Source organism: Sarcophilus harrisii, chromosome 3 (genome assembly GCF_902635505.1).
Source record: "Sarcophilus harrisii chromosome 3, mSarHar1.11, whole genome shotgun sequence".
Taxonomy (NCBI): Eukaryota; Metazoa; Chordata; class Mammalia; order Dasyuromorphia; family Dasyuridae; genus Sarcophilus; species Sarcophilus harrisii.
This window is the reverse complement of record NC_045428.1, coordinates 561,876,067-561,989,059: the sequence shown is the minus strand read 5'-3', so window position 1 is coordinate 561,989,059 and position 112,993 is coordinate 561,876,067. Positions and strand designations below refer to the sequence as shown.

The window sequence follows — 112,993 nt, the reverse complement described above, 5'->3', positions numbered from 1 at the left end:
AGGTAAAGTTTCAGGTTATATACTTATTTAGACAGAGAAAGAGAAAGATCATAAAAGGAGGAGAATTAAATTTAAAAAAAGAGAAATTAGCAATTAAGAAACATGAAGGAATTTAGGATACAGAGAAGGGGAAAGTGTGAAGGAATAGATGAATATTAAAGTAGTGTGAATGAAATTTAAGGGATTAGATTTCGAACTTTTTGAGGGCAGAGACTGTTTTTGCCTACAATACTTAGCACTTAATAGGCACCTAATAAATGCTTGTAGACTTGACTTGAAAGAAATAAAAATCAATACAAAAAAAAGGTAAAGAAATGAAAATGTAAGGCTTACAATAAAAAACCTAAATGCAAATGCTTAAAATCATTCAATAAAATGAAAGAGCATAGCAAAATGGATAATGACATAGTTCCCTGACATTTGCTGCATATTAAAAATACACTTAAAATATGCATATATAATGTTTGGTTATGCATTGTCTAGAAATTTAGTGCAAACCTAGGTTAATTACTGAAACTGTAAACACATAGGCAAGAGATTTGATTTCTTTTTTTTTTTTTATAGTAACTTTTTATTGACAGAATCCATGCCTGGGTAATTTTTTTTTACAACATTATCCCTTGCACTCACTTCTGTTCCGATTTTTCCCTCCCACCCTCCACCCCCTCCCCTAGATGGCAAGCAGTCCTATATATGTTGAATATGCAAGAGATTTGATTTCAAAAAATAATAAATCAAAATGTCAAGACTCAATTAAGCCAAGAGATAAATAACTTCCAAATAAGAAATTGGCCTGGAGTTGATGTACATTGGTCAAAAGACATAAATGACTGGCTAAAATGTGATGGTTGTTGAGTGTGTGTCAGTTTGCCATTTCCTTCTCAGGATCATTTTACAGATGAAACACTTTGTCACTTAGCTGCCCCCCTTCACCTCTTAAAGGAATATGAAGTGCCAAAAGGAAGATTTGCCAATATTCCAAACCACCAGCTCCATAAAGCATCATGGTTGCCAATGCAAGGTTGTCCTAAATAGCTAAAGTCATTGAATCCCTAAGCCCAGAACACAACCCATTTGCAAATCTTTTTACTAAGTAAAATGTAACCAATTGTGCAAGGGCCATCAAAATTACAATTCATATCAAGTTGGCCAGGATCTCCCGGCAATGGTCTGCTTGTGGCTGGACTGTGTGGACCCACTCAAAGTCTTGCCACACACAGTTCCCATCACAGCTGGCGTACTCAGCACAGCCTGCAGTCCCAAGGTTACCCCCTGGCACTGAGACCAGTCTATGGGAGGAGTATGCACAGCTATACTCAATGAATTTCTGATAATTTTTCTGTCTGGTGTGAATTTAAGGTTTTTTGCCAAGCAAGTGAGGGGTATCTGGGTGGTCTGCCTCTTGTTCAGGAAGCCTTTGTGTATGTGTGTGTATGTGTGTGTGTGTGTGTGTATGTGTGTATGTGTGTGTGTGTGTGTATATATATATATATATATATATATATATATATATAGAGAGAGAGAGAGAGAGAGAGAGAGAGAGAGGATATATACACAAAGGCTTCCTGAATAAGAGGCAGAGAACACACACAGATTATATATATATATATATATATATATATTCTCTCAGAAAGAATCTTTAGATCATTAAAGGTCCTGAACAATTTCCCAAAAACAACACAAATTTCATTCTTCTCTTTTTCTCCTTTTACAAAATGGATTCAAATTCAAATGGATTTACAAAATTGTGGATTCAGCCTCCTTGCTGGATATTCCTAAGATATGTGCACTGATAAACTAATTCTATGAGTTCTCCATTCAACTGGGGTGGAGAATCATAATCATAATCTGGGCAAAAATCTTTTTTTTTCATTTACTTTGATTTTTCCTCCGTGGATAGTTAAGGAAATTCTTTGGAGTGATTACATAATCTCATTTGGGAGCAGTGAACAGTGGTCTGAGACTTGATGCTCCAAAGAGATAGGAGTAGTACTAACACAGCACTGAAAACTTCACAGTGGGGGGTCATAGATTCAAACAGGAGAGAAGTCATAAAGCAAGAGTAACTCCAAGAAGGAGCCCTGACAGGTGGCAGTGAGAAAGGCTAGCAAAGCAGAAGTCCTGTTGTTGAGGTTGAGAAAGGGGGTGTTGCAAAAGAATTTGTAGGTTTGAACCCATCTCCTAGACAAGGGGCAATCTCAACACTGTTACAGGGCCAAAGAGGAGATAACTGTTTTGGAACAGCGACAATACCACAGAAGGATGGTGTTTACAGAAATACAACAGATGCCAATGGGAATTGCCTAAGTACACTTCGCCATTCAGGGATTAAAGTTATATAGAGTTTTATTAACATATTAACATTGCATTTACATTTATTTTTTATTTTTATTTTTTAAATGTTTATTTTTATTTTTCCCCAGTTACATGTAAGGACATTTTTTTATTTGTTTTTTTTTTTAATTTTAAGTTCCAGATTCTCTTTCCACTTCCACTCTCCATTAAGAAAGCACATGTGAAGTTATGCAAAACATTTTCATAAAAGCCATGTTGTGAAAGAAAACAGATCTTCTCCCCCCCAAAAACACCCTCAAGAAAAATAAAATAAAAACGTATGCTTCAATCTGTCTTCAGATACAATCAGTTCTTTTTCTGGTATCATTAGCATGTTCCATCAAAAGTCCTTCAGAGTAGTCTTGGATCACTGTATTGCTGAGAATAGCAAAGTCATTCACAGTTCATCATGCCTCAATATTGCTATTACTTTGTACACAGTACATTTCACTTTGAGTTCATAGAGAGCTTTCCAGGTTTTTCTAAGAATATCCTACTCATCATTTCTTGTAGAACAATAATATTCCATTATAATCACATGGCACAATTTATTCAGCCATTCCCCAACTGGTGGGCATCCCTTCAATTTCTAATGTTTTACCTTGAGAAGAGAGCTGCTATGAATATTTTTGTATATATAGGTCCTTTTCCTTTAAAAAAAAATCTCTTTTGGGGTCACTAAGGAGTGACTATCAACGCAGTGGGATGATCTGAATTATGGAAATGGATATATTTTCTGAATGGCCTACTAAGGAATGGAGAATGAGGAGCCAGGAAATTTAACTCTCCTGTGCTGCATTGTAAAAGGGACTGAGAACTATGGATCCTGGGTCTTGGGTAAATTAAACTTCAGCATAGATGCATTTTAAGGGCTAGATGCAAACAAATCTCTCATGGTTCTTGGACCATGAGATTTTTTGAGTTAGTTGTGAGCTTATCCATGTTGTGCCACAGTTCCCTTTTATCGTTCTGCCTCAGTTTCCTTAATTGTCCTGCCTCAATTTCCCTGAACTGGTCTACCTCAGTTTCTCTGAATTGTTCTGCCTCAATCCCCCTGGTTGCAACCCCCCCCCCTTTTCTGCTCATTAGGACTAAGATAATTAGAGCTGTGGAGATTTGACATTTCAAAAGATAAGACTCCAGATGTTCTATCTCAGATATTTACCTAATTGGTATCCTCTATATCTCTAAGTTTCAGACTACCTGGCTCTAATTAGACACCTCCTAAATCCTCCCATTTTGTAAGAATTTGTGGTCCTACCCCCAACCTGTCAGAGCAGATTGATGGTCCCTGCCTGAAGATTCCCACTCCTCAAAGTTTGGACTCCAACCCCCTGCCTTGGAGTCTACCCTAATAGCTTAAGAGCCATGTATATATATATATATATATATATATATATATATATATATATATATATATTTCATGGGAACCTCACATTGGCTGCTGGATTCTTTGAGAGGAAAGTTTCATTCAGCCCTGGGATAAAAAATGGATTCTCTCTCTCCCTCTCAGAAATCCAAATAAAATATTAAAAACTCTCCCTCTCAGAAATCCAAATAAAATATTAAAAACTCTCTAATCTCTATCTTGCCTCAGTTTTTCTGGCATTACAATCCAGAGGGGTAGACCTAAGTAAGATTTGTGACTCTTTACTTTTTTCCCTGATGAGAAGTATGATTTTTCCATAATCTGTTTTAGAATAGTTTTCGCTAAGATAAATGTGGCTAACCATAGTACTTCTTATCTGTGTTTCATTGTTCAAATGCAGGAGAGAAAAGGACATGAGGAGGAATATACCTGGAAGAGGCAGATTTCAGAACTATTATATATGTGTGTATATATGTATACACATATATAATTATATATAATATATGTATATAGTATAGTTCTTACTGCATAATAGTCAATTACAAAATAGTTTGTAATTTTTAATTATTTTATAGTAAATTATTATACACAATTAAGTCATAATTATGTAGCATATAAATATATTATGTACATTATATATTAGGGCAGCTAGATGGCACAGTGGATAAACAGCCATTTACTAGCTGTGTGACTTAGGGCAAGTTATTTGAGTCTTCTTTGCCTCAGTTTTCTCTTTTGTTAACTACAGCTGTTTATTCTGAAAACATATGCATAGATAATTTTCAATATTTACCCTTTCAAAACTTTGTGTTTCAAATGTTTTTTTCCTTCCCTTCCCCCCAGCTCCCTTTCCTAGATGGCAAATAATCTGTTAAATGTGCAACTCTTCTTTACATATTTCCACAATTATCTTGTTATATAAGAAAAATCAGATCAAATACAAAAAAAATGAGAAAGAAAATAAAATGCAAGCAAGCAACAAAAAAAGGTAAAAATGCTATGTTGTGATTCCCCCTCAGTCCCCACAGGCCTCTCTTTGGGTGCAGATGGCTTTCTCCTTCACAAGACCATTGTGACTGGTCTGAATCATCTCACTGTTGAAGAGATTCTGTCAGAATTGATCATCACATAATCTTGTTGTTGCCATGTACAATGATCTCCTGGTTCTGCTCATTTCACTGAGCATCAGTTCATGTAAGTCTCTTTAGGCCTCCCTGAACTCATCCTCCTAATCATTTTTTATAGAATAATAATATTCCATAACATTCATATACCATAACTTATTCAGTCATTCTCCAATTGATGGGCATCCACTCAGTTTCCAGTTTCTAGCTACTACAAAGAGGGCTGCCACAAACATTCTTGCACATACAGGTCCCTTTCCCTTCTTTAAGATCTCTTTGGGATATAAACCCAGAAGAAAGACTGCTGGGTCAAAGGGTATGAACAGTGTGATAGCGCTTTGGTCATAATTCCAAATTTTTCTCCAGAATAGCTGGATATATTCACAATTCCACCAACAATGCATTAGTGTCCCAATTTTCCCACATCCCCTCCAACATTCCCCATTATCTTTTCCTGTCATCTTAGCCAATGTGAGAGATGTATAGTGCCTCAATTTTCTCAAGTATAAAATGGGGATCCTAGAGAAGGGTGCCCATTCCAGGATCTTTGCCAAGAAAATCCCATAAGTAGGATCACAAAGAATCAGACACAACTAAGTAAGTTAACATTATATATTATGATACAATTATATGTGATATCTATCATCATGTTTGTGTGTGCATGTGTGTGAAAGACACAGAGAGAGATGGAAAGACAGGCAGAGACAGAGAGGGAGAAAGAGAGAAGGAGAGACAGAGACACAGAGAAAGACAGAAACAGAGAGAGACAGAGGAAAAGAGTGAGAAAAAGAGAAGGAGAGAGGGAGAGAGAAGGAGAAAAACAGAGAGACAGAGACAGAGAAGCAGAGATAGAAATAGAAACAAGAGAGATCACAATTTTCCTGACTGAGGGCTTCAGCTGAACCAAAGAGAATTATTGATTCATTTTCTATAGCTTCCTAGAACAGGGATAGGAAAAATATATAGACCTCAGTTATTTTTTGCAATGAATCAGCAATTTTAGTTGGCAAAGAAAGACTATATCTAGTATGAAAAGTCAGGCTTTCACCATTTATTTTTCCCATTGTTTCCCCATAGAGTTGGAAAGGAAAACCATTATATGTCCAGAAATTAGTATAGTTCTTGATAGAGAGCAGATGTTTAATAAATACTTGTTGAGGGGCAGCTAGGGGGCACAGTGGATAGAGCACCAGCTCTGAAGTCAGGAGGACCCGAGTTCAAATCCAGCCTCAGCCACTTAATACTTCCTAGCTGTGTGATCTTGGGCAAGTCACTTAACCCCAATTGCCTCAGCAAATAAAATAAAATAAATACTTGTTGATTAATTGATTGGTTGATTGATTTAATGATTCATTGAAGGGCAGGGCTGGATGACTAACTAGAATTAACATCCCAATTGAGAGAAATTGAGGTGGGATGGGAAAGAGGCTACTTCCCCTATGATGGGGAGGACTTGTGGGAATTGAACTTCCTTTCTGCCATTTGCTTTTCTGGAGGTAAATGCCCAGTAGCAGAATTGTTTAGTCAAAACCATGTGTGAGAAATGCTGAAAAGTTGGGTTTCCACAGTGTTGCAAGCTTTGAGGTAATGTGGAATAATGGGTACCACTGACCAAGAGGTTTTCAGAATGTGAGAGGTTGAGGAAGATTAGGATTTACAGAACAATTATGTGATCAGTAGAAGCCTTGAGCAAACAAGGAATTGGGGGGCTAGGAAGGTACAGGTGGATTCAGCCAATCAGAAAGAGTCTTGTGGTTTTGAGAAAATCACAAACTTAAGATAATAGTGATCTAGCCCTAACTAGTTGGGATTAATGACCTGACTTGACCAAATCACTACTGGGCTTGCTTAATAGGCTAATTGAATATTAAACGACACACCCCAGAGGAGGAGTTTTCAGCCATTTTTGAACATGGGATGTATGACGAGGGAGTGGGAACATGTTTTATACATATTAAGGGGAAATATGTAGTGAGCATTATCAGAAACACTGTAACCCAAATAAAACGAACCAATCCTTCTCTGAAGGGAGGAGCTGCGTCACTGAGCAAGTATAAAGGTTCCCCTATTTCTGTACTCAGTGCTTAGTGCTCCCTCTTCCTGAAGAGGAGTGGGGCCCACTTCTAGCCAGAAACATTAAGATGATTCCTTAAGATTCTTCTTTAATAAATTTTCCTTGATATCTGATTTCCATTGTCAAGAGAGTTATTTCTAACACATGAGTATTGAAATGGGGTGGCGCCAAGATGGCGGAGAGTAGGCAATTCTTTGAACTCTTTCTGGTTTCCCTTAGATCAACACCAGGTCAAGCCTCTGAACTGGTTTTGGAGTGACAGACCCCACAAATATTCGGAAGATAATGAATTTCCAGCAGAAGATATTTTGGAAGAATTTCCGAAAAGGTCTGTTTCAATCAGGAGAGTAGCATGGGAGGGAGAGGAGAAGGACAGCCACAGGTGCAGGGACTCAGGATGGTGGGTCACAGAGAAGAATAGGTCTCAAAACCTGAGGACATTAAAGGCAAATCATCTCCAGATGAAGCCCCAAAGAGTGATATGAATTGGTCCCCATCTCACAAGGCTCTCTTGGGAAAATTCAAAAAAAGATCTTAAAATAGAGAAGAAAAATGGAGAAAGGAAATGAGAACTTTGTAGGAGAGTTTGGAAAAGGAAAGACAGAAAATATCTGAAGAAAAATCCTTTAAAAATAGATTTAAAGAAATGGAAAAAGCATATAATTCCTTACAAAATAGATATGATGAAATGGAAAAGAAACCAACTTGTTGAAAAACAGAATTTATGAGATGAAAAAAAAAACAATGAACAAAACAACTCATTTAAAAGTTCAGTTGGCCAAAAAGCATAAATGTTGTTCTAAAAATTTCAAAATAACTTCAAGAATAATTATACTAGTTCCTAGATTTACTAATAGAAAATTCTTCCTGTACCTGACTCTCTCCATCTCTACCAAAGTTAGTTTTTTCTATTTTTTTAAATCATATTTACTAATTTTATGGTTTTACCACAATTTTACCAAACTTTTTGACAGCTTTTCAAACACTTGAAGATAATGATTGTGTCCCTTTTCTCCAGGCTAACCATTTCCAGTTTCTTCAACTAGAGGCCCTCTACCTTGATGGTATTAACTCAAGGCCCTCTACTATCCTTATGGCTATCTCTGATACTCTTTGGGGGACCTAAAATCTCAATTCATTTAAGACAGTGATGGTTTGTTGCTGTCATGCTGTTTTGAGACCATTATTAGGTAATCCAGTGGAGATGTTCTGTCTCTACAGCCTGACAACTTTAGGGCTGGAGTTGCTGGTGTCTCCTAACTAGTTAAATAATCAAAATTCTCAGTTCTGGAATAGTTTTCATAAAACTTTCCACATGATGACCACATAATTCACATTATGAATTCAATCATGGCCGATCTAGACCTATTTGTTAATTCAACAAACAGTAAGAGGCAATCATGTATTTGTCTTTGCTTTTTCCTCTGAGTTTTTCATGTCTAGTGCCTTGTCTACAGCAGGTATTTAATAAATGTTTATTGAATTGAATAAATTGGACCCTGCTCTTATTTATTTAGCTATTAAAACCCTGATGCCTGTTGAGGATGGGGTAGGATGGGAAACCGCTTGAAATTGATTGACAGTTAACTGTCTCCACCAACTTGCTCTTGGCTATCACTTCAGTTTCCCTTGGTGCTTCCCTGACCCTCCCTAGTCCCAGGCAGGTTTCCCAACTCAGGTTTCACTTCTATTCTCCTTACATCTGTACATGTCAGCTCTGGTTTAAACCTAAACCCAAGATATGTCTCAGATCCACATCTGCCAGGACTGTATCAGCTAATCTCCATGTGGCGTAAAGGTACTGGGAAGGTAGCAAGTACCTGGAGGAAAAAGACATTAGTCACTCCCCAATAAAGGAAATATAATCCCAGTCTCAATTTCAGTGTCAACCAGGTATTCATACATTATATAGAGATTTTCCGAGCACAACAAAGGCTTCATTCTTTAACCTTGTTAAATTTACTAGGTTGTACCCTCTATAAAAGCAAAAATGATTGCTCTAATGGAAGGAGATCAGAGCTTAGGGTCCACACCTGATTCAAACCCTATCTATTTCTGTACCCTACTTATAGCTTTAGGAAACTGTTTCCTCCCAAGATGGAGAACCATAGGATTTAGAAACTCAAGGGATCTTAGAGATCAGTTAGTTTGACACTCCCATTTTATGGATGAGGAAATGGGAAAGTCATGTGACCAATGCTGGCCAACTGGTAGGCAGCTATCTCCAAGTAATATTTACATGTCTTACTTCACAGGGTTGAGGGTAGGGAACAAATAGATAGAGGGACCTTAGAGTCCAACCCTGTGATTTTATAAATAGGGAAAATGAAGCTGAAAAAAAAGTGAAATATAAGTTCCCGATCCTATAGCTAGTATCTGAAACTGAATGTGAACTTGCATCTTCCCGATGCTAAGCTCAGTGTTTTATCCATTGTGGGACATAACTACATCAAACCTTAAAGTTCTTGCTTATTCTCTTAAGCTACTGTTGGCCCACTTTGCCCATTTCCTAACCATTTCAGTCAAATCTTACAAGTCCAGCTTCTACTTGAAGTCTCTCAGATTTCCTTGGACAGCTCAGCCCAGGGCTTTCCTGAAAGAGGATTCCAGGAGTAAGGACTTTGATCTTGTTCTGAATAAGGAAGGCTAGTGTTATGGATTATAGCATCCTGGACTTGGAATCATAGGGTCAGATTTGAATCCCAGCTGTATAACTGTGTCATTTTTCCTTTCTTGCCTCATTTCCCTCATTTGCAAAGGAAGAAAATTAGCACTACACTATCTCTAAGGTCCTTACATCTGTGATCTTCTGGTCCACTGATATAGTCATGTCCCCAGAGGGTCCTAGGAGGGGAAAGGGGGTCACAGGTCTCCTGCTAATTCACTTGAGGGAGCCTATTTTTCTAAGAAGGGGACCCTACCTGGAGCATATCTAAGGAAAATTCAGTGACATCCCAGGGGTAATCAGAAAGGCCAGTGAACACAATCCAGGAGGCTGGCACTGAGAAAGTGTTCCATTCTTGCCTTATAGGGCAAGTTGCTTCTTGAACCGCTCCAGGATAGATTTGGGTCTTAAAAGGGCATGTTGTGGTGTCAAGTGGCAATCTCTGGTATCCTTAAATGGGCCTGGTCTTGATTCATGAATTCTCTCTTGCACAACATATACACATGAGGCCTGAAGGGACAAAAATATTTAATAATGATATTGTCTCATTGTCTATATTACCTTTAAGCAAAATGTACTTTCCCTGTTTCCTCTCTCTTGACATGTCAAATTTTATTCTTGCAATGCTTGCCTGAGGCATAGAAAATTTTGTTCCACTTCACTTTCATTCAAGATGCATCTTTATATTTTAATCATATTTCTTGTACTTATCACTTTGTGGGTTTTGGTTTTTTCCCTCCTCCATTTTATCATTCTCTTCCTTTTGATTGGGGAATTTGATCCATTCACATTTGTTATAAATATCATGTCTGTGTTTTCCTTCATTTAATTTTTTGCGTTCAAAAGATCACACCATCCAGATTTCAGAATGGGACGGGACCCTATGGTTCATATTTATAATTTAACAGATGAAGAAACAAGTCTCAGAGAGCTACTTTTCTAAAACAGTAAGCAGCAGAGCCAGGATTTGAATCCAGATAATTTGACTGCAGAGTTCCTGCATTTGATATACATTTACACTATATATTTGATTTTTTTCTTGTTTTTCCCCCCCATCCTGGCTCCTGAATTTTATTTTACTATTTTCATTTGATCCCCTTCACTAAGCAGAGATTCTTTCCTGTCCTTCCCCTTCCCTTTGTCCTAGCCCAAAGTTTTTTAATTTACTTTTATTATTTCTCTTTTTTCACCATTTAATCTTTCTCTTCCCAAGGCCAGATAAAGATTTAGTTCAGAACATATCTAACTCTTCCATCTATTCATTTATTTTGAATGACATTCATTTATGACACCTTTTGTAAGAAGTGCTAATTTATTTTATCACTTTATTTGCTCCTTTTCTTTATGGCTACAATGAAAATCTAATCTCTTATTAGGGGCTTAATGATTACTTTCTTCTTTATTTTCTCTGACACCTGTAATACACACTAGGCTTCTAGGGTGCAAAAATCGTGCTCTCTTCTTTATCCACTCCATCTATTACTTTCCTATTTCTTTGTCAATTCTTTTAAAAGGACCTTCTTCTAAGCAACCTTACTCCCAGAAACATTGATTCATGAAGGATGGTATTATGTCTCAGTGGAAGTGGATTGTATTGCCGTTAAAGAGATCCAATCTTAACTAATGCCCTTACAAGCTTACATTTCATCACCTATCTATCCTAAGAATTCTTTTCAGTGTTGTCTCACATCCTAGCTCTGGTCTTATATTTCCTCCCCTTTCCTCCTCACAACACTGGATGGAAATAAAGGAAAAGAATCACTCTTCCATAAAAGTTTTCCTCTCATGGGACATTTCAGTAATGAGGTGATCATTACCTAGTTGGCCACTGGGTGAGGAGATTTTCAGTGTTGGCAATTCTTGAAGAATATCTGCAAAGTCACAGAGGGGTTGTGGCTCCTATGAATGGAAGCTAGACCCACATCAATAAAATATGGAATTCTTGGACGACTGACATAATTATAAGGGACATTTTTATAGCATTTACCATTTAGCAGACAACATATATGCGTTATCACTTTTGATTCTCACAAAAACTCTGTGAGGGAGATGGAGCAATATTACTATCCTCATTTTGTAGAAGCAGAGAAGAAGGTTCAGTGAGAGAAATTAACTTGTTCAAGATCCTAGAACTAGTAATAGTAGCTTGCATTTCTATGGTACTTTTTAAGGATTATAAACTATTTTCTCCATAATAATCCTGTATGGAGGACAGTGCAACATTTTTTTTTCAATATTGTTTCACATCCTTTGGATTCTATGTGTACGATTATTTTGCATTTGTTTGATACTTCAATGAACCTGTGTCAGAGTTTGGAAGAAATGTTAGAAAATAGAATGTCAGATTTTATTATTATTAAGAGATTTCAGGAGGAATCTTAGAACATAGAACATTAGATCTGGAAGGAATATTAGAGCATAAAATGTTAGAACATAAAATCTAAGAGCTAAGGTTATTTCTTAGAAAAGAATGTTAGAACATAGAAATTTTTATGGAAATGTTTAAAAGGATAACCCTATATCAGATTGCTTGTTCTCTTGGGAAAGGGAGAGGTGAGGGAAGGAGGGAAAAAAATTTAGAACACAAAGTTTTGCAAAAATAAATATTTGGAAAAATAAAATGCCATTGCGAACATAGATCTTTATTATTATTATTATTACAATTGTTATTATTTTTGTTACTATTGCCTTTTGTTGTTATATTACCTTTATTTCCAAATATTTATCTCCCTCAGCAGTTTCTCTTGTGACAAAAATGTGAAAGGAAAAAAAAGTTAGTAAAATAAATCAACTATCTATGATGTCTAATAGTAGTTCAATATTCTCAATTTTGTAGCATTGATTATTTCCATCCTTTTTGTTCATTATGGATAACTATTCTCTCCTTTAACTCTGTTGCACTTGAAGAGATTGCCCGTCTCCTTTCCAAGGTAAACTCTCCTCAAGTACTCTTGATTCCATTCCATGCCATCTTCTCCAGAAGGATAGTATTCTCTATCATTTCTTTCTCATTATTCTTCAATCTTTCCTTCTGTAGTGGCAGCTTCTTTATTGTCTAAAAATATACCCATGTCTCTCTCATTCATTTTATTTTTTTATTTTTTATTTTTTTTGCTGAGGCAATTGGGGTTAAGTGACTTGCCCAGGGTCACACAGCTAGGAAGTGTTAAGTGTCTGAACTTAGATTTGAACTTGAGTCCTCATGACTTCAGGGCTGGTGCTCCATCCACTGTACCACCTAGCCCTGGGTCTCCCATTTAAAAAAAAATCCCACATCTCATTTGATCACTGTCCCCACTATCATCCTATACCTCTTTTTTATGGCTGCACTCATTGAGAAAGTTGTCTATAATGGGTTTCTCCTTCTTTTCCTTTCATTCTCTTCTTTTGGGAGTGGGGCTGTGAACCATTTATTCCCATATTCAGAGTCAAGCCCTGATTTTCTCTCCCCTCTTCCCCCATTCCAGTTCCTGTAGAGGTGACAAAAACAAAGTCCTGAGCTCAATGTTGGCTAGGGAATAGTGCATGGTAAGTGGAACCAAGCAGAGTCTACCTTAAAAATTAAACCAGTATCAATTCACCCCTTCAAATAACTTGAACTAATCCCCCTACTCAAAACCCTGATTATTTCCACATGAGAAATTTGGCTATAATTTGAATTTCCATCTCTGTAGGCCTGAGCCTCTTACCACCCAACCAAGGATTCCCTTTGACCAACCACAGAGACTTCATCCCCAGGGTTCATCCCCAGCATGCTTGACCGTCTCTTTTCTGTCCCTCGCTGTAGGGCAAGATGGAACTTAGTGGGGCTCCTTGTTCAAGAATCTTGTGAACATGGGTAGAGTTGGCAGGGCTTGTTAGTGGGCACCACATGGTTAGCTTCCTTGATGGCAAGGAAGGCAATGTTGGTAAACTCCACAAAGCCAGCAACTTGCTCCCTGTTACCATCAGACACCAGTCATGGCCGACTCTCTGCGTTTACCTTCTGGTTCAAGGAATCCCCCAATCACTTGTCTCCTGAGCCATGTCTCCATCCCAGTGTGGAACAGAATGTGGTATTTCTGGGCTCTGAGAAGTCTGAGAATTGCTCATTTACGGTCCCACAGAGACCCTGATAGTTCTTGTCCACCATGTACTTGCGTCTGTCCCACCATGAGACACATTCAGGAATGTGCAGGGTCTTTTGCACATAGTGGTTGTTAAGATAGGTGGAGGGTGCCATGGTGTCGGTACTGGCGAGTCCAGGGGTACCCTTGCTCCTGTTCCGATGCAACATCCACTTGATTGTCAGTTAGATGAAGAGTTTCCTATATCCTGTATTACCACTGTATCCTTCTTATTCTCTTCTTAGCACTCTGTAGTTTTCCTTCAGATCTCACCATTTAAATGAAACTGCTCTCTTCAATGTTACCAATGATTTCTTAATTACCAAAGCTAGCCGCTAGTGGCCTTTTCCCAGTCCCCAACCTTCCTGGTCTCCCTGCACCTTTTGACACTCTCCATGGCCTTCTTCTCCAAAATACTCTCTTCTCTTTTGGTTCTCCTCCACTTACCTGACCACTTCCTCTCAGGCTCCCTTAGTTGGATCTTCCTTTAGATCATATCTGATAATTGTGAATATCCTTCAGTGATCAGCCCTTGATCCTCTTCTCTCTCTATTCTCTATTCTCATTAGTTTTCATGGATTCAATTATCAGCTGGAGCAGATAATGTTCAAATAATCTTATTAAACCCTAACCTTTTACCTGATATTTGAATGCAATAAGCACTTGATAAATGTTTATTGATTAAGTAAGAGAGGAAACCTCAGGATCTTTTAAATTTGCAATTATTTTGTTATTAGTGATCTTAAGCATTCTTTCATATAGTTATTATTAGATGACAATTTTTTTAAAAAAAGAACTGTTTGTGTTTTTCTTGACGATGCATATTTGTTCTAAAAGATTTATTTTGTTTTTGTTTTTCTCAATAGGGGAGAGTGGGAGAGAGAATAAATGTTTATTAATTGGGAAAAAAAAGTAATCCCTCATATCTTTTGCCACTTATTCATTGGAAAATCAATCAAAAAGATCAATCAGTAAGCATTTATTAAATTTTCAATACATGCCAGGTACTAAGCTAAGCACTAGGGATTCAAGATAAGTCAACAACAAGCATTTATTAGACTCTTAAAATGTGTCAGGCACAATGTAGAAGCTCTAGTGATACAAAGACAAAGCTTCAGTATTCTCTGCCTTTGAAGGAGAACCCAAATATAATAAACTGTATGAGAATGCAGTAATGTAGAGGGTCTTATCCATTATTACTTAAAAAAAAATTGTCCTTAGTGGAAGGCACTTGTAGGTATCTCTTAGTCATTACCTTCTCTGTCTTAAATTGAATGGACTTTAAGAAACAATCATAAAAGTATTTGGTCACTCTCTTGACTCACTTCTCTTTTCTGCCAGAAAATAGAGACTGTTTTCTTGTTCTGGTAAGGAATTCATAGGTTACATTATAAATATCCCCACTCCAGACACCCCCTTTTCTCTTTATTTCATTCTTTCTTCTTCTATCCTTCTTTCTCCCATAGATTGCTACTATTTGGCTATGTACTCTCAGTGAAAAATTACAAAAACCACATTGGACCCTAAGAAGTCAAAGCTGCTACCAAAAAAAGCATTTTTCCTAGCACTCTGATCCATCTTATTCTTTTCAGTTTGGCTATTCAGTTTATTTGACCTCAGGCCAGCAGATTCAGTTGCTGGATGACATCCTTCCTGGGCTCTGCAGGAATCCAGATAAGAAATCCCCCAGCGTCCTCCAAAAACTCCTTGTCATAGTTATGAAAAATATCTCTGGAAAGTAAAACTATCTATCCACTTAACATTTAACTGATTTTCATGTTAAGTAATTTGCTTAAGGTCCTAGAGCTAGTAAATGAGGGAGCTGGAATTTTAACTTAGGTCTTCTGATTCCAAATGTAGTCTTTTTTTTTTTTTTTTAAATAGCTTTTTATTTACAAGTTATATGCATGGGTAATTTTTCAGCATTGACAATTGCCAAAACTTTCGTTCCAATTTTTCCCCTCCTTCCCCCATCCCCTCTCCCAGATGGCAGGTTTACCAATACATGTTAAATATGTTAAAGTGTAGGTTAAATACAATATAAGTGTACATGTCCAAACAGTTATTTTGCTGTACAGAAAGAGTCGGACTTTGAGATAGTGTACAATTAGCCTGTGAAGGAAATCAAAAATGGAGGCGAACAAAAATATAAAGACTGGGAATTCTATTTAATGGTTCTTAGTCATCTCCCAGAGTTCTTTCCCTGGGTGTAGCTGGTTCAGTTCATTCCTGCTCTATTGGAACTGATTTGGTTTAAGTCATTGCTGTATTATCAAGGTTTGACATATTTGACATATTTGACATATTTGACATTATCAAGGTTGACATAGTTATCTAAGCATTAAAAAGAAACACCTTAGGTTCAGAGACTCTATGTTAACAATTTAAAGTGCTAAAAGGCACTTTTAGCCAGAATGCTGGAATGACTGCCTAAGAATGGTATTCAGGACAAAAAGCATCAACAAGTTAGCAGTTGAATTAAGAAGGAATTGATTTCTTTTTTTTTTTTTAACTTAGTAGCATTTTATTTTCCCAAATACACATAAAAATAGTTTCCAACATTCATTTTGGTAAGATTTTATGTTCCAAATTTTTTCCCTCCATGTCTTAACTCTTCCCTTCCAAAGATAGCAAGCAATCTGATATACATTGAACATTGGGATTGATTTCCTGAAATGGAGCAATCTTGGCTCTCCCAGCACAATCCTGAGGAGAAGCACCTGGTAGGGAGAAAGGAAGACCTTCACTTTGGCTTTCCCTTCCCCCCAATCCCCTTAACTTTTTTGGCTAGGGGAAGATCTCATATTTTGGAAAGTTTCAAAGATTTGGGACTTTCCATTTCCCTTTCAGTGTTTTGATATCATCCATCCCACCCCAAAACAACAGCTGCTGATATTGATGTCTATTTTGGAAGGTGAGAACAGATGAGACTTGAATTCCTACAATTTGCTCAGCAAAGGAACTACATAGTACCTTGGAGGCAAGTTCTGAGCAACCCAATAATGGCAGAAGAGAATTTCTAACAATCAAAAGCTGAGATACCTTTTACCATAAGTACTTTCTATTTATTTTTTTTAATTTGGTATTTTATTTTTCCCTAATTACATGTAAAAACAATTTTCAATATTCATCTTTAAAAGTGAGTACCAAATTCTTTCCTTTATTAAGAAGACAAACTATAATTTTGTTATACATCTGTAGTCATGTAAAATATATTTTCATATTAGTCATAATATATGACTAAATAATAAACACCCAAGAAAAATAAGGAAAGTAAAAAAAATGTGTTTTGATTTGTATTTAGACACCATCGGTTCTTTCTCTGAAAGATGGAGAGTATTTTTCAAAGCCCTTCAGAGTTGTTTGGGATCATTGTATTGCTGAGAATAGCTAAAATTCACAGTTGATCATTTTACAATATTGCTGTTACTGTGGACAGTGTTCTCAGGAGTATCTTTAAACCTTGAAGGGAGGGATTTAGCCCAGCTCAGTGATGGGAATGAAAGTTGAGACAAGGATAATTCAGAGTTTGTATGGGTTACAAAGGGAGGCAGGAGAACTAAACCGCAGAAATGAGAGGCAGAGTGGTCCAAGAATGAAGAGCAGTTGGGATGGAAGGAAAGGGAGGTGTGTGATGCAGTATTGAGGGCAAGAAGTAGCAAGTAAGGCTTCTAGCAGATGATTAAATTTTAGTTATAACTTCAAGCCAGCCAGGAGAACCAGATGGTGGAAATAAGGAGAAAGAGAACTCTACCATCCCCAGCATGGTGGAGAACCAGTGAAAATGCCTGGGAGTCCAGAGAAAAGTCCAGGGGTAGGGAATGAGCTGCCCGTGGGCCCCATAGGACCAGCAAAATCATTTGCTAAGGCAATCACAGGTGATGATGAGCTGAAAGCTAGGTGCAACAACCTCCTACTGCATGTTGATAATTTTATATGGCCCATGAATGATGTTATAAATATGCAAAAGCTGTTGGCAGAAAAAAGATACCCCACCCCTAGTTTAGATAAACATTAGATGAAGGTTCCAGATTTGTTGAGTAACGATCCCATTTCCTCCTGAAACACTCCTCTCCTACTGTAGAGAAATTTGATGGTAATATCTTTTTTCAATGGTGGGCAAACAAAGAAAACCTTCAAGGCTAAGGAAGGCAACACATAAGCAACTTGTTTCATAAAAAATGGGTACCGTCCATTTCCAAAAAAAGGCCTTTTTGTTCTCTACTGATCACCTGCTTTCCAAGGGTTTTGGAAAGGACTTTAGAGAAAAATGTTATTTTTTAATATTTTCAATTCTTCTTAAAAGGAAGCTTTTAAAATATAGGTTCACTATTAATGTCTCCTCCCGTAATTATAGCAATTCAATTGAGCAAGCATTTATATCTGATAATAAGAGCTAACATTTATATAATTCTTATTATGTTTCAGTTACAGTGCTAAGTGCTTTACAATTATTATTTCATTTGATCCTCACAATAAACAATATAAGTAGATGCTATTATTCTTCCTATTTTACAATTGAGGAAAATAAGACAAATAACTATTAAGTTCCTTGTCTAGGATTACATAACTAGTAAGGCTGATTTGAATTCAGGTCTTTCTGACTCTAGTTCTGGTGCTCTATCCACTGAACGATCTAGCTGTCCCTCATAAATATACTGCTTTAAAATGTATATTTTTATATACATCATTTCATTTGAATTTCTATGAAACCTTTTGTATCACCAGATAGAGAGGGGAAAAAATAAAAAAGAGATGTTCAGTAGTCTCTTGGATAAATATAGTGCTATCAATCAATAAATCAATCCAATCAATAAATATTTATTAAGCAATAAACACTATGGCCAGAAACTGTGCTAAGCAGTAGGGATACAAAAAGAGGCAAAAAAACAACAAAAACAGTTCCTGCCAGTAAGGAGCTCACAACCTAATGGTGAAAATAATAAGCAAACTAGTATATGCAAACAATCTGAATACAGGATAAATAGGAAATAATCAACAAAGGGAAGACATTAGAATTAAGAGTAGTTGGGAAAGACTTCCTGTGGAAGATGGAATTTTAGTTGAGTTTAGAAGGAAGCCAGGGAAGTCAGGAGGCAGAGATGAGGAGGGAGATTCCAGGCGTGTGTGGAGAATAGCCAGAGAAAATGCCTGGATTTGAGAAATGGAGTGTCTTATTCACAGAACAGCCAAAAAGCCAGTGTCTACATATCTCCAAGAATCCAAAGAAGCACTTTGGAGATATGTAGACATATCTCCTTCCTCTGAATTCAACACCCTTCTTCTGAATTCAACATCCTTCCTCAAACCTCCCATGGTTTGAAAATTTAACATATAGAGCCAATATCGAAGATCAATTTCAAAAAAAAAAAGATCAGTTTCAAAGAACTCAAAATGGATAAATTGGGTTTTTTTGGTTTGTTTTTTTTTAACATGAGAAATTTATAGCATATCTTTAAGATTGACATCAACAATGTGACAGCTGAACAGAAAGATTGAGGCAGAGCCAAGGTAAAAAGAGTAATTATGTCATACAAATCAAGTATAAAGGAAGAATAGACACAGAGGCCTTAGAAAGGAGAGGAAGGCTTCTAGTTTTGAAAAAGTTACTCACATTGGGACTAGATTATATAAACACTATGTATATACTGTGAAGGTTATAGCACTCTCCAAAGCCCTATGAAGGGAAACAAAGAGTAAGGGAAAAAGACAAGAGAGCAAGAGAGGGATTCATGGGTGGAGAAGGTTAAGTCATAGCAAGGCAAGTTAGGAGCAGAATTAAAGCAGAGTCAACACAATGTATATGTGTATGTGTGGAGGTATATCTGTGTATGTATATTTCTACACACACACACACACATATGTGTGTGTACACACACATATTCTTTCTAATGTTTTACATTATTTTATATGTATAATTGATATATTGCTTGATTTCTCATTGGGTGGGAAGCAAGGAGAGAACCTGGAACTTAAAATTTTAAAAGAAAAATTTTTTTAAAAAAATAAATTATTTTTTAAAAGGAAAAATAAACCTTTCTTAACTTTCTTAACTTAACTTTGCTTGCTTGGGGAGGGATGAAAGAGTAGGGAAAGAACAAAGTAAAAAAATGCACAGCAGAGAGCAAAAGAACAAAGAAAGTAGAGAAAAGATGGACATTCATGAATATAATTTCTTCTACATATATATATATATATGAATGTATATATATATATATATATATATACATATATATATAATTTCTTGAACTGGTATTTCTTGTTATAGATTTTGAATCTTTTTTGATGTTCTTCTGGGCACATAACAGTGTTTTCTTTTGTTTCATTTTGTTTTGTATTCCTTTTCTGTTTTTCTTTTTTCTCATTCTGTTTCTTTAAATAAAAGAAATTTGGGGAAAAAATTAGATTTCAGCTAACAGAAGCTAATTACTTTATGAGAAATCAAGAAATAATAAAACAAAACCAAAAGAATGAAAAACTAGAAAACAATGTGAACTATTTCATTGGAAAAACTACTGACTTAGAAAATAGATCAAGGAATGATAATTTTTAAATTATTGGTCTACTAGAAGGCCATAATTTTAAAAAGAAGGGAAAAGGAGAGAGAAAAGAGAATAAATGAGGGAAATACAGTTAGCAATAGTAATTGTGAAAAGAATTTTGAAGCAAGTTTCTTTGATGAAGTGCCCATTTCTCAAATGTATATACAGACATGAAGTCAAATTTATGAAAAATTAGAACCATTTTCCAACTGAGAAATGATCAAAAGATATGAAGTTTTCAGCTGAAGTAATCAAGCTATTTATAGCCATGTAGGGAAAAATTCCTCTACCGATTAGAGAATATAAATTAAAATAAATCTGAGGTACTACTTCACACCTATTAAAGTGTCTAATGAGTCAGAAAAGAAAAATGACAAATGTTGAAGGGAATGTGGGGAAAATGAGGCATTAATGCATTGTTTGTGGAATTATGAATTGATTCAAACATTCTATAGAGCAATCTGGAACTATGCCCAAAGGGCTATAAAATCACACACATACCTTTTGACCTAACAATATCACTAGTAGGCCTGAATCCCAAAAGAGAATTTTAAAAAGAAAGAAAAAGGACCTATATGTGTAAAAATATTTATAGCAGCTCTTTTCTTAGGTCAAAGAATTAATTGAGGGGATGCCCCACAATTGAGAAATTACTGAATAAATTATGGCATGTGATTATGATAGAATACTATTATTCTATGGGAAATGATGAGCAGGATGCTTTCAGAAAATACTGGGAAGTTTTCCATGAGCTCATGCAAAGTCAAATGTACTGTGATTTTTGTTTGTTTGTTTGTTTTTTTTTTTTTTGAAAGGCAATTGGGGTTAAGTGACTGAAATGTATTGTGAACAAAATAATAGCAGTGTTGTGGGATGATGAACTGTGAGTGACTTTGCTATTCTCAGCAATACAATCATCAAAGACTACTCTGAAGGACTTTTGATGAAAAATGCCGTCCATATCCAAAGAAAGAACTGATTGTGTCTGAATACAGATTGAAACATAGGTTTTTTTTTAACTTTATTTTTCTTGAGGGATTTTTTTGAGGAGGGAAATGTTTTGCATAACTTCACATGTGCCTTCTCAATGATAGGGATAATATGAGGAGGAAGGAAAGGAGAGTTTTAAAAGTTTTTAAAATAAATATTTTAAAAATTATTTAACATGTAATTGGGAAGAATAAAATATTAAGTAAATGGAAAAAACCCTACCTTTTCTGTGGTAAATACTTAATCAAAGTTAACCAGTTAATAAAGATTTATTAAGCACTTACCATGTTCCAGGCATTGTGTTAAATGATGGGAATATAAAGAAAGGTAATGAAAATCAGCTCACCTTTACTTAGTGACAAAACTCATTTTAAAAGTGCATACAATAAAAAAGATATTTAAGAGTAAATCAGTTTGCTAAGCAATAATAAAACAGAATAGGGAGAAGTGAAAAGTCTCTCAGTTGCAAAGATGGTCAAGGAAACCACAAAATTCTCTCCTGGCACCTCACTATGTAAGGTGGTTAGTGAATCAGACAAGGCTCCCACCCTTCATGATTATATTTAGTTTAGGGTAAGAGGACCTTTCCCATGCAATCATCTGGCTGTGGGCACTGACTGCAACCTAGTTCCTTTCTCTTCCTGGGACTTACAGGAACTGATGTAGAATAAAGAAAGCAGAGCCAAAAGAATAATATAGACAATGACTATAACAATGTCAATGGAGACAACTAGACACCACAAGACAATTAAAAGTGAATGTTACAAAATTACAGAGAAGAAACATGGCTCCAAAGAAGAGGTTTGAAATAAAACTCCCCCACCCATGCCTTTTTAGAGGTGGGCCATCCATTGATGTGGCAAGTTGCACGTAGTTTTAGACTTTTTATGTATAGGACAGTTTTACTGATTTTTTTTCTTTTCTTTAAAAATACTATTTCTTACACAGTATGACACTTTGGAGAGATTTGATTCAATAAATATTTATTAAGCACTTGCTATGTGGCAGGTCCCGAGTTAAGCCCTGGAGGGAGGAGCTGAAAAAATTTTGGTGAAATAAAAAACACATGACATCAATTAAAATTTTTTTAAATGAGTTATGACATCATGGTGAGGCAGGAGGCAGAGGGACCACCAAGGAGGAAAGTGCAAGCAAATTGAACAAAAAAGGAATGGTCAAGATGTAGGACAAAGCCTGTTACTGAGTTATAGGGAAGTCACACTGAACAGATAACAGAATAGCAGCTGTTTCTGTTGCTGAGACACAACTGGGGATTTCTTGACTATCCTGGTCCTTGTGGCACCTTGAATTCTGAACTCCCCTGGGGAGAACACTGAGTCTGCCTTTTAAAGTCTGGTTTCTTACAAATCTGTTTTTTTCTGTTTTGCTATTTATTTTGTTTTTATCTGATTTCAATTAAATTATTTTTAAAAACCAACAACTAACCCACTTTTCCACCTGCTCACTACTAAGGGAAAAAAGACCCTTATAGCAAATGTGTATACTTAAGCAATATAAATTCCTGTGTTAGCTGTGTCTGTCGTCATTTATTTGAAAAGAAATGGATATCTTTAAGATATTGGAGACATTCAATTAAGTACCAACTTGTGGGTATCTCTGAAAGATTAAATATCAGGAGGAAGGAGCTCTATAGTTGGTGAAATATAGAGAGAGCATAATAGATGGATTTTACTAATGGGAGATCATATCTGAATATGGAAATATGTTTAAAAGAATTGCAAACGTTTTACCTCTATCAGATTGCTTTCTTGGGAAAGGAGGGAAAAGAAAAATTTGGAACACAAGGTTTTGCAAAAGTGAATGATGAAAACTATCTTTGCATGTATTTGGAAAAATAAAATACTATCTAGACATAAAAATAATTATATCACAAACAAATTAAGCAATAAACCAATTACTTTTTATATCTATAGATACTATAGTCATGACTAAAATTACTGGTATTGTTGTGTCAACTACTCTATAGCTGTCACCAGAAATTATCCAAGCAACACCTACTCCATGCTAGGTCCTGTTTTAAGTGCTAGGGATATAAAAAAACACCAAAAAATTGGCTCTTAAAGAGTAATTTGTTCCTTGAGAGCATATAGATTCTGCAAGAAATCCAATACATGACCTTGAACAAGGAGATTCATCACTCTGAGCCTCAGCTGTAGCTTCATAGATTTTTGAGAAGTCATCTGACCTAACATTTATTTTACTAATAAGGAAAATGAGACTCAGAGAGTAAAGAGAAGTGAATAGGAATATATTTACACTTATTTATATAGCACCTATCATGTTCCAGGCACTATAGTAAGTGCTTTTTACAAATATTATCTATTTGATCTTTACAACTCTTTGAGGTGTTTTATTATCTCTATTTTACAGTTAAGCAAGTTGTTCAGGATCACAGAACTAGTTAACTTCTTCCTTACCTCAGCTAGGTGGCACCATAGTGCATGGAGAGCTGAGTCTAGAGTCAAGGAGTTCAAATCTAACCTTAAATTCTTTCTAGTTGGGTGACCATTTCACCATTTGCCTCAATTTCCTCATCTGTAATATGAACTGGAGAATAAAATGGCAAACTGCTCCAGTATCTTTGCCTAGAAAACCCCAAAGGAGATCACACAGAATTAGACACAACTGAGACGTTGAGAAATGTACAAAATAAATACAGAGTGTTACAAAGGAAATTTTACTGAAATATTGTTGTAAGAACATTTTTAAAAGAAGTTTTCTAGAGGCAGAGCCAAAATGATGGAAAGGAGACACATTTTCTTCTGAACTGTACCCATATGCCTCAAATTAAGAACAAATCAAGCCTCTGGACTGGTTTTGGAGTGATAGAACCCACAAATATTTGGAGTGTAGCAAATTTCCAGTGGAAGGTAATTTGGAAGATCTTCAGAATAGATCTGTTTCAATCAGGCACGGAGGGAGGGAGGCCACTAGGAAACTGAATGCAGGAAGCACAGAAACACAAGAGCAATATAGCTCTAGATGTAGGCTCCGCACACTGGGAAATCTATGGGAGGAATCTACAGCAGTATTGGCTACTCTGTCCTGGTTGCAAGCCAGTAGATCAGCAAGTTGGCTGTAAGACATCCAACACAAATACAAAAGGCAAATAGTGAGCCCCTACACCTCAGAATATTGGGACCTGGCCATAACCACCCAACATTGAAAATTATTCAGCACTGACCCAGCCCAGCCACTGTCACCTGTAAAGAGAGCTTGGACAATCTCCCCTTTGCCTTAAAAGGAGACCTTAATCTTTTTTAAAAACGAGCAAAAAAGCAAAATGAACTCTGACCATAGATAGATTTTATGGAGAAAGAGATGAACAGATTTCAAACCCTGAGGAGACTAAAAGCAATTCGTCTTCAGATAAAGCCCCCAAAAGGTGATATGAATTTGTCCCCATCTCACAAGGCTCTCTTGGGAGAATTTTTTAAAAAAGATTTTAAAAGAGAGTTAGAAGAAAAATGGGGAAAGGAAATGAGAACTTTGCAAGAGGGTTTGGAAAAGGAAACAGAAAATAGCTGAAGAAAATTCCTTACAAAATAGATTTGACAAAATAGAAAAAGAAAACAGCTTCTTGAAAAACACAATTTGTGAAATGAAAAAAAAAAAATCCATAGAACAACTCATTTAAAAATTCAAGTGGCCAAATAAGGAGATTAAAAAGCCAACTAAAGAAAATAATTCACTAAAAATTAGAACTGAACAAATGGAAATGAATGTTATGGGAAACAGAAGTTGTAGGGAAAAGATATAAGAAAAGGGGAGGGGCTGCAAAGGGGGAGGGCTGTTTGATGGAGGTGGTGGTCATTAGCAAAATACTAGGGAGGAGGGAAAGGAAGAAAAAGAAAAGCATGACTTGGGGTAAAGAAGATGGCAAGAGATATAGAATTAGTCATTTTAACTGTGAATCTGAATGGGATGAACTCTTCCATAAAACGGAAGCAGATAGCAGACTGGATTAAAAGCCAGAATTCTACAATATGTCGTATACAAGAAACACATTTAAAGCAGAGTAATAAATTTAGAATAAAGTAAAAAGTTGGAGCAGAATCTATTATGCTTCAGGTAAAGTAAAAAAAAAAAAAAAAAAAAAAAAAAAGCAGGGGTAGTGATCCTGATCTCAGATCAAGCAAAAGCAAAAATAGATCTAATTAAAAGAGGTAAGGAAGGAAACTATACCTTGTTAAAGGGTACCATAGATAATGAAGCAATATCAATACTAAACATATATGTACCAAGATAGAACGAACATCCAAATTTCTAAAGGAGAGCTGCAAGAAGAAATAGATAGTTTTGCTGTCTATTTCTTCTAGTGGGGGATTTCAACCTTGCTCTCAGAACTAGATAAATTGAAACACAAAATAAATAATAAAGAAGATAAGGAGGTAAATAGAATTTTAGAAAAGTTAGGTATGATAGATCTTTGAAGAAAATTGAATGGAGAGAGAAAGGAGTACACTTTTCTCTCAGCAGTTCATGGAACCTATACAAAAACTGACCTCATAAAGGTCATAAAGACCTCAGAATCAAATACAGAAAAGCAGAAATAGTAAATAAATTTTTTTCAGATTATGTGATACAATGAAAATTACTTGCAATAAAAGGCATGGGAAAAATAGACCAAAAATTAATTGGAAACTAAATAATAGAATCCTAAAGAATGAATGGTTGAAACAATAAATCATAGACACAATCAATAATTTCATCCAAGAGAATGACAATAATGAGACAACATACCAAAATTTGTGGGATGCAGCCAAAGTGGTTATTAGGAGAAATTTTATATCTCTAGATGTTTACTTGCATAAAATAGAGAAAGAGATCAGTGAATTGGGCTTGCAACTAAAAAAGCTAGAAAAAAAATAAATTAAATCCCCCCAATTAAATGCCAAATTTGAAATTCTGAAAATAAAAGGCGAGATTAATAAAATTGAAAGTAAAAACTATTGAATTAATAAATAAAACTAAGAGTTGGTTTTATGAAAAAAACCAACAAAATAGATAAACCTTTAGTTTATTTGATTAGAAAAAGGAAAGAAGAAAATAAAATTGTTATTCTCAAAAAAAAAAAAAAAAGGGAGAACTCTCCACCAATGAAGAGGAAATTACAGCAATAATTAGGAATTATTTTGCCCAACTATATGTCAATAAATTTGATAATCTAAGTGAAATGGAGGAATACCTACAAAAATATAGACTGTCCAAATTAACAGAAAAGGAAATTATTTAAATAGTCCCATTTTAGAAAAAGAAATAGAATAAGTTATTAATCAATTCCCTAAGGAAAAATACTATACAATACTATACAAACTATTAGAAAAAATAGGGAAAGGACACCTACCAAATTCCTTTTGTGACATAGATATGGTACCGATGCCTAAACCAGGTAGAGTAAAAACAAAGAAAATTATAGACCAATTTCCCTAATGAATATTGATGCAAAAATCTTAAATAAAAATATTAGCAAAGAGATTACAGAAAGTCACCCCCAGGATAATACACTATAACGAAGTAAGATTTATACCAGGGATGCAGAGTTGGTTCATTATTAGGAAAACTATTACCATAATTGACTATTACAGTAACCAAACTAACAAAAACCATATGATTATCTCAATAGATACAGAAAAAGTATTTGATAAAATCCAACACCTATTTCTATTAAAAACACTAGAAAGTATAGGAATAAATGGAGTTTTCCCTAAAATGATCAGTAGCATTTATCTAAAACCATCAGCAATACTAGAGATCTAAAAATAAATGGAGTTTTCCTTAAAATGATCAATAGTATCTGTTTAAAACAGCCAGCAAGCCTCTGTAATGGGGATAAATTAGAACCATTTCCAATAAGATCGGGGTGAAACAAGGTTGCCCACTATCATCAATATTGTATTAGCTTTGGCAATAAGAGAAGAAAAAGAGATTAAAGGAATTAGAGTCGGTAATGAGAAAACCAAATTATCACTCTTTGCAGGTGATATGATGATTTACTTAGAAAATCCTAGAAAATCAACTAAAAAACTATTAGAAACAATTCATAACTTTGGCAAAGTTGCAGGGTACAAAATAAATCCACATAAATCATCAGCATTTTTATATCTTACTAACAAAGTCCAATAGCAAAAGATATAAAGAAAAATTCCATTTAAAATAACTGTTGATAACATAAAATATTTGGGAGTCTCTTTGCCAAGGCAAAATCAAGAACTATATGAACATGGCAATTACAAAACACTTTCCATACAAATAAAGTCAGATCTAATCAATTGGAAAAATATCAAGTGCTCATGGATAGGTTGAGCAAATATAATAAAAATGACAATACTAACTAAATAAATCTACTTATTTAGTGACATACCAATCAAAACCCAAAGAAATTACTTTACAGATCTAGAAAAAATAATAACAAAGTTCATCTGGAAGAACAAAAGGTCAAGAATTTCAAGGGAATTCATAGGGGGAAAATGCCAAAGAAGGTGACTTATCCATGCCAGACCTAAAACTATACTATAAACCAAGTGAACTGGACAAAACCATTTTGGTACTGGCTAAGAAATAGACTAGTTGATCAATGGAATAGTTTAGGTTCACAGGACAAAATAGTCAATGACTATAAGTAATCTAATGTTTGATAAAGTAAAAGATCCCAGCTTTTGGGATAGGAATTCATTATTTCACCAAAACTGCTAGGAAAATTGGAAACTAGGATGGCAGAATCTAGGCATTGACCCACACCTAATACCATATACCAAGATAAAGTCAAAATGGGTTCATGATTTAGACCTAAAGAGTGATATTATAAACAAATTAAAAGAACATAAGATAGTTTACTTCTCAGATCTGTGGAGAAAGTAGGAATTTGTGACCAAAAAAGAGCTGGAGCTCATTATTGAACACAAAATAGATAATTCTGATTATATTAAGTTAAAAGTTTTTTGCTTTTTTTTTTTTTTTTTTTACTAACAAAACTAATACAGACGAGAAGGGAAGCAATAAATTGGAAACATTCAAGGGTTCTGATAAAGACCTCATTTCTAAAATATATAGAGAACTGACTCAAATTTTTAAAAATTCAAGCCATTCTCCAACTAATAAATGGTCAAAGGATATAAATAGACAATTTTCAGATGAAGAAATTGAAACCATAATCGCTATTGATCAGAGAAATGCAAATTAAGACAACTCTGAGATACCACTACACACCTCTCAGATTGGCTAAGATGAGAGGAAAATATAATGACAAATGTTGGAAGTAGTGTGGGAAAACTGGGACACTGATGCATTGTTGGTGGAATTGTGAACTGATCCAACCATTCTGGAGAGCAATTTGCAACTATGCCCACAAGGCTATCAATGTGCATACTCTTTGACCAGTATTTCTACTGAGTTTATATCTCAAATAGATCTTAAAAGACAGAAAGGGATGCACATGTACAAAAATGTTTGTGGCAGCCCTTTTTGTAGGGGCAAGAAACTGGAACCTGAGTGGATGCCCATCAATTGGAGAATGGCTGAATGAGCTATGGTATATGAATGTTATGTAATATTATTGTTTTGTAAGAAATGATGAGTAGAATGATTTCAGAGAGGCCTGAACAGACTTACATGAAATGATGCTAAGTGAAATGAACATGGCAACAGCAAGATTATACCATGATCAATTCTGATAGATGGGGCTCTTCTCGATAGAGATGATTCAGAGCAGTTTTAATGATCTTGTGATGAAGAGAGCCATCTACATCCAGAGAGAAGCTGTAGGAACTGAGTGTGAATCACAACATAGAATTTTCACTTCTTTTGTTGTTGTTTGCTTGGGTTTTATTTTTTCTCATTTTTCTTCCTTTTTGATCAGATTTTTCTTGTGTATAAATATCTTGTATAAATATGTATGCCTATATATATATATTTTAACCATATTTAACATATATTGAATAACTTGCCATCTAGGAGAGAGGGTGGTAGGAAGGGGAGGGAAATTGGAACACAACTGGAACATTGCAAGGGTCATTGTTGAAAAATTATCCTTGCATATGTTTTGAAAATAAAAAAGCTTTCATTAAAATTTCTTTAAAAGTTTTCTAAACAAATTCATAAAATTCAAGTGAAGAATATTTAAATTAGACAATCTCATTATGCTTTCACAAATTCCCTCCTGATTCCTCCTGATTCCTAGTTCTCACAGGTCCTGATAGGACCCAGTAAGGAGGTTTGTTTATTGTCCAAGGACTAGATTCATTAAATTCAGAGAAACTCATCTTTATCACCAGATTGATTTCAGAGATAGTCTCAAAGACCACCTACTAAGTTATAAATGGGTTATAGTTTCTTTTTCTTTCTTGAAAGAATCCCCATATTAATGAAATAATAGATTTTTAGGGAGTTAGCACATAATGTAAAGGGGAAAGGATGTGGTTCCACCTAAACTACTCCCTGCCTCCCCACCCCCACTCCCTGCCCAATTGATATAATTATAGCTCACTAGGTGTCAATGAATAAACAAGGTTTTAACATCTTATGATCCCCTTTGAGAGCAATCAATCATCCCTTTCACTGGTTGAAGAAGTTTGAGTCATCCCATTGGTTATACTTCTCAGGGTGCTTAAAATGCTGAGTTGCTATATCTCCAGTCAGTTCACATAATCCTGCCCCTTAAAGAAATTACTCCTTGAGGAGGAAGATTTCTTTCTTTTTTCTTCCTTGTGCCTTTATCTTGCTGTTTAGTGGGACATTAATGGAAGCTTGTGAGGTGCTGCAGTAGAAGCTCATACTCAAATGTATCTTATAACCTGGGTGCTTTAAGAGAAAACAGAAAGATAAATAAAAGGAGTCGTATCTGTTCTTGAGGAGTTGACAATTTTACAACTTAGTAGAGGTATAAAATATATAGACAAAAACAAATTAGAATGTAAATAGGTGGTTGGGAAGTAATCAAATACTGAAGTTTAAATCATGAGAAGGGAGGAATCATATTCAGTTGGGAGGGGTCAGGAAAAGGCTGAATAGAGGAAGGGGTACCTCCTTGGAAGGAGTGAAGGATTTCAGGAGTAGAGCTGAGAATGGAGCTTGGACTAGAGTCAAGAAAAACAAGAGTCAGATGAAAGAAAAAAACATTTATTCAAAGAAGCCTGGAGAGACTTACATGAACTGATGCTGAGTGAAATGAGTAGAACCAGGAGAACATCATACACAGCAACAGCAAGATTATACGATGATCAATTCTGATGGACGTGGCTCTTTTCAACAAGGAGGTGATTCAAGCTAATTTCAATGATCTAGTGATAGAGAGAGCCCTCTCACCCAGAGAAAGAACTGTGGGGACTGAATATGGCTTACATCATAGTATTTTCACTCTTTTGTTGTTGTTTGCTTGAATTTGTTTTCTTTTTCATTTTTCCCTTCTTGATCTGATTTTTCTTGTGCAACGTGATAATTATGAAAATATATATAGAATTGTTCATGTTTAACATATATTAGATTACTTGTAGTCTAAGGAGGGAGTGCAATTAGTAGCAGTGCAGATAGTTGAGGTAACAGAATCCCCTTCTGGTTGGCTCAGGTTCAACATAAAAGAATTCATGAACCCGAAATACTAGTAGCAAAAAAGGAAATTTTATTGTTGGCACTGCAGAAGCCAGCTTTGCCAGAAAGACTGGCTTCCTCAGTGGCAAGATCCTGGCAGAGAAATAACAAAAAGTTTATTACTGAGAAGAGAATGTCTTCACAGAGGGCAAGGGTCCTGGCAGGCAACTATGCCAAGGAGAGGTTCCTTGACAAGACATAATCCTGTTTCCAGCTTCTATAAATTATGAAATTAAAACTGAGTTTTTTAAAGGAAATCTGAGACTGAAGTTTTGATTGAATAAGATTACTGCCCCCAGGCCTAGATTTCCAGTAGAATGAGACCACTTAAATTCAAGATGTGGGAGTGGTCCTGGGCTAATTTTCTTTCTTTCTTTATTTGTTTTTAAATAACTTTTTATTTACAAGTTATATGCATAGGTAATTTTATAGCATTGACAATTGCCAAACCTTTTGAACGAGATGAGGTGAGATCTTTCAAGACAGTTGTGAAAATCGAGTAAGACTTCATCTATTTCAAAGTTTGAGTAGACCTGAAGGACTTTAAGCATTAAGTCAAGGGCACACTTAAGTCCCCTCCCTGCTATCCTCCTAAGGGCATACTTAAGTCCCCTTGTTATCCTCCTATGACATCAGTGTCTTTCTGTTTAGGTCAAATATGAGCAACTATGGTCAAGTTCAATTTCTCATGTAGTTCCAGAGTTTAGAATGTGAGATCCTCAGCCAATAAGGATGAGGGTCAGTGGTGGGAGGGGGTATGTGTTAGGGATTAAAAGTGTCAACCCTGCCCCCTACGGTACCTCCTCCCGATTATCTGCTTGACACTTGGGACACCCCATTCTGAAAGAACTTATAATAAACTTTGCTTTGCTTCTAGAGATCTCTCCAGCTTTTTATTAAATGATATCTGAACCACACACTTTTGTTCCAATTTTTCCCCACCCCCTCTCCTAAAGTATAAATTAAATACAATATAAGTATACATGTCCAAATACATGTATTTTGCTGTACAAAAAGAATCAGACTGAAATATTGTACACTTAGCCAGTGAAGGAAATCAAAAATGTAGGCAGGCAAAAATATAGGGATTGGGAATTCAATGTAATGGTTCATAGTCATCTCCCAGAGTTCTTTTGCTGGGCGTAGCTGGTTCAGTTCATTACTGCTCCATTGGAACTGATTTGTTTCATCCCATTGCTGAGGATGGCCATGTCCATCAGAATTGATCATCATATAGTATTGTTGTTGAAGTATATAATGACCTCCTGGTCCTGCTCATTTCACTCAGCATCAGTTCACGTAAGTCTCTCCAGGCCTTTCTGAAATCATCCTGCTGGTAATTTCTTACCGCCTGGGCTAATTTTCAACTCAATAGAGAGTACAGCTAGTCAATAGAAGGTGTAGCTAATTAATAGAGGTGTTTGCTAGTCCAAGCAAGGATAATGGAATGAAACTACTTATCTTGATTCCCTGAGGTGAGTGTCTCCCAGAGGAGCTCTCCTCAGAGTTTCCCCTCATTTCCCCAAAAGTTCAAGGGGACCACTATCTGCATCAGGGGGAAGGGAGGGAGAAAAAAATTGGAACCCAAGTTTTGCAAGGGTGAATGTTGAAAATTATCTATGCATATATTTTGAAAATAAAAAGCTTTAATAAATTTTAAAAAATTATTAAGCACTTGCTTATGTGCCAGGAACTTTACTAAGTGCTAGAGACTCAAATGTAAAAGACAATCTATATTTAAAAATCTTTCATTTTGAAAATATAGAGAAGTAGATGAGCATTAGTTTTCAATACCACAAGAAGAGTAAATATTTTTGTATAAAAGGGTCCTTTTCCTCTTTCTTTGATCTCCTTGGGGAATAGGTCTAGTGATATCTCTGAGTATGCTCAGTTTAGTGACTTTTGGACCATAGTTCTAAATTGCTTTTCAAAACAATCGGACCAGTTCACAGCTCCACCAATTGTGCATTAATGTGCCTGTTTTCTCATAGCACCTCCAACATTTGTCATTTGTGATTTTCTTTTTTTTCCCCTCAGTTTTGTCAATATGATGAGTATGTGGCTACAACCAGGGAAAGAACTCTGGGAGATGACTATGAACCACTACATAGAATTCCCAGTCCCTCTATTTTTGTCCTCCTGCATTTTTGATTTCCTTCACAGGCTAATTGTAAACTATTTCAAAGTCCGATTCTTTTTATAAAGCAAATTAACTGTTTGGACAGGTATACATATATTGTATTTTAATTTATATTTTAATATATTTAACATGTATTAGTCAACCTGCCATCTGGGGGAAGGGGTGGGGGGAAGAAGGGAAAAAGTTGGAACAAAAGGATTTGCAACTGTCAATGCTGAAAAAGTACCTATGCATATATCTTGTAAATAAAAAGCTATAAAAAAAATAAATAAATCTCAGAACAAAAAAAAAAAAAAAGAAAGAAAAAATATGATGAGTATGTAAGGTTTAGAACCTCAAAGTTGCTCTAATTTATGTTTTTCTAATTATTAGACATTTGAAGCATTTTATTCCCATATAGCTACAGTTAGTTGATGAAGTGGATACAGTATCAGGCCTGGAGTTAGGAAGATCTGATTTCAAATCCAATCCCAGACACTTAGTAACTGTGTAATCCTGAGCATGTCACTTAATCCTGTTCTGTCAGTTTGTTCATCTATAAAATGAACTAGAGAATAAAATAGCAAACCACTCTAATATCTTTACCACCAAAAACCCAAATATCACAAAAAGACAGTACTGAATTGATTGAACAATGCAATAAATTAATATTGGATTTTTTTCCCCTTGAGAAGTGCTTATTCATATTCTTTGACCATTTGTCAATTGGTAGATGGCCCTTATTCTTATAAATTTGCATCAGTTCATTATATATCTTGAAAATGAGACTCTTATGAAAGATACTTACTGCCAAGACTGTTTTCCAGATAACTTTTCCTTTTAATTTTAAGCTCATGTTGGAGTTCAAAGGGAACTCCAAAAATGTCAGGGTTCCAGACAGGTGTCATGAGGTATCTCAAAAGAATGTGCAGGTTCAGACTCATCTCCAAGTCATCGGGATGTTCTTTATAATTGTGAAGCTGGCTAAATTCCAAAAGAAGTTACAAAGAGCCTGGAGCAAGAAGGAGATCTGGTTCTGACTTTGTCCATAGTTCTCTGAGCAGAACTGGGGTGGGGAGGGAAAGAGTGGGGTATCGAACTTTTGAGAGATGTGTTTTATAGACCTGAAAAGTCACCAGCTCAAGTATCAGGCACACAATTTTGTTCTATGCTTACCTTAATTTTAGATATATCATTATTGTTACTTATTAGTCTCAGAAACCCATTATCACTGATCAACAGGCTGTTTGTATCTGATAGCCAATAGTCTTTTAGACTCAGCATCCTGGTTGAATAGTTTAATTCAGCAGCTGAGGATGTTTATCCCCCTCACCCAGGGCTATGAAGTTTCTTTATTTAAAGGCCCACAAAACAAAGTTTTTGTTTTTACTATAGTCCGGCCCTCCAACAGTCTGAGGGACAGTGACCTGGCCCCCTATTTAAAAAGTTTAAGAACCCCTGAAATAAACTAAAGCAAGATAGCCTAAGGGAAAAAATAAATCATTCTGTAAGAAATAAAATATCTTGCTCCATTGACTCACTGATTAATGTAGGAAATATTTATTTTATATTATTGGAAGAATAGGTGCCTAGCTTAGTAGACACACTTAAAAAAAAACAACAACAAAAAAAAAAAAACTGCAAAGGCAATATTTTATTTCCTATCCTGAAGCACAATCTCCTACCTTGATTTCCCCCTTAATTGGAAGTTACAGAAGTTATACAGGTGAATTTCCACTCATTACTTAGCCAGTCCCTGCTCCCAAGGAATTTACATTCTTAAGAGGGAAATAAAACTCCCAGGGCTAAGGGAAAAGAACACAGGATTTCCCCCCCCCCCCAAGGAGTTTACATTCTTATGGAGACAAAATTCAGAGAACTCTTTGTTTAAATGTAAACCTCCATCCCTGATTATTCTTTGATGAAACATTGTGGATTTCAAATTTCATTTAAATAACTGTAGAAAACAAATGTCTACCCATTTCTCACAATTCCTCATTATGTAGATCCAAAATCAGGTAGCTTTGGGGTTATTCCTGAGAGTTCCACTACAAGAGTTGGCAGTTTTAATACCAAAGTAGCTTTAACTTAATCTCACAAAGAAAAGGGCTATATGCTCCCATTCTTTGTAAACCGAGAAACTTGGGCTTGGGGTACAGACGACCTTCACCAACTTTTTAGAACCCTGTCTCCATCTTATGAGCTAGCTTTCACAGTTCACTTCATTCATTCTTTTTGGTATAGTTGTAGATCTAATTCTAGTAGGCCCCCTTCCTTCCCATTTTTTCCCCTTGATTTCCTTTGAGATTCTTGACTTTTTGTTCCTCCAGATGAATTTTATTTTTTTTTCCTAACTCCATAAAGCAATCGTAAGAGTTGCTCGATGTGAAAGTGTAATGCCAGCAGGAGGATTTCAGAAAGGCCTGGAGAGACTTACAGGAACTGATGCTGAGTGAAACGAGCAGGACCAGGAGATCATTATATACTTCAACAATGATACTGTATGAGGATGTATTCTGATGGAAGTGGATCTCTTCATCAATGGAGCAGTAATGAACTGAACCAGCTACACTCAGGGAAAGAACTCTGGGAGATGACTAAGAGCCATTACATAGAATTCCCAATCCCTCTATTGTTGTCCATCTGCATTTTTGATTTCCTTCACAGGCTAATTGTACACTATTTCAGAGTCCGATTCTTTTTCTACAGCAAAATAACGGTTTGGTCATGTATACTTATTTTGTATTTAATTTATACTTTAATATATTTAACATGTATTGGTCATCCTGCCATCTAGGGGAGGGGGTGGGAGGAATAAGGGGAAAAATTGGAACAAAGGATTTGGCAATTGTCAATGCTGAAAAATTACCCGTGCATATAACTTGTAAATAAAAAGCTATTTAAAAAAATACAACAACAACAAAAAAGAAAGTGTAATGCAGGAGAAACTGAGGCAAGATAGAGATTAGAGAGGTTTAATTATTTAAAAGGGAGAGATTTGCTGGGACCAAATGGATCCATGGTTTGGTCTCAAGGTTGAATGAGGTGATCATCTCCAAGAATCCAGCAAACAATGTGAGTTCTCAATGACTTCTATACACGTGGCTCAGACTCTGAGGATAGAGCGAGGTAGGGGCGGAGTCAGGGTGCTGAGAATGGGAACAGGACTAACAATGGGGTTCTGATAAGGTGAGGGGAGGCATGGGGAATATCTGATAATTGGGATTACCAAATGGTGAGAGGCACCCAACATTCTGATGACTTTTAAGACAGAAGGTCTTTCTCCTTATCTGGATCATCATGATTAGGAGGGAGGGGTCTTTGATCAGAACAATTATAAACTGAAGCAGAACAATTAGGGAAATGAGGCTGGACTGAGTCCGGATAATTAGGCAAACTGAGTCAGGACAATAAAAAAAAACTGTGACATAACAAAAGGAAAACCTAGAACCTCTATTTTTCCAGCTAGGGAAAGGTTTTTCTAGGAAGAGCTTCAAGTGAATCTCCTGGGTCAGAGCCTAGGAGTCATTTCATTGCTGTGTGCTTTTGTTTAGCCTGAATGTTAACAGTGAAAAAGGAATTCACTTTGTAGTCAGAAGACCCAGGTTAAAATCTTGACCTTCATACGTCATAGTAGCTCTTTTTTTCCTCCTTCCTTTTTCCCAGTCAGGCTCTTGGCCCTGCCCAGATGGAGAATCAAAGGGTCAATGGGGAACCAAAACTTCAGAATTCTCTAGGAACTAGGAACCATAGGATTGGCATCCTCCACAATTCTCTCTCTTCCCACCCCTCCCATTTCCTTTGTTTTTATTTCCTAATTTCCGGGTGAACCGATGGGTGAAGAGGAGTAGGGGAGGGGTATTGGCTGGCTGCCCATCTGGCCAGATTCCTATAAGTCCCGAGCCAGATAAATTTGTGGGAATCTGGATCTTTTTGTGCAGATTGCCTTTTGCAACTTGCTTCCTATGAGGACTGTCAGCAAGTCTACTCCTGATGGAGTAGAGAAGATACCATAGCTAGTAATCTTGGTTTCCAGGGCAAGTTTCACAAAATGTCCTTTCAGTCAATTTTTAAATTCAGTTGAATTGGGGTGGGTGGGAAGGGTTTTAAGGAATAGGAGACAAGGGTAGTACCTTGCTGAAGAAAAGCTTCAGCATGGGGAATTGCATGGGGAAGGAAGTATCACTTAGTAGCTTCCAATTTGAACAAATTATTCTTGCTAATGGAATGGTTCAATTAATCATTAAGTATTTATTTTCTACCTATTATGTACCAGCTAAGCACTGAAAGTACAAAGGTTAAAGAAAAAACCCAATCAAACGAACCTTAATACCTACTCTCCAGGAGAGGTGTATGTCTGCAACATAGACACACAGAAGTGTAAACAAAATAAATATGAGGGGATGGCACAAATCCACCTTTGGCGATGATCTGGCAAGATCCCCAGGCAGAGGGTAGACAAGTTGCTCTAAAAAAGAGACTAAAATATAGCACCTCTGAAGCACCTTGCAAATTTGAAACCTGATCTGTAAATGGCCATTATTATTATTATTATTTTATTAATTTCAGTAGGATAGTAAAGGAAGATTCTCCTAGCTGGAGTTTTTGTATGGCCTGGTGTTTCCTTTCTTCCAGCTTGACATTTCTTCACAAGGAGAGAGCTATGAATGGTTAAGGGAACTTTTTGAGCCTAACCTTAATCAACCCCCAGAGTGACCAAGGCCTCTGGGTGAACAAGAATGGCAGCCAGACCTGACTTTTAAGCCATGGTTGAAGTTTCTTCCACATGACTCCCTGCTTTCTTGTTTTACATTTCCCCCCACCCTGAAACCAGCATCAGACTGATAATTCCCTAGGAACAGCCAGATTCCACTTCCTACAGTTCTTGACCTTCTCCTCGGTTGCCTGGCTCCCTCCCCAGAGGAGCTGGGAGATAGGCAAAAACATGCTTCCCTCCCTGGTTGAAGCAAGGAGAATGGGCTTTGGCCAGTCTCTGAACTCCTAGCAGGACAAAATGGGAATATTGTTCTCCTGGACAATAGGGTTTTATAGGGAGGGCTCTCCAATGCATTTTAAAAATAACTTCCTTTAATAGGCAGCTCAAGCTTTGTGACAAGCTTTGTGAACTCTGGAGGGAATGCCTGGGAGGTAGGAGCCTCCACACTGGGGGTCTGGGAGAGTTAGGAGCTTGGAGTTGGGACTTGGGCTGATTGTGGAGATGAGGGCTAGTGAAGAATGGGACTATTATGGGGGGATTATAATCGGGGTTACGACTCCGATGGGACTGGGTTTAATATTGGGGAGAGGAATGGCAAGGAGGCTGGGGCCCGGGTTAGGACTGAGCTGGGGTTGACTTTGGAGATAGAATTAGGACTGGAGCTAGAGTGGAGATGGAGCCTCATGCAGTCTGAGAGAAATGGGCTGAGATTGGACATGATCTCTGGGGAAGTTAAGACTATGTTAGGTTTAGATAGCTCCCTACCTGTATGTCCCTTTGTTGAGGGGTGAGATCCCCTAACAGCAATGGGGGTACCCAGGCTGGCTTTGCAGGTTTCCCAAAGAATTGTTTACCTTTTGCAGGTTTTTTGCAGGAATTCGCAGTCCCAGTGTCCTAGAGAGGTTTTTGGCAAAATGGATTTATTTTCACTGAGAAGTCTCAGTGGGTTAGTTCCTGGTTAGGAAATTAGTAAAGGTTGGGATATAGAGCCTTGATTTTATTTAGCCTTCTATGGCTTGGGGCTAGAGAGTGATTGAGAGGCTAATTTTCAAATCAATAAGGATCCTGATTGTTTCCCAGACCAAAGTGATTCCCAGATCAATTGGAGGTGGAGTTTCTCTTGAGAACCCAGTAGCTTTCCCAGAGCCTGGAGGGGTTGAGATTCAGGGTTTTTCTAATCCAGGTTCCCCCCCACCCCCAAAGATCTGGGGGATACAGTTCTATTACATCACCTCTACACTTGTTCCTTAGTTATACCCAATTCTCTCTGATATAATGTGTAGCTGTGATCAATGGGAGAAATGTTATTTATTTACTATATGTCATTTTATTAATGCCTTCTCTTTAAACTAAATTTGTCCTCTCTGCTGCTTCTTCAGTCACATCTGACTCTTCATAACTCCCACTTGGTGTTTTTTTGTACTGGAGGGGTTTAGCATTTCCTACTCCATTTTACAGTTGAGGAAACTGAGGCAAACAGAGTTAGTAACTTATTCACAGTCACACAGCCAGTATCTGAGGCCAGATTTGAAGTCATGGAAATGAGTCTTACTGATTATAAGGCCAGTGCTCTATCTACTGTGCCATCTATCTGTTCTTTCACTGACTAGTAAAAAGTAATTATAACTCATGTCAACCTTTATATTGGACTAAGAAGAGAAGAGTTAATTTGGATCAATGGTTTTTATCTCTCCTAAGTAAGCAGATATAGATATATAGATCTCTTTCTCTCTATAAACACAGTTAGAACTGAGCTCAAAGTGGGCATAAGCAACAGGAATTATAAAGATAAAAATCATTATGGGGGGAGGAAGGGGAACAGCTGTGTAATCGAATAGTGGTCTTTATCAGATCATCTTTGTGCTGGGTTGTTTTTTGGACCTGGGAGTTTTATGAATCACTCTGAGCTGATTATCTGGCATAGCAGGGGAAGTTCTAGGTTCATTATGTCTATACTGCAAGGAACTTCTGATACCCTTAGTTTTGTCTGATTTTCAGGTCACTGTGGCTTCTTCTGGATAGTAAGGGAGCTTGAGCAAATCAAGGGGATTAGTAAAGTCTTTAACCATTCCATTTTCACACTCGAACTTGAGTAGCTAAAGACTTACTCTAGATTTAATGACTTTTTTCTGTAGAGTACATCTGGGAAAGCAATTGTCCTAAATAATACACTTAAATCAATCAGTTCCCATTTACCCTTCCTAAGGAACATAAAACTAATACATTATTTCCTTTACTTAAAGCCAGTCTGTTCTTAGATTTTTCTCCAGATACTAACCTCAGTGCATGCCTCGGCCCTCGAGGCGGAGTGTGTGGACCCTGGAAAAAAAGAGATAAGGGGCAAGAGAAAGGGGACTCAGAAGAATGGAGGCAAGACAAAACTATCTGATCAAACCTCATTTTAATGGGTGCAATAGTACAGATATATATAGCAGTAGGAAAGGAGGCAGGGTTGTGCAAACACAGTACAGGGTAGGGGTCCTAGACAAAGGGTTGGTATCCTGCCCAAGGATGAGCTGCTCAGGTGTCTCTGGTCTTAGGAAGCTCTATGATATGATTAGGGGATGCCTAGATATCTTCCTATTTAAAGTTAAGGCAGTGCTTGGTCATGTAGGATGTGATTAGGAGCTTCCTCTATGTTGTGATTAGCTTCCTATTCAGGAAGTCTTTGGTATGATGTGATTAGGAGATTCCTATTCAAGGTTAGGGCAGTCTTTTGAAATGTGGCCTTATGTGGCTGTAGATTAGTGCAGGCTCCCCACAAGTGCACCCTACATGTTCCTAAGGATCCCCATCATCTGTGAAGTCTGCTTTCAGAGGAGGCTTCTTAGATGCTGGGAGTTTCCACATTGGGATAGGAATCTCCTACAAGACTTTTTTAGGAAAGAGGAGACTGCCATTGCTTTTGGAGGTTTTGCAGTCGGCTTGCCATTTGAGAGGGTTCTCACATCTGCACCGTATAATCTCGTTTGTAATGGATATTCTACTATGTCATTTTCCGGTCAAGTTTCAATTGGACTTCTCATAAAGGGATTTTTTATTGGGATAGGTCCCTTGCTGTTCCTTCTGCTCTGGGCTGCTCTCTGAAGCTCCTTTCCTCTGAAGGAACTTTTCTAACTCTTTCAAAATGTTCATTTTATTGGCAGTCAAATGAGATTCCTTCCATGTCTTCACTGCCTCCAGGCCTGGATTTCCAGTTGAATGAGACCACTTAAGTTCCAGCTACTGGGAATGCTCCTGGGCTAATCCATTCAACAGAAATATCAGGTCCAGATCTCCAGTTGAATGACACCACTTAAATTTGGGCTATTGGGAGAGGTCCTAATCTTAATGAAACCCCTTAACTGCCCCGAAGGGTGGGTCTCTGTCCGAGGAGAGTTTCAGAATTCACCTCCATAACTTTCCCTCAAAAGTCAGGGTTCATCCCCGTCAAAAGGAAGATGAAGGGAAGCAATAAACAAAATGACTTGGTATAATAATAATAGCCAACATTTATAAGGTAAATAAAGTGACTTGTGCAAAGTCACAGCCAGTAGATTCAAACGCAGGATCTCCTGATTTCAAGCTCAGGATTTTATCCATAGCAGGTAGCTGCCCTTAAAGTTATGATTACTTCATTCTTAAATTTATATCGTCAGCACAGTACCAAGATTGTAGTAGTCATTTAACAAAAATTTGATTGATTGATGTCAAGGAACTAAGGCTGATTTAAGCCAAGGGTGTGTGTGTGTGTGTGTGTGTGTATGGGGGGGATGGGTGCTAGACCCCCTTACCCAAATTCGCACATCTTCAGATATCAAGAGGAAGCATTTAAGACCTTGCAAGAAGAGATCCAAGCACTCTAGCTGAGCAGACCCAGTTTTCGACTCCCTTCTCCCAGCCTGGCCTGGCAAACTGGAAATGGTGAATAGTTAATAGTAAAAGACTTGGGCTCATTGGGTGAATTGAAAAAGAAGTAACCCTTGACCAATGGCCAGCAATGCTGTCTACTTTCTGTGGGTCACTTTAACTTCCTGAACCTTAAGCCTAGGGTCTGACCCACTCCATCTCATAGACTTTTGGAGAAATCTTCTCCTGGTTCCATTCATATAGGATAAATAGGAAATAAGGTTCTGGGAGGCACTGGGATTAATGGGGGAGGTAGGGTTTATATAGGAATTAAAGGAATCCAGAGACTTCAATGATCAGAATGGATGAGGAAGGGCCTTCTAGGCATGGGGGAGAGCCAGTCTGGAGCTGAGAGACAGTGTTGTTCTTGTTCATAGAACAGCCAAGTGGTCAAGGGCCCCTGGATGGAGGCGGAGTTGCAGGAACTAGGGAATGGGAGGGGTTAGGTTAGGAAGGGCTTTCAATGCCCTACAGAGCATTTTGTACTTGATCCTGGAAGTGATAAGGAGCCATTGGAGTTTATTGAATAGGGAGTGACTGTTAGAAAATCACTCTGTGACTGAATGCAGCATGAATGAGAAAGGGGAGACGTTTGAGGCAAGCAGCCCCGCAAGCAGTTGTTACATAGTCTGGGTGTGAGGGGATGAGGGTCTTCACCAGGGCAGGGGCAGTGTCATAGGAGAGGAGGGATGCTGCAAAGGTGAAATGGATTGGCAACAGCTTAGATATGGGGGGGAGGGGTGACATTTGCACAAAAATATCTGTGGCAGCCCTTTTTGTAGGAGCAAGAAACTGGAAACTGAGTGGATGCCCATCAATTGGAGAATGACTGAATAAGTTATGGTATATGAGTGTTATTGATGTAAACTTTGTCCCCTTTAATCTTTGAGGGAAGGAAGGCTGGAAAGGAATCTGTGAGGGAAGGATTAGGGTTAGGGAAGGGAAGGGTGATTGGGACCTCAGAACCCTCATGACCTCTAGGAAGGGCATACCTTTCTATCCATTAGGGCAACATCCACATAAGTAATCTCATTCAATTGGAAATCTCGGCTCCAGAGAGGACTGTGGGAACTGAGTTTGGTTCACAAAATAGTATTCATTCTTTTGGTTGTTCTTTGCTTGCATTTTATTTTCTTCTATTTTCCTTTTTGATGTGATTTTTCTTGTACAGCATAATCATTGTATAAATATAGTGGATTTAACATATATGTATCACATATATTAGATTACTTGCCATCTAGGGGAGAAGGTGGGAGGAAGAGGGTGAAAATTGGAACAAGGTTTTGCAAGGGTTTGTATTGAAAAATTATACATGCATGTTTTGAAAATAAAAAACTTTAATAAAAAAAAATTGATATGGGGGTAAGAGATGAAGCAAGCCTACATTGTGAGCCTGAGGGACTGGGAGGGTGATGCTGTCTTCAATGATAATAGGTGGGATGGAGGAGAGCTGAGGGAGAAAGATAATGAGTTCTGTTTTAAACATAGAAGATGAAGACATTTAGAGATAGAAGCTTGGAGGTCAGCAAAGAGGTTGGGGCTGGAAAGGTAGATTTAAGAATCATCACCATAGAGAAGGTCATTAAATCCAAGGGAGTTGATAAGATCATCAAGTGAAATAGTGCAGAGGAAAAGGAGACTGAGGGGGTAGGGTCAATTTGTTGTTGTGCGGTAATGTCTGATTCTTCTCGACTCCATTTGAGATTTCCTTGGCAAAGTACTAGAAGGTCATTTCCTTCTCCAGTTCATTTTACAGAAAAGGAAACTGAGGCAGACTGGATGAAGTGTTGCCTAGGGCCACACAGCTAGCAAATGAGCCCAAATTTGAATTCAGGCCCTCCTGACTTCAGGTTCTGACTCTATCCTCTGCACCTCCCAGCTGTCCTAGTATACAGATAGGAGGAAAACCAGGTCCTCCTGAAAGGAGGTGAGGTCCTGAAAACCTAGCGTGAAAAGAGCATCCAGCATGAGAAATGAGAAAGTGATCAACAAGTGTCCAAAGCTGTAGACATCAAGGAGGGAGGATGAGGAAAGACTGGACAAACAGGGTTTATTATTGTAACAGGACTTTGCCACTTCCTGGACCTGCAAATCTTTCCCCTTTCTCTGGGATTTCTCTGGGAAACATATTTAATGTTTATTTACATAAAGTATTCCTAATCAGTTTTGTCTGCCAATTTACCATTTTCAAATTTGATGGCTTTTTATTTGTACATGTTTTTCATATAACTGTACTTGTTTCATATACTATCTAATAGATATTAAATTTAATAAAGTAGCAACAAAATTGCTCCGTACGTGTATATACCTTCCTTTTGTTCTGTACATTTTAAGAAATGCTTTATTGAAGTATAATAAATGTTTTTTTTTCCTTCCTTCCTAGAGCACTGGAGCTGAATTCCCCTTTTTAGGAACACCTGTGACTTTGGTCCCCATATTCTTCTCATTTTGCAAAGCTGCCTCCCAAGATAGCAAGAACAAGTGACATTCAGGCTGCCAAGAAACAACCTCAAGTGTGAACCAGGGCACAGAGGTTTTTAAAAGGGAGATGATGGAATCTAATATATATTTTCTCCTCTAGTTCTCTTCTAGTTATATAGATCTACTAACAGGCCTGGGATGGTTATGTTCTCTCAAAGATCTGCACCCCTTATTGTGCTAGGGGATCATTTTATCAGTTAGTATTCAAATAATTTTTTTATTTTACAATTTCCACTTTTGCTTCCTTGCCTAAATCTTCCAACTCTTTGAGGACCTGGGCTGTTTTATGAAAAGACAAGTTTCAGATTCATACTAGAAAAAATCCCCAATCATCATCTGATGATCATTGACATCACTGATAAAATTATAAAAATAAACAAGTTGGGGTTGTGACAATTATTTTTCAATTTTTTAATGAATTACTACTCCTATTATTTTCTTTGGTGAAGTACTTTAAAATTTTTCTCCCCTAAATAATTTCCTGTGGAAAGATCAACTGTTATATAAAAACATTATTTTTCTATAAAGATCCAAACTTGTGAATTGGACAGACTGTTCTGGTCATTCATTTAGCACAGGTAGATTCTGCCTACTTTATGTAGCATTAAGAGTTCAGGATTGGGGAATCTCTTATTAGGCTTTTCCTGGCCGTCCAAAGCCCCCTGCTCATCATCAGAAAACCCTGTTTGTTTGTTTTGTACCAGTAAAGTACATCATGGATATACCAGTGGCAAGCTCCATGCCAGATTAAATGATTAAGAAATACCTATGGACATAGTAGGTGCTCAATATATATTTGTTGATTGAAAAATATTTTTGGCCCAATACATACATCTAATATCCTTTTAAAATTCTGTAACATTTAAACAATATTGTCTTAATAAAGATTTCTTGGTCTTCCAATAAATGTTGACTTTATTTAGTATTATAACACATCATCTGACTTTCTGGGTTTTCCTTCTTTTTCTGATTCTTTTTAAAGAATTCAGCCATGATGGTCTTCCTTTTTGGATGTTCCTTATCATGTATTTTGTCCAGTCTTCCTCAGGATCAATGATTGTTTCCCCGCTGAATTTGTTTTATAGTTTTGTCCAAAACTACAAAAGCTATTTTTTTTTTTCTGAGACAATTAGGGTGACACAGCTAGGAAGCTTTAAGTGTCTGAGACCAGATTGAACTCAGATCCTCCTGACTTCAGGGCTGATGCTCTAAGCCACTGCACCACCCAGTTTTAGAAAATCTTTTTAAAAAGTGAATAATGGGAAGCTATATGGATAGAGTGCCAGACCCAAGTTCAAATTTGTCCTCAGATATTTAAACACTTTCTAGCTTGTGACCCTGAGCGGTCACTTAACCCCAATTGCCTCAGCAAAAAAAAAAAAAAAAAAAAAAAAGAATAATTTCTTCAACTGCTTCAGACACAACCTCAAAGCAGGCCTTGTTTCTTGATTTACTTTAGGTGTTCAGCCTTTCTACTGCAGTCTGAAAACTTGGAGAAGTTTCAGATTAATGGGTTTTGCTAGCAATTTTGTCCTGGGCCTCTCCTTGATAGATCAAGATAATGGCTGGAGGTTGGAATCTAATTCCACATTTCTTGGCAGTGTACATCATTCTAATTCACAGCTGCTGGGCAAATCAGAAGGAATCTAGCTCTTTCATAATGACTGCTTGGGACTTCCAGGAGGAGGTGAAAGAGGTCACAGCAACTGCCCAGGGCAGCTCCAGCTCCTGCTCAGCTCTGGACCCAGCCATCATGGTGGGAGCTTGATTCTCTCCAATGGCCTTTTCAGGGCTAGTTCCTATTAATTCCTAAGGAGGGAAGCAGAAAGGGGCTATATGGAAGGAGACATTTCTCCTGTCCAGTCCCGAGTTGTCCACAGAGAAGGAAGAAAGGCATTGCAGGGGGAGTGAGTAGACAGCTGGTATTGGATGGGGCAGCCAGGAGAGTTAGGAAAGTTTATAGCTGTGTGGACCCTGGGCATATCACTTAACCCCATTTGCTTCCAAAACAAGACTGGCCTGGGGCATCAGATTTCATTTAAGTCCTGTGGTTCAGAGAGCATTTAATTAAAAAAAGCTGGAGAGATATCTAGAAGCAAAGCAAAGTTTATTATACAATCTCCTGAGAATCAGACGTCCCACCCATCGAGCAGACAATCCAAAGGAGGAAGCACCTTAGGGGGAAAGGTCAACATTTTTTATCTCTAACGCAAATACCCCCTCCCACCACTGACCCTCATCCTCATTGGCTGAGGATCTTACATTCTAAACTCGGGAACTACCCAAGAAATTGAACTTGACCACTGATGTCATAGGAGGATAACAAGGGGACTTAAGTATGCCCTTAGGAGGTAGCAGGGAGGGGACAAGTATGCCCTTGACTTGATGCTTAAAGTCCTTCAGGCCTACTCAAACTTTGAAATAGATGAAGCCTTACTCTATTTTCACAACTGTCTTGAAAGATCTCACCTCATCTCTTTCAGTCCCCCCTCTTATTTGTACACTGAGATCTCTTCAAATTCTGGTAGCCTAACTTCACATTCCCTATCTAATCCCTCATCCTCCTCTGGCTCCTATTTGGTCCTCTTGGACCATTGGCTCCCATCCTTTTAACACCATCAATCTAACAGACCCTTCAGCTTTCTCTTCCAACCTAATCATTCTAGATAAAGAGTTTTGGACTATTCTGGTTATCAGTCGGATCAAACAAGGTATGCAGATAGGGACTACTATAGGGACACTACTAAGAGCTATAAGGTCAAACCAAAGGAGCTGCTCCCACTAGCTTTCCCCAAGCCAGGACCACCAGGAAATATTTAACAGTGAGGTACAGGTCCATACAGGAACATGAGCAAGTTTCCTAATGTTCTTAGTGACTTCTTTTACTAGATTTCCATCGTCATCAATCTTTATACAACAAATATACACATTTAGTTTCACACAAACTCCCCCTTACTTGACCAACAAATAATCCAGCAGAACTCTCTCTGATTTGAATAGCTTGGTCAGCCAAAAGATCTAGTGCCTCAGCCATAATCTCTACAACTGCTTGAAGCTTAATTATTCTGTTCAACATAAATATTAGGGTTCTATATCCCCAACTTCCATCTTGAGCCCAGGTGGTTGGAGGCCAGGCATCACCCCACCATTTACATCTCCAGTCTGAGTAATAGAGGTATCTAAACCCCATTTCTCTCTTCCCAAAATCATCATACAACTGAATCCCTAAATATTGGTTTGCCTATTCAGGAAGAAAGAAAAATTTTGGCCTTAATAGTCCAGTATAGCAAATCCCTGTTCAATTAAGAGGTAGGTGAGTATCAGCAGTTAGTCCACCATTCTCCAATTGAAAAATGGTCAAAGGATATTAACAGACAATTCTCAGATGAAGAAATTGAAACTATTTCTAGTCATATGAAAAGATGCTCCAAATCATTATTAATCAGAGAAATGCAAATTAAGACAACTCTAAGATACCACTACATACCTGTCAGATTGGCTAAGATGACAGGAAAAAATAATGATTGTTGGAGGGGATGCGGGAAAACTGGGACATTGATGCATTGTTGGTGGAGTTGTGAACGAATCCAACCATTCTGGAGAGTAATTTGCAAGAATGTTTGTGGCAGCCCTCTTTGTAGTGGCTAGAAATTGGAAACTGAATGGATGGAGAATGGCTGAATATTGTGGTATATGAATATTATGGAATATTATTGTTCTGTAAGAAATGACCAACAGGATGATTTCAGAAAGGCCTGGAGAGACTTACACGAACTGATGCCGAGTGAAATGAGCAGGACCAGGAGATCATTATATACAACAATACTATATTGCCTCAGCCACCGAGGCAGAGTATGTGGCTGTAGATTAGTGCCGGCTACCCACAGGTCTCATTTAACCCACAGGTTTTCATTTATATTAAAAGAATCAAATGTAGAATTTTTTCATTTCTCGACCTGTGCCTGGCTTAGGTTGTTCCTATGGGGAAAAGCCTTACCCGTCATAGGAAGGATGTGCAGAAACGTCTCTTCCTGGCTTAGGTCGGCTAGTCCTTGAGTAATCTTACCTGCCATTGACTAACCAGGTCGAAAATTTCTTATTGCTCATATGAGCATCAAGGGGATCATCACCAGTCTCAAGGCGGTGATAGTGTAAAGGCCCTTTGAGCTTCTGAAGTACTAATTAATGAATTCTAAAGCTTAAAAAAACTGAGTCTGCCAGGGCAATTTTAACAAAAATAAGGGATTCTAAAGCTAAGGGATTCTAAGCTAAAGCATTCAAATTCAATCTGAACTAAGGCAAATTGAATAGGGGTTCCCACTATTTCAGGTATTTTGAAAAAAATCTACCAAATCTTTCCAAATACTCTATCCCTTCCTCCCTTTTTCCTCATGGTAAGGAATTATCAAATGACTATTCCCCATATAAATCCCAAGAGTGAATTAAAATCCCTATACATAACAGACTAGTACAGTGGCATTTCCTAAAAATCCCTCAAACATAACAGCAATAATTACAGTTTTAACAAATCCCATCCCAAATCTTAAACACAGAGTGATCCAGGAAAGATTCAACAGTCAGTCATCAAACATTCCCAAAGTCCCTCATCAGTCCAAAGTACAGTAGATGCAGGGTCCAGTCCATGGTCTCATTTTAAAAACTACTGCTTCAGGCTGTGAAGTGATAGGAGGCTCTCATTCTATGCAGACTGGGTATGCCAAAGCTGATCAAGGTTCCAAAAGCAAGCCAATACCTGTAATTTGACCAGTAATTTAGATCAGTCTCAGATGGAAAGACTCAGTTCACCAGATTGCTGCAAAATATGAGGAGGCCAAAATAAATTGTTTCCTATGTGAAGAGATGAGTTTGCCAGGCAAACGGCTGCTGTCCTATAGACCCCTGTTAATTGTCCTCTTATCATGTAGAAATCTTAAAAGGATACAATGATTACATATAACCAGAATGAAAATAGCAAGGTATGACATAAGTGAATTAACAGTTTCTATTGACCATTGCTCTGATCATAGAGATCAGTTACAGGAGGAAAAAGTATAACATAACATAAGCAGTTAAAACTCAACCTTTAGCACATATAGGATAAAATAGTCTTAACCCAGTTTTATTCCAATCAATTGTCCCAGTAACTGTAAAAGGTTGGAGCCTTAAAACTCCCAAATAGCATTAACTAATTAATTTTAAGTCTGAGAAATCTTACTTCCAATAACAAATTTCATTAATCAAATTTCTGATAAATCTTAAAAGACTTATCATAACCTTATAGTAATAAAAGGAAATTTTGTCTAAGTTCACAACTTAAAACAATTATATCTAGGTAGATGTTACATAAGTGCATGTTATACATACAAATCATTTTGCTTTTAAAATGCGCAATACATAGAATATCCCAAATTGCATATTGTCCATAACAGAAACATTTCCCAAAAGGACAAAGAAAAATTTATTTTCAGAGGCCCTTTAAATAACCTCAGGATGACCCAATTCATTCAATTTAAACTTATACAGACTATCCAATTCCATTATAAGAATTCAAGAAGTTTCTTAAAAATATTTTAGAAATATTCTTACCAAAGTATGGATCACATTTATGACTATATTCCTCAACCAAGAAAACTTATGTATCAAGAAACAAATATTCAATCAAGTAACCTAAAAGTAAGCATGTTCCTTTAAATCAGTTTGCTGCACTGTGGGGAGAGAGGACTCTTACCCCACTCCTGTCCCCTAGGAAAAAACTTCTCAGGTTTTCCGCTCAGTGCCCTACATAGGGATCCTTTAAGATTTAGCCCATCAGTTTCATTTACTTTCTTCCCAAATCCACCCATTTCCAGTTTTCTTTCTCCCTAGCTATATACCTGAACACTCAGACGCTCCTTTGGGCCGGGCTCTTGTTTCAAGGGGAAAAAGACTTTGTTTAAAATATCTAAATTCCATTTACTTACAATATTAGTACATCAGGTTGAAAGTTTTAAAATCACAAGCAGATTTTCAAATAACCAATTCCCAAATTCCTTAATCATTGTTCTTAAAAACTTAAAAGCTTTTACATCAGCAAACAGACTAGGTCCAAGACCTCCGCCCTGGGGGAGAAGTTTGTTTCACCAAAATTCCCTTTTTCCTTCCAGAATCCAAAGAGTCTTCTATGAACTTCCAAGCCCATTTTGTGCCTTCAAAGAAGGCCTAGATATTCCATTTATGTTAGCACACTACTCTTCTAGATTTTTTTTTTTACCTTTCCAAACTTTCAAATCCCTTTTTTTTTTATTTTATTTATTTTGTTCATTTCATTTATTTATTTTATTTATTTCATTTATTTATTTATTTATTTTTTAATTTCTTTCCTTCCTTTTTTCTCAGGCTACTGCAGTCAGCCAGAGAAACACACACACACACACACACACACACACACACAATCTCTCTCTCTCTCTCTCTCTCTCTCTCTCTCTCTCTCCTGTGTGTGTGTGTGTGTGTGTGAGAGAGAGAGAGATTTTTCAAACTTCTTGATATTTTCTAAACCTGAAACAGAGGCTGAATTCTTATCCTTTACAAACTTGTTTGTTGTTACAAACTTTTAACACAGACAGACACACACACACACACACACACACACACACACACACACACGAAGCTCCATTTTACTAAGCACAGTTGCAACGGTGTACTTAAAAATTTTTCAAACAAAACAGACAAATCACACAGAACATAGAACACAGTTACTACATTAAACATATAACATATACCCAAAGGATATTTTCCAGCGTCCCAGAAAATACCCGTTTCAGAACTTTACCCCGAACAGAACCAGAATAACCAGAACCAGAACCAGAACCAGAACCAGAACCAGAACCAGATGAGTACGCCAAAAGGCACTCAGACAGACTTGCTCTCCCAAATGCCCAATCAATATCATTGTCCACTGTAGGCCTGATTGAAGCTGAAGAACCCTTCCTTCAAGTCCAAGAGCTAAGGCTCTCACTTGGGGAAGCTGAAGAAAAGCCATTGAAGCTTTGGGAGGAGGGTCATACAGAATCTTCATTGTTTTTGGGAGCCTAATTTGAGCCTAAAATTGGTGTGCTTAAAGGCACCTTTAAGAAAGAGGCATTGTCATCTCCAACTCTTTTTCACCTTTTCTCATCAATGGTTCCTTTATTAAAGCAATCTCCAACTCTTTTTCACCTTTTCTCATCAATGGTTCCTTCCTGCAGGAACCATGGGCAGACATCTTCTAAAAACTTAAAAATTTTACAAACTCATTCTTTTTTAACCTTTACTCTACACGTCCTTAATAAATCCTTGAAATCCTCAACAAATCTATCATATACACTAATTTCTTCTCCCTTGGTATCTAAAACTCTTACCACAACCAGGTCTCTGTTCCTCGGGGCAGGTGGACCCGTGGCGACCTTATTCTCTAAATTCTCCGGGACTGCCTAGTCTTCTTATTGAGAGGTTCGATCTAGCAATGCTACTCCTTTCTCCAAAATCTTCCGGGCCCCACGTATGGGCGCCATTTGCCTCGGCCCAGGAGGCAGAGTGTGTGGACCCTGGAAGAAAAGAGATAAGGGCAACAGAGAGGGGGACTCAAAAAATGGAGGTAAGTCAAATCATTCTGATCAAGCACCATTTTAATGGGTGCAATAGTACAGATATATATAGCAGTAGAAAAGAAGGCAGGGTTGTACAAACACAGTACAGGGTGGGGGTCCAAGACAAAGGGTTGGTATCCCGCCCAAGGATGAGCTGCTCAGATGTGTCTGGTGGCAGAAAGCTTTATGATGTGATTAGGGGGTGCCTAGATACCTGCCCATTCAAAGTTAGGATGTGATTAGGAGATTCCTATTCAGGAAGTCTTTGGTATGATGCGATTAGGAGATTCCAACCTATTCAAGGTTGGCCTTATGTGACTGTAGATTAGTGCTGGCTCCCCACACTATATGATGACCAGTTCTGATGGACCTGGCCATCCTCAGCAATGAGATCAACCAAGTCATTTCCAATGGAGCAGTAATGAACTGAACTAGCTATGCCCAGAAAAAGAACTCTGGGAGATGACTAAAAACCATTACATTGAATTCCCAATCCCTATATTTATGCACACCTGCATTTTTGATTTCCTTCACAAGCTAATTGTACAATATTTCAGAGTCTGATTCTTTTTGTACAGCAAAATAACGTTTTGGTCATGTATACTTATTGTGTATCTAATTTATATTTTAATATATTTAACATCTACTGGTCATCCTGCCATCTGGGGGAGGGGATGGGGGGTAAGAGGTGAAAAATTGGAACAAGAGGTTTGGCAATTGTTAATGCTGTAAAGTTACCCATACCTATAACCTGTAAATAAAAGGCTATTACATAAAAAAAAAAAATTACCCATGCATATGTTTTGTAAATAAAAAGCTATCAATTAAAAACAAACAAACAAAAAAAACCCTTAGTTTTCCAAATCCTTGCAGCCTCCCTCTTATCTCCTAGAGATAGAGCAGACAAAAAGCAAGCCTTTTGTCAATCCACAGCAATTCCTAAGGAATTGTGCCAGAGCTCCCAAGAGCTCCAAAGGACGACTGCAGTGCCCACTTGACAACTGCAGTGTCCACTACAAGATAAGGAAAGAAAGTCTTTTACCTTGTCCAGAGTTAAGTCTATTCACATATACTATTTCCCAGCTTCAAACTTTGACCTGTTTAACAAAACCTATCTTTTGTCAATGGCCACTGATGTTTCTCTTCTAGGTTCCAGAAATCAGTCCCATTATGAATTTGGGATCAGTTACTAAGGATCCAGGCTGGGCTTAAGGAGACAGATACCCATAGCCATTGGCTCAATTGTTGGGATCCACCACAGATCCAACAATTTGATAAGTTAAAAGTTCTCCTTATATTATGCATGAGCAGGAGGAGCTGGTTCTATTCTCTGGAAGACAGAGGTCTGGTTTCTATGGCTATCATGAGGAAATAGGCAAACCCAAAGCTCAGGGAAAGCCCCATGAGAGTTCCCAAAGTAATTCCCAAAGTAATTAATGTAAATAAAGTCATACAGTTAACAATGCACTAGATTCAGAGTTTGTGTTCCTATTTAGTGGAGGTCCCCTCCTCAAATGTAATTTGAGATTTCCCCATCTTCAACTGTCCACTGGGATAAAGGTGGCGCCACTGGTCCTTTTGTTCTGGTGTGATGTGTCCAGCCTCGTTCCTGGGTGCGAATTGCAGGGTCCAAGGTCAGTATCACCTGGTAGGGTCCGTCCCAGCACGGAGTCAGCTTCTCATCCTTCCAGGAAGCCATCAACACCCAATCTCCAACCTGAATTCTATGAACAGGGAAACCTAGAGGAATCTGAGCTATTAACCCTTTTGTTGAAGTCCTAGCAATGACTTAACATATCTCTTAAGAAATAAATCCTTTGTCTCTAAGATAGGGTCCCAGTTTCTCATAGGACAAGCCTGGAGAGCATGACCATACAATAATTCACAAGGTGAAAGCCCTCCATCTCTATGTGGCTCGGTTCCGATTCTAACCACAGCAAGAGGAAGACATTTAGTCCAAGGTAGTGGGGTCTCTAAAGATAATTTAGTCAATTGCTGTTTTATTTCTTGATTCATCCTTTCTACTTTCCTAGAAGAGGAAGGATCCCAAGGGGTATGGAGATCCCAAGTGATTTCTAAGGCCCCGATCAGATTCTGCAATACTTGGGCAGAAAAATGTGTTCCCTGATCCAAGTCTATCCTCTCCACTACTCCATATCTATGAATAATTTGTTCTAATAAGACCTTACTTACTATCAAGGCAGTTGCTCGGGCTGGGGCTGAGAGGAATGCCTCCACCCATGATGTCAGATGGTCCACTATGACTAGCAAGTATTTGAGGCGACCCACTGGTGGCAGCTCAGTAAAGTCCACCTGGATGCTTTAGAATGGTCCGAGTCCCGGAGCTCGTTCCCCTTTTGGGATCTGGTGTTGAGCAGCCTTGTTAGTCCTTCGACAAACGAGACAGCCGTCCACCAGTTGTCAGGCCATAGTATATAGGCCAGGGGAAACGTACCTTGTCAGCACAGCATCACACAGGTTTTGGACACCCCAGTGACTGTCCTGGTACAGTTGCTGAAAGACCTGCCTCATACTTGCTTTGGTCAGTACCTCTCTGCCATCAGGCAAGAGCCATCGTCTTTCCGAGTTCCCAACTGCTCCGAGAGTCGAGGCCTTCTCTTTTCCTTCTGGGTAAAACTGCAAGAGGGTAGACTAGGGGGAAGTACAAGTATCCAGGCCATTATAGGAGTAATCTCCTGGTCTCCAGCTCCCTTGGCCTCATCTGCTAATCTTTTTCCCCTTGCATCAAAGGAATTTCCTATTTACCACTCTAGAAGATCCAACTATAAACCAATTTACTCCCCCAGGCATAGCGGATTCTTGTGAATCCTCTTTAGTTTGAAAATCAATCAGCAATGCAATGTGGGCAGCTGATCCTATAAGCCTCCTTCCCTTCACCTGGAGTGAATTCCCCTTCATTTCATTTTCTCCGGGTATTTAATGGGCAATTGTTTGGGTGTCAAAAATTCTCTTTCAATAATAGCCCCCACACACAACACGATCATGCAAAACATGAAAAACGCATCTAAAGACAATATAGATCTTTGATAAGTAAGTCAGGGGCCTATGACTGGGGTTCCAGAGATAGCCCTGCCTTCTATCAACATACAGTGCAAAAGGCTCTATCTAGACCTAAACCTTAGCCTAATCAGGGCATTAATCAAGGCTTCAAATGAATATAGTTCAAGAATCACAGTAAAGGGTTCATCCTAGAAAGTTCACAGCTTATACAGCTTAGATAGTTCTAAGTTTAACATTACACGGATCATTTTGCCTTTAAAATACACAAATACAAAGAAAAAATTCTAAATGGCATGTTGTCCATCCTGTTTCCACATAAAAGAAACTTTTAGATCTTTCAGATTTAACATTAATACTTTTCATTCAATTTATCAAATTATTAGATCAGACTAACATCCTGCTCTAGATTTTTTTATCATCTTCCTTAAACAAGGGGTCTATCATGCACATAAATAAGCATTAAATAATTTGCTTTAGACAGATGGGATCTTAGTAGAAATAAATCGCTTTCAGATTAACTTACAGTTACAAACTTAGTTACAGTTAAAACATTCCATTATTAACACTATATAAATGTAGGCTGTTCCTTTAACCAGTAGAACCAATTGATATCCCAGCCAGCAAGGTGTGGCAGCCGCCATACTTAATGGGGAAGGGGAATTAGACCTGCAAAGTCCCTCTCCACGTGGCCACCCTTCCCCCATGCTTCCTGACCCTAACTTATCACAGCTAACTTTTTAGGGTGCCATTTCCCCAGGATCCAATCTGCCAGCTCAAGACAGGCCCCAACCTCATGGGACATATCTCCTTTTCCCATGGCAAACGGCAGATTCACTAGGGAATTGTACCTTTTTCTTCCCCATTTCTGGAGAGCTATTTTCCTCTCTTTTTCTCTCACATCTCTTCCTGTTCCATCTCTCTCCTTCCAAAGCTTACTTGCTTAAACCTTCTCCAACATATGTTCAACATTCCCAAACCAATACTAGATGCTCCATTTAAACTATTAATTGCTTTTGCAAATCAATCTTTCTTGTCCCTCATCTTCAAGTCAAAGAAAAAAAATTTTTTTTAACTTTAAACTTCAAGGTTCGCAAACTGAACCAAATTTCATAAAACTTATACAAGGCATAACCCAGTTACAAATTACCCAATACCTCTAGAAAACATACTGTAAGTAGGGAGATACAACCCCAACCTCCCCTAAAGTAAACTACCAGCATTTTGTTTTAATAACTTATATTTTAACTTAAAATTCCCAATAATATAAAACCATTTTCGCCATCATATTTAAAATAATGAATTTCAAATAGTTTCTTTCTCTTGGTCCCACGTGGCCCTACTGCAGGTCAGGACACGTGAGAGGGAAAGGAAAGAAGCCACTGTCTTCACTCACTCAATCCCACATACTTCCCCGATGTATAGGGTGATTGTGCTCCCAATTGGGATCTGCTAAAGCTATTTCTGACCAGCTGAAGGGTTTCTCCTGTCCCACTCCTTCATAGCTGCACCTCTAATTAGTCCCCTCTCCTCTAGTGAGGAGAGAATTCAAAATAGACATAAGTTCTCCTGCTGGCCCTGAGGGCCCTTTCGAGGGGCAGATGGAATAAAATCCTTTTCTCTTTCAGGTACAAATTCAGTCTTTGGCACACCCAGTCTTCAATAGTGCCTTCACCAATATCTTTGTCACCCCAGACAAAACAACCTTATCATCTTTTCCTTCTATATTTTGGCAGTTCTTCCCAATTAATTTATCTCCCAAGGAACTATCTACCGGTATTTTCTGATCATTTTTCTCATTTCTCTCAGTGAGGACCGGCTGGGACTGGGCCACACCCATTGAATTTGGATAGAATCTAAATTCCAAAACGCCCAAAACAAGCCAATCGTTGTCAATTGACTCCAGTCACCCTAGAAGGCCTCACCAAGCCTATCCTGTCCAGAGACCCAGAGTTTAAGACCCCAGGCCTCACAGATTCCTGTCCAGAGACCCCTCCAGAGTTTAAGACTCAAAGAGTCTTACCTCTGGGTTGTTGCACAACAAATTACTTGACTGATACCTGTCCTCCACCAACCGGTCGGGATTTTACCTGGGAGTTTATTCCTTTGCTTTGCTCTGAGTTTCTCCACTTTGGGTACACTTTACCTTGGGAAGTAAGGAGAAGTGCTGGATGCTGGCAGGCTGCCTAAATCAGGGGAGGGCGGCACCCAGCCAGCACCCCAGGGGTTTACCTATTCACCACAAGTGGTGTGATCTGGACTAGCCCCCAAAATTGTGTGGTTCAGACAGCATTTAATTAAAAAAACTGGAGAAATATCTAGAAGAAAAGCAAAGTTTATTATACAACCTCCTGAGAATGGGGAGTCCCACCCATCGAGCAGACAATTGAAGGGAGGAAGCCCCGTCGGGGGCAGGGTCAACACTTTTTATTCCTAACGCAAATACCTCCTCCCACCACTGACCCTCATCCTTATTGGCTGAGGATCTTACATTCTAAACTCGGGAACTACCCAAGAAATTGAACTTGACCAATAAGTACATAGTTGCCCATATTTGACCTAAACAGAAAGACACTGATATCATAGGAGGATAACAAGGGGACTTAAGTATGCCCTTAGGGGATAGCAGGGAGGGGACTTAATTATGCCCTTGACTTGATGTTAAAAGTCCTTCAGGCCTACTTAAACTTTGACATAGATGAAGCCTTACTGATTTTCACAACTGTCTGAAAGATCTCACCTCATCTCGTTCAAAGAGGAAGGAAGGGAACCAGGATGGTGTGGGGCAGGTGCTAGTTCCCCTTTCCCACAGTAATAATCAGAGACATCTTCAGGTACACAGAGAAAGCGATTATGTAATCCCTGCAGAGAGAGGCCTGGACACACCTGGGAGCCATCCCATTCCTACCATGTGCTGCTAGAACCGGGCCAGTTTCTGCCTTGTCCAGGACTTAAAAGCAGAAGACCCAAGCCTTCTCATTGGATAGACTAAAAGGACATAACCATCTTTGACCAATGGTCACCAATGATGTCTGCTTCCTGTGGGTCACATCACTTCCTTAACTTCACTAACTTACTGCAACCCAGGGTTCAAGACTCGGAACAGGGATCATGTGACTTTCTGAAACCCAAGGCTCAACTGGAAATAAGGGTCATGTGACTTAGGTCTAGTGTTATAAACTGACAAAGCTTCGTCCTATCAGTCCCCCTCTTTTTGATCTGTTTGAAGATTTCTCACCCCAATACATATTTCTTCCACTAGGGCATAGCTATGACCTGTGCCTTCAGGCTGGTCCCTCTTCAGTACTGACTGTAATCCATCCTCTACCATTTAGAACAACTCCTGTCCATCACCAGAAGCTTTCAGGAACCACTTTAGTTACTCTTGAACTAGATCTTCAATTACTCTAATGATTAAGTGCATAAGCAAGTCGTGATGGGGTATTGCTGCTTAAAACAATGAGCAGGAATCAGACCCCGCTTCCACCAGTCATCACAGAACAGGTGGTGTCTGGCAGCCATGGAACTGCAGCCCAGTGGAGGCCTGGGGGCCTCAGGGTCATTGTTACTTCATTCCCATCTCAAGCAGTCCAGACCCACACTCCTTTGGGACAGAGGGCCGAAGGTTTCATCTTTTGGAGAGGTTTTTGGCTGACAATGTAATGCTGAAGAAACTGAGCAAGACAGAGATTAGAGACCAATTCAATAGTTTATTAAGTAGAGAGAGATACTGGGACCAATGGATCCATGGTTAGAGACCATCATTAGTCCAGCACTGAAGTACTCAGAGGGCAAGTCTTTTGTGGGCTAACAACATAATGGGGGAGGTACCTGGGTGGGGATAACCTAATGGGGTGGGGAAACCCCTAGGATGACACTATGGAGGGAGGTTACTGATATTCTAATGACATCTAAAATAGATAAACCTTTATCCTGTTATACCTTAAGAAGGAATGTCTATAACCTAAAGATATAAAAAACCTTCATCTCATCAACCATTTAAGTGGGAAAGATTATAGCCTGGAATTTTGGGGAAGAGCAACTGAGGCAGACCTTTATCTCTCTTTTTTTTTTTTTTTTAATTTAATAGCCTTTTATTTCCAGGATATATACATGGGTAACTTTACAGCATTAACAATTGCCAAACCTCTTGTTCCAATTTTTCACCTCTTACCCCCCCCCACCCCCTCCCCTAAATGGCAGGATGACCAGTAGATGTTAAATATATTAAAATATAACTTAGATACACAATAAGTATACATGACCAAAACATTATTTTGCTGTACAAAAAGAATCAGACTCTGAATTATTGTACAATTAGCTTGTGAAGGAAATCAGAAATGCAGGTGTGCATGAATATAGGGATTAGAATTCAATGTAATGGTTTTAGTCATCTCCCAGAGTTCTTTTCTGGGTATAGCTAGTTCAGTTCATTACTGCTCCATTAGAAATGATTTGGTTGATCTCGTTGCTGAGGATGGCCTGATCCATCAGAACTGGTCATTATCTAGTATTGTTGTTGAAGTATATAATGATCTCCTGGTCCTGCTCATTTCACTCAGCATCAGTTCGTGTAAGTCTCTCCAGGCCTTTCTGAAATCATCCTGTTGGTCATTTCTTACAGAACAGTAATATTCCATAATTTTCATATACCACAATTTATTCAGCCATTCTCCAACTGATGGACATCCATTCAGTTTCCAGTTTCTAGCCACTACAAAAAGGGCTGCCACAAACATTCGTGCACATACAGGTCCCTTTCCCTTCTTTATAATCTCTTTGGGATATAATCCCAGTAGTAACACTGCTGGATCAAAGGGGATGCACAGTTTGATAACTTTTTGAGCATAGTTCCAAACTACTCTCCAGAATGGTTGGATTCGTTCACAACTCCACCAACAATGCATCAATGTCCCAGTTTTCCCGCATCCCCTCCAACACTCATCATTATTTTTTCCTGTCATCTTAGCCAATCTGACAGGTGTGTAGTGGTATAAGATCATTATTCTCATTGTTTTCCTGAAGTTCCAACTTTGGTCAGAGTTGGAACCTACAGGAAAGTCAGACCTTTCTCTCTTTTTTTTTCCCTAACAAATTCTAGCTCAGACATGAAAAAGACATTCTGCACAAATACACAAACACAGACAAAATTACATGAAGAGGCCATCCCTTCCCTACTTTCCCATATACAACAGAAATACCTAAGTACACTTGTTTTTCCTTTTTGCTCTGAAGATTTGAGTTAGATTGCCCCTTCTCAGAGCATCCGATTCCATGCCCTGGTCTCCAGCAAAATGCACAGTCGACCCCCCAAGGGTGACTTGGCAGATCAGGGTCAGAAGGAATCAACTACCTTCCTGGCCAATCACCGAGTGCTACTGTCCTGTGTCTTCTAACAGAACCCCTTTCTTGGCCCTCACCCCTTAATCTGGATCACCCAAAGCTTGATGATCCCAGGGCCACCAAAGGACACTTCAAGGACACATTAACAGACATTCCCCTTGTGGATTACACATGCATAAGTTACCTGGCTCTCTCTTACCTGGGCTTCCTTTTTGAAGACTTGTGTGCCTGCCGAGAGGGAGGCTGAGAATTTGATCACAAGGTTAGTCAGAGAAAACCCAACCTGGCGCCTGCCTGGAATCGAGATTCCAGCCATCTCTCTGGGAAGCCACAGATCTTGGGCTGAGCCCCCATAAACAGCTGATGGATCCTGGGCATGTCACTTATTTGCCTCCAAAACAAAGAAGACTGGCCTGGGGCACCAGAAAGATTTCATTCAAGTCCTGTGACAGATCCTAGAAGAAAAGGAAGGAAGGGAGCCAGGATGAAGTCCATTGTGTGTTAGCAATTATTATCTGTTCCTTCTGAAGTTGTTCAATGCCCTCTTCACCCACTTCTATGGAATTCCCTGGCATTTCTTCTCCCCTTTTCTCTGCTTACTTAAATTCTCCCTATCATTGTCAGAAGCTGTCTTGTTAAACCTTCCCATTTTGCAGACAAAGAAACTGAGACCCAGAAAGGAGCGACAACTTGCCTAAGTTTACATAAAGAGTAAGTAACAGAGGTGGTATTGAAATTCAGGAACTCAGCCCCCAAAGACAATGTTCTTTCCACCTTAGCCCAAAGCCCCACTCAAGGGCCATCTCCTCTACTGGGAAGCCTTTCTTGACTTTGTGGCTTAAAGAGATCACTCCCATGTTACTCAGTCTTGTCTTTTTGCAAGTGTTTCCTGTTAGTAATATTTTCTCCCTCACTAATCCATCTTCTTTATTACAACAGGGCTGGGTTTAGTCAAAGTATGAAACAAACACTTCCAGTTTCTGGTTACTTGACACAATATTGTCATTTCCTAGTATCTCTTCCTCAGGAACTAGTTTCTTCCTTTATAACATGACTGGATTAGACTAGGTTTGTGTTGTTGTTGTTTTTTTTTAACAGCTTGATGGTTATATTTCTTTTTTTTTATTTTTTTTTTATTTTTTTTATTATAGCTTTTTATTTACAAATATATGCATGGGTAAATTTTCAGCATTGACAGTTGCAAATCCTTTTGCTCCAACTTTTCCCCTCCTTCCCCCAACCCCTTCCCCCAGATGGCCGGTTGACCAATACATGTTAAAGATGTTAAGGTATAAGCTGAATACAATATACGTACACATGTCCAAACAGTGATATTGCTGTATAAAAGAGTCGGACTTTAAAATAGTGTACAATTAGCCTGTGAAGGAAATCAAAAAAATGCAGGCAGGCAAAAATAGAGGGACTGGGAATTCTATGTAATGGTTCTTAGTCATCGCCCAGAGTTCTTTCGCTGGGTGTAACTGGTTCAGTTCATTACTGCTCCATTGGAACTGATTTGCTGAAGATAGCCAGGTCCTTGATGGTTATATTTCAACATAAATAAAATAATTTTTTCCTATGCATTTAAAAACTAGACTGACCAAGGGTACCAGGAGACAGATCATCAGTGTTGTCTAAAGTTCCATACCCATGTTCCAATGATGAAGGAATGATATTGTGTTGCTACAGTATATGTTCTAATCCCACTTCCAGCTCTCCTTTCAATAGAAGTCAGTGTTGTGAAAAAGCTAGTACCAACTTGGGCTTCAATGACCACCATAGCTTCTAGGGACAAGGAGGTAAGAGGCTGTTTGCCCTGTTGGAGAGCAGATTTGTACTTGTGCAATATCTGGTTCAGGTCTAGGGACCACAATTCCTTTTTTTTTTTTTTTTTTGTTAAGGCAGTTGGGGTTAAATGACTTGCCCAGGGTCACACAGCTAGGAAGTGTTAAGTGTTGAGACCACATTTGAACTCAGGTCCTCCTGACTTCAGGCTGGTTCTCTGTGCCACATAGCTGCCCCTTGAGGCACAATTCTGAAAGGACATGGAGAAGTTTAGGAAGATCCAGAGAAGGGTAGCCAGCATAAGGACAAGTAGAAGCAAATCAGGATGTTTGAACTATGGAAGAGAAGATTTGGGGGAGACATAGTAGTTGTGTGTTAAGGGATTGGGAAGATTATCACATGAAAGAGGAACAGATTTGCTCTGACTGTCCACAGAGAGCAGAACCAGGAAAAATGGGTAGAATATTGACTTGATAAGGAATACTGACACGTATTAGAACTGTCCCAATGTGTCCCAAATCTCAAGAGGTTCCAATTTTCTCCTTGACATTCTGAATTCGAAGGCCCCTCCCAGTTCTGGCATTGTGGGTTCTAAGGCCCTTTCCACTTCTGATATTCTGTGCTCCAAGGCTCCCTCCTAGCTCTGACATTCTGGGTCTAATTTTGACATTTTAAATTTGATATTTTGGGTTCTAAAGATTCTCTCAGCTTTGTTGGTTAAGGTTCTAAGGGCCCTCCCTACTCTGACATTCTAGGTTCTAAGATCTCTCCCAATATCTTTTCTACTTCCTTGAAGACATTTCTAAACCATGTTGTTCAAATGCTAAACTTACTTTGTCTAAAAGACTATTTTATGGAGAGTATACGCAAGAGAGTACACAAGAATTACATGGTGGTGAAAAGAAGCAACAAAGGAACATTGTCAAGGTCTCCTTGAAGAACTTTGGAACTGATTATGGGACATGAAAGACACTGGCACAGGACTATCTAGCATCAAAGAAGATGTGCTCTATGAGCAAAGCTCAAAAGAAATATGAGATGTGCACATTGGAGCCCTCTCCACTCCAAATATTCATGTGGGCTACTTGTGCCAGACCTCTGGTAGAGCCTTCCCAGCTCATGTTGGTCTGGTCCACCACAGTCAGACACACTGTACCTTGATCCTAAAATAGTGGTGGTCACAATTCTGGTCCCCTTGGAGGACAAAGGACGTGAATTCCCAGCTCTGACATTCTGTTTTCTAAGCATTGATACTCGATGTTCTCAAAAAGTTCTGCTTCCATCACCAAGGTGCTTGACTCTGTTTTTCATAGTCAATACCTTTCCCACTCCCTCCTTGACTTTCCCCTCTGATCAGAAACCTGGATAATGGGTCAAAGAAAATTCCTTTATAGAAGGCTCAGAATTATAGGATGATGTGCAAGTGACTTACCAACCACCTGCCAAAAAAAACCTCCATTCTGTTTTCCTCAGTTTCCCCAGCTATAAAATGGGGATAATAATAGTACCTACTATACAGGGTTGTTGTGAGGATCAAATAAGGCAATCATTGTGAAGGGTTGATAATGGTTCTTGGAACAAAGGAGGTACTCAATAAATGCTTGTTTCTTTTCCCTTAGAAACTAACAATTAAGCATAATTATCCAATCCAGTGGCCACAATGACAGTGTACACAATATTTTGTCCTAGTAGTCCCCTATTTTTTTGCCAAGAGGTGAGAGGGAGGTTGGATTATCTGTTGAGAGGACTTTTATTGATTTTTCAGTTAGCAGCAAAGCCAGGTATTCAACTAAGGCCCTCTGATTCCAGGGCCACTGTTCTTTAAATCTACTGTACCGGAGGTGAGCAGAAATTTAAACAAAATTTAAAATTGGATCCCAAGCACTATTGGGGCCTCTTGGAGAAGCAGGACTGAAATTAGGAAGCATAAAAATACATGGTCTAGAATCCCCCTCCACTCTAATTGTCACCTCGACAGTTCCCCATTCAGTGTCTGCTGTGAGTCCACCCCAAGTCCTCTCTCCGCTCCAACCTTCCCCATGACTGTAGAAGTCTCCATCATCTTCCCAGTGCCCCAGGCTCCCATCCTAGGAGTTATCCTGGATTCCTGACTTTCTCTCACCCCGCAGATCCACGCTGTGGTCAAGACTTGTCCATTTCTTCTCTGACCTGCCCCGCTCTGTGCAGCCCTCATCAGCTCTCATCCAGCTCACTGCCATAGCTGCTGGCTAAAAGCTGGCCACCTGCTTCAAGTCCCTCCTGAATCTAACCTGTTCCCCAGACCCACCTTCCTATCCCACAAGAGACCCAAGGACCAACAGTCCATAGTTGGAGAAGATCCAAACATGCTAGAGAAGCTTGCAAGCAAAGCTGCCCAGACTCAGACTGCGAGTTCAGTGGCAGGAGGTGACATAAGAGAATTTAAAGCTAAGAAAACACTCTGTTACTTGAGTGTAGATAATGATTTCCAGAGCACCTGGTAACAAGTTCAGCCTTGTGATTTCAACAATAGCTTCGAAAAATCACACTAGGACAAGCAGGAGGCAGGCTCTAACTGGCTGCTTCTGTTTTATAGGCCTTCACTTTCCGGATGGAAAGGAAGCTGAAGCAAATCAAGATGGTTAATACCTGCCTCTATGAACTCATTCTCTGAATCCATCCTCCATTTAGTCACCCAAGGGATTTTCCTAAAGCAAGAGTTTCATCATGTCACTCCTTCTTCCCGATCAATAAAACTTTTTTTTTTTTGTTTTTTTTTTATTTAATAGCCTTTAATTTACAGGATATATACATGGGTAACTTTACAGCATTAACAATTGCCAAACCTCTTGTTCCAATTTTTCACCTCTTACCCCCCCCACCCCCTCCCCTAAATGGCAGGATGACCAGTAGATGTTAAATATATTAAAATATAACTTAGATACACAATAAGTATACATGACCAAAACATTATTTTGCTGTACAAAAAGAATCAGACTCTGAATTATTGTACAATTAGCTTGTGAAGGAAATCAAAGATGCAGGTGTGCATAAATATAGGGACTGGGAATTCAATGTAATGGTTTTTAGTCATCTCCCAGAGTTCTTTTTCTGGGTATAGTTAGTTCAGTTCATTACTGCTCCATTAGAAATGATTTGGTTGATCTTGTTGCTGAGGATGGCCTGCCGATCAATAAAACTTTGGTGGCTCCTTTATACTCCTTCCTCCACCCCCATTCCCCCCAGTCACCCAGTGACAAAGGTTCCCTTGAACAAGATGGTCTCTCTCCCTTCTCTGGGCACTTTCTCTGGCTGGCCCCCAAACTTGGAGTTCTCCCCTTCCTCATCTCCCCCTTCTGTCTTCCCTGGCTTCCTTCAAGTCCCAGCTAAAATCTCATTTTCTACAGGAAAGTGCCCTCCCTTAACTCTAGTGCCTTCTCTCTGCTGGCTACTTCCTATCTATCCTGCATTTAGCTTGTTTGCTCAGGATTATTGGCTAGTTGCCTTTCACTTTGGACCAAGACTTTTGCCTTTCTTTGTATCCTGGGCACTTAACATGGTGCCTGACATATGATAGGTGCTTAATAATGCTGATTGACAGACTGAGGTGGATAATCAAGGGTGATTAATGAATACACCTGGCTTTAGACAAAAATCATCAGGAGGATTGGGAGGGAAAGCTCTCCTAATCACTCTCCAACATCCTTTGCTTTAATATCACTTACTAGCTTTGTCCTGAAGCTTACTTTCTTCCCTGGGACCTAGTTTTCTCCCTTTTTAATTCAAAGGTTGGATTGGATCAGGATTTCTTTTTTTTTTTTTTTTTTTTTTTTTTTTAATTTAATAGCCGTTTATTTACAGGTTATATGTATGGGTAACTTTACAGCATTAACAATTGCCAAACCTCTTGTTCCAATTTTTCACCTCTTACCTCCCCCCCCCTCCCCAGATGGCAGGATGACCAGCAGATGTTAAATATATTAAAATATAAATTAGATACACAATAAGTATACATGACCAAACCGTTATTTTGCTGTACAAAAAAGAATCAGACTCTGAAATATTGTACAATTAGCTTGTGAAGGAAATCAAAATGCAGGTGGGCATAAATATAAGGATTAGAATTCAATGTAATGGTTTTTATCATCTCCAGCGTTCTTTCTCTGGGCGTAGCTAGTTCAGTTCATTACTGCTCCATTGGAAATGACTTGGTTGATCTCATTGCTGAGGATGGCCAGGTCCATCAGAACTGGTCATCATATAGTATTGTTGTTGAAGTAAATAATGATCTCCTGGTCCTGCTCATTGCACTGAGCATCAGTCCATGTAAGTTTCTCAGGCCTTTCTGAAATCATCCTGTTGGTCATTTCTTACAGAACAATAATATTCCATAATATTCATATACCACAGTTTATTCAGCCATTCTCAACTGATGGGCATCCATTCAGTTTCAGTTTTAGCCACTACAAAGAGGGCTGCCACAAGACATTCCTGCACATACAGGTCCCTTTCCCTTCTTTAGTATCTCTTTGGGATATAAGCCCAGTAGTAACACTGCTGGATCAAAGGGTATGCACAGTTTGATAACTTTTTGAGCATAGTTCCAAACCACTCTCCAGCATGGTTGGATTCGTTCACAACTCCACCAACAATGCATCAGTGTCCCAGTTTTCCCACATCCCCTCCAACATTCATCATTATTTTTTCCTGTCCTCTTAGCCAATCTGACAGGTGTGTAATGGTATCTTAGAGTTGTCTTAATTTGCATTTCTCTGATTAATAATGACTTGGAGTGTCTTTTCATATGACTAGAAATAGTTTCAATTTCTTCATCTGAGAATTGTCTGTTCATATCCTTTGACCATTTTTCAATTGGAGAATGGCTTGATTTTTTATAAATTAGAGTTAATTCTCTATATATTTTGGAAATGAGGCCTTTATCAGAACCTTTGACTGTAAAAATATTTTCCCAGTTTATTGCTTCCCTTCTAATCTTGTCTGCATTAGTTTTGTTTGTACAAAAACTTTTCAGTTTGGTATAATCGAAATTTTCTATTTTGTGATCAGTAATGATCTCTAGTTCTGCTTTGGTCATAAAGACCTTCCCCTTCCACAGGTCTGAGAGGTAAACTATCCTGTGTTCCTCTAATTTATTAATAATTTCCTTCTTTATGCCTAGGTCATGAACCCATTTTGACCTTATCTTGGTGTACGGTGTTAAGTGTGGATCAATGCCTAGTTTCTGCCATATTAGTTTCCAATTTCCCCAGCAATTTTTATCAAACAGTAAGTTCTTATCCCAAAAGCTGGGGTCTTTGGGTTTTAGACACTATTTTCTAGCTGTGTCACCCTGATCAAGTCATTGGGCAAGACCCCAATTGCCTCAGAAAAAAAAAAAAAAAGAATACTTGATATTTATATAGTATTTGATAAATATCAGGAGATTACATACATGTACAGACTTTACAGTTATTATCTTGTTTGATCCTCACAGCATCCTTGGCAGGCAGGGGGTGTTATTATCCCCAATTTTTACAGATAAGAAAACAGGTGTTGACTTGTCCAGGGTCACACAGCTAATTAGTATCTCAGTCTGCATTTGAACTCAGGTCTTCTTAACTCCAGGCCTGGTGGACCATCAAGTGAGCTAAATGATATCTAAGGCTCCTTCCAGTTCTGAAGTAATCTTTTAAGGTCCCTCCCATCTGACATTTTCTGCTCTTAACACTCCTCCCAATTCTGACATTTTGAGATTAAAAAAAAAAGAGCTTTGCTGTGATGGAAAGAGAGTTAAATCAGGAACAAGAAGCTGTAGTTTTGACCTTTTAAGGGTCTTCTCTACTAGAAACAGGATGTTTTATTCTGGCTAAATATCAATTCAACTTTGTTCCCTTCCTATCACCCTCAACTTTTGTTTGGGAATTTCTATTTCTCATTAACAAGTAAATACTTATCAAACTCCAATTGTGTTGCAGAACACAGAGAAGTTTGCTGAAGTGATAGGATTAGGACTCAGAACTTGGAATCAAACCCCACCCCTAATCAAGCTATCAAAGCAATCCCAACAGATTTTGGACAGAAAATGCCATCAGCATCCAGAAAAAGAACATAGGAGACTGAATGTACATCAACAAACGCTATGTTTACTTCTTTATTCTGTTTTTTTTTTTTTTTTTTTAATTTCTCCCATGGTTTTTCCCTTTTGCTCTGATTTTTCTCTCCCAACATGATTCATAAAGCAATGTGTTAAAATAAAAATAAGTAAATTTACCAGCCTTGTAGCAAATCACTCAACCTATGTGATTCCCTTTCTTCAGTTATAAAATGGGGAAAATAAGAGCACCATCATTGTTGTAAGAAGAGTGCTCCCCATCTCTCCCTACACCTCCGACTCATAGGGTTGCTGAACAAGACTTCCCTCCACCCTCAACCCCAGTCAAGAAGACCAAGATTCAAATCAAGCTTCAGGCACTTAGAAGCTGTGTAACTTGGCTAAGTCACTTAATATTGTGTCATCTGTAAAAAATGAGCTGGAGCAGGAAATGGCAAACCACTCCAACAGCATCAAATGGGGTCACAAAGAGCCGTCAGCCATTGAACCTCAACAAAACTCCAAGTCATATAATTGCAGTCATTTCCTACCTCTCTAGATTTCATTTTCCACACCGTCCTAATGCCTGGACTAGCTACTGACTTTATGATCTTGGAGGATTCACAGATCTCTCTGAATAGTTTCTGGGTCTGTAAAATGAGATTAAACATGGCCATTTCTAAAGAACCTTCTACATCAAACATTCTATGCTCTTAAAGTCTCAATCCCAACATTCCGTGATTTACACATTCTTACTCTAGGCGAACAGAGCTGTTGGGGCTGCTGACTCGGGGTCCTCAAACTTTTGAAATAGGGGGCCAGTTCGCTGTCCCTCAGACTGTTGGAGGGCCGGATTGTAGTAAAAACAAAAACTTTGTTTTGTGGGCCTTTAAATAAAGAAACTTCATAGCCCTGGGGGAGGAGGATAATCGTCCACAGCTGCCGCATCTGGCCCGCGGGCCCTAGTTTGAGGACCCCTGCTTGCGGTTGAATCTTGCTTCCATTATGGACCAGCCGTGTGACAGTGACCAAATCATTCGACTCTCTCGTGCCTCAGTTTCCTTATCTGTAAAACTAGTTACTAGACTCAATGATCTCCAACCAGCTCTTATGCGATGATTTCCCTCTCTGGGTACCTCAGAGGAAGAGCCTTAATTTGGGGGGAGGGTTGTCCTGGTTTCCAAGTCCCCTTACTTTTTTCTCTCCCATCTTTTCCAAAACTTGATTTTCCCAAAGCAGGGGATGAAATAAAGGGGAAGGGAACAGGGGAAGGAAATGGGCTGGAGAAGGCTGAGGGAAGGTGAGAGGAGGAAGAAAGCAGGATCTTTGAGAAGGAAGAATCCGGAGTGGGAGGGAAGGAAAGGTCGGAGGTTGTGAATGGGCAGAAAGGGGAAAGAGCCAGAAAAGGGGAGGGGGAGATCACGTGGCTTCGGGCTGCAAGGAAGCCTAGAGAATTTCGAGGTGAACCGACTTTCCCCATCTCTTAGAGAGCCGAGTGCGGAGTCACGACTTGATGCAATTACCCTCATTCGCACGCCAAGGGTTTCTGAAGGAACTGGGCTGGGGGAGAGGCCACGAGTGGGCTGTGGGGTGCAGAGGAGGGGGAGGGGAAGGGGCTCAGGGCTCAATCGGGAGAGCGGGTCCTCGGAAAGGATGGAGGGTGCGGTACGCCGACATCTCGGCAGCCCTGGGCAGGACTCAGACGGGAGGCTGGCCTCGGCTCGGTGCCAGCGCTCCCCCGCCCGCCACCCCCGCTTCTGGGCGGCAGGGGGCACTCGGAGCCGCGTGGCTCGGACAGCTCCCGGGCTTCCCTCCTCCTTATCCTCCTCCTTGTCCTCCTAGTCCTCGTCCTCTTCCTTCTCCTCCTCTCCCTCCCCCGCCCCCTCCTCCTCCTCCTCCTCCTCCTCTTCCTCCTCCTCCTCCTCCCTCCAGTCTGGGGGCGGGTTGGGGGCGGAGAAGGGGGCGGAGGGGAAGGGTGGTGAGGGGCCCCGCAGCTTTCCCATCCCCTGGGATCGCTGCCTTTAAAAGCCTCGGGGGAGCGCGGACTGGGGTCATCCGCTCTTGGGTGCAACCCGGCGCCAAGGCGACTCTGGGTTCCGAACCCAGCACTCCGGGCTCCTCAACTCTTCAACTTGCGGCGTCCAACTCCGGAGAACAGGTATGGCGGGGGCTCGGCCTCCACCAGCGGATCCCCGAGCACCCCTGCCCCTTGGGAAGTTTGGGCACCTCTGCCCGGTGCCGGATTCGCCGCCTATGTGTGTGTGTGTGTGTGTAAAAGCGTGCGCGCGTGCTGGGGGACCTCTATGAGCCACGCGACAGCGGGGACCGCGCGGGGGAGAATGGGTGGGGGGCAGGGGCGGAGGAGCCTCGGGGAGGACTAGGGCTGAGGACCGGAGACCGCGGAGGGCAGACCTGGGCAACCTCCTCCGTTTTACAATTGGGGAAGTCGAGGGTTACAAAGTAGCGAAGCCTGGATGCACGGATCCCAAAGGTGGGCTTTTCCCGCTATCTTTCATCACCCTTGGGGGAAGCAGTGCTTCAAAACCATCTCTGTTGCCCCCAAATGAGTCCCTGCTCCCTCGGTGGGAGAAAGGTGTGCACAAAGTACAGGGAAATAAGAGGTAACTCATTTAAGCTCCTTACTTTTTGGAGCCAATGATGAGCAAGAATCGGGAGGCTGGGGCTATGTGGGTGGTAGCCCAGCTGGAGGGAACTGGACCTTCCCCAAGGCTACCTTGGGAGGAGAGCCAAGTTAACCGCCATAAAACTGGACCTCTCCTCCTCCTCCTCCAACTTGAAACTGAGGTTTTCAGCACCAGCCTCTCGGCTATTCCCAGAGGGACTTGGTCTCAGTTTCCCCATATGTAAATGAGTCCTGGATTAGAGAACTGCTTCTAGTCTTCATTATACTACATTATACATTCATTATTCTAAGAAAAAAGTTGGGAAATAAAACTGATAACGGAGCACTTCAGATATTTTGTATCGCAATACTGTAGAAGGATCGCTCCCATTTCCCAGAACAAACTGAAAGTCGGATTGCTTTATTTAGTGAGCCAGGGCATTGAAATTCAGCGAACCTACAACCAAAGGCATTTCGTATCTTGTTAGCAGGAGGAACTGCGTGAATTGACTTGAGGGTGGAGATACCAGTCAGTAAATATGGGGTAGAGGTGGATTGGAGGTAGAACTCCTAAATTCAGGCTTCCTAATTCCACTGTCTGGAGCTACCGGGAACTCTTAGAATTAAGTCAGCCTTTAGTGTCATCAGGGAGATAAATCTAAGAGATGGGGCATCCTGGGTGTTTTCATTTTGGGGATGGGGAAAGCAGAAAGTCTGAAGAAAGTTCCGAACTGAGCAAATTTTCAAACCTTCAAAGTCTTGTTCTAACTCGGACTATTCTTCACTGAGAGAATATAAGCTTTTTGAGCAATTTTTTTTGATCTGTTTTCCCAATTTCCAGTTCCATAATATACACTAGGTACTTAATAAATGCTTGTTGGCCACAGCTCCTTAGGAACTGAAGAGATCAGGTCCTAAAAAGCCCTTCCTTGGGATTCTAGAGGAGACAATTACCACCCCAATACCATCTTCCTTCAAGGCTGTCTGATTGTCATTCTGTTCTGAGGACTGAATGAAAAGGAAATTGCAGAATCCCCTTTGTTTTTTCATGATCCCCTCTTCCTTCCTGAAGGCTGTCTTACCCCATCTATTCTTGCCAGGCCAGCCTTGCAGTCCTAAAGCTCTTCCTCCTCCCCTGTCTCAGGAAATTCTGTTGTTTGGCCCTTTATTTCCCTCCCTCCCTTACCCTTTTCAAAGCCTCATTACCTTCTCTCCCTTTCTCCCACCCTCCACTCCCACCCCTCACCCCAATATGTATACCACAAATGGCCAAAGGCCTGGAAATGAACTCTGCAAACTCTCATTTAAGGAGTTTTTTTTTTTTTTTTTTGAGCCAGGGGCAAGTTAAGGAAATACCTTCTGCCACTGAATTCTTCCAGCCAGCCTTGCGCCAAATGAGATGGCCTGAGCTAGCTGGCATGGAAAAACCAGGTCAAGAGCATGTCAGTGGGTGATATAGTAAAATTTCATTCATTTGCTCTGTACGCAGAGCCTGGACAACTGCACGTCGCATTTTTTAGCTCAGGCTATTTCTCTTCAGATTCGGAGTTCCAGGTAAATGTCCTTTGACACAATTAAGCTTCAAGATTGGAAGCTCTCTTCTCCTTCCCCGATTTCTCACTCCCCAACAGCTTCTGAAGCTAATTGGGTATTCAGCACACAAGAAGTCAGGATACATCAGAGGATTCCTGTTGTGGAAAGCACTGGAGTTGGAATCCAAAGACCTTGATGAATTCCTAGCTCTGACAAATCCCAAATCCCGAAATCTTGTGCTTTCTCATGAACAATCCAATATGGTTAAGTTAGAATAAGAAAGCTAAGGGAAACTCTTGTCTGATTCTCTGATTTTACAAATGAAGTTCACATAGGCCATTCGTGGCTCCTCCTCTGACTAAAGATAATGAATGCCCTTTTACCACCTGATTTCCACTGCCCTCTAAGGTCAAATCCTTGGAAGTCTGAACAGTGTTAGAGCTATCATGAATCAATAGTTCCCTGAGTTGACTGGGCATCACTTATTTCCTCAGTGTTCAAGCCTTGAAAGTCAAAACTACTCGCCACCTCCCAATACACATACACATTTTGGTTTTTTCTCCAGTACCTCCAAGATTGTTTCTCTAGCTCCCTTACCCCTACTTTATTTGGTTTTTCCTCCAGCTCCTCCAAGATTTCTTTTCTAGCTCCCTTACCCTATTTTATTATAGTTTGGCTGGGTTTCATCCTCATTTTTGAAATAATTCAATAGATCATCTTTGTTTCTGATTTCTCTAGCTTTTCCCCATTCCTGGAGGTGCTAATAAGCAGCCAAAATGTAGACAAGCGGAGCCTGGACTCGGTTTATCCACAAAATGGGACCTTCTGACCACTCCAAACCCTGAATAATGGGCAGTTGGCTTTTGCTTCTCCTTAGCGAAGGAATTTTCAATAAGGCAAATAAGACTTGCTGAAAGGCATGGTGAGGTGGGGTTGGGAAGGGGGTCAACAGAGCATTAGATGGGCATATCAAGGTCCTTCCCTTCTGTGAGGTAATAAAGCATAGTAGAAAGAGCACCAGGGTCAGTGTGGAGAGGGTGGTGTTCTAGGTTTGAGCAATATTGACTGAATGGACAACTTGAAGGACCATTAAGTCTGAGCCCCCATCCCCCCAGTTTTACAGGTGAGGAAACTGAGGCACTTGTGGGTTAAGTGACTTGCCTAGGATTCCACAGCTAAGGCAGCATAGGCAATGCCCAGGTATTCTAAGATCTTTTTTCCCCCCACCCCATCTCCCCAATTCTCTTTGTAAAACCTGACGCCTGGGAAAGAACTCGAATTCTCAGTAAGGAAATTAAGAGGTTGCCACAGGAATGCTGAGCTGGCCTGACATTGCACGTTCACATCTGGAATTCCCTTTTTCTTCTTCGCTCCCTTCCTTCTTTAGATGTGCTCCTGCCATTCATTGCTCCAAGGTCTTGGGGGCTGGTGGTTTGAGGCTCTGGGTTTACTCTGGCTCCTAAATGGTGGCCATTAGCTGGCTGCTTAATTCCCATGTTGGAATTCTCTACCTTCCCATCATCCATCCCCTCATGACTTGACTCGGTGAACACATTTGCTCTTGAAACAGTTTTCCACGTTGGAATTCTCTACCTCCATGTGATATGTAAGTCTTTGTTTGCATTTCTTGATGCTTTACAAAGTTAGGGGGAAAACTTGAAGGTTAGGGTTGGGGGGGAAGGGGTAGACGAGGAACAAGAAATCAAACCAGATGTGTTTTCATCTAACTGTAGGATGGTGGTTATAACGCCCGGGAAAGCCAGCTTGCTTGCTGAATTCCAGTAACTGGCTTGACTCAAAATTGCAGTGTTCCTTTGGGTTGGCATGGATTTCAGTTCCTTCTCGTTATTATCATCATTATTATTATTTCACATTCATTTGGGACCTCAGGATCTGGGTATTTGGATTCCTGCTGGCCTCAAAGGCTTCCAAGAGAATCAGCAACATGGGAAGGGTGGGATTTTCCAGGTCAAGAGGCTGAGAAGGCAGAGAATAGAGGTCTAAGATTTAGATCTTCCAGAAGCTTGAATTTTTCTTCAGCAGCATAATTCCATGTTCCTGCCCTTTATTCTATGAAGGGAATATTTTTGAGCCCCACCCAGCTCTTGTATTCTTTTGCTTCTCTCTGCCCTCCCCCCTCTCCAAGTCCTAGTCCTCAATTCAATACATTTATTCCAACAAGAACATCTATTTGCTTAGCTGGGTGTCAGGAATAGTGGGCTGATTATACACATGGAGAAATGAAAATGAATACAATTGTACAATCAATGAGAAATTTACTTTAAAATTTTCTCCCCCATTGGAAAAGGGGGGGAAAACCTCACCTTATAACATAGACAATGATTAATCCTGTTTCAAAAGTGTTAAAATCTTAATCCTGTTTCAAAAGTGTTAAAATCTTTAATCTTTCACATCTTGTGTAGATTTCATATTTCATATTCATCATGGTTAGTCATTGCATTGACGTGATTTTTGTTTTGTTCTAAGCTTTTTCGGTCATTTTTGTAAATTTTTAGTATCTTGTTGTTCCATGCATCAGTTCATACATTCCCAAGATTTTCTGAAATTATTCCATTTATCATTTCTTACAACACATTAGTGTTCCCTTATAATTACAGGCCATGGTTTTTCTTAAGCCTTATTTAATGGACACCCATTTGGTTTTCAGTCTTGCTGTTATGCAAAAATCATTTCTTTCATTGATCTTTTGGGATTATAAATGGTATTGCTGAGGAAGCTCAATAATTTTTGGAACATAATTTTTGGTTTTTCCTAGAAGAGCCACACCAATTCAAAGATCTATATTTAGAGACCTGATTAGTGGTCAATTTTTCAGTTGTATCTTTACTCCATTTGGGGTTTTCTTAGCAGAGACACTGGAGTGGTTTGCCATTTCCTTCTCTAGTTCATTTTGCAGATGAGCAAACTGACAACAAACTTAAGTGACTTGCTCAGGATCACCAGCTAGGAAAGTATCTTTAGCTGGATTTGTACTCAGTTTTTCTATTGTTCCTAGTTCTGCCTTTGGCCCAAGCAGAACCTGCCCAATCCCTCTTCCTTAGAACAATACTACAAATTAAAGAAAGTGAGATCTTAGCTTTAAACAAAGGTGCAAAGGTGGCTGGTAGAGGGTATCAGTTCTAATCACTGAAGGGGAGTTATTTTTAGTGTTCTGTGGCTCCAAGAGGGTGGGAGGGTATCCTGATTCTGAGTGCTTATTGATTAGATACTAGGGCGACTATACAGAGGGCCCGAGTACAAAAAGTTTGTTGGATCTAACTGAAGAGATCCTGGCACCTTCCCTCACTCTTGACCCTCAAACTAAATGCAGACAGTCCCTTGTCACCCTCTCAAGGGTACATTCTAACTGAACAATCATGTAGTGACTACCAGTCACTTCTGGGGTACCACATTCTAATGAGGCTCTGAGCCTGGAGGGGAAGAGGCAGGATTCTGCCCTAATTTTCTCCATTTTCTATGGTCCTACTGTACTAGATCCTGGGGATAACAGTTCCTGCCCTCAAGAGTTATCTTCTGGAAGGATAGAAAGAAAACTTACTGGCAGGGAGAAAAAATGTGCTAATAACTCTGGGTACTGTCTCAGCTTTTGCTTTGAAGGGAGCCATAGATTTTTCTGGATTTGAGGGAATTTTTGGTTTTCCCATTTTCTTCCCTTTCCCTCTTCCACATCTTTGCTTTATCTATCCCTCCTATCTGGAATACACTTCTCACTAAGCACCAGAATGATAATTCTTCTGGGGCAGCTACATGACAGTGCATAGAGCACTGACCCTGAAATCAGAAGAGGCTCAAGCCTTCCTAGCTGTGTGGCTGACCCTAAGCAAGTCACTTGACCCCAATTGCCTCAGCAAAAATAATTCTCATTGGTCAATCTATCAACAAGTGTTTATTTCCCCTCCTGTACCAGATGTTCTGTTAGACAAAAAAAATGAAACACTATCAGGAATTCATAGCCTATTGGTGTAGACATCTAGAAGTATAAACAGAATATGTGTGAGGATTCCAAAGTGCTTTCTGCATGATAGTGCCATTTCCCAGAAAAGGAATCTGAGAAAGTTCTCCAACCTTAGTCCCATAGTGTCAGAAATGGGGTTTAAATCCTTCCACTCTTCCCCCACCTTGCTCTCTCCTCCTTTGAAGGTCCAAATTCTAGGTCCTCATTTTTTCCATCTCCAAAAGTAATATTCTCTCATATTTGCCTGGTATTTTGTCTGGATTTCCCTTTGCACCCAGTCCATTTTCCCTTGTACTAAAAGTGATTGTTTTATTTTGTGTACTCTGCCTTATTGGAGATGAGATGTTTGCTCTCAGGTTGGGACAATTTGGGTGACTTAAGTGTTAAGTGTCTGAGGTCAGATTTCAACTTAGGTCCTCCTGAAGGCTCCATCCATTGCACCACCTAGCTGCCCCTTTAGATTATATCTCTCCATGGAGATTTTCTCATTTTTGTAGATAGGGAAATTGAGGTTGACTATTTCATGTACTTTGTATTGTTTGCATTCAACTGGTTCTGAATGGAAGCTTGAACCAGCTAGCAAGGAGATCAGATAACCCAATAGGAACATCCAGAAACCAAGAGCTTTAGAAGAGGAGGGGGAGAGGGAGGGGAAATCATTACTGACCTAAGGGAGATCAGTTTTCCAATGGGCATTTGAGCTCCTTGTGTTCCTATCCCTAGCACAAGACTGTTGAGCGCTTTTTTTCATTCATCAATCATTCCCTCTTCACTTAACTTACAGATTGGAAAAAAGGCCCCAGGGAGGGAAACACTCAAGATCACATAGGAAGTGAATGAAAGGTCATCTTCCTTTGTAAAGATTGTTGGTAGTGTAGGAATCATGAGACCTCAGAATGTCGGATTTGTCTTGGAGGGATAAGATACATGGACCTGAATGATCAAGCCAATTCCTGATACCACTAGGCCCTGGATACCACTAGCTCTCCTGTATGCAAAGAACTTGCCCTTGGGCACAGGCAAAGGATCACAGCCCAAAGAGGGGGAAACTGAAAGGGTTAAAAGTGACCATTAAGAGCTACAGCCAGTCTCCATGGGCAGACACGGGCCAAAGAAGGAGTGGGCCTGGCATTGGCAAGATCTGAGAGTAGCAAAAGCCCTTTTTGCAGGGGAGAGAGATAATTGGCAGCATGAATGAGCATCCCCGACACACAGGAACTGGGCTTTCCAGTTGTCCAGAATCTTGCATTACGTACAAAGGTACGGTGGCTGTAGGTTGTAGCAAATTAGATGCTACCTTCTGACAGGCTTCAATTAAAGCACCAACAGCTACTCCTTGTTGCCAGACCAGTGATATCAGTTCTGCTGAAGGATTATCATAGGCGGCTCCGAAGGGGGCAGATATGCTTCTCTTCTTTTAGTGTTAGTAAAATTCGCTAGTAATAACTAAACTAGTAATTACGCTAGTAATAAACTAAACTAAATTTATTTGATACCACCTCCTAAATTTGGCTTTCTAGGAACCAGTTGATGTGGGGAAAACCACTTCAAATCTTAGGGATATCCTAATTTAATCCTATTAACAATGGAGCTATAAGAACATTAATCCACTTAGAGAATTTGTTTTTATATACCACTTGTTTTCTAATTTTGCCAGGTCCCTTTATCTGCGTCTTGAAGGACTTAGAAAATGAGTCTGTCTTCCTCAAAATAGGAAAAAGGATGATCTTTTTACATGTAAAATTATTGATCCCGTTTGGAGAAATTATACTAGAACATACTCATTTGGAAGCCATAATCATTCATATGTTTTTTATTATTCCATTTGCTTCATTTTCCTCTGAGGCACTTGGGGTTAAGTGATTTGCCTAGAGTCGCACAACCAGGAATCCTTCTGAGTAGCTGCCCCACTCCACTGGATTCTTAAAAAAAGTTATATTGGGTCTTATCTCCTTTTGAGGATAGAGCTTTCCTGCTGTCCATGGTAGTCCAGCTGTGATCAAATATTAACTTTGTTAATCATCCAACTGAGTTAGAGCTGGAGCAGTTAGAGCTGAGCAGTGAACTCCTCTTGGTTCAGCCATTTACTACCTGGGTGAATCCAGGACAAAACTCTGTGCCTTTGTTTTCTCTTCTACACCTCCTTTCTGGAGGTGTCTTACTTACTGGTTTACTTCAATAGATTTCAGCCTGTTATTAATGTGCGAGTTTTTCTCAGCATATTGGCCATAGTATGTAAGCTCCTTAAGGATGGGGACTCCATTTTCACTATGCTTTGTAGTGTTGAAGTTATGGAAGAGGTGACTAAAATGGCCATACCTTGGACTCGGGATTCTCATGGAACACATGTACCCCAAAGAGGTCAGTGACAAAGGCCTCATAAGCACAGTCAAACAATTGGAGCATGGTAAATTGTAACCTCTTAAACATCGTTTAAGTTAAAATAATCTAACCCAGCTCACACTTAACATTGTGCATTAAATGTTTCATGGCGCAAGTTGACAGTCTGGGATGGCAGAGACTACTATATCTTTTGAGGCAGGACTTCACTTCAGACCTCAGTGCTCTTAGCTGCACAAAACGGGCTGACTTGGGTTTTGTTCTCCTAACATTCAAAAGTTTGTTGCAACAACAAGGAAGCAACGTTTTAGCAGGAACGGCGTCGGGGAAGTCTGGTATTCCTAGACTACATTAGTCAGCTTTCTTCCAAGAGTTGATGCTGAGGAGTGTTCCATGAGTAAAGGCCAGAAGAATCCAGAATATCAACCCTGCTCATCTTGGGTGACCAAACTGCACATTCCTGAAGGCCCCCTGGGAGCTTTGTCTGAGAGGCAGTCGTAGGATTCGGGGGCATCTTCATCTGGTCAAACCCCTCAGCCAACAGAGGTAGTACTTTGCCCATGTTCACATGGCAGAGCTAGAGTTTGAACCCACGCCTGGAGTTAACTCTGTACCTCTTATTTAATGTTAGAAGGACAAAGATGACTATGGCAAGCTGAATGGCAGAGATGGTAGAAGGAAAGGTCCAAGAAAATGGGATTGTTGGAGGTGCTGAGTATGTGGATGAAGTAATAGGGCAGGGATGGCTGGCATGATCCAGGGAGTGGCAGACTACATGACATTAAGAGAAAGGAATATGAGCTAGACTTGCGTTCTCCAGAATACACCTACTAATCCCCCTCAGGTGGCTGAGCCAGAGAAGGAAATGGCAAACCACTCCAGTGTCTTTGCCAAGAAAACCCCAAATGGGGTTACAAGAGTGGGACATGACTGAACAACAAACAAAAAGACTTACAGCTCTTAAGAGCTAAGTGCTGTGAGGACTCACAAGCTGGCTCTATTTGGAGGTCTGAACAATCATCTGGGGGAGGGGGGGGATTCTGTTCTGTGTAAACCATCAATTTGGATAATTGGAGCCCAGAAACCTGTTTCCTGAATCAGCTGAATAATTGGTCTTACTCTTGTCTTCTTCCCGGCCCTGTGTGAACACAGACTTTTATCTTGGGCTCCCAGAGCAGGGGGAGAATTGCCACTTCATCAGCTCGCTCCAGAGAGAACTTGGCTTCAAATGTTGGTTGGAGTAAAAGCTTCCTCTTTCTGAACCTAATCTCCAGAGGCTGTAGTAACTGCTTCCTTCTGTCTGAGGAAGTCGTTTCCCTTCCTCCTTTGGGGCGACACCTTTCCAGCAATCAAATGTCTGCCAGCCTGGCCCGGATCCATCCTTGTAAGGTTCATCTGTGGTTTGGTTAAACATACATTAATTGTTTGGTCAATGATTGATGCTCATTTTTAACTGCCCTTTTGGTAATCCCTGAAATGTAGAGTCCTAGAATTTTTAGGGCTGGAAGTGTCCTCAAAAATGGAATGTCATATTGGAAGGGTCTATACAACATAGTACATTTGCAGTTCATCTGCTTCCTTTATAAACCACGATCCTTCTGTTTGCTTTTTTTCTTTTACATTTAATGGTATTTTTATTTTTCCAATTACATTTTTTATGGTATTATGTTTCAAATTTTTCTGTCTAAATTCCTTTCCTCCCCATTCTCCAAGACAGCAACCCCTTATAGGCTGTACATGTACAATCATGTTAGACATTTGCATATTAGTCATGTTGTGAAAGAAAAATCGGAGCAAAGGGGGAAAACCATGAGAAGGGAAGAAATTTTTAAAATGGTATACTTCAATCTCCATAATTCTTTTCTTGATTCTAAAATTCTGGATTCCTGAGACTCAGGTTTTGGATGCTGTCATTTAATCCCACTTCTTTGATTCTTCCTTAACAGACTCCATCTCACCACTACTCTTTACTAAACCTTCATCTCCTGCCCACTTAGCATATTGCTGTCTTCCTGGTGTCTCTTTAAATTCTCTCCCACCAGTTGATCTCATCAACCCTATGCTTCTATTGCTATACATAGGAAGCCTATAAAGCTAACCCTATCATCTCCCTTGGCTGTCAGAATCTCCAATGCAATCTCCAATGTACTTTCTTCCCTTCTTTCTCTTTCTCCTTACTTTCTGCAAACTGACCTTGATCTTTACTGCTATTAAATCTACATAAATAAAAAATAGGTTTGGAATTTTTTGAAGCTTTAAAAAAAACTTATGATTGTTCAATTAGAGTGCCAATGGAAGATTTGTATCATGCCTTGCCATTCCTAGGTATACTACATAGGTATATACTAGGCCTCCTGTACCACCCATTTCCCGCCACCCATAACACTCCTATTTTAGGGTTTCTTTTATTGTCCCTTTGTTTATTCAAGATCATGTGTTTGGACATTTCATTTCTCACCGATAGTTCCTTCTGTGCTATTTTTCTCAACAAATGGGCACTTCCCTTGTTTGCAGTTTTTAGGAGCATAGTTATCTTCACTTCAGGTAGGCTTTATTGTCATTTATAAAAGCTTACTTAATTCCTTGGCCATTTTTGGGAAGGTACTGGATAAGGCTATTCATGGCCCAAGAATGCTTTGTGATGTACTAGAATGCACAAATAAGGAGAGAAAAAAACATTTTAGCAAAACTAACCAGCACTTCAACTGCTTTTGTCATTATATTCCACACCCAAAGCCCCCAAGCTCTGCAAAGACAGGAGGAGGCTGTTTCTCTTGACCCTTATACATTCTGTATTTTCACATAAATAACTGAATACTTGGTAAGTTGCCCTCTGTCTTGTTTAGTCACAGCAAGTACATAATATCAATTTAAATGGGAATTGTTGAATTAGAGCTAGTTAGATGTAAAAGGGAACATTGGAAAGGACCCTAAGAAAACGAGGTCTTTAACAGATAAAAGGGCCAAATGAAATAATATAGTGGTCAGTCTGGACTAGAAACCTGGGTTTCTGGTTCACTCTGAACAGCCATTCAAAACTTAAGTATAAGAATGTCCAGAGACCCTTTTTGTGGGAGTGGAGGATGATAGGGATGGTATTAACTTAAGAAAGTTGCTAAGAAGGATATTCATGTGATAGTTCTGTTCTCCTCATGCCTGTTTTATAGCCTTCCCTAGCCCTTCTCAAATCAAATCCAGTGCCTTCTGTCTTTAATTAGTCCCCCTATTTATAGCTAACTTACTATATATTTCTTTGCATAGGACAAGGGACTGTCTTTTGTCTTTATTTACCTTCCTAGTACTTAGCACATAGTAGGTGCTTACTGTTTATTGAATTGAGTTGAACTGATTTTACCTTCATTTCAGATAGGTTGGGATCAAAGATCAAAAAGGCCTTTGGGGAGCTAAAAGGTCCTGGATTCTCTTTCCTTCACCTTGATTGCCCTTTTGCAAACCCTTCTCATGGTAAAGTCCTCTAGGAGGACTCTTGTCTCCTTATCCCCCAGAGGGGATCAACCCTATCTTCAAGCCATGCAGGGGACAACTTCTGCAGGCTAGAGGCCAGGGCAGGACAAATTCAGGGATGAGGACTGTTGGAGAGGTAGCAGGGAAAAATGGGATTTGAAATTGAAGCTAAATTTTGCAACAGGACTCTTCTCCATTCATTTGTGCTTTTGGTCAGGTTGTTGACCCAGACCTTGGACTGAATGGGCTGTAAGGTTGGATAGAAGGCGGCGTTAGGTCTCGTGAGGAACAAAGGTCAGGATAGCCACAGCCAGGTCTCGCAGGCACCCCTGCTCCACATTGGGAGCATTGGGCTTCCCCTGCACACCCTCATTTAGACCCCACTCCTATTTCCATCCCAGAGGCCATGGCCTCCTGTGAGAACAGTCCTTGGGAGCCAGACAGCATCAACTTCCCTGTGGGTCAATGGACCAAATTCTTTTGACCAATGTCCCCACAGGTTGTGCCCCTCCCATTCCTCAGTGTTCCCAGTGGGTACTGCCAAGCTTCCAGGAAGTTTCCTCTTTGATAGGAGGAAACCGGGAAAAAGGCTAAGGCTAACAGTCTAATATTGTTCAGTTGCATCCCAACAACCGTATCACACTCATTCTGTCCATGGGTTTTCTCGGCAACGATAGTGGGGTGGGTTTGCACACGGGGCCTTCTGTCCACTGGGCTACTTGGGGGCTTCCACCTATGACCCCCTTAGATGAAGAAAATCTTCCCTATGACCCCCTTAAGATGAAGAAAATCTTCCCGAGATGTATTTGTCCCGAGGTAATACAATCCATATCAAGACTCTTAACTAGGTCATCTGACCTCAAGGTCTTTGTTCTCCTCATTATACAATACTATGATTGAAATTCTATGCTCATTTCCAAGCCCCTTAAGGCTGAAGCATTGAATGGGAGGCTCTTGCCTGCTCCACCACTATCAAGAATGTATTTGTACATATAGAAAGCAAAGGGTAACCATCACCAAACAGGTTGAACTGCTTTCTGGGACAAATCCCAGTAAGTCACAATATCTGGGTGTCCTGATCAGCAACCACAACTATCTGCACTCGATGGCGAACACCCAAGGAGCCTGCCAACTTCTGTGCTAATTAAAGCTCCCATGAGGGCCTTTTTTTAGGACTAATAACTTTTTGCACAGTTTTAATGAGCCGACCAGTTGGAATCCTTTCTATGAAAGGATGTCAAGAGACTTCGGTTTGGAGCCTGGCTCTGATGCTTATGTGACTGTATCCATGACATCAGCAATTTTCTATCTCTAGGCTTGAATTTCTTTTTTGGACTAGATTACTTCTGGTCCAGTTCTAATGATACTTTGATGTTGAGTAGGATTACATAGACAAAACCAGCAGCATGGTTCTGCCCTCAAGGACCTTATGTTCTACAGGGGAAGATGCAACAAGTGCACCATTTTAGCAGGGGCAGAGACTATACTAGTAACTGGGATGATCGGGAAGGAACACTGGGGTTTGGGGCTCAAGAATCACGACTGAATCTCAACTCTGCCATTGCCATCCTTGGTAACTTTGGGTAACTTCCCCTGAGCTGAGTGAGGAACTGTTTCCTAGCTTTACTCCGCCATCTTGGTTCTGTGTCCCTGAGCTGTTTTATTGAACGAAATCCTAGATCTGGTTTTTCTGCCCCCACTACAGGTTAAAATCTGAATTTAAAAGGGGGAAGGGAACACAAACCCTTGCCAAGGAGGGTCAGGTACAATGACTTGGGAACACTAAAAATCAAAGTGACTAAATTACATTTGCTAAATGCCTACTATGTGCTAAGCTCTGCATTAAGCTCTGAAATGATAAGAATAGAAAGTGAGACATTGTCTGACCTCTTACATTCTAGAACTTACATTCTAGTTGAGGAAGTAGGAGTGGTGGCCAAGGAATTGGTGTTTGGAGTTTGGAGAGTAGGTTGGAGCCTTGGGGAAACAAGATTGATGCATCCTTTCCTTTCCCTACCTGGAAAGTTTCTAGTAATGTGGGCTAGGCCCACCAGAAGTATCCCTCCCTGAACCCTGAGCACTCTTACATTACAGTGCAGTAGCTCCAATAATGGCATTTTAAGGGTAAAGAGTCCCCCAGATCAGAAGTCTGGAGACATGGGCTCCTTGTCCTGGTTTTGCCATAGGTCACTAATAGACCTCCGACAAGTAACTTTGTCTCTGGCTGCAGTTCTCATCAGTAAAAAAATGTTAGACCCTAGATCATCCCCTTTTCATTCTAATTGGTGAAGTTCTCTTCCAGCGATGACAGGAGAGTGATGGCCAGAACCCAGAAGCTGAGTCAGATGAACTAAGCCTAAGGTACAAATAACCTGTGTTGCCCTTTGGCCAGCATGTTTTGGCTGTGGTGGAGGGTTCTTTAGGGGAATCAAGGGACAGATCTGGTTCCTACAGAGGATATTCCCTCTCATTTTATCCTTCAGGGTCTTACTTTCCAAATAGAAACACGGGGTCTGGGGTCAAATATTTCCATTTTCCAAGTGGAAAAGTTGAATGGGGAACAAACGCCGAGTGAGTTATTGCTATTGATGTCCAGGAGGTACTTTGTCATCACCCTAGCATCCTTCTTGTCCTGAAAGATCCCTTCTGCCTGCTTGAGTCCCCTCTTTTTCCATTTGAAAGTCCCTTTTAATAGTCTCTCCTTCTTAGACATAGGGATTGTCTTTTTCCTCAATTTTGTGTCTACGGCACTGAGTCCAATAACTGCTTGTTTACTTTAGGCAATGCAGTGACATGATGGGAATGCGCACTGCAGTTGACAGATTTGCTTTTCTTTTGGAGGTACTTCAGAGAGAGTATCCCTCAAGCCCAAACCAGGAATCTTTCCTGGGAATTCATTACCAGTGAATGTCTTGATCATTCTCAAATCCAGATTTTAAATTTGCCTCCTTGGGACGGCCACTTTTACTCCAAATATCCAGTCCTGGCCAAGAAACAATATGCAATAACGTGCCAGGTCATGGTCCTCAAAATAAGAGGTAGAAGAGGTAGAACTATCCCCATTTTACAGATGAGGAAATAGAAGCAATAGGTAGTAAGTGTCTGAGGCCCGGCACTGTCCACTGAGCCACTTAGGTGCCTTTTCTTTAGGTTAAAAATTCCCACTTCCACTATTTCCTTGGCTAAAATCTATTGTGTTGAAGATAGAACAATTAGATGGCTCAGTGCATAGAGCACCTTGTCTAGAGTCTGGGCTCTATGCAATCTGTATCTGGCTATTGGACCCAGATGGCTCTGGAAGAGAGTCTGGCGACTCTGCACAGCCCCCATTTAAATTCAAGTTGCTGGCACATGACATCACCTCCCTGAAGAACAAACAACAATAATGATCATAAGCTCAGGTTCTTTTATCAGGTTTGCTAAACACTGTAAATATTACTCATTTCATCCTCTCAAAAGATCTAGGAAATAGGTGCTGTTATTATCCCTGTTTTACAGATAAGAAACTGAGGCTTAAAGTCATGGCTAGTAAATGTGAATTGAGCTCTTCCTGACTCCAGAACTGTTAGATGGAAATGGGCAGAGCACCTGCATTCAAATCTGGGTTCAGACACTTACTAGCTATGTGACTCTGGGCAAGTCACTTCACTCTGTTTGCCTCAGTTTCCTCATGGAGAAGAAAATGGCCAACCACTCTAATATCTTTGACAAGAACACCCCAAATGGGGTCACAAAGATTCAAATACGACTGAAAAACGATAATAATGACTCTATAATAATATAATAACAACTCTATGCAGGGAAGAACACTGTCAGTACTAAAAGGGACCTTAGGGTATCTGGTCTAATAGCATTTTGTGGAGGCTTCTCACTAATCCAGGTTGGATCTTCCCCTCACATAGTTTGAATGAGTTCATTGTTCTTCAACTATGGGATGCCTACCTGGTAGCTTGGATAAGCCGCCTTGGGATGGGAAGATTCAATAGGTAATTCTCAGGTAGCCAAATGTGGAATACCCAGACAATATTTTAATCCTCAGATGATGGTCCCTGTGCTTCAGCATGTTTCTGAATCCCTGAGTCTTCAAGAAACATACTCATTCCATTGTCTAGTCTTTTATTCCTTGGAATCCCCAATTAAGGGATGCAGATTCCTGCACACTGAGAAACAGTCCACCTTTTCTTTCTGCTCACTGGTTTTGCTCCCATATTTGCTTTTTTTAAAATTTTTTTTAACTTTTTTCAACATTTGCAAAATCTTTTCTCCCCATGAACAGCAATATGATAGTAGTTAAGCATCTACAGTTCCTCTATTTTCACACTTGTAGAGCTGCATAAGAAAAATGAAATTAAAAAACAAGAGAAAATACTATGTTTTGATCTGCATTTCAGTCTCCATAGTTCTCTCTCTGGATAGGAATACCTCTCTCCATCACAAGTCTGTTGGAACTGCCTTGAATTGTCTCATTGGAAAAGAGTCAAGATCTCAAAAGATCATCACATGATCTTGTTGTTCACTTCACTTAGCATCATTCTTTCCAGGATTTCAGCCTGCTCATTTCTTACAGAACAATAATCTTCCTTAACATTTGTATACCACAACTTATTCAGCCATTCGCCAACTAATGGGCATCTCTAGTTCCTGGCCACTACACAAGGGGCTGCCGCAAATATTTTGCATATGTAGGTCTCTTTTTTATGATCTCTTTGGGATGCAGACCAAGTAGTGATGGACAATGCTGGATCAAAGGAAGTACAGTTTTATTCCCATGATTTCTCATGGGATTTCTCATTTCTCATATTTTCATATCAAGCATTTAGACGAGTAAAACACAAGGGAAAATAAGATAGGGTTAGGGGAATAGGAAGAGTTTTGGGTTGGGAGCTGACCCCAGAAATCTTCCTTTTCTGTCAAAAATAACTGGAAGTGGGGCAGCTAGTAGAGCACAGGCCCGGAAGTCAGGAGAACCTGCGGTCCAATGCATCCTGTAATCTTCTTACCCTGCACCTCAGGGTTTTATGAAATAAAATTTATGAAATTTATGAAATTTATGAAATCATTTCTATTAACCTGGTGCTGCAAAAGATGATTGCATGCATAATTTGCTATTTTCTCAAACATCACAATTATCATGTACATTTTTCCCGTTTCCCCCCACTTCACCCTTTGTTCTAAAGAGAACTACCATTAGACACAAACATGTATATCAGGATTATGTTTTTTGAATGCATAAAATAGTATGTTGGATTTATGTTCATATTGAAATACAAGTTCATGGATTACAAAGGAGCTAAATCCTTCAGGTCCAACCCTGATACTCTGTTCCACGATTACCCTCATCTTCCCTTCCTCCCAAAAAGGAGTCTGGGTCTCTGGACTCTGGACTCACTGCTGATGCTGTGTAGCTTTGGGTGGAGTTCTGGGGACTTATCTCAAAGTACATCACATCCCCAGAAAACATTAGCTCAGCATTGCACTCACTCAGCCTGCTATATGGCACCCTAGGGTAAGGTCCAGCTGTTAAAGGCCTTGAGCATTTATAGCATGCTTCCCCAGGGACAGCTGTCTAGGGAACATGTGGAAGAGAATTCCTGAGGAAGGAATAGGGTGAACAGAGTTACAGGCAGAGAGTTATAGGACAGTTCCCTCACAAATTCAGCCATTTCAGCCATCTTCAAGTCTTTCTCACCTCATTTGGGCTCTTCTTGGCAAAGAAGATGGATTGTTTGCCATTTCCTTCTCAAGCTCATTTTACAGATGAGTAAACTGGGGCAACCAGCCTTAAGTGACTTGCCCAGGATTTGGATTCTTCTTTCTAGCTCCAGGACTGGCACTCTATCCACGGTGCCACACAGCTGTGCTATTGTAAACCTTTGCTTTGTAACCTGTGATTTAATCGATGTAGGGAACTCCAGGCAAGAAAAGTTCCCTTTAAAATGGATGTATATTTTCTCTGCAATTTTCTTGTCTCATTCAAAGGTGGGGAAAGGGAAGTAGCAGCATCTTGCTCTCCCCTCTTGGGAATGTGCTTGTTATTCAAAAGGCTTGACATGGTGTGCCCCCTTAGCCTGTAGTGGAGTCTTAAAGCAAAATGGCACAATCCAATCATGTTCTCCCAGACTTGTTAGGCAGAGCTCCAGGTGCTCCAGTGATGACTCTATGAATGGTTATCTTGGATTATTCCTCTCCCCCTTTCATCCAACCACTGAACAGACTGTTCATTATCCCTTAAAAACATTCCCCTAACTTTCTGTTCCTGTTGGTGTGGTTCAGACTCATGGCCAGAGATTACAAGATCCTTATAATAGTTGGCAGGACAAATGTTCCTACCATCATTTTACAAGTGTGAAAAATGGGGTTAAATATCTTAGTATAATAATAATTCTTAAGTCAGTGTTAGGGTCAAGATCAATCCTTTACCTTCTTGGGTTTCCCAACTTATCCAGTTCTCACATACAGCAGTGTATCATTCTTTATTCTAGTTTCTTGTGGCTCTAACATTCCTTGCTTTTGTGCTTTTTTAAAAAATTTAAATTTTAAACAATTTATAATATAATATTTATATATAATATATATTTATATATAATATTTTAAAATTTTTATAGATGGCTGGGAGGGATCCAGCAAGATAGAATATTGGGATGGATATAACAAGAAATACAATAACTGTATAGAAATACAATAACTGTATAGTATGTTTGCATACTATAAGTACAAATCAATTCTCACAACTGATTTTACAGTTGAGGAAACTGGGATCACACAGCTAGTAAGTGTCTTGAGATTTGATTTGAACTTCGTGACTTCCAACCCAATGCTACTGTACCATCTTAGTCCAGTGGGAGACCTTGACTTTCTTGAGCTAAGGTTTTCTGAGGTCTTGGTTTGACTGAGGTAACTTGCCCCAAGACCTGAGTCTTCTTAATGTGGCTTCCTAATGTGGCTTCCTTGGGAGACAGTTGGGTTTCCCCTTACTCTGTGCAGTGACAAGATCATCATTTGCTGGGGTTCTTTCTGTTCGGATGCATTTGGACCAAGGAATACCTGAGTGCCCCTCCGACCTGAAGAAGCTGGGTTCTATTCAGCTTTAAAAATCTGCTCAGAAAACCTTAGGATAGTTCAGAAAATCTTATTTTACTGTGAGCCCCAGAAACAGTGTGACATGCCCATGGGACACAGTAAGGAAGAGTACTAGGATGTTCCTTCTGGTTCTGACATTGTCATTGATCTCTACTCGAGTTCTTGCTTTACTATCTTTAGCAAGAAAATCCCCAAAAGGCATCAGGAAGAGCAAGACATCAATGAAAAATGATAAAAACACAACTAAGCAAAATAACACAACTAAGCAAAACCATAAATGATGGATTGAATTTTTTGTTTTTCAATCAATTTGTGGTATACTTTAGCCCAATTATAGGTAAGTTCTATGGGCTCTACTGCTATAACTCCCAGCTCCCATCTCCCAGCTCTGAGGTTCTAAGGACCCTCCCAGATCTAAGAATGGTCGGGATCACAGGCCTACTTAATTGGTGTCACCTGCTCCATTCTCCAGGCCTGTTTGCTGCTGGCCCAAGGAACTTCTAGTCTCCAGCCAGATCCCAGATCTGCTGAGTACTATTCAGTAGAGCATGAGCTCTGACCTGGAGATGGGGACAGGGGAAGCTGTTTGTGCTCTCTCTGCTGTAACTTTGGACCCCAAAATGCCCCAGGAAAGGGGATACTCAGCAAAAGGCAGGAGCTAAAAGTTATATTTCAAGCCTCAAGGTCAGAGGGAAAGCACAAAGAACATGGGAATGGTTTTCAGCAAAGATCAGCTTAATGGGTACCTAGGTTCTAGCACTGACTTGTTCCAAAGCTCCCTCCCAGTTCTGACATCCCATGCTCTAAGGGCCCTTTAACTCCAACATTATTCCAGGGTCCCTTCCAGCCCTTGTAACACAAGAAAATTGGGAAAACGAGCCTACATTTTAGAAACCAATAGTTTCTTAAAGCAAGAAAGGGAAGTAACTGGGTTTTCTGAGCTCTTGGAAGCCAAAAGGGACCATCATAGTTATGTAACATCAGGTGTGGATGTTATAAGGCTCATTGTTGAAGTCATTGTCATTCTTTTTCCTTCACTCTTATTGTTCTGACTGGTATTTTCAGGCATGATAAACTCATGACCTCATTTTGAAATTTTATCTTAGTAAAGAATGCTTCAGCTCTTTTTATAAAAATGGAAACTGAGGCAAACAGGGTTAAGGATGATGCAGCTAATAAATATCTGAGGCTGAATTTGAACTTTGATCTCCCTAGCCCTGTGCTATCATGCTGTGATAATTGGACAAATTGTCCTCCCTGGTGGCTTCCCTCTGCATCAGTTCAGAGGTTTTCCCGTTTTCCTCTGAAATCATTTAAAGGATGCCATAGGCTTCCACATTTCATAATCTGGTCTAATCTAAGTGGGCAGCTGTGAAAAGGGACATAAGGGACTTTTTGCTCTTAAGTGGTGTATAGTTTTGTGTTCTAGGTCCTCCTGCAGGCCTTCTTTGCTATCTTTACCAATCTAGGCAGAAGATGGGTTAAATTTCCAATTCAAGGATTATGGGGTCTGCTCCAGCTTGGAGTATAGATAAGTTATCTCCTCTGGGCCTCCCTCGCTTCCCAGATAAAAATCCCAACTTCTACAGAAAGCCTTTTGTTCCTCCTTAACATTAGTGCCCAGTTAATTGATAAAAGATTAACTATTGATATATTTCTAATTTGTGCCCAGCTGTTTGTGTACAGACAGGGCAGGGCCTGTCTGCTCCTTGTATCCCCAGGGCCTTGTGCAGTGCCCGAAACATTTATGCCACTGATTTTTAAAATGGACGGGCTCTGGCTATCCAGTCTGGTCAGAAGGTCTTGGGTCTCCTTTAGAAATGGATTCTTTCTGGTTCTCCATTTGTACCTTAAGGATCCTCAAGGAAAGGTCTTTGTGCTCGGGGGCTAGGCCCCCCCTTCTCCAAATTAACTAACTGGACTGAGGCCCAGAGACTCCTGGGGAGCATCTCCTGGACTTACCGGTCCAAAGCTGGATGGCAGTTAAATAGACCTGAGCCTTCTCATTGGATGGATGAAAGGGAAGTAACCATCCTTAACCAATGGTCTGCTGCCTGTGGCTCCTGGCACTTCCTGTAACTTCATGTAGCTGACCTAGGGTCTGAGCCTTCATGTGACTTCCTGAAACCTGGGCCCAGGACCCGCCCTTCCCGCCCTGCAGGCCCGAGGGAACAGGTGGCTCAGGCCTGGTTTCCCTCCCTGGTCAGCTTCGGTGAGAGCGGGTCTCACAGCGTGGAGTCAGAATCCTGGCTTTGCTTCTGTGGCCTAGTCTGCTCTGGGACCGTTCCCTCATCTGTGAGGGTAGAAATGGATCTTCCAGGGCCCTCCGGGCTCTGACATCCTGGGTTCTAAGGACCCTTCTGGCTCTGACCTCCCAGGTTCTAAGGCCCCTCCCATCTCTGACATATTACAATCTTCCCAAGTTACCCAAGCAGCTGCCAGGTTCACCCCTTCTGTTTGTGCCCCTGAGCTGTTGTTGAGTAGTTTCAGTCCTTGGCTCAGTTGCCCACATTTAAGATTCTCTTGGCAAAGACACATTTTCCTTTTCTGGCTTTCCTTTTCTGGTGAGGAAACTTGGGCAAACAGGGGAAAGTGACTTGGGCAGGATCATGCAGCTAGTGAGAATCTGACCCCATTGATGAGTTCTTGGGACACCTTGACCCTGCCCCCCCTTTCCCTTTAAATGACACTTTCTACCATCCACTCATTCTTCACACTGGGTGTTTCCATCCCACAACACTGGACCTGCTCTGTCCAGGATCAGGACCTAATTTCTTGGTCACTAAACTTTAACTTGTCCCTTTCACCAGATTTTTGAACCCTTTTCCTCCACTTCAGAATATTCCTGGTTCCTGGAAGCTTTACTTTCCTTATCAGAAGAGTACTTTGCTTCCAGTGCTGTTGGGAGCAGTAATCTATATAAAACTATGTACTTGTTATCTATATCTAGGAGTATCTTTTCTCTTTCCTATCTTGGGGGTGGCTAGATGGTGCTTCAAGATACTTAATACATATAGCTATGTGACTTTGGGCAAGTCACTTAATCCCATCTTAAACTAGAAAAGAAAAGGGAAAATCTCAGTGCTTTTGGCAACCATATGAAAAGTCTGGTCCCTTTTCCCTATACCCATCTGACAGAAGAGGAAACCCAGTTGGTGGGGAAATAAATAGCCCAAGGTCATCAATAATAGCCCAAGGTCATCAAAGGCAGTTATTGACAAAATATGCACAAAAATTCAGCTTTCTCTACTCCACTCCTCCCCTCACTTGTTCCCTCCACCAAGTGATCCAGAGCTCAGGTAAGGTCAGTGTTCAAGGTCAGATGTCTCTGACCCCTGAGCTGGCCCCAGAGCTCTTGCTTTCCTCTGCCTAATCCAATAGTATTATCTCCCTGAGATAAAGTCATTAGAGGAGGTGCTGAATCTGCACATGAGCAGTCAATGAGCCTTTCTGCACCCTGCTCGCCTTGCTCACTCCAGAAGGTGCCAGCTTTGGATTTTGGAGGTTCAGGAGGCCCCAGCTTGCAGGCCCAGACCCCAGCATGGCCCTGCCGTCCAGCACCCTGCACCTAGCCTTCTCCATGGGCTTCAGCGTCCTATTTCTCTTGCTAATCCTAAGCCTTCTTTGTTATTTTGTGTGCCGCTTGGCCCAGCCCCTCAGGTAGGTCTGCTGGCCATCTCCTCTCCTCCTCCCTTTCCTCTTCCAGCTACTCTCCCTGCATCTCTTTACTTTGCCCATCCTCTTAGTTCTCCCTTCTCCCCCATTTTCCTCATCTTTTTTCTGTCATCCCCTTCCCCTCTCCCTTTTTTCATTTTCTTCCCTTCCCCACACAGGTCCCTCTTTTTGTGTCCTTGTTTGAGCCTGCTAACGTGCTAGGTAATAAGTAAGCAGCACACGGAGCAAGGAAAAGAAGGGGGCCTAGATGGGGAGGGGAAGGTGCTGGAGGGGGCAGGGAAGCCTGGCACTCTACAGCTCCTATTCAAGGCCGTCAGAGTGTTGGCAGAGGGCACAGGCTGCTCTGGTTGTACCGTGATTGGGTGTTGGGGAGCCAGTCAGCAATGGGGAGCCAGTGAAAAGGCTGCTGTGTCTTTGAGAGACAAAAGGAACTTGGATCTGGGTCCTGGGCATTCCCTGTGGCAGGAGGGGGGGAGAAGTTGTGCCAGCTTTCAAACTTCACCATGGGAGAGAGCGTGGTAGGAAGGCCAGGGAGGACAAGAACATGAAGCTAAGAGGCAAGAGCATCTTGTCTTGTTGCTAGATTCAGCCTGCTTAGACTTTCTTCTAAACATAGAAGGGGATTTAGAAGAAAGGGACTCTAGAATGTCAGAAGGCCCTTAGAACATAGAATGTCAGAGCTTGAAGGAATCTTCTTTTAATAATAAATAAATAATTTTCTCTCCTTCCCCCACCCCCTCCCCTAGATGGTAGGATGACCAATACGTGTTAAATGTATACACATCCAAACCGTTATTTTGCTGTACAAAAAGAATTGAACTCTGAAATAGTGTACAATTAGCCTGTGAAGGAAATCAAAAATGCAGGTGGGCAAAAATATAGAGGGACTGGGAACTGATTTAGTTTATTTCCTTGCTGAGGATGGCCAGGTCCATCAGGATTGATCATCATATAGTATTGTTGTACATAACGTAAGTACATAACGATCTCCTGGTCCTGCTCATTTCACTCAGCATCAGTTCATCTAAGTCTCTCCAGGCCTTTCTGAAATTATCCTGTTGGCCATTTCTTACAGAACAATAATATTCCATATTGGAATTCTTCAGATGAATAGACAGAAGCTCAAGCACTGAGATGGCGAGACATAACATTCCAGGGCAAGATGGGCTAAATTAAGGATGAGCAGAGTGCAGGAGGGGAGATGAGTGACTGGGGCTGGGTGATCCCTTTTCCTACATGCCATTGCTCAATCTGCCCTCACTCCACAGGATTGGCACGTCAGTCACCATCTGACCAGCTCCACTGGACCTACCATGCTTCTCCTCCTCCTGGGTCTGATGGCAGGAACCTGCCTCTCCTCTTTACCAGGTAACTGGGGAAGGCTAAGCTGGGGGGGAAGGGGAGGGACAAGGCCAGTGCCCTGGGTGATCAGGGTGGTCAGAAATGGGAGCCCCTGAAAATCGGGGGGAGCTGCTACTGTGGGGTCTTCTCTTCAGCCTCCTGGGGCAGGGCTCTGGGGAGGGACTTGGCTGCTTTGGCAATGAAGGATTGGGCCTTTTCCTGGCTTCAGGAAGCCTTCCCAGCTGACAATGAATGATTGGGCCTTTTCCTGCCTTCAGGAAGCCTTCCCAGCTGACAATGAAGGATTATGTGTAAAAGAATCTCTGCCTGGACCTGGCTCATGAGTAGGGGAAGATTTCCCTCCATCCTTCTTACCCCTCAAATACCTTTGCAAGGCCCTATTTCGGTGTTCCTTCAGCCTGAAATTCATACCTCGTAAGAATTAGAACTTAGAATTAAGAATTAGAAGAGCCTCTAAATTGATCCCCTTCCTTGTTCAGAGAAGGAAACAGGCCCAGAAAAACTGGTAATATAAAAAATGGTAATATAGTTGCCCTTCCTGCCTCCACCTCCCCACCACCACTCTTCCCACCATATTTCCATGTTCCATTGCCTCTCTGCCATCTGGTCCCGGCAGTGGTTTGGATCAGCCTTTGGCACCCTTTTTAGAATGAAGCAATATATGTAGAAATCATGGAGGACCTATTTCCATATTAACCGTATTGGAAAAAATAATGCTTCAATCTGAATTACGGAACATTGTCTTTGATCATTATCTTGATCAGAATGACTTGGTTGTTCACATGATTTAATATAGCTGTTCCTGTGTACAATGTACTTCTGGTTCTGTTGACTTCCAGGAAGGTTTTATGGCCATGTTAGGTGCACCAGGTTACAAGGGCAGCAGAAAGACCATGATTCTCCATCCTAACCCTATGACCCAACTCTACCACAGAGTAGCGGGATTGAAACTGAAATTCTGTTGTAGATGGAAAAATAATTCAACTGGAACGTCGTTGACAGAGACTAAGTCGAGGATGCCTGGGACTAGTAGTTATGGTCATTTTCCCTTTATGGGCCTAACTTTTCTCACTTGGAAAGAGTGTACTGGATTTTTATGGTGCCTCCAATATGCAGGATGTTGACATCCTGCATATATAGGGAAAGGAGAAAGTAGCCACTAGCATTGGAAGTATCCAGCTGGGCTCAATCATGGTCAGGGGCAATTGTTCTAGTGTATGAGGAATGTGTCTCTGGGCAGACCCGATAGAAGGGGTCTAGCTTGTTCCTCATCTTCATGTAGAAGGATCTATTTTGATTCCAGCCATGGGCCTACGTTCTGGACAGGTGACCCACAATTTCCACAGTTCCTTTCCATTGAAGCCTTTTATAGGCACTTTGTGGATCTAATCCCAAAAATTGACCACTCTCCAAAAACTCTTGGATTTTCCCAAGATTCTTATATACATCATTATCAGAGCAGGGGGGCCCTTAGAACCCAGGAGGTTAGAGCTAGAGGGGATCTTGTGGTATCTCGGCAAAACTACTCGTTTTAATGTTAAGAAAGTAAAAGATGAGAGAAAGGAAATGCCTTGCTTCAGGTCAGTTTATCCCTTTTGGGGCTGGTCAATGTATGTATCAGTGTGTGGAAAGACTAGGCATCTTACCCATCCCTCTGCTATTTTCCCAGAACAGGCATTTATATATACTGATTAGTGCAACTGGTATCACTCCCATCCTTCCTTACTTCAGACAAGAAACTAGCTCTGTTTCTGATTTGATGTGAGTCGAGGCCTATGAGCCTCAATTTCCTCAATTGTCAAGTGGGTTTAATATTGCTCCCTGCCAGGTCCTGCTAGGAAGAATCCCAGCCAAGACTGTGCGCCCACCCTTTAGAGAATAGCCGGGGAGGCAGAGACTCTTGTTCATCATCGCCACGAGTGGGGCCCAGCAGATGGCACAGTGTTAACAGGAAGCCACCTCTGGCTCTACCTGTGAACCGTTGGACCAACTGCTCTCCCTCCCTGAACCTCTGGTTCCCCCTTTGCAAACAAAGGCAGGCTGCCCCTTATCTCCATCTCGATCACTGAATCTCTGAAACTTTCTGGACTTTGTCCCCCAGGGCAGCAATCAAAATTTGGACATTTTTTTTTTGAGGGGGCGGCGGCAAGGCAATCGGGGTAAAACGATTCCCCAGTACGTTTTTTCTGAGGCAATTGGGGTTAAGTGACTTGCTCAGGGTCATGTTAAACATATTTCTTGTTGTGAGAATTGGAACAAAAGGAAAGAACATGAAAAACGAAACAATAAAAATAAAAATCGTGTACTTTGATCTGCATTCAGACTCATAGTTCTTCATAGTTCTTTTTCATGTTGTGATGGCATTTTACATATTTTTGGAGCCATCTTTATTCTTCCCACCTCATGAGAACATCTGGGCGCTGACCATAAGCCCGTGGTGCACCCTTCCACCAAAAGGATCCGTGTCAGAAGGAATTGCTGCTGGGACTGCTGGAGCTTGGTCACTTGGATCACTTCCTTGCTGAGAAGCTAAACCCGTTACCGGTCTTGCTGTTACCCTGTACAATGTTCTCTTGATTCTGTTGACTTGGCTTTGCATCAGTTCATAAAGGTCTTTCAAGGTCTTTGTCGCTCATCACTTCTTTTGGCACAACAGTATTCCGCACACTGATCATGTAACCCAGCTTGTTCAGCCAATTCCTCACTGGGCATCCAGGGCGATTCAAATCCATAGGATTACAAAGCAAACCAGTTATATTGAAAGACACTTTTGTATATCCCAGGTCCTAAATCCCAGTTACTGAGAGACCTATGAGAGGGGGATTGCTGAGCCTGTACCAGGGGAGGGAGTTGCCACATCTGGGAATTCCACTCCAAGATGCAGGTTTAGAACCCTCTGGAGGGAAAGCTGATTCCTCAGTGCTAACTGGATGCCCTTCTCATCTAGAGCAGGAGAAGAACCCTCAGTACTGGTGGGACCAGGCACAGCAGACCCTGCAGCACGCCCTGAAGCTTCAGGAGCTCAACACCAACATAGCCAAGAATGCGATCATGTTTCTGGGCGATGGTGAGTGGGGAATGGGGTTGGAGGCAGCCGGGCAGGTGTGGGGGCAGGAGGAGCCGGAGACCATTCCATGACCGCCAGGGAGATGGAGGACCCAGTGTGGGACAGTGGGAAAAAGCTTTGCCCCGGAAGGGAGGTGGTTCGGGCTTTTCCCCCACACCCATGGGAGATAGTTCCCCAGAGTGGGAAAGAAAGGCTCTGGCAGGTAAAGCTTGGGCCTCTTCCCCGGCCCGGCCTTTGTTCTAACCACTGGTTCCCAGGAGCGGGTGTTGTGGTTTGTGGCAAGCCTGGGAGGGGCCGCGTTTAACCCAAGGGGCCAATTAGCTGCGCTGAAGCCTGGGAAAGCCTCACTCCGAGGCACCCACAGCCTGGGGCTACCTCACAAGGGGCAGGCTGGAGCTGGGGATTACGGAGGCCCACACGGCCACACGAGTCCGTGGGCCCCCGCTGGGGGTTTGGGGGGGGGAGGGAGGCTCCTGGCGCCTTGGGAGGGACCTTAGAACATATCCTCTCCCCCTGCAGGAATGGGGGTGTCCACCGTGACCGCTACCCGGATCCTCAAAGGCCAGCTGCACCACATGTCCGGGGAGGAATTCCAGCTTGAAATGGACAAGTTTCCTTTCGTTGCCCTGTCCAAGGTGAGTCTGGTCCCAGCCCCTGGGGTGCCTCTCTCTCCCAACAGGAGAGTTTCCCTGAGTTTCTTGGTTCTCTTGGCTTTGAAGTCCTCCATTATCCTCCCTGTTCTGTGGGTACTTTAAGCCAGTAGTGGGCCTCCCACCAAAAGGACCCATGTCGGCAGGGATTTCTGCCTCTCCTCCGATCCTGGAGCCCAGTCACCGGAGGCCCCCCCTGGCACTGACCCAGGGAATTTGGGGCCTGTAAGATGGATGGCTGGGGGAGCCAGGCCACACATGCCCCAACCTGCCTGGGTCAGGCCTTCTCCTGCACAGGAAGCTCTTTCTCCCTGCTCCCTATTAAGTTATTCAAGGCTATCAGGAGTGTGATTTGCTTTGGGAAGGACAGGACTAGACCTGCGCTGGGCTCCAGGGGGTGAGGCGCTTGCTAAGGAGCTGGAATAGAAGATTGGGAAATGCCTTGGGGCCATGGCCCTGCTTATGGGTCATCTCCTCATTTCCTCATTCATAAAATGAAGATAATGCTTGAACTGTCTCTCCCCCTTCTCTGTGTGTCCGTCTCTGTCTCTGTCTATTGCTTCCTCTGTCTCCCCTCAATCCGTCTTTCTGCCTCCATCTGTCTGTATTCTGCATCTCTCTCCTCTCCCCCCAGCTTATTTGTGTCTGTTTGCTCTTTCTCTCCTACCTCTGTCTCTCCCCTTCATCCCTGTCTGCTCATCTTTCTCATCAGATGGTCTGGGCCCCTCCTTTCCAACCCATTCTGACAGAATGTTAGAACTGAAGGGGGCTTTAGGGGCCTCTAGTTCAAGCTCCTCCTCTTGTGGTGGAGAGATCAACCACTCCCCAGTGAGGTTCTGGGGATGCCCTGGATCCCAGTCCAGGGCTCCTTTGGAGCAAGGCCCTCGAACCCAGATTCACAAAATAGGTTTTTGTGCGAGTCCCCCTTGGGATAGGGGGAGGCAGGTTAGAAGCTTCTGTTGGGACTGAGAGGCCCAGAGCCTTAAGCATCACCTACATGCCTCCTCTGTCCCTAGACGTACAACACCAATGCCCAGGTTCCTGACAGTGCTGGGACGGCCACCGCCTTCCTCTGTGGAGTGAAGAGCAATCACGGCACCGTCGGCGTGAGTGCCGCCGTCACCCGATCACAGTGCAACACCACCAAGGGCAACGAGGTCACCTCCATCTTGCGTTGGGCCAAGGATGCAGGTGAGAAGTGGGCGTGGCCGTGAGGAAACACCTGCTCTGCTCCCCACCCCAGATTCCAGTGGGGGCTCCCTGCTCGGCTTCCCCCTCCCTTGTAGAGGAACTGACTCTGACCTATGGAATATTTATTAACCACCTACTGAATGCATTGTAAGGGTGTCTTGTCTCCACAGAACTGATTTTTGTATGGCACATGCTTATGGTGCTTATTTTCATCTGGTTTGGGAAATCCTGTCTTCTTGTCCCCATCCCAGGCAAATCTGTGGGCATCGTGACCACCACCCGAGTGAGCCACGCCACGCCTAGTGCCGCGTACGCCCACTCAGCCGACAGGGAATGGTACTCGGACAACGAGATGCCCCCCCAGGCCCTGACCCAGGGCTGCAAGGACATCTCCTACCAGCTCATCCACAACATCCCAGATATCGAGGTGAGTGCGGCCCAGGAGGCGAGCCCAGAGGACCACAGTCCCTGGGGGAAAGGTCAGGGAAAAGCCCTTAATCACTTCTCCTCTGGAAAGGGTCCTTGGAACATAGATGGGAGAGAGCCCTAGAAAAGAGCTTGGAAGACCTATAGAACACAGAATGTCAGAAACGAGGAGCTTAGAACATAGAATGCTAGAGCAAATTGGCTGGAGGATGCTTCGAACATCGAATGGCAGAACCGAGAAATCATTTAATAATAGTGTTAATATTAGATTTGAAAGGAATAACAAATGTAGAATGTATTAGAAATGGAAATATCTGGAACATAAGAGCTGTTGGATCTCAAATCCCTCATTGAAACTGGGCATCCAGAGGAGGAGGTTAACATGCAACCAGTTTAGTGGTAGAGGCCAACTTGGAACCCATTTCTTAGGCCTCCCTAGAGCATCTGGGCAAAGGCGGGGGGTACATGGGTAGGTGGAAAGAAAAGAACTTTTTTGTTGCTGAGGCAGACTTAAAGTGACTTGCCCTCAGGGTCACCAGCTAGGATGTGGGAAGCATCTGAGGTCTAATTTGAACTTGGATTGTCCTGATTTCAGGGCTGATGCTCTAAGCACTGCACCAACTTGCTCCCAGAACTAAATTTTTTATTTTTAATACACATTGTTTTATGAATCATGAGAGCAAATGGGAAAAAGCAGAGGAGAGAATTGATTTACATAAAATCTCTAATTCTTTTTCTGGATGCAGAGTCTTTCTGTCCAAGTCTATTGGGATTGCTTTGGATTTTTTCATAGTTGATCAACACACATTCTTATTAGTAGTGCACAATGTATTCCTGGTTTGTTTCTTTCAGCATTGGTTCATTTTCTGTAGCTTTCCAAAACCAGCTTGTCTCATCATTTTTTATAGAACAATAATACTCCCTTAGCTTTATATATTTATATATTTCCTTGGGATAGAGATCTAGTAGTGGCTGAAAGGGTATCCACAGCAGATATTTTTATATATATATATATATATATATATATTTTGTTAAATAAGCCTTTCTTTCCACCTTACTTTTTCCTTTTTTGGGGCGTTGGGGGTTGGGTGGGAGGAGCAGGTGAGTTGGGGTGGGGCGAGTTGAGAAAAAGAGACATGGATAAAATGGATTAGGGATAGATTTGAGGGAAGAAGAAAAGGTACCCCCTCACTTCAATGATTGCCACAATAGGTTTCGGGAGGAGCCTCTGGGGCAGAACAAACCCCAGGACCTCATCATTTGGCACTGGGGGTGTGGCCAACAGCCTGCCTTTTTTGGGGCCTCAGAAGGGAGGGCAGAGCTCCCAGGGCCTACCATGGGAAAGCCTGGGCAGGCTCCCCACGCAGATCTGAGGGCCACCTGGGCTATTAAAGGATTTGAGGTTAAAGAAAAGGAGGCAACTGAGGGGCTGGGCCCAGGGGTAAACAATAATCTGGAGACTTTCTGGACTCAGCAGATTTGGGGTGGGCTGGGGGGTTCAGCCAAACTGGATTTTCAGCCCCAGCCGACAGGGACCAGGCTCTGTCTGGGTGGGGCTTGGGGGAACAAGCTTGCTTCAATGACTTAACCAGCCCCCTTGAGCTCATGACATTGAGGTTTGAGATCCTGACAGAAAGTAGAGGTAGTGGGGTAGAATATGAAGGTAGACTGGTGTTGGACAGTCTGGCTTTATTTAGATTTCACCTTGGCTACCTTTTATCTGGGCAATCCTGGGCAACCAAGTCATGCTATCTCTGTCACCTGCTTGGACTGGAAAGCTTGTGCTTGTGATCTTTATTTTCAGAAGGTAATTTTTCAACATTACACCTTGCAAAAATTGTGTTCTAAATTTTTTCACTCCATTGCCCCTCCCCTAGATGGCAAATAATCCAACTAATGGGCACCCACTCAGTATCCAGTTTGGATCTCCTTTCTTGACTGAGGCAGTGTAGTCCAAGGAAAGATTAACGGATATGGGGACAAGAGGTACTTAGTGTCTTCTGAGGCCTTCAGTAGACTGGAGGCTACCACAGAGCACTGAGCCCGCAGTCCAAAGTTTACCTTGGACAGCTAGCCATGTGACATTATAAAATGTGTGTTCTTAACTCTTTGTTACCAACTTGTATGTTGGGAGGATATAATGGGAAAATAAGTTCTAGCACAGTAACTGGAACACAATAGGCACTTAATATAGAAAGCTGGTCTTCCTTGCTTGCTTTCACTCTGTGCCCTTCTCCCTAAATCCTGTGATTTTTTTTTTTTTCTCCCCATTTCCATACGCTTTCTCCCTTCCCCTTTCAGCTCTCCTCTCCTTCGCATTCTTCCCTCCCCCCTTCTTTCCTGTTTCTTCCTCTCTGCCTTCTCTCCCCTCTTTCTTGTCTCTTTTCCTTTCTCCTTTTTCTTACCCATTCCTCATTTCCCCAGGCTGTGGATGAAACAAAAATCCTGGTGTCCGCCCTATAAATTTCTTTTGCTTTAAAAAAAACCAAACCCCAAAGCCAAACTCTATGATTTGGGAGTTTAATGAGCCTGTATGAAGTCTCTGCTTGGGGAAGGAATGATGGTGTGGTGGGAGCAGATTGGGGGTTCATTTTCCAGGGCTGGCCTTGTTACCATAAAGATCCCAGAGGCTCTGGCTCCATGGGGATGAGATGCTAGTATCTGGGGATACATTCCCTCTTCTTGCCAACCCTCTGTTTCCTGAGGTGTAGACTGGGGTCCTGGAATGGTTTCTGGCCAGATGTCCACTAGGAATTCTTGCTGTTCCTCTGCCACAGGCTTTAGAATCCTGGTTCCCCCCCCTGCCTTGCAGAGAGTTGGGACTGGACAGGATTGTTGTGAAGGATGAGCTTTAAGGGCTTCAGAAATATGAAATTATTTTGGTTATAGTATTGGGGACAGCTTGATGTAGTGGAGGAAAGAGCAAGTGATCTGTTAAAATTCAGGGTGAGACACTGTATGACTCTGGGCAAGTCACTATACAGAGTTTGCCTCAGTTTCCTCATCTGTAGAATAGTTGAGAAAGAAATGGCAAATACTACAGTCTTTCCCAAGAAAAACAGGACTCTTTCCCCTCCTTTTACAGATGAGGAAATTGAGGTTCAGTCAACTTTTAAGGCCAGGCACTATGCTAGGTGCTGGAGGCATAAAAAAGCACAAAGCCTGCCCTCTGGGAACTTATGGTCACTTGCCCAAGTTAATGGCTACAGTAATTAGTAACTGGCAGAGGATGTTGCATTTGTAACCCAAACCTTCAGTGTCATACCAACTCCCAGACCTGCCATTTAGAGTCAGTCATGGCTTCAACACAGGGCAAAGTATGGTGGGTTCAAATCTCTGCCTTGGTGCCTCTGTGCTGCCTCCGCTTCTGTGGCTGGGTTACTTGCTTCCTCTCTAAGAGCTTTTGACCAGATAATGTCTGATGGATCTTGGGAAACCAAGTCTACTTTATTCTTTGGTCTTCAAGTCCAAACAAGAGGGCCAGGGGAGGAGGGGGACAAGGAGATGGCCAACCCCGTCCGGCGTCTTCCTCCAGGTCCATCCAGGCTGGTGTCACTTGGGGGCATCGTCCTGGGCCTCTTGCCTGGAAGCTGGGGCTGAGCCGGTGACAAGAGGACGCCAGTGAGCTTCACATTGCCCGTGGTCACTGTTTTGCTCTTCTCCTGGGTTAAAAATAACCAGAACTTCAAACACTAACTCCCAAGGAAAACAAACACTCCTCACCTTCGTCTGTCATCCTCGTGGATGGCTGGCGGTGGTGGGATAAAATTAGGGTGGCTTTGATAAACAGACAGCATGTCCTCAGCTCGCCCTCCCCTCCACGCCCCTCGATGGGGGTGCCTGCTGTTTGCCCAGGGCTGTGGTGGGGACAGTGCTGGTCGGGAGCCAGGCTGCCCATTCCGACCTCCCCGCTTCAGAATCCCAAGGCGGGGGGAGATTGGAAAGCCAGCCCAGAGCTGGGGTTTTCTAGCTGGGAATTTGGAGGTTTGGTGTCTTGTGCTATCCCTGTGTCCGGGTGCTCAAGTGCCATCTTGGCCTGCTGGATTGGGGGCAGGATGTGTTGAAGAACAGTGAGTGTATGTGTGTATATTGTGGGAGCAGGACAAGACACATAAGACTTCTATTTACCTCCTGTACATCTTTCAGCTAACCTAGACCGCAGTCCTGCCATAGATGCACGATCTAATTAACCCTCCCATCCAGGGCAGATGGAAACCTGCTTTTTTCTTCTCAACTGAGACCTTGAGGCTCCAGAGAAGGAACTTGGGGAAAGGTCCCGCCACCATCCAATTGGCAGACCCCACATTCAAAGCCAGTCTGTCCTATCACGGAGGCACTTTTTCTCAGTCCTTGGCTCTTCCGGGCCAGAAAGCCAAATTGCTTTCCAAAATTCACTGCTTGGTCAACAGTGCCTCAGAGTGCCTGTCTTTCCCCAGCCCTTCCAGCATGGACTTCTTTTCATCATAGTAGCTAATTTGCCGAGTGAGCCAATTTGCAGAGTTGTTTTAATTGGCATTTCTCTTACTGGTGATGATTAGTTGGCAATTCTTTGAGAATTGGAATGGTTCTTGGACTTATACAGTTTTCCTTAAACGTGGGAAATTCTAAATTCTAAATTGCAGAACCCAGACCAAATCTGACAATTATTCTACTGGACTACATGTGATTTTTATCATTTATTACATTTACTAAACTACCATGAACAGTCTGTTCCAACTAGGGACTTGACTAGTTTCTTTCTCTGTTTAGGTCATCCTGGGTGGAGGCCGGAAATACATGTTCCCCAAGAATACACCTGATGTGGAGTATAAAGATGATGAGAAGGCAAGTGGTACAAGGCTGGACGGGCAGTTTCTCACCAATGTCTGGAAGGACAAGAAGCCTCGAAACAAGGTACTCCAGTCAGTGGGTGAATAAAAGCCTTTATTCCTATGGCTAGATTCTGCTGCAGAATGCAGAGAGAGGAGGTGATTTGAGTGAGCAATGACTCTGACTTAGGGAATCTGAATTGAAAAGAAAGTTAAATATGAAAGCCATATTTATTCTCTCGTAGAGAGAAAGGTTATGGGAAAAAGGAAATGGGAAGTGTTAAGAGGGGAATATAGCAAGTGGGGCAATTTCCCAGGAGTCACCAAAGGAGTCCCCACCGTATCTACACTTTGTAAGATCCAAAGGGGGAAAGTTAGTTAAGAGGAAACACATTAGAGCAGAAACGGACTTTTAAAACATAGAATGTCATCCCTCTAGGCCCTTGGAATACAGTGTTAGGCTAGGATGATATTTAGAGCATGTCAGCTAGAAGTGTATTTAGAACACAGGATGAGCAAGAAAAGGGACCTCAAGTATCAAGTCAAACCCCATCATTTCCAGAGTGGTTTGGCCCTGACTGGGGCAGCCCAAGGTCACACAGCTGCTTAGTGGTTGAGCTGGGATTCCAATGCAGCTCTGCCCCTCTAACCCAGAGATCATTCTGTTCTACTGTGTTCAATGGTCACGAATCCCATATTGCCACCCCTTGGGAAAGGGCTCCATGCGGAGAGTCAGCTTAGTGGGTGGCAGACCTTGTGCTCTGAAGGCAAATACGTTCTAAGGAAATCTTGGATGAGCGACTCCCCCTTTTCAGATCTATAAAATAATGGGGTTATACTGGATGACCCCTTCTTAACCCTTGAGCCTATGATCCATAGGATCTCTTTTAAGCTCTTATTAGGTTCTCAAGTACCTTCCAGGGCAGATGCGCTATCATCCAATGAAACTTTCCCACCAAAGCCTCCCAGCAAGATAGCTGTAGATGGCCACCCAAGAGTCCCACCATGAGAGCCATGGGAAATTAGCTGCCCCTGCTCCCCAGGCATCTGGGTGGGCATGAGGGGGGAGCCAAGAAGATGGGGGAAGGGCAAGAGACAGGGTCTGAAAATGACTGTGGTCAAAGCTGCTGAAGATGGTGGTAAGCAGCTGTGGTGGGGTCAGTTTTGATGTGGCTGAATGGTCTTAGGATTATATTTCTAATTGTTCCTGGCATAATCCCCCTTTCTTTGCCGTCCCCCCTACTTTGGGGAGGAGAGAAGGCCAGTGATGGGGACTCGGCCATGTGGAATGGAAATTCTCACATCTGGTAAAGAGGTTCCCAGGCAGGATGATTACTGAGCCTGGGCCACACAGGGCAAAACAATTGGGCATCTATTTGCATTTGATACTTAAAATTAACGCTTATCCCCTACTTCTCCCCCTCCCCCCCAGTCCCATGAGTAGGGCCCATATTTTCTGATGATAGTGAGAGTTGGCAATCAAATCGGGTTTGTCCAACCTTGGCTTGTGCTAGCCTGTACTAGCTCTAGGACTCATTTCCCTCATTTGGAAAGTTAGGGAGAAGATACTGAGATTCATTCTGTGTTTCAACTCTGACCTCCTGGGTCCTAAGAGCCTTCTACCTTCTAACTAGTGCCTAGGTCAGCATTCTATGAATTATGGCATAAGTCACTGTACCTTCGGACAAGCTCTCAGTCAAGGCTAATTGAGTTCTGACTCTAGGCTGTGGCCTGGCTTGGGACATCCTGTGGGTCTGTTTGGTTTCTGTGCTGATCCTGGCCTCCTCCAGCTCTTGCCTGCCTATAGTCATCATTTTTTTTCCTCCTAGAATGCTCACTATGTCTGGAACCGCACGCAGCTGCTAGAACTGGATTTGGACCGTGTGGATTTCCTCCTAGGTGAGTGTGGGAACATCTTCTTGGTGACTCTGCCCTCATGCTTTATCCAGGCCCTTTCAGGATTGTAGCAGCTGAATAATGATTTTTTCTAGAAAATGTGAATGGGGCTGGGAGGAAGGTCTAGTAAGCAGAGAGCCCAGCCTGTTGCCGATGTCTGAGGAATCTCTAGTCTTGTTCTTGGCAGAGATAGTCAGGAAATTCTGCACATTTTGCAGATGAGGAAACCGAGGCAAAGCGTTTGCCCTCTAGCTCCCAGCATCACTAGTGCCCCAGGCCCCCTTCACAAAGCCAGCCAATCTGTTGCACTACAGCCAGCAAAGTAGGTTCTGTTTCTGGGTTTCTTCCTTTGCCAAATGAGGTGTTCAATATACATTGAAATGTGTGTTTGATGGTGGCCAGGTTCACATTTTATTGTGACAACCATAAAATTTTATGGCCAGAACCTGGGTTTGTCACCTGTTGGCCCCAAGGGACTGAGGCTGATTATTCCCCAATATTAAAGAAAAATGAAACCTTTAACAAAAAATATAATCAAGCAAACAGATTCCCCCTTTGCCCTGAGTACCTCATCAAGGCCATCCCTTTGACAGGAACCGGGCAGCAGCCGTGGGCTCATTTACTGAGAGAAAGGTACTAGGTAATCTTTGATGCCCCTTCCAATTCAGTGAGTCTTACCAGCAAGTCCCAGGAAGCATGGGCTGCACTGTGCAAGGTGTGCAGGGATTAGCAGCTCTGACATGGTAACAGCCCTGAAGCAACACAGCGTACTCTGCTGAAGAGATTGTCCCACATGTACACACTGTGCCTTCCAGCCTTTGCTGCTGAATTCTACTGTGTAATCCGTCCTAGAGGTCAAGGACCTTGCTTTTGTTCTTCCCCTCTTCCCAGTGCCAGGCAAACATCGGATTAGGTCACCATTGGATCATTGGGGGTGTGTGTGTGTGTCATGCTGTATATGTTGTGATATAAAATATATATTATATATATATATTATGTATATAGACATAATATCAACCAGCCTGTGGTCTGTACTCTTCATTCTGTACTCTATGGGGACATGCAAGTTGAGAAAATACAACATCCCCTGTTCTCTAGGAGCTTGTTTACTACATTTAGCTTGGAGCCAGGAAATGGATGTTGTTCATTTTCAATTGTGACCAACCCATTTGAGATTTTTTTGGCAGAAATTTGCCATTTCCAACTCCATTTTACAGATGACAAAACTGAGGCAAGCAGGGTCAAGTGGCTTGCCCAGGATCACACAACTAGTAGGTGCCTGAGACCATAAAGATAGGGCACCAGGCTTGGAGCCAGGAATACTTATCTACTGCACCCCCTAACTGTCTGCGTGCCAAGTGGGAGAAATGATCCGTACTGATAAATGGTAGAACAAAAGAACATGATGAAATTAGAAAATGGGTCCTGTTCATCTCCATCATCAAGTCTGAGAAAGTAGAAAGGGTAGGGTTGGGGGTCGAGCAGTGAAGGGTCTTGAATACCAAGCTATAGTATCTGAATACCAAGAAATAGTATCTTCGCCCAAAGCTGACAAACTGAGCAGAAGGGTGAGCCGGTCATCTTGGGAATGTGAATTTGGCCACCGGATGTAGAATGGATAGAAAAAGGGGGGAGACTGGAAGGCTAATGCAGCAATGCAGGTAGCCGGATGGTAAGCATTAGTGGGATGGGCTACAACAATGGAAAGGGAAGGAAAGATTGTGGCAGTAGAAGGGATAAAATCCAGTACCCCATACGAATGTACTATACACATAACATGTGATGTGGCGTCTTCCATCATCTCAAACCAATCTTTCAAAAAGATCTTCCATTCCTTCCTCGCCAGTCTGTGTATGTTATTTGCTGTATTCTGGGGACCTCTGAAGGGAGAAGGAGCAGCCCACGGTATCCAGGATTCCCAGTCCTCTTTGCACTGTCCTTTGCATCTGTTTTCTCCCTCCCTTTCCTTATTCTCCCAGAGCTAATCATTAATCATCCTCTTTAGGACTTTTTGAACCAGTGGATATGACCTATGAACTCAACAGAAACAACCAGACAGACCCATCACTGACCGAGATGGTGGAGGTGGCCATTAAGATCCTGAAAAAGAACCCTAAGGGTTTTTTCCTGCTGGTAGAAGGTAGGGGCTTCCTGGAATAGTTCTTGTAGAACACATGATCAGTCTTTACTCATAAAGCAATTATTGGGCACCAACCATGTGCTAGTCCATTAGACAAGTTTTTCAATGGACTTTAAATGGCTAGGCAGATCAGGGAGGGACTGTTGGAAATTCCACAAGTGAAGCAAAGGAAGATGGCAATTCCTAGAATAGCAAAGGGAGGCAGAAATGAATCGAATGTATGTTCAGGACGGAGCTGTCCACTTCTCATTCTGTGTTCCAAGGTCCCTCCCAACTCTGACTTTAAAACCCCTGCTTCCATGGGGCCCCCAAGGGATGCAGAGTCTGCATATTGTTTGGGAATCATTTGAACAAAAGCCATCCCTTTTCTCAATAGAATTAAATTTGGAAAGCTCCCATCTCGGTTATAGCTATCAAAGTCCAAAGATGTAGTTTGGATTGAATGGGTATTTATGGGGCTCCTTGAACTCTGGGGGTTTGGAAGGGACGTGGTGGATAGTATCAGCCCAACAGACTATGTCCAACAGGCAAAGGGAGTTTGTTTGAGATTGCTTAAGGTACACTTAACACAAGGACAATTGGTCGGCACCCACCGCACAGAAAGGCGGATCACTTGGGCTGCTGCCTCTTTACCCAAACTGAAGGGTTAGTGCTAAGATCAGCGGTTTCAGCTCTGGCCACAAAATCCTGCCGCCTCTGTGGAACCAACAGTGGTACAAGGGGTCTCCCAAGGGAGTGTGGCCCCCTTTGTAGTGGGAGCCAGGAATGTAGGGCCAACATTGCTTGCTCGGAGCTGAAGACCACAACAAAGGGAGCCAGGCCCTCTCAGCTCAACCACTGCTGGACCAACTCCTTGGGCTGGCCAGGCCGCCTGGAGCCTGGCGGTCCTATCCAGAGGCTGAGAGCAGCAGAAGGGAGGCCCCAGGGGACAGCAAAACAGTGTGAACGGTTTGTTCTGGGCCCTACCCTGAGCCAGGGCCTGAAAGAATAAATCTGAAGGACAATTCCTCTCATGGATGTCGATAGTTTTCTTTTCCTGGGCAAATAGTTTCTTGGAATCTTTTATTATAGCTAGGAGTGCACTTAGAACCCGGGAGGTCAGAGGTAAGGATTCAGAAACAGACAGAGAAGGCCTAGCCGGGGCAGATGGGGACTTCCTTCCTTTCCAGGGCTGGTAGCACTTCTAGGGCAGCAAGTGCTCTCTTGGCTCCCAGTCCTTATGGATCTCTTTCCTTTCATGCTCCAGGAGGCAGAATTGACCACGGCCACCATGAAGCAAAGGCCAAGCAAGCTTTGCATGAGGCGGTGGAGATGGACCGGGCCATCGGGCTCGCTGGTGCCCTGACTTCCGAGAACGATACCCTGACTGTGGTTACAGCTGACCACTCCCATGTCTTCACCTTTGGTGGCTACACTCGCCGGGGGAACTCCATCTTTGGTGGGCTGGGCTGGGCTGGCCTGGGCTGGGCTGGGCTCATTGAGGCAGGCAAGAGTCATGGATGTCTGGGGAAGGGTAGGGGGGCACAGGAGAAAATGGGAACAGTCCTGACTTTTCTCTCAACCTGGCTGGCCCAGAATTGGCCCTCTTTAATTCAGAGGTAACATGGCAATATGAGAGAAAGGCGCTGAATTTGGCATTGGGAGCCCTGGCTTCTTATTGAACTTCAGCTGCCTTCTCTCTTCTCTGGGACTCATCTGTTAAATGGGGCTTCCAGCTCCAGGTCCTAGGATCCCAATTCAGTCCAATGGCTTATTAAACCCCGTATGTGCACAGCTCTAGGCTCAGAGTTATGGAGCCCAAAATAGACAAGGTAGGTAAGGCCCAAACCCCTCCATCAATAAAGGGACAAGTGTATGGACAGTGCTTTGGTGAAAGGGGGCAGGGGGCTAGAATAGGAAGTGCTGAACTGAGTGTCCCAACTGTTTCACCTGTCATCGTATGTGCCCTTCAACAAACCCCTCCCCTTCTGGACTTCAGTTTTCTCTTCTAAAATGAGGGATTGGACCACTGGGTATCCCTCCATACCCATCTGACTTGGAATATTATTGGGATCTATCGAAAGGGAATCTTGGGAATAGGAGAAAGACAGTGTAAGGATTAAGCTAAGATAGAGGAGCTTTTGGTTTCTGGATAATTCCAACAGAGGAGGGGGCAGATGGATGGAGTGAATGTGTCAGGGACCTGCTGAATACTGGTTCTGTTCTGATAGGAGGGGGAGGCGGGGGAGGAGTGACACTTGACTGGACAGGATAAGGTGCAGAAAGATCACCTTGTCTTGGGCGAATTAGTTGGAGGCCGGGGAAGCTAGAGCCCTGGGAAAGTGGAGGGAGAAAACTGAGGAGGAGCCAGCATGGGGACATAGGGCTGATCTGGAGAAAGGGCCGAGAAGGGGACAGGGAACTAGACCTTTGGAACTGTGGGAATTCTGACTCTGGTAACTGGTAATTCCCCCCTCTTTAGGGCTTGCCCCCATGTTGAGTGACAGAGATAATAAACCCTTCACCTCTATCCTGTACGGTAACGGCCCTGGCTACAGGATTGTGGCTGGTGAGCGGGAGAACATCTTCACTGTGGATTATGGTAAGGCTCAGGTCTGAGAAGGGCCCCCCTTGTTGGGTTCAGAAGATGGATTTTGATGGTGGATGAGAGGGTTTGGAAGGTTGGGGACGGGGTGGGGCTCAGAGTAGATGGGAGGTTTCCACATGTTCCCCAGCTACAAGGTAGTGGAGGTGAGCAGGAGAACGTCTCCACTGTGATAATGGTAAGGTTCGGGTCTGAGAGGAAGGCTCTGAATAGAGGGGAGGTTTCCACATAATCCACAAGCATATATAAAGGGGAGGGAGCCTCTCCTGGGCCTTCCTGCCATGGGAGCTTCCCCCCTCACCTTCCAACCTCTTGTCACAGCTCACGAAAACTACCAGGCGCAGTCAGCGGTGCCCCTGGGCTCTGAAACTCACGGGGGCGAAGATGTGGCCGTGTTTGCCAAGGGCCCCATGGCTCACCTCCTGCACGGCGTCCACGAACAGAATTACATCCCACATGTCGTGGCCTACGCATCCTGCATCGGGGCCAACAAGGACCACTGCAAAACCTTCTCATCATCAGCCGGGCTGGCCCCACAACCGGCGCTGTTCTCGGGCCTTCTCACAATCTTCCTTCTGCTCAGCCTCTTATTCTAAGGGCAGCCATCTCCCGGCCCAGGACAGCCAGCTCTTGCCACCCACAGCTGGGGCCCCGGATTCCCTTTCTGACGTTGCCGGGCCTGGAGCCTCCATGCCCATCATCAGCCTTGCTTCCGGAGTGTCTTGGGGCAAACGTCCCTTGTCAATATGGGGCAAAGCTGTCCCAGGTGGCAGCGGCTGAAGGCCCCACTGCTGCCCATGGCTAGAAGCTGCCGGGCCACATTCTGATATCCAACACCTAGAAGGAACTTGGGGGGCCCCACAAAACCAAAGTCTGAGCGTAATCCGCCTAACTGTGGGACATGAAACTTTGAAGCAGCAGAATTCTGAGATGGAGCAAGGAGCTCTGCAGGCCTGTTCTGTCACCGTGTCCGGGCACTCTGGCCCTCACTTGCCTACAGCTGCCCCAGAGGAAAAGGGAACACCCACCCTGACTGACACATGGGTCCCCTCTCCCATCGTCCCCTGGGGAAAGCACAGATCTGTTTGGGAAACGAATACCCTCCTGCCCTGCAGGGAGCTGATGGCTTCTCCCTCGCCACCTTAAGTGGAACAGATTCCTCACCCTTGCCCTAGGGAGTCGCTTTGTCCACCCTTCTTGTCCCCCAATTTTAGCCCACGAGACGCTAGCTGTACCCAGGAGGGCAGGTGGGAGGAGAGTACCAGGACTCGCTGACCCCCCACCCCCCACCCCGCTTGGGGCTAGGTGTAGGGGACGCCCATGGTTCTTGTCCTTCCTGCAGACTCCCAGGCCCACAGTCTGCACCCCATCTCCACCTCCCAGAATAGAGGGCCCGAGGGGATGGGACCCAGCTCCCTGCAGTCTCCATCACTGATCATCCCTGAGGGGCAGCAATCTAGAAAGAGGGTGAGGGTCAGGGCCTGAGGGCCCCGACTTGGGTCAGTCCTGGGGTAGGACAGGCTCCCCTCTTCTTTTTCCCCTCCTCCCCCATCTAGTCCCCAGCATGGGTCCAGCCTTCCACCTTCAAGAAAAGGGGGCAGACCCACTATGACTTGAGAGGGAAAGAGGGGGACACTAAAGTGGGGCAGTGAACAGGGATGGGGCAGGGCTTCCAGGACAGCCATCTCTCTTCTTCCTTGTTGCTGTTTTTGCCATTTTTATTCTCCCACAAAATCCTGTTAATAAAAAAATTTTCCAAAATGTTCTGTGAACAGCCCAGTCTTTGTGGGTAGTGGAGAGGAGAAACTGTTTTTCAGAGGGGTTTTTGTCATGACAATGGAGTCAAACCTGTCCCTCCCCCCAGGAAGGGGAGTCCTGGGGCTGTGGGCTGTACCCCGCGGTTGATGAGTCAGATTGCCAAGCTCTAGTTTCCTAAATTCTTAGATCTAGGAAGGCCCTTTGAAATCGAGTTAAATGGGTCATTTTTCAGGAGAAATGACTAGACCAAAGTCACATAGCAAATGGAATTGGAAGCAGCCTTTGGTTTCACAAAGTTCTTGGGGTGAGGGGGAGGAATCCCTTTTGATATCCCAGCCTTCTCTATGGAGCCAAGAGAACTGGGTACCCTGAACGGCCAGTTGGCTGTGAGGGATTTGGACTCATTTCCCTCCAGTTCCAGAGTTAGGGTATACAGAATGAAGTCACTTTTAGGATTCTGGGATTTGAGGGGCAGCTCATCAGGAAGAGGCTATAAGTGGGCAAAGGGGAAGATGGCAGTGGTTCTAGAGACCCTTGTCTCCCTCCTCCTAGAACTAGGTGTTCAGTCTCCCTCCTCACCCCAG

At 41.4% G+C, this 112,993-nt stretch overlaps 2 protein-coding genes and 1 long non-coding RNA gene across 5 annotated transcripts; 1 reads left to right on the top strand and 2 right to left on the bottom strand.

The window, feature by feature from the left end:
* Positions 1–44,930: 44,930 nt before the first annotated feature.
* On the bottom strand, positions 44,931–45,657 carry CEP19 (centrosomal protein 19). Its single transcript, XM_031961540.1, is given in 5 exon segments — positions 44,931–45,052; positions 45,055–45,083; positions 45,414–45,468; positions 45,471–45,524; positions 45,527–45,657. Coding segments are annotated over 5 exon segments (360 nt in total). The 5' UTR covers positions 45,627–45,657.
* Positions 45,658–48,494: 2,837 nt separating this feature from the next.
* On the bottom strand, positions 48,495–60,433 carry LOC116422831. Its single transcript, XR_004233366.1, has 3 exons — positions 60,180–60,433; positions 51,392–51,577; positions 48,495–48,768 (listed from the first exon to the last, which is right to left on the bottom strand). It is a non-coding gene; the product is annotated as an uncharacterized LOC116422831 (long non-coding RNA).
* A 12,720-nt stretch (positions 60,434–73,153) lies between these two features.
* Positions 73,154–112,414, top strand: ALPL (alkaline phosphatase, biomineralization associated). 3 transcript variants are annotated; one of them, XM_031962673.1, is made up of 12 exons: positions 73,154–73,597; positions 93,796–93,895; positions 96,837–96,956; positions 97,476–97,591; positions 98,623–98,797; positions 99,049–99,224; positions 103,973–104,116; positions 105,861–105,930; positions 107,933–108,067; positions 109,314–109,505; positions 110,529–110,648; positions 110,973–112,414. In XM_031962673.1, the coding sequence occupies exons 2-12, from the start codon at positions 93,841–93,843 to the stop codon at positions 111,245–111,247; spliced, it is 1,578 nt and encodes a 525-aa protein (XP_031818533.1). In that variant the 5' UTR covers positions 73,154–73,597; positions 93,796–93,840; the 3' UTR covers positions 111,248–112,414. The 3 variants fall into 3 exon arrangements, with proteins under 3 accessions (XP_031818533.1, XP_031818534.1, XP_031818535.1); XM_031962674.1 differs by lacking the exon at positions 73,154–73,597 and adding an exon at positions 79,340–79,691; XM_031962675.1 differs by lacking the exon at positions 73,154–73,597 and adding an exon at positions 84,111–84,133.
* Positions 112,415–112,993: the final 579 nt, after the last annotated feature.

Bases quoted from the DNA above. Each gene is read 5' to 3' on its own strand.
- ALPL (XM_031962673.1), top strand. From the start codon at position 93,841: ATGCTTCTCCTCCTCCTGGGTCTGATGGCAGGAACCTGCCTCTCCTCT. The intron at 108,068-109,313 runs GTAGGGGCTTCC...TTCATGCTCCAG, and splicing joins TTTTTTCCTGCTGGTAGAAG to GAGGCAGAATTGACCACGGC. The intron at 110,649-110,972 runs GTAAGGCTCAGG...CTCTTGTCACAG, and splicing joins CATCTTCACTGTGGATTATG to CTCACGAAAACTACCAGGCG.